Consider the following 144,179-nt stretch of genomic DNA (forward strand, 5'->3'; position numbering starts at 1 on the left):
TAGAGTATCTGTGATGATTTGATTGTAAATTAAAAGATGTATGTTTTTGGTATTTACAAGTTTTTCTATAATTTCTTGTCATTACAGAAATAAATTTTACTTTGTGAGCATGTATTTACACAAATGGTGCTCCTTTTATAGGGTATTAGATTTATGCATAGAAGTGGCAATGATTTTTTTTTATCAAACATTCACCCAAACCAACAAAAAATAACAAAAACCCTGAAACGCTTAAAATGTTTTAAACTTTATTGCCAGCCAATATAACAAACAAGCAGAGTTAAATATAAAAAGGCTAACTCCTTTAAACCATATGGTTGTTTTCAGGTATGGCATAAAATCAGCTATGTTAAAAAAAATCCAAGACTGGAACCTTAGCTATTTTGATGTTTTTAGAATTGCATTAAAATTCAAGATGCAAAAATAAAAGAATATAGCTAGAAAGCATTCACCAACTCTCTTAACTGGATAATTTGTAGAAAAAAAAGGCACAGAAAATGTAAACTACATTACAAATAATGTGTTACCCATACACATTGCTAAATACATAAAACACTTTCTTTAACCATTTCAGTAAGAAAGAGCGTCACAAAATCATTATGCCCCTCATAACAAAAAGATTAAAAGTTTGTTTTTCAGTGCATATTTTATAACATTTCCAATGAGAAATATGAAGCAAGTTTAACCAAATGTTATAAAGACAAAAACCAGTATAGTCTACACCATTAGATAGTCAAACCCATTACCGATTAGTTTCCAAAAGTACTACTAACAGACTGGAATGAATAACTGTATGAAGAGGATGATGAAGCATCAAAACTTCCTCGCCGGGACCCACTGCGGGAACCTGAACGAGATCCTGAACGGGATCCAGGTGCTGAAGATACGTTGTATGGGCTACTTATTCCTTTAGAAGATACTGAAGCTGCTTCTAGCATTCTTAGGCCTGTTACATCTTCAACCATTGAACGATCCACTGCTTCTTTATAGGAGATTTTCAGTTTAGTTTTTGGACAGGTCAGAATTTTGGGGTAGTTGCTGACGTCTCGCAGTTTCTGAGCAGCACGACCATCAATGATACCTTTCCGTATAGCTTCTTCTGTTGTTATTCTGGATTGTGTTTCTGGATCGATAAGGCCCCCTGTTAGGTACTGAAACTCAAGGAAACGTTGCCCAGCTTCATATGGCAGCCAGTTTACCTTCATGGCTTCAGCAGCAGATAACTTTTTCTGCCCCCTAACTCCATCAAAACCAGAATATGCTTTCTGAGCTTGCTTCAGCCTGGCTGACATATCCGAATCTATTAAGCCTTGGTTTACGGCATCTTGCAGAGGAACTCTTTGACCAGACGTTGGGTGTATAATGCCACCTGTACATGCCTGTGCTTCAAGTAAACGTTGTCCAGTAATTGTATCAACAATACCACGCTTAATGCCTTCTGAAATTGAGATTTTCTCTAAATTTTCTGTATCAAATATAGCTGCAATAGGACTGGTTTCTTCTAAGGAGTCTGAAAATGAGCCACTTTTAGACCAAGAGCTTGTTCGAAACCTCGGAGAGGACAGGGAATCTTGTCGTGAAGTAGTTAGTACATCATCACTTAGGTTTTTGTTGGAGATCATATCTGCAAATTGAGTAAGGCTTAAAGTACCAGCACGGTATTGTTCAAAGTTGCTTTTGCTTATTATGTTCAAATCTATTGCTTCTTGGACATCATACTGGTTGCCTGTCTTGCGGTCAACAAGCACAACTCTGGTTGAGCCATCTGAACCTGTAGTAGTTATTTCTTCCCACTCACACTCTTGCTCTGAAAGCTCAAGATATGTCTCATAATCAATAAGATTCTTGCTATAAGCTTCTTGTACAGTCATTTCCCGGTTGGTATCTGGGTCAACTATTACCACTCTGCGTTTTCTTGAGGTTTTCTTTTGGGATGCCTGGACTAACTTTTTCTTTTCTTTTAAAGGCAGTAGACAAAGATTGGTTTTCTCATCAACAATGCACCTTTCTTTTAGTTGCAAGTATGTCAGATTTTCTTCTGTGTTGGGATCAAAAAAGCCTTTGGTGTCATCAGTAGGATCTGAAAGGATGTCATTCAATTCTTTGTTAAAATATCCACGTTTATATGCAACATCAACTGGTAAACGATGACTAGCTTTTGGATCAATAATTCCACCAGTTGCAATCTGAGCTTCCAGCAAGCGGATACCATGTCCCTTTTCAATAAGCTCCTTGTTCATAGCCTGAAATAGGGAAATAATGTTTCCAGTTTCTGGGTCTTTGTAGCCAGTTACAGCTCTTTCTGCAGACAATAGTTTTTCTTTAAATTCAATTCCAACAAGTCCTCTTCTGTAAGCTTCTTCCACTGTAAGTCTTAGATTATTTACGGGATCTACTATGAACCCTGTTGCTGCTTGTGCTTCCAGTAGTTCCAATGTGGTTCCAGGTCTAAGCAATCCTTTTTTCATTGCATCATAGATTCCTAGTTTTTCTTTTGTAGCTTCATTGTAGATACCAGCAATACAACTGGATCCCTGCAGAAAATCTTTAATTCTTTCACTGACTTCTTCTACAGAAATCTGCCCAGATTCTAGTTGATCTACTGTAGAAGAGCGAATAATGCCTGACTCTACTAACTCTGTCAAAGGTACTTGATGTCTAATACCTTGGAATGAAAGGCTTTTCTTCATTACTGGGAGCAAAAGTAGTCCAGTGTGAGGTTCAACTCTGCATTTTTGCCTAAGCTGTGCATAACTGACATTCTTCTTAGTGACTGGTTCTATGTAAAACTTTCCTTCTTCATTGGGGTCATTGAGAGATCTTTGTATATCGCGATCAATCAAGCCACGTGATAATGCAACATCAATTGGCACAAAGACACTGTTTACTGGGTCGACTATTCCTCCTGCAGCCACTTGAGCTTCTAAAAGTCGCAAGCCAACTTCTCGACTAACCAAATTTTTCTTGATAGCTTCTGCAAGGGATACAATTTTTCCTGAGAAAGGGTCTTTAAAGCCTGTGACAGCTTTTTCTGCAGTATAAATGGCCTCTCTGTCTGGAAAATCGATGAGGTCTCTAGCTACAGCATTGTCTACTGATAGCTTTTCGTTCCTTTGTATGTCTAATATTCCTCCTGTTGCAGCTTGGGCTTCTAGAAGCATGACTGTGCTCTCAGGTGAGATTAGTTTCTTTCTCTTTGCTTCCACAAATGAATATTTTTCTTTAGGTGTTACCGACACTCCAGCAATTGCACCAGCACCTTTCAAGAAGGGTTCAATTTCAGCGGCGACTTCTTCCAGTGTTCTCTGGCCTTTTATTAATTTTTCATATGTAGACTTTGTTATTACTTGGCATTCCAGAAGTTGATGTGCTGTAACTTTTTTCCTCAGACCATCAAAAATGAACTTGGATGCATCGATTGACATGTCTTCCTCAGTTTGAATCTGCTTACTTGATGATATGGGTCGTCTCCTAAGATTGTCCAGTTCTCTTTCTAGAGCAAGGCGTTGATTTTCAAAATCTACCTGAGTCATTCGCTGTGTCTCCTCTATTTTCCGCCTGTATCGCTCTTCAATAGACCTAATCTCTGCTTGCAATCTTTCAATTTCAGTTTTGTATGAAACCTTTTCTCGTTCACTTCTCTCCCAATCACTTTCGATCCTCTTCACATCTTCCTCCTTGCGGGTGTATTGGGTCCTCCACTGATTAAGGTCATTTCGAATTTGCTGTTTCTCCTCTTCCAGCCGTTGCTTATTGCGTGTTTCTGCATCTAATGTGGCCTTTGCACGGCTTAGTTCATCCTCAAGACGTTGCAACCTTGTTCTGTCTTGTTCCAAAAGTTTTATTTTCATTAAAAGACTTTCTTTTTCTTGAACTATTTCAGAGCATTTCATACTAGAATCCTGTATCTTACTAGTGGCCTACAACAAAGATAGAAATACAAAGAAAAGATTGTTTATTGTCATAATCCGCCTAATTCACCCTGAAAAATTTAATCACACTTAAACTAATACTAGTATCAGCTTCATTTAGATGTGATAAAATATTTAATTATATAATGAAGTACAAACTATATAGTTGGCTATAATCCCATACCACTCGAATGAGCTGCATTAGTGTAATTATAGAGTAAGAACATGGCTACATTTGGTCATTACAGGCTAGAGGAGATTTTGTTACTGATTATTTTTTCTAAAATTGGTCTAAAAACGGAAACAGACAAAAACAATAAAAAGTTTACATACTGAAAGGCAAATTTAATAAGAACATACTCTGATTAACTGACATTTGAGACAGGTAATACATGTGATTAGAACATGAACACAAAGTTAGTGAAGACTTAATAGATCAAATAAAATCACAACGTACACAAAGAGAAAAGTTTAATAAGATTGACAGTTTTTATAGACTTGGTCATATTAGAAGTTACAGAAAAGGTTTTATTAGTTGCTTCAATATTGTAGATTAAATAAGTGCACATATTGCTTACTAAATACATTTTTAATATTTTTGTTCTCTTTAATATTAATATAATAAATACATGCATATATAAAAGCTAATAGCTGCCATGCCTAAATAAAATAAGAATAGAATAAGTGCTCAGCATATCTAAATGCAACTGTCCCTGCATTAAATATTATATTATAATATTAGGTTTTATTTGGGATTTAACTTTATATCGGGTACTCATTAGTTAATGTTAGTAATTAATTATATAGTTTAAGTGCTTTTTGTCATTAAAAATAATCAAATTGATCCTAATTGGAAAGCTATTTAAACTAAACTTTGTGTATGAAGCTTCCAGAACAAGTTGATGCCCACTTTCTACATAGTAGGAAAACCCAAAAGTTAGGTTTTCTCAAGTAAGAAATCCCCCTATTCTGGAAATTATGAATCCAATTAAAGTGTTACTAGAAGTTAATTACATGTGTTAGGTCACTGAACGATTAAATTACGGGACAGAAAACATATTAAAAGGAAATTTATGTGAGTACCTCTAGTGCTTGCTTTTGGAATTTTTCAATTTCCTGTCTCAAATTTTGCCTCTCTTTCTGCAATTCATTTATTAGGCCCTGTAGCTCCAAAGATCGCTTGTTGCTGATTTGCAGCTGGTTCTTTAGCTCTGTAATAGTTGCATTTTTTTCACCATCCACTTCATTTTTGCACTTCTTCACTTCCTCATATTCCAGTCTAACATAACGCAGCTCTTCTTCCAACCTCAAATGCTCTTTAGTCAGATTTTCTGTTATTGACTGCAGCCTTTCTATCTCTATTTTACTTTCATTTAGGCTTCTGTTTCGCTCTTCAATTGTTTTCTGCAGGTGCTCGTTTCTTATATGAGCCTGCCTTAAGTTTTCTTGTTCTACGTGTAACTGGCGACGTAGGCTTTCCACTTCAGCTACAAGTTTACTCAGCTCATCAATATTTCTCTGCTGGTCTCTGAGCTGACCATCTAAAGACTCTCTCTGTTGTCTTAAGTCATCTTCTGTTTGCCTTTTGATTATTGTAATTTGTTCTACTTGTTGTGTTAGAGTTGTAATCTTTTTCAACTGTTCACTATTAGTTCTTCTAAGAGCCTCTAACTCTTCTTCTAACTTTTTATTTTTTGCATGTTCATCTGTAGCAATTCTTTTTTGCCTGTTTATCTCTTCCTCAAGTTTATATTTTTGTGTCTGTAACTCTTTAAGATTGACTTGAAGTCTGCTTATTTCATTTTCTCGCCCTTGTTTTTCTACTGACAGTTTTTCATAGTCTGATTTAAGCCTTATTAATTCTTGCTCCTGAATCCTTAACTTGCTTATGGTCTCTGTGGCAGAATTGTTGGCTTTCTGTAGGTCAAAGTGGGTCCTTTGTACTTTGACATGCTCTTCTTCAAGTTTTTTCCTTTGCTCTGTTTCAATCTCAATAACCTTTTTCAGTCTTTCAATTTCCTTATTGCGTTCCTGAATTGTTTTGGCAGCATCGTCTAGGGCTTTTTTATTTCTTTGCTCCTCCTCAGATTTTTGCATGGTAAGTTGCCTCAGTTCAATCTCGAGTTGTTGCTTCCTTTGAGTGAGCTCTGTTGTAAATGATTTCTGCTGGTGAACATCGTCCTCTGTTTTTTTAAAATTATTTGTCATTTGTGTCAGAGAGGTCTTCAGCCTGTTCACCTCTGCCATCAAGTCTCGTTTCTCCCTTGTTAGATTATCTATCTGTTGGTTTAATCCAGTGATGTTATCTTCTTTTTGAATACTTAATTCGTGGATGGTGGTTTTTGTAATATTAATTTCTGTCTCATACTTGTTTCTTAAACTTATAAGCTGATCGTCATAATTGTTTCTTACCTTTACAAGCTCGTTTTCATATTGTCTCTGGCGTGCAGCCTCCTCTTGAAGTTGGTACTTCATCTTGTCAATCTCACTGTTTCTATCCTGAATTGTCCTACTGGCTTCTTCTAACGATAACTTATATCTTGCAACTTCTTCTGAGTGATTGCTAATAACCCTTTGTAATTCCTTTTCTAATTGCTGCTTACGTTGAGTGAGGTCAGACCCTGAGGCTCTCTGCTGAAGAGCATCATCTTCTGCCCTCCTCCGCTGTTCATTTGTTTGGACAATGGTCTCATTGAGTCGGGTGATTTCTTGGGTAAGATCTCTATTCTCTCTTGCTAATTTCTCAAGTTGGGCTCTTAATTCATATGTGTCTTCTTCCTTCTGAACGGTTATTTGCTGGATTGTTGTCTTCGTAATGTTTATTTCAGATTCATACTTGTTCCTCAAACTACTGATTTCGTCACTATACTGCTTCCTTACCTTTGACAGCTCATTCTCATAGTCCCGCTTCCTCTGGGCCTCGTCCTGCAGAAGAACTCTTAGCCTCTCTATCTCATATTCCTTCTCCTTAATAAGCTTGTCAGTTTCAATTTTTTGACGGTTGATTATGTCAAATTCGTTTTGCCTCTTTTGATGAACTTGGTCAAATTCATTCTTCTGGACTTCACATCTATCCTCCAGTGCTTTTCTCCTCCTTTTCTCATCATCAATCTCATATGTGAGTCTGGTTATCTTTTCATTAAGCTCAGTTATTTGACTATAGCACTTCTCAAGGTTCTGTTTTGCTGAAGACCCTTCCATTTCTGCCTTTCTCTTCATATCTTCCAGAGAGAGGAGTTTTGATTTGTATTCTGTGCATTCCATCTGAAACTTTTGCAGATTGTGATCAAGAAATTTATTTTTCTGGGAATTATCTGAATTTGCATCTCTGGCAAGGCGCAGTTCTTCTTCAAGTAGCTCAATCCTAGTGTTTTTCATCTGTTAAAAGCAAATTTTAAAAAGTGTCAATTTGTAATCATGGAATTTGGACATTCAAGTTATTTTTCTAGGTCAGCAATTCTTTGCAACTGCATACATTTTAAATATGTAATTATCTAAGAGCACATATGTATATGTGTTACTATATCAGATCTCGGCACATCTATAAAAGAGAATTTGCAATAATAAGCATAACTTTACAAATAACATATATATGCAGACAGTTAAACTTGGTGTAAAAAAAAAACAGGCTTAAAGAATGCCTTAAAGTAAATTCTCTACAGTTATTTAAGATGTAGAAAGTTGAAAGCTTGGGTAAAATTTACATTTGGTAAAGTACCTTTAAATCTTCCATGCTCTTTGACATTTCATGCAAAAGTCTGTAGAAATCATTTCCTCTAGTTAGCAACTCAATGTAGCGTGCTTGGATGTCAGAAGCCTAAAGATTAAAAAGAAAATAAAGTTATACTTGAGGATATCTTAATGAGTGCTACAAACTTGATCACTCCTACATGCATTATAAGACATTATAACATGCAATAATATCATTTGCAATTCGCTCCTACTTCACTATCACAATACAACCTAATATCAGTCCCACAGCCATCAATCGATAGAAATAATGATACTGGATTCAGATTTTGTTGTCATTACATACAAATTTCCAATCTTTTGTTCTTAATATTTTTTTTTCCTGTGCTTTTAAAGCGTCAACATATAAGTTGTATCATTTGATAACCAGTACTGGCAGCACTTCCAATTTAAGCTTAAGAAATCTGGACTTGAGAACAGACATGAAGAAAAACAAAAATGCACTACCAACCTCTTGCAAGACAACGACTGCTGGGGATTGAACTACTGTTCGTTTTATTGGGATGTTAAGTAAGGTTTCCAGTCCAGAACTGTATGATGCCAGCTGGAGCTCATAATCCTAAATAAGAATAAAAACATTATTAGTATTAGTTTCAATCTCCTCATATATGGTATGCTGTAATGTTTTTCATGCCAGCCGATGACATTTTTTACTAGTGTTTTCCATTTTCTAATGAAACTTCTATTATAGAGATGTATCAATATTATTAAACTGATTTAAATAGGTCTGGTGTATAACAGCTATATGGGGGGGAGGGAGGAAACTGTTTACATTCTGTGTTCCTATGTAAAACTGTAAGGTCATGATGGTTTACACTCATATGTATTACCATAGGTCCATCCTTACAGACATTTTAAATACGCAGCTTGTGCTACTTTCATAGGCCCATTGAAGTCTGCGAAATGGGATTAAACTATGGATGCATCAGTATTGGATTCATATAGCTTCTGTATTTCATCAGTAATTTCATTAGTTTTTTTAAAGGTGTAATTTAAATTTATAAAGACAGTCCATTTACTGTACAGAAATACAGTTGCAATACTGAAGCAATACTGATGACACACAGATGGCATTTTATTAGTAATACACCCATATTTTGGATCTGTGTTACAAACGTATACTCTTATGCTCATGAATATCCGTCCTTAGGGTGATTAAACTCCTATGATCATTCTGGACTGATTCCCTTACCTTTATAGATGATGCACATTGGTCTGCAGTCTTCATCACCTCTTCTACCTTTTCTCTTTTGCCTTGTATTTCAACATTCATATTCTATGAAGCAAAGGAAACTTTGAATTCTGGTACTAATAATATGTGAAATTAATATATTTTGGTCAAAGACGCTAATAAGAGGAAACATTGATAGATGCATGTATAAAATAATGAATGGACACCATGTATATTTTTGCTAAGTAGTTTTGAAGAATGGTAGGAAGCAAAATAGAGAGGCAGATACTAGAAAACAGGGCTTTACGCCATTGGCAAGGATGTCAAGCATATCTAGTTAGGGCCCTATTACACTGAGCGATTCAGGCAGCTATCGCTCCATGTAATATCGGCAACGATTAGCCAAGGAGCAGATCATTGCCTGATCGTTGTCTTTCAACAAGTTTAAAAATCATCGACCATGCATTGCTCCTTTTAAAAGGTAATGCACGCCCAACAACTAATGAAAGGTATATAAAAAATAATAAATAAATTATACTTACCTTCCCACGCTCCCCTGGTGTCCTCCTGGCTTGTCTATGGGATCCCCCATTGACACTGCTGAACCTGTCTCAGCAGTGGCAGACAGCTCAGCCAATCATTGGTTGCGGTGCTGTCCCGTCTCGGCCAGTGATTTGCTAAGCAGGCTGTCAATGCAGATACGTGTTCAAAAGTGTGAGCGGCAGCTGTGATTAGCAGGAAAAAGGCAGAATGACACCGGGGGAGAGTAGAGAGGTAAGTATCATCTTTATTATTTTTATATAGTGTGGTTGAGTACACCTAAAAACAAGGGCTTCACAGACATTGCTAACAATGTCTGCCCAGCCCTTGCCACACGATCATCAAGCTGTGTAATAGGCTCTGTAAGGGCCAGTTCACACTGAGCAAGATCGTCGAAATTCCGCGGCGGAATCCCGCCTTGCTCAGTGTGCTGCTGTAAGTGAATGGAGAGGGCGCGCGCTCGTCCGCTCCCTCTCCGCTCAAAGAACTAACATGTTAGTTCTTTGTGCGGAGAGCGACGGCAGTGGACGAGTGTGGGCCCTTTCCATTCACTTACAGCAGCACACTGAGCACAGCGGGATTCTGACAATTTTGCTCAGTGCGAACTGGCCCTTAGTAAGCGCTGCTCTAACAGATCAACTTTTGTTTAACCCATAAACCTAGCCTTATAATACAGCCCTGTGTTCATATTTAAATTAGGCCTAAATCAAAATCAGGAAAACCATCTTCATTGTAGATTTACCCACCTTTTGGTCATTTAGGTATCTTGCAACAGTATGAGCATCTGAGAGTTTTGCAGACTCTAAGATATCTAGCTTCTGTTTGGTCTCGCCGATCCACTTGCTGAGGGACTGATACATCTCTCTATAATTACCCAGCTGTTTTCCTTGCTTCTCAAGCTCCCAAGATCTAAAATAAGGAATCATTGTTAAAAGACATACAGCATATTTATGTAAACAGCACTCCGCCCAGCATATAAGATGTTTGCTTATTACAGTCATTCATTTTCCATACTATTCTTATTGTTTGTAATGGGTGTGATATTACTCCTCTGGAGTGTCAGGTGTTGGTGCAAGCAAATAACTATTTTTCTTAGCACATTGAGACACAACACTCTTGTAGGTTTCAGTCTCTAAGTGGTACATAGCTTGATTGTTTTTCTCACTTTTGGGGGGGGCGGGTTAATCTGCTTGAACAGTTGCAGCTACTGCAAACAGGAGGTTCTAGGTCATTAACCAACATGGGAATGACAGCACTATTGAAGCTGATTTGTCAGCTCCTAGTCTACATGCCTGGGATGTCTAAACTCTGTGTGTATAGTGGCCTGGTCAGTTCTGACCAGCCAATCACCAATCACAGCATTACAGGGGGATTCTGGGACGTGATCCCGGAATTTATCTGAAACAATTGTCCGAAACAATAGAGTAATAACCATTACTATTTCATACAAACACCAAAGTAATTAATAGCGTAAAACATAGTACACTTTAGCAGAAGGGGACTCTTACAGTTCATCCATTTACAGGTTACCGTAGTCCTCTGATATTAGGTAGAATACAAAAAGGCACAAAGGGCCACTGAGCCCACTAGAACCAGGATTTACCCCACATGAATGTATAAAATGTAACTTTTAATCAAATAATTTAATAGAAAGCCTGAAGTTAAAAACACCTAACTGACAGCCCTATATATTGCACTGCTCTGACATGAACGTCCTCAGGTGTAAGGCAAACAGCCATTCACCTTACACCAGAGGACGCTCATGTCAGAGGGAAACTAGTTCTGGAGGCAGTGTTCTGTTGATTTTAATACATACTGCAGCCCTTAGCTTACATTACTTCTTAGTCTGCAACTAACATAACATAACCTCACGCTTTCTATTATATTATTTGATTAAAAGTTATGTTTTATACATGTGGGGTAAATCCTGGTTCTAGTGGACTCAGTGGCCCTTTGTGCATTTTTGTATTGTTCATACAACCAGGTAACCCCACTTTGTTCAGCACCATTTAGTGTTTGTTAGTCACTGACATTAGGTAGCACACATGCACATTCCAATGTCATACTTATACATACCCAGGAAGTCACCCTCATTCTGTGTTTAAAACCTTGTACTCAATGCATTGTATTGGCCACTGTTTTCAGAATTATTATGCAGGTAACACCAAATTTACCTGTCATCAATTTCTTTTTCTATCCTGTGCCAGCGCTCAGTCAGTTGGTTGGCTTTGTCAGAGAATTTGGAGAGGTCTACTTCACAATATGGATAAGCTTGGAGAACCCGGTCATTTATCTGCAAAGTCTTCTTTAGATCTGTATCCAGAGATATCAGCTGTGATTTCTTCTGTTCTAGCTCAGCTTTCATTTTCTAAAATTTGATAATAGTTATTATGAAGGGAAGACTGTATAATATTACAAACAGACAACGGTAAATCTTATGCTTGGTCTTCTTCATCAGACAACCTTGATAATTTGACAAACCGACACAAAAACAACTGAACCTCGAACTTATATCAACATGAAAAAAGTCTTTATTGTTTAAAAATACACATATAGACACAAGGAGCAGGAAAAAAAGCAATGAATCACTACTGGAGAAGATATTAAAAGAAACAACGACAACGAACATACAAGCAGGGGGTAATGCAGGTGGACCACAAAAGGTGTAATGTAAATAAAGGTAGAAATAATGCCCTATCTACCGAAATCAGAGGAACATACACCTATGTAATAAATCACAATAGTAGTAAATATAAGTGTAAAGTACCAAAATAGTAAAGGTATATTACCAAAGGGGTCCCTTTTGAAGAAGGCATAGCCGAAACGTACGTCGGGGTGGGGGCTGCCGGTGGACATTTTACTCCACTTTTTGCTTTGGTAATATACCTTTACTATTTTGGTACTTTACACTTATATTTACTACTTTTGTGATTTAACACATAGGTGTATGTTCCTCTGATTTCAGTAGATAGGGCATTATTTCTACCTTTATTTACATTACACCTTTTGTGGTCCACCTGCATTACCCCCTGCTTGTATGTTCGTTGTCGTTGTTTCTTTTAATATCTCCTCCAGTAGTGATTCATTGCTTTTTTCCTTGTGTCTATATGTGTATTTTTAAACAATAAAGACTTTTTCATGTTTATATAAATTCGAGGTTTAGTTGCTTTTGTGTCGGTTTGGCAGTTTGTAACTAGAACCCCAATTATGTTGTTTTTTTCACACAATACCTATTTCCCCATTCAGATATGAGACAGTAATAGTCACTGATTGAGGGAATACTGCTTAACTGAATTTCAGTGTATAACCTTGATAATTTGATGACAATACCAGCCTGCTCTAGAGAAAAGGCTCTGGATCTACTGGCAGCCAATGAGCAAAAGACAAGCATTATGACTTCAAGTACTAACTGATCAGCACAGTCTTGGTGTCTGGCTGTAAACTGAGCTTAAAGCCTCAGCTGTATACATTGTGTAGTGGTGGCTTAGGGTTGCTTCCTCAACACAGTTCCCTTTTAAATTAATGGGAGATGCAAAGCAGTAACCCAACACTACCAATACACAATGTACAGAATCAAGACTGTACCACAACAGAATCAGGAAATGAGCATGTAATATTTCTCATAGTTACATTAAAAAACAATATGGTTTAATTTGAGTCCAGAAATTCTGAGGCCGCATAGAAAGAATTTGTGAGGAGCACCCCATGCAATATTTGTGTACTCTACCTCATCTTGCGCTCCACCAGGAGCTGTGTCGGTATAAATATCTCTGAAAAAAATGGAGACTTACATTGAGGGATATTTAGTGTGTTGTGCTGGCACTTTCCTTACCTTTAATGCATTTCTATATGCTTCAACTTTTGCTGGATCAAGGGAAATAGTTTCTTCTTCTGTCAGTCGAGCTTCATAAACCTTTATCAGATCTTCTATATGAAGAATGCTCTGCAGTAGGATCTTCAATGAGTGGAGTCTATAGGGCACATAATGGAATATAATAAGGAGGAATATAGTAGATAAAACCTGCCTAAAAAGCAAAACTGCCCATATGCTGTATAATGTTATTGATAATAATAATAATAATTATTATTATTATTATTATTATTATTATTATTATTATTATTATTATTATTATTATTATTGTAAAATTTCAGTAATCTAGCATCTTTGGGATCATCTGGGTGCTGAATTATCAGGAATTAGTAAGCACTCCATGAGTCAATGGGTGCTGCAAGATGTTGACCTGCAATCTGACTCAAATGTTGGACTATCCTAAAAATTTGAAATACTCTGGTATAGATCTAAATCTATCACAGTGTTTACAGACCATCAAATGCCAGATTTGTAGAATCTTGTATATTACCTGCAACCTTTAGAGCAGTGCTTCTCAAACTGTGAGGCGGGCCTCACCAGTGAGGCGCCCCCTAGTTGTTGGTGATGCCCAGCTGGGCAGGCAGTTTTCACAAAAGTAACTATGATCTGCACAGTCCTTTTGCTGTTTGCAATAATCTCCATTTTAGCAACATTATTAATTTATTTTGTACTTGCTTTATTAGCATATAGAGCTTGGGAGACGGATGAAAGGTAGCCCTAGCATTATTTAGAGCTTTTAAATGGACTTTCACCACAGATAGTGAGGCCCAGGCATCCTCTTGGTCAGTGTGATGAGGCCCAGGCATTGCCTTGGTCTGTTGGGTGAGGCTCCAGTAGAAAAAGTTTGTGAAGCACTGCTTTAGAGGATGCTTGTATATAAAATAAGTATGTAGTATAATTATGGTTTTTTTTTTATGGCAACCTTATTTTCAGGTCAAAGAAGGTTATTTGGCTGCTCTTAAAACTGAAATACAAATATATTTTATTCTACCTTTCCAAGTGATCTGCAGAAAACCCGTGAATATTTTCCATTTTCTTTGATAGGGCATTCAGCTCAGACTGAAGATACATAGACTTGTCGGAGTCCTTTAAGTTCAGAATCATGTCTTTTATCTTGCTAAGTTGTGCAGATAAGTTTTGTCCTTCTCCCTTCAAGGACTGTCAAAGATAAGCAAAGGAAAGTGTCACACAAAACGCCCAATTGTAAAACTATAAGAATGCCCTGCTTATCATCAAAGCACACAATAATCTGGAAGACACCTCCATAACTCGCAAACAATTTCCATTTGTTTTCATATATAAACATCATATCTTTAGGTATAAGAGACAAGTGTCATAAGTCATCTCATTTGACTATTTAAAGGGACACTGTCAACCCCTTTTGTGCATTCTGACTTCTCTATACAGGTGTAATGGGTACATTTACCAGTTTTCATACCTTATTTTATATCATACGTCATGGTGCTTGTTCCAGTAAAAAGTGATCAACGATTGTGTTAAGTGGGCGGGGCTTTACATCAGTGCCACTTAGCCCCGCCCACAGCCACGGTTAGCCCCGCTCCTTCGTTGTACCACCCCCACATAGGCACCGCCCCTCAACACCCATTGGTATGGGCCGACATAGAGGGGGTGGAGCCTAGACCTTTAGTTCAGCCTTCTCCAATGGTAGGCGAGGAGGCGGGGCCTATGAGCTGATGACGTCATGGAGGGGGCGGGCCACTTAGCACAATCTGCAGTTGATTATAGATCACTTTTTACTGGAACAAGCACCATGACGTATGATATAAAATAAGATATGAAAACTGCTCAATTTAGCTCTTACACCTGTGTAGAGATGTCATAATGCAAAAAGGGGGTGACTGTGTCACTTTAAGTTAATACTTGCAGAGGCATAACTAGAAATGGAAAGTTTAATTGCTCACTTTAGGCCCCGATCACACAGAGCAAGAGCGGCGGAATTCCTCGGCCGAATGCCGCCAGCCTTTGTGTCATAATGACACTCTATGGGAGGCTTGCGCGCTGCATCTCTTGGCACTGAAGAATGAAAATGTTCATTCTTCAGCGCAGAGAGACGGTGAGCAAAACGGCACGCGAGCCTCCCATAGAGTGTCATTATGACACAGTGGCTGGCGGAATTCCGCCGCTCTTGCTCTGTGTGAACAGGGTCTTAGATTTGGACCTTCCCTCACCAAGCTTGAACATTTATGGGCTCCACGTAAAGGCAGAGAAAACATTTAAAACCAACCTACAACTAGGCTTACAGGTTTAGGAATAATATAACAGAGGTAACGGATATGTTACCTCACAGCAGATCCCTAAATTATTAAACCACATACCAGACCAAATATAATAACTCAGACCAGATCCCTATATTATCAGGTGCCTTAATTAAAAACAATCAGACAAATCCTTTGTCAAGATCTTGTGAGCCAGGCTGGGCTCCGCAGATAACATTTTAGGTCTAGCCAGTATTGTATGTTGGGCAATGTTTTCTCCAAGAATTGAACTGACCTCTATATCATTTATTCTGTATGAGAAGTCTCTGAATGTATCTTGATCAACATTATAGACGTTCCTCTGCAGAAGCCTAGTCTCATGGATTTCCATTTGCTGGCGAATCTTTTGTAGTTCTAACAACAGCCAGTTCTCTTGCTTCAGCCTATCATTGTCAACTACAGTAGTAGTAGTAGAAATATTGGAAATATTGGAAATACTGCTTCCTTTCACATTTGGAGCAGTTTGTGGCAAAATTTCAACTCTTTCAACTGAAAAAAAAAAAAAAGATATATAAGTATACAAGTGGCCATAACATCCAAATATTAGAGAAATGTACATAATTTTTATTAAGACAAGTTGCAGACTTGGAATATGACACATTTAAGCTATGTTCACACACAGTAAAAAAAAAAATGAGTAAAGAAAAAAAAAACTGAAGTTTTTTTTTTTGTTTTTTTTTTTAAATCAGGTGGTAAATAATCCTCATGGCCCACCAGCAGGTCATGATTTGAGGATTTCCTTAGTATTTCACAGGTGATATAATTATACTCACTGCCTCAGGCATTATCGCAGATGTTCTTTGTATGGGAAATCCTCAAGACATGACCTGTTGGTGGCCCATGAGGACTGGTATTAAGAAGCACTGTTCTATGCTGTGTGTGCACTGCTGGCCAATTTCCGATTGACTTCAATGGGGCACATTATTACACTGAAAATATGGTCACATTTTTACTTCAAAATTAACAGATGCATTTTCTCGTTATTTTACTGTGTGGGAACATAGCTTTAGCCTAACTACAGGACATACATGCATAACTGCAGGACTTACATGCATAAAAGACTGCATTGAACTAGGCTCAGTAATATTAGCGTCAAACCATTTCTGTGCCACCATGCTACCCTACACTCTAAATCATACCAAAGCTTTTAATTTAACACTATGGGGCATAATTATCAAGTCCCTCCCCCATCTCTAGAATAAATGAATAGAATGAATGGAGCCGCATCATACAGGGGAGGGAATTCCCTCCCACTGGGGGCGGGCCGGCCTACCTCCAGTGCTTGAGCACCGGCCGGATCCGGTGCATCAAGCGGCGCCATGCATGGGAATCGGGCCGCTTCCCCATGATGGCGATGTTCGAATCGTGGGTTCAGATTAAAGAGGATATACCTGGTGGTACATACTCTTTAAAATTTTCCCTGACACTGGATTTATCAAGAGGCCTGTGCAGCAGGCGTAAAAATCTACGCCAACTTGAAGCTGGCATAGTTTTTTAGCCAGATTTTTCCCTATTCTGAGCAGAACATTTGATAAATATTGCACACAGGGAGGACATGCCTCTCTGCATGCAATGTCGTGCCCCCTTACCGCCCATATGGCACAGTTTAACAAACAAAAAAAAAGTGCCCACAGGGGATCCTCAAGCAAAATCTGGGCCTTTTTTCAAGCTTGCGCTAGACAGACTTTGATAAGTGTGCCCCTGTGACTTCAGTGTATGGTAAGGATAGAGATATGTTAAGAAATACAGGTTACAAATTGCTATTGGAGCACTTGCATATATGTACATACTAGAATTTAACTGTACATACTAGAATTTAACTGTGGTGGTGGTCGTGTCTTCATAAACGTCTCCTTAGTTTGGTAGGTAGGCAGTTGCACCACCAGGGTCTGATAATGCTTCTGAGCATCAGAAAACCGAGTGTGCATTTTTCTTTTGTCTTCATCGCCAAACATGTTCGAGCCCTGGCTGTTTCTCATGAACTCCTGATAATGTATGTCCAAATCTGTAACAACCTTTTGGTACTCTTCTTGGCGCATGGTCTTTAGCTGTAATAAGAGGCCATTCATTTAGTAATATAATATTTAAAATATAATATTCACTGTATATGTGTGGTATAAAACACATACCTTATCCAGAGTCATAGCCCTGATTTTCTCTATGTCAAGCATGCAGTAGTGCCAGGACACCAAGCTCTTCATATTGATATAAAGTTGGTTCCAGAGAGCCAAAATTGCCTCATAAAACTGCTCTATTCTGAAATTTTAGAAAAACATCTCTTTTAGTGGTAAGTGACCGTAGATGGTCATATGGACTTTTTTTGTCAATTTTCAGGGCATTCCATAAAATTAGAATATACACAACCAGTCAGTGGAATCCAATACACAGCGGCAGAGGTCCTACCTCGGACGCTGACTAGCTGAGCAGGGCTGGTACATCACAACCAGGGTCCCCGCTCATACCAGGAATCTGCCAAGGGACTGGGAACCGTAGTGGGGAACAGCAGACCCCTGCGCTTGAGCCGTAGGTAGGTGCCTGTTGTTTTTTAAAAATGCTGTAATAGCTTACTTGGAAGAGAAGTCTACGGCTCCTGGATTTGGTGGTGGGATGATTAAACTGACAGACGGAACCACCATGTCTAACCCACCAGGACCAGTCACATTCCATTTGCTGCGTTGAGAATTGTTCTTCAAGATGCATTCATCTCCTTTGTGTATAACTTTCTGCATGGGAAAGTCAAGAAAATCACAATTTCATACATTATTTATGTATAGTTCTCATATATGTAAATTATTGAGGTCGTCTTTCTTCCACAGTTTTCCTTAAAAAAAATTTAGGAATCAGTTTTTGTAGTTTTGCAAAAGCCGCAGGTTGATCACTCATGCTTTAAGGGATTCCAAAATATAAATGCTTGTTCCCCAATGATAACTAAAAGCTACTGTCAAAGTATTTTATATTCATTTTATACATTGTACCTGGTCCTGCTTGTAGTCACAGAGAGCCTTAAGAACGATCGGCTTGTCTCTTTTGTAGTCTGGGTTTCTTGGTTTGAGCTGTACTATTTTCTTGGATTTATTGACCAGGTTTTGAACCTGTCGTTTGTATTCATTAATTTTGTCTCTTTCTTTCTGTAACACAAAAGTAATCAAAAGAACTAAAATCATATAGGATCCTGTAGATAAAAACTCAATCATTAACTAAGTAATGTTTAAGTATATGAATGTACAATGAAATTCATTTAATCTGGCATCTGATAATCTGGAAAGTTTAACAAGACATAGTATAATATGAATTTTACCAGACTACAACAAATAAGTGGAAATGGCCTATTTTGGAATTTGTACTTCAATTTGGTTAGAGCAAGTATATGTGCCTGCTTGATGATAAAATGGAAAAGTAGATGAGAATACCTCTAAGTCTTTGATCATTTCCAGGACACGTGCCAATGGCATGCCTTTATCACATGGGTATTTCTTTCTGATGGTGTCTTGAAGATTGGTCAAGTAAGTTTGGGTGCTCTGTGCCTCATCAAAAAACTGAAAACAAAAAATAAAAAAAAATGTATATATATATTATATATATTATATATATATATATTTATTTATTTTTTAATTAACATTAACAATGGACATTTCATTTTTTCTACATATTTAGATTATTATAATAAATCAAGTAGATAAAAAAAATTCCAGAAGTCTTCAGGTATTGGCAGCATAACTTTGTATAACATGGTTTAATTCTTGCATATCGCAAATCGGACATAATTTTTACTTCAGGATTCATGGCAGAAAATCTTGCTACAGGTCTGCACAAGATTTTGTCCTATTCAGTGATGTTAATCCTTATTGGGCCAATGTCCTAACTGCCAACTGCCCCATAGGAAACAAACTGCTGTTCTGTGAGTTTCCAGAAAACAACAATAAGAGCGCGCGCCTGTCCACTCCCTCTCCTCTCCGCTCAAAGAATGAACATGTTCATTCCTCGAGCGGAGAGCGACGGCAGCGGACAGGCGCGCGCTCACCCATTCGCTCAACCGACCCTTATTGTTGTTTTCTGGAAACTCACAGAACAGCAGTTTGCTTTCTGTGTGCCTTCACACACACCGGATCCACAGCAGATCCGCAGGTGCAGATTTGATGCTGTGTTCAGTTATTTAGATCGAATCAGCTGCGGATCTGCAGCAGAAAATCCGCTGCGATATGGTGTGTGTGAAGCTACCCTAAGGCTATGTTTCTACTCAGTATTTTGCTACCAAAACCAGGAGAGGACTGAAAACACAGAAAGGCTATGTGCACACACTATTGAAATTGAGTGGATGGCCGTAATTTCTTGGCAAATAATTTCCGTTATTTAAACCCCTTAATGACCGCGGGTGTATATTTATGCCCTGCGGTCGTTAAGGACGTTTAGAGCGGGGCCGCGCTCTGAACCGCGGCGGCCCAGGTGCCGCTTGTAGCCCGGGACCGCAGGTGATCGGACCGTGCCCGCTAATACAGTAATCGGATGCAGCTGTCAAAGTTGACAGCTGCATCCGATTACCGTTTGCAGCGTCATCCCTGGTGTCTAGTGGGGAGATCGCTCCTCTGGTACGTTGTCCAGGAGGAGCGATCTCCGTTACTGAAGCCGGCCGGGGACCACTCCAAGATGGCGCCATCCCCGTCTCGGCACTCATTTACTTCCGGCTGCAGCAGCCTATCTCTCTATGAGAGATCAGTGCACTTATACTAGAAGTCCCCCAGGGGGGCTTCTAGTATAAGTGCAGAGATCTCTATGAGAGATCAGTGCACTTATACTAGAAGTCCCCCAGGGGGGCTTCTAGTATAAGTGTAAAAGTAAAAAAAAAAAAAAGTGTTGTTATCAATAAAAAGCTCCCTCCCCTAATAAAAGTCTGAATCACCCCCTTTTTCCCAGGTTATTAATAAAAGTAAATAAATAAACAAACATGTTTGGTATCGCTGCGTGCGTAATCGCCCGAACTATTAATTTATCACATTCCTGATCTTGCACGGTAAATGGCGTAAGCGCAAAAAAATCCCAAAGTGCAAAATTGCGCATTTTTGGTCGCATCAAATCCATAACAATTTTAATAAAAAGCGATCAAAGTCATATATGCGCAATCAAGGTACTGATAGAAAGTAAACATCATGGCGCAAAAAATGACACCTCACACAGCCCCATAGACCAAAGGATAAAAGCGCTATAAGTCTGGGAATAGAGCGATTTTAGCTTCTTAGCGACCCATGACGTATCTAATACGTCATGGCGCCGCGGGGGGTGTTCAGAGTGGGGTCCCGCCGGGACCCCGCTCTGAACGGCGCTGATCCCGGCTGACACGTGCAGCCGGGCAGTGCCTCTGTTAGCCGGCGCGGGTCCCGTTGCCGCGCCGGCTAATTAAGCACTTCAATGCAGCTGTCAAACCTGACAGCTGCATTGAAGTGCTTTATGCACAACATCCCTGGTGTCTAGTGGCACGGATCTCCCCCCCCGCGATGCGATCGCGGGGGGGAGATCCGTTCTTCTGGCCGTGCCGGGCCTCAGCGTCGGAATGACGCTGATCCCGGCTCGGCAGTAGACTGCTATGGCCTGCAGCAGGCCATAGCAATCTATGACCGATCTCATGGATCTTTGCTGTGTATATACACAGCATTGATCTCTATGAGAGATCAGTGCTGTCTATATACAAGCCCCCCAGGGGGGCTTCTAGTCCATGTAAAAAAAAAAGTAAAAAAGTGTTTTTATTAATAAAAAATCCCCTCCCCTAATAAAAGTCCAAATCACCCCCCTTTTCCCATTTTATAAATATAAATTAATAAATAAATAAACATATTTAGTATCGCCGCGGGCGTAATCGCCCGAACTATTAATTAATCACATTCCTGATCTCGCACGGTAAACGGCGTAAGCGCAAAAAAATTCCAAAGTGCAAAATTGCGCATTTTTGGTCGCATCAAATCCAGAAAAAATTTAATAAAAAGCGATCAAAAAGTCGTATATGCGCAATCAAGTTACCGGTAGAAAGAACGCATCATGGCGCAAAAACTGACACCTCACACAGCCCCATAGACCAAAGGATAAAAGCGCTATAAGCCTGGGAATGGAGCGATTTTAAGTGACATATATTTGTTAACAACGGTTTGAATTTTTTACAGGCCATCCGATACAATATAAGTTATACATGTTATATATCATAGTAATCGTAACGACTTGAGGAACATGCATAACAAGTCAGTTTTACCATAGGGCGAACGGCGTAAATGCAAAACTCCCCGAAATCAAAACAAATTCGTTTTTTTTTCAATTTGACAGCGCAAATGATTTTTTTCCGGTTTCACAACATATTTTATGGAAAAATTATGCCTGTAATTGCAAAGTACAATTGGTTTCGCAAAAAATAAGCACTCATATACGTCTCTAGGTGAAAAAATGCAAGCGCTATGGACTTTTAAACATAAAATGGAAAAAGCAAAAGCGCAAAAACGAAAATTGGCTTGGACCTTAAGGGGTTAAGGAACGTATATTTGTAAACAATGGTTTTAATTTTTTACAGGCCATCACATAATATAAAAGTTATACATGTTATATATCGTTTTAATCGTAACGACTTGTGGAACATGCATAACAAGTCAGTTTTACCCCAGGGCGAACGGCGTAAAAACACATATCCACTAAATACACAAAATGTGGGTTTTTTTTCAATTTCACCACACATTGAATTTTTTCCTGCTTTTGCAGTGTACTTTATGTAAAAATACAGCCTGTCACTGCAAAGTACAATTAGTGGCGCAAAAAATAAGGGCTCATGTGGGTTTCTAGGTGAAAAAATGCAAGTGCTATGGACTTTTATGCACAAGGAGGAAAAAATTAAAATGCAAAAATCAAAATTGCCCCGGTCCTTAAGGGGTTAAAATTATGGAAGTTGTTTTAAAATATTGGCCGTTATTTGCCATTAAATGGCGGCCATCCACTAAATTTCAACAGTGCGTGAACATAGCCTGTGTTTTCAGTCCACTGCTGGTTTTGGTTGCAAAATACTGACCAAACTACTGAGCAAAAATACTGTGTGTGAACATAGCCTAAGGCTGCATTCACACGTTCCACAAAGTTGTCTGTCCGCACGGACAAATTTATAGCCCATTGCTTTGTACTGGGCTATTCACATGTTCAGTGTTTTCACGGATCTCCAATCCATGTAATCAATGTAACTTAAGATGAAAAACATGGACACAGATGTAAACACGGACAGTTTTGCACAGATCACAGAATTAGCTAGTGGACTACATTCATGGACCAGAAAAACACTGAACGTGTGAATGCAGTCTACATGTTGCACTAATCAAGACACAATAGTACCTGGAAGTAGGCGGCATTTTCCTTCAAGTGAACATCAATACATTTGGTAATTTGAAGAATCCAGCTCCACTGAGTCTGCAGTGTGTCCATATAAGCCTAAAAAAAAAAAAGGGCCTCTGTCAATAGCAATATACGTGCAATAAACACAATATCCCTTAAAGGGGTTCTTTAGAAAAAAAAAGTTATAATAATCCTGTTACATAATGTCTAGTTAGTAGCGATAAAAGTCTCCAATCCACTACCCTCATCTATTAGCCTCAGAGGAGAGCAGCCTCTTGTTTTGATGCATTACATAACAGCTAATTTTAATAGCCACTGTGTATTGCTTTATTTTCCCAGTAGTGGCACCTCGGCAGAACAGAGAGGTTTTTTTTTTTACCATAACGTCACCATTGTTCATCTATGCTACAACTTTGAATCAAATGATAGATAATACTAGATGTACTTTTGCAGTTAAGTTGACTTGTCAAGAGCAGTAGGTTTACATTTAGCTCTATGCAAAACCAGACATAACATAATTCACTGTGAAGAATGCCAAATGTAGCTCAGCTTTACTTATTTTCCTATTAAATAATTTTATTGATGCATTACAATAGAAGTGCCATTTTTTCAAACATGCGCAGTATGTGTTGCTAGAGACTCATCAAAACAGGTGAATTAATTCCACAGTTCTATTGGTTAGAAGGTGTGATTTTTGGATTTTATCTCCGTACCTCAATCTTGTCTGATGCCGGGTGTTGATTTGCAATCAGCTGGTCACTTTCTTGTTTAAGCTTGTTCAGTTCTTTTTCCTTAACCTCCAACTGACTCATAAGTTTCTAGGAAATGGGAAAAACAAAAGTTTAAAAGTTCCAGCGCTCCACTTTTTGTAACACTTGTCTTTACATATATCCTATTTATATTACAAAGGCTTTAAAAGAGTGATTCACAAAATGTATGATATAGCCGGAGGAAGGAGTGGGGGGGCTGCTAGTAGCCCTAGCAGCAATTGGGGAGCATTGGATAAAAGTAAAGGGGTGGTGAAAGGATGAAAAAAAATACCATTTAGAAAAAAAATACCATTTAGAAAAAAAATACCATTTCAGAACCGTTTTATCTGGAGTGCAACATATTTTATAGCCATAAAAATTACTTTATTTTAGAGATGAGCGAACGGGTTCGGGTTTGAGTCCATCCGAGCCCGAACTTTCAGCATTTGATTAGCGGTGGCTGCTGAACTTGGATAAAGCCCTAAGGCTATGTGGAAAACATGGATATAGTCATTGGCTGTATCCATGTTTTCCAGACAACCTTAGAGCTTTATCCAAGTTCAGCAGCCCCAGCTAATCAAATGCCGAACGATCGGGTTCGGATGGACTCGAACCCGAACCCGAACCCGGTTCGCTCATCTTTAATTTGTTTTCCATATAAACTCAAAACTGAGAACTATAAACTCAGAACTGATGAGTGGTCAGGTCTTAACAAGCAAGTGTGTCACTCAATGTTGATAAGTTCAGCAGGCATTGGTAGCAATATGTGCATGTAATGTTTTTTTTCCCATAACAAGACTATAAATAATTGACATATGAAACAAAATCTAATTTATATGTTGTTCCTGCACTGTGTTTCTGTCTTTTAGTGTTAAAAACAAACAAACATGTTTTTTAGTCTAAGGGCCTTATTACATGGAGTGATAATAGGCCAAGTAAACTAGCGCCGATCTAACAGATCAGCACTCATTTATAGTATTGATCGGACCACCATGGGGGCCCGTGTAATAGGACCCTAAAATGCACATTTTAGCAAGAGAAAGGCACGTACTTCTTATAGTTTGTAGTTGGGGTGATCCAGCAATGCCAGATAGTCCTGTCCACTTACTTACTAGTTTACTAGTCACACTCATTGCTGCATTCTAAATTCTGATGGCTTTTGCCTAACATTGGATTAATATTTTCCAACCCAGATATTTTTAGCAAGGTTGGCCAACAATTCAATGTGTATGTGGGAAGCCTAACTGTTCTCAGATGGCAGGCAGATTTTTTTTTTCCTTTAAGCAAACATTCTATGGTACCAAGAAGACAATAATACAAATGTACATGCTATAAAGTGCTATAAAGTGCAAAGCTTTGAGATATAATACATTTAAGATATTATCTCTTGGGTTGTAATTTAACAAGCAAAACCTCAAACATTGTTATTGAGCTAGATCCATTAAATCTCCATAGATTAAGGAAGTAGTCATTTTAAGCTTCGTCAAAGCCTTACGGATATCCTATTCTCACACATTTCTTAGGTATAACACATATACTGTGACATAAGTATAGGCAATTACAAGCAATATTACTATGCTCTTTATAGAGGCTCCCGATTACCTTTACTTCCTGATTAAGGCTATATTAACACACTGGGAGACATTTATTAAGACCAGCATACTCGTATGTCGGTCTTAAATTAGACCCTGCCCCCTTTTCCTGTCTGAATTCACTAAGCGGTGCACCACGCCTCCTACTGAATCTGGGCGGCCGTGCGCCTAACCCTGCGCACCAAATCAACATCTTCAAGCAGGCATAAAACATGATTAATGAGGTGCGGCCTCCCCCCTGCATTGCCCCCCCCCCCATTAGACGAGCAGGGAATGTAACAGGCTTACACCAGGGAGGAGGCTAATCTGCACATTCTTCCTGGTGTACGCCCCGGCCAAAAATGTCCCCCACCGTCTTTATGTGGCTGCTTGACCACTGCTATTGACAGGTGAAAGACACATATAATATATATAGATATATATATATGTGATCATTAACCCCTTCCCGCATTAGGACGTACCAGCACGTCCAAATCTGCAGCCCGTTCCCGCAGATGGACGTGCCGCAACTGCCCGCCGCAACTGCCGAGATCCGGGCCGAGCCCGGATCTCGGCAGTTAACCCTATAGGTGCTGCGATCTGTGCGATCGCAGTACCTGTAGTGCTACAGGAAGGGAGAATCCTCCCTTCCTCCTCCATCGGGGCTGTGCGGTGAGATCGCACAGTCCCGATGGAGCTGTGACGTCAGGAGGCTTCCCCGAAGCCTCCTGGTGTCACAGCTACGGAAGCTGGTCAGGCTCAGCCTAAGGCTGAGGCTGATCAGCTTTGCCTTTTACAGGCATAGTGCATTGCAGTGCTGATGAGCTCTGCAATGCACTGTGCCTGTAATCAGGCAATTTTACAGTAATGTCCCCATGGTGGGACTAAAAACAGTGTTAAAAAAAACACACACACACACAAAATACATTTATAATAAAATAAAATTTACACATAATCCCCATAGCCCCCAATACAATAATAAATGTAAAAAAAAAAAGTACACATATTTTGTATCACCGTGTGCGTAATGACGCAGGCAATACAAATATTACATGAACCCCTTAGTGACCGCCAATACGTATTTTTACGGCGGTCACTAATGGGCTTTATTCCGATACGTACGCCTTTTAGTAGCGGACGTATCGGAAATGCTCTGCCGTCCCCTTGCGGCAGCAGAGCGGGGGATTAGCTGTCAGTGTGACACCTGATCTCCCCCTGACACTACCCCGAGCGGAAGTTCCTCCGCTCCAGGTAGTTTAACCCATTGAATGCCGCTGTTGGCACCTCGGAATACCTGTAACCACTCCGCATTACCTGTAACCATCCCAGATTACCTGTAACCACCCCAGATTACCTGTAACCACCCCGCATTACCTGTAACCACCCCGCATTAACTGTAACCACCCCGGATTACCTGTAACCACCCCGGATTACCTGTAACCACCCCGCATTACCTGTAACCACCCCGCATTACCTGTAACCACCCCGCATTACCTGTAACCACCCCGCATTACCTGTAACCACCCCGCATTACCTGTAACCACCCCACATTAACTGTAACCACCTCACATTAACTGTAACCACCCCAGATTACCTGTAACCACCCCAGATTACCTGTAAACCACCCCAGATTACCTGTAACCACCCCAGATTACCTGTAACCACCCCGCATTACCTGTAACCACCCCGCATTACCTGTAACCACCCCGGATTACCTGTAACCACCCCGGATTACCTGTAACCACCCCGGATTACCTGTAACCACCCCGGATTACCTGTAACCACCCCGCATTACCTGTAACCACCCCGCATTACCTGTAACCACCCCACATTAACTGTAACCACCTCACATTAACTGTAACCACCCCAGATTACCTGTAAACCACCCCAGATTACCTGTAAACCACCCCAGATTACCTGTAACCACCCCACATTACCTTTACCCACCCCGCATTACCTGTAACCACCCCGCATTACCTGTAACCACCCCGCATTACCTGTAACCACCCCGCATTACCTGTAACCTCCCCAGATTACCTGTAACCACCCCACATTACCTTTACCCACCCCACATTACCTGTAACCACCCCGCATTACCTGTATCCACTCTGGGCTACCTGTAACCACTTGGCATTACTTGGAACCACCCCAGGCTACCTGTAACCACCCTGGGCTACCTGTAACCACCCCGCATTACCTGTAACCACCACAGATTACCTGTAACCACCCCACATTACCTGTAACCACTCCAGATTACCCGTAACCACCCCACATTACCTGTAACCACTCCAGATTACCCGTAACCACCCCACATTACCTGTAACCACTCCAGATTACCCGTAACCACCCCAGATTGCCACACCCTCTCGATTGTCGATCACCACCCCAGATAGCCAGTAAACACCCCCTGATTGCCCATAACCACCCCCAGATAGCCAGTAAACACCCCCAGATTGCCCATAACTACCCCCAGATAGCCAGTAAACACCCCCAGATTGCCTGTAATCACCCCAGATTGCCACAGACTGCCCGTCACCACCCCAGATTGCCCATCACTACCCCAGATAGCCAGTAACCAACCCAGATAGCCAGTAACCACCCCAGATTGCCCATAACCACCCCAGATTGCCCGTAACCACCCCAGATGGGCAGTAAACACTCCCTGGCTGCCCGTAAACACCTCGAGATTACCTGTAATCTCAATTTTTTTTATTTTTTTTTAGCAACTTTGCTATTCTAATAACCGATACTAGCTGCGGTTTTGCTCCAGCAAAATGACACTCCTTCCCTTCTGAGCCCCGCTGTGTGCCCATACAGTGGTTTATGTCCACATATGGGGTACCGTTGTACTCAGGAGAACCTGCTTTACAAATTTTGGGGTGCATCTTCTCCCCTGTTCCTAGTGAAATTGAGAAATTTTAAACTAAACAAACAAATTGTTGGAAAAATTCATTTTTTTCATTCTTACTGTCTAATTCTGAATACTTTCCTCTAATACCTGTGGGGTCAAAATGCTTACCAGACCCCAATCTGAATTCTTTGAGGGGTGCACTTTCCAAAATGGGATGACATTTGGGGGGGTTCTATTCTGCTGACACTACAGGGGCTCTGCAAACGCACCTGGCGCTCAGAAACTTCTTCAGAAAAATCTGCACTGCAAATGCTAATTGGCGCTCCTTCCCTTCTGAGCCCGGCTGTGTGCCCATACAGTGGTTTATACCCACGTATGGGGTACCGTTGTACTCAGGAGAACCTGCGTTACAAATTTTGGGGTGCATCTTCTCCTCTGTTCCTAGTGAAATTTCAAACTAAACAAACATATTATTGAAAAAATTCAATTGTTTCATTCTTACTGTCTAATTTTTAATACTTTCCTCTAATACTTGTGGGGTCAAAATGGTCACCACACCCCAAGATGAATTCTTTGAGGGGTGTACTTTGCAAAATGGGGTGACTTTTGGGGGGTTTCTATTCTGCTGACACTACAGGGGCACTGCAAACGCACCTGGTGCTCAGAAACTTCTTCAGAAAAATCTGCACTGAAAAAGCTAATTGGCGCTCCTTCCCTTCTGAGCCCCGCTGTGTGCCCAAACAGTGGTTTACGCCCACATATGGGGTACCGTTCTACTCAGGAGAACCTGCGTTACAGATTTTGGGGTGCATCTTCTCCTCTGTTCCTAGTGAAATTGAGAAATTTTAAACTAAACAAACATAATATTGGAAAAAGTCTATTTCTTCATTTTTACTGAATTCTTTTGAATACTTTCCTCCAATACCTGTGGGGTCAAAATGCTCATCACACCTTAAGATGAATTCTTTGAGGGGTGTACTTTCCAAAATGGGATGACTTTTGGGGGGGTTCTATTCTGCTGACACTACAGAGGCGCTGCAAACGCACATGGCGCTCAGAAACGTCTTCAGTAAAATCTGAACTGGAAATGCTAATTGGCGCTCCCTTCCTTCTGAGCCCAGCTGTGTGCCCATACAGTGGTGTATGCCCACATATGGTGTACCGTTCTACTCAGGAGAACCTGCGTTACAGATATTGGGGGGCGTTTTCTCTCATGTTGCTTGTGAAAATGAGATAATTTAATGTAAACAAATATATTATTGGAAAATTTCTATTTTCCATTTTTTACGGCCTAATTGTGAATACTTTCCTCCAGCCACTGTAGGGTTAAAATACTTATGATACCCCTAGATTAATTCTTTAGGGTGTGTAGTTTCTAAAATGGGGTCACTTATGGGGGTTTCCAGTATACAAGCCTTTTAAATCCACTTAAAAAAAAGAACTGGTCCCTAAATAAATCAGTTTTGGAAATTTCATGAAAATTTGATAATTTGCTGATACATTTCTAACCCCCGTAACACCCTAAAAAAGTGAAATATGTTTATGAAATGAAGTCAGAATAAAGAAGACATATTGAAAATGTGACTTAGTAATTAATTTATGTCATGTGACTTTCTGTTTTTAGAAGCAAAGAATTTCAAAGTTTGTAAAGTGCAAATTTTTCAAATTTTTCATGATATTTTGATGTTTTTCACAAAAAAACACACAAGACAGTGACCAAATTTTGCCACTAATATAAAGTACAATATGTTACAAAAAAACAATCTCAGAATCGCTAGCATACGTTAAAGCATCACTGAGCTATAAGCGCATAAAGTAAGACAGGTCAGATTTTGAAAAATGAGCCTGGTCATTAAGGCCCAAATAGGCTTAGTCTTGAAGGAGTTAAATATAGCTTGGAGAAGCGAGCTCCCTGTGATGAGCTCGAATATAAAATGTCAGATCCTAAATGCTAAAAAATTCTGAGTACCCTTAATTTATATGCAGGTTTCTTTTGTAATTCTGGTGCTTTACCTTTTAGAATATACCTGTTATACTTTCCATTAAAACCCCCAAACCCCCAATGGATTGAAAAACAAGTGCGTGTAGAAAGAGCCTAGATTATAAAGAACTGGAGGCTTACAGAAAATGCTTCCTGCTTCCTTGGAATGTCGGTGTTCTTGTCACTCCAATCATAGACTAGTTCTTCTTCTTCCCGATCATTGATCCACATGATTTCCCTGGATGTGGCCTGAATGATGTTCTGTAGCTGCCGAAGCTGATCCATTCTTTCAAAGGAAAGTTTCTAAATTTGTGGAACAATTAAATATGATAATGAGGACAAACACATATACAGCCCTTAGGACACCCAGAATCTACAAGCTAGCAAGGCTATAAGCCAGCACAGTGCCATTCAGTGGTTGCTTTATATCTACAGCCCTTTAGGCCCTATTCCACAGTAACGATATAGGCCGAATCGGCCCCATTTGGCCTGATTCGGCCGATTATCGTTCGGTGGAAAAGAGAGAACGATCAGCCGATGATCGTGTCATCGGCTGATCGTTCATTTAGGGCCAGACCTAAAATCATCGTTCCCCCACAGCGCATCGCTTGAATAGCGGTGCGTGGCGGGCGACCGACGATGTGAAAAGCAGCCCTTGCAGGTGCATACATTACCTGTCCAGGCTTCTTCTCCGCGCTGTCTTCATCCCCGGGTCCCGCGCGATCTAACTTCAGAATGGCCGGTCAGCTGACGCAGCACTTAGCCAATCACATGGTTGGGACCGTCACGGCCTGTGATTGGCTGAGTGGCCTGTCAGCTGACCGGCCATTCTGAAGTTAGAGCGCGCGGGACCAGGTGACGAAGACAGCGCGGAGAAGAAGCCCGGACAGGTAACGTATGCACCTGCAAGGGCTGCAAGGACATCGGTAACGATGTCCTTGCAGCCCTTGCTCAATGATCATCGGGCCGTGGAATAGGCCCAGTAAACGAGCGGCGATCTAGCAGATCGGTGCTCGTTTACATCGTTGATCGGGCCCTCCTCGGCCCGTGGAATAGGACCCTTTGGGTACACCCACACATACAGGATCTGCTGCAGATTTAAGGTTACAGATTTGAAGCTGCAGAGATCAATGTGACTAAATAATTGAAGCTGCAGCAGACCCTGTAGGGTATGAACAGTGTTTTAAGCTTCATCTTTAGGCTTTACCCCTGCTTATCTTTGTACTTCAAAAAGACAAAACATACAACATCAAGATCATGGTACATGTGAATGCACCTAAATTAGTCTATACCATTGTATTCTAGGTGCTGCTGTAAGTATTCAGAATTGGTACTTACCAGCAAGGCGTCATATTCTTCTTCTAGCTGATAAATTGCTCCTTTCTCACGCTAGAAAAATTTAAGAAAAAAAAACCCCAGATCTTATATAAACAATATTGTAGATTCAAAAAATAAATAAAATAAAATATATATACACACACATACAGATGTTGGTATTGGAAACAATCAGCAAGCTTCTCAATTAATCAATTTCAGCAGAATTGGCTGATGATATAATGTGTATAGGGGTCTTCTGACTCCTTCCCCTGACAATAGATGTTGGTGTAAGGAAGAGTAAGGCATTTTGGATTTAGAATACATGCAAGAGCTGAGCATGCATGCGTATGTCGAACGCAGCTGACAACTATCTGCAGTGTAAACACAGCTTAAGCTAAGCTCCTATAATGCAGCAGGATAGTTTTTACTACATAACTGTGTCAGGTGGAAAGGGAACATTTCCTAAAATTAAAAATCAGGATTCAGTCTGCAGGGAATACTCAGAGTTTTCATTTGGCCCCAAAACTCTAGGCTCTAGAGCTCTAACATATCTTATATATTAGAACTCTGTTATACAAATGTAAACTGTAAAAGGTTGTTCTGTGAACATACTATTTAGAAATCTGCCTAAAAAAAAAAAAAAAAACAAAAAAAACTTACATACTTTCTTCTAAAAACAGTGCAACTGATTCAGTTTAATAGTAATGACCTTCAATACCACACACAACCCATAGGCAGGTATGGCACTGTTTATACAGAAATGTTTTTTTATCCTGTACTATTTCATTTTGATGTGTAAAAAAAACACACACCTTTTTGCCTCATACTACAATCATCATAAAATTAAGTGTGAATTCCAACATTTTTGTTTCTCATTTCCTGTTTCTATTATAGTGCATTTAATTTTGCTGTATACATGTATTTGCTGTATACAAATGTATTCAACTATACTGTTGTATATGCCAAACAAACAAAGATTTTTTTTATCTTAGATTAATATTTCTTATGAATTTTGATCTATGACTTATTTTTAGGATAGTCCAGCAGTTCTTACAAGGTGACCAAACCAACAAATATAGTCATGCCTCTAAGACTAAAGTAAACTGGCAAAGTACAGAATTACCAGATCTGCTTTAATTTTGTCCAGCTCCCACCGATAGTCAGCAATGGCATTGTGGAATTTTCTGTGGTTTCCAATCTGCTGTTCTACAGAAGTGGCATCAAATCCCCAATCAACAATTTCCAATTGACGCTAAATGTATAAGAAAGGAAAGGAAAGTTAAAAGAAATAACATTGCAGTTTTCTAGGCTCAGACTGTCTACCACTCTGAAGAATGAGCTTAGCACCATCCTTGTTCCATCCTGTAGCTAGCTCAGGGATCAAATTACAAGCAATTCAAGCCTATTAGGAGAAGAGGAAGATGAGGGAGTGTGGACCCTGGCAGACATAGTAAGGGCCCTATTCCACGGGACGATTATCATTCGCATAATTGTTAATGATAAACGATCCAAGCGACCGCTATTGCGAATGACCTGAAATCGTTTACCCATTTAGATGGAACGGTAATCGTTACTTATGATCGTTCTTGTGGTCGTCTTGTCGTCGCTATTGCGTTCATCACTACTGCGAACGACCAAACGACATCTTATTCAATGCGAACGATTTGCGAATGAGCAACGATAAAAATAGGTCCAGGTCTTATTAAACGATCAACGATTTCTCGTTCGGTCGTTAATCGTTAACTGCTATTCAAACGAACGATTATCGTTTAGATTCAACCGATTTAACAATAATCTGAACGATAATCGTCTCGTGAAATAGGGCCCTAAGGGTCCTATTACACAAAGTGATTTTTTGTTTTCGCTAGTTAATGAGAAATTATTGAAAACGGGAGAACGACCTGAAACCGGTCACCATACACAGAACGATAGTCGTTAGTTACGAGCATTACTAAGATGATTCACTCCTTCTGATCCCAGCCAAAGAAGGAAAAATGTGTACATACATGGAAGTTTAGCAAATAATAATTAGCAATAATTTTTTCAATGGTTGCCTGCATACACATGGAGCGATAATCGTTTAAGTTTTTTTTTTGCATAATAATTGTCCCGTGTAATAGGCCCTAAGAGACAACTCTGTAAGATATTTCATCCTAGACCTTTATACACAGTTAAGACCGCACAGCACAGATTTACCCCGCAGCGTGTAATGCTGTACACAAAGACAGGAGAGTGCAGGAGCTCCTTCTCTGTTTGTAGACACCATACACATTAGGCTCCGTAGACCAGCTCTAGGAGAACTGGAAATTTACCTTTCCAGTGCATATACAGAATATAATGGCCAGATGCAGTGCTTCTCCTCACGTATAACCACATGGCAGCGTAACCTGACCAGTCAGCTGAAATGACAGGTAGGCTTTACTTTGTGTTTACTGAGCTCTAAAGTCATGGAAAGTACACAGGTCAGTACAGCCTGTACATAAGGATGGGGGACTGAGACATAATGGTCAGATTCTCCATGCAAGGGACATCTTTTTTAATGACTTTGTTCTAAAATGTCTAACTTAAAAAAAATAAAAAATAAAAAATGGTATGGGCTGCAGATTTACTTAAATATTAGAAGAAAACAAGAATTTCCAGCTTGTGCGGTTTCCAGGGGCCAAGGTCAGCAGTCATCTCCTTGTCATGAGAGTTCTGCTTTCTGAAAGGTAACACTTTTAGTATATGAGCTAGGGGGCAAAATCCAAAAGGAAAGGCTTGTTACAGATAGAAGTTTGTCCTCTGCCATCTCTCCACATGTAGTCCTGGTTTCCTTAAAAAGGCGAGGCTCCAGAGACACCAAGCTAATGTATAATTTAGAGCAGTAGATGATGCGGTGAAGTAACCTGCTGTACAGTGGCACACCTACACCCCGGGCATTATGGCACACTTTCAAGAAGAGCAGCCATTTTACATGTGAAGCCACACAGGACTGCAGGCTTGTACAATCACATGGAGGCTAAATAGTCTTCTGAATTCCATGTTCATATTGCCCAGACCAATCCCCATTAATAGTTACAATCACTGTGACTACCACAATCATCCTAGAGAGGGAATATAAGTCACTTATGATATATAGATTATTAGTGAAACTTTTTTGATAGAATAGGCAAGTATATTGCTGAGAACTGTTCTCTCCTCAATGTTTCAGGTATTAAAAAACTCATTTCTACTTACCCTTTGCTGCCGAATGTGATTTAAAGTTTCTGTGGTGATCCGCTTAGTGTAATCGTCCCATCCAGAGCCACTTTGAGAAGAAAATCCTCCACCCTTAGATCCCTTGCGAATACGTGGTCCATGAATGGCTTTCTCAAGGGCACGCATTTGGTCGTAAAGCTGGAGCAACCTACAAAATACAATTTATTTTTATGATAGCTAAACATATACATTCCATTACAGTTACTTATGTGATTTACTGATAGATAGATAGATAGATAGATAGATAGATAGATAGATAGATAGATATAGTCATGTGTCAGGCAAAGTATCTAAAATTCTAGTTTTCTGTACGGCCATACTTTCTGTGGTAGGAATCACATGGCTGTCCCATTATTCTCATCTCCCTGATCAGACCTTCAACCATCTCCATTTCTTCATGGGCAGCCCCTAGACATTCTTCCAGTTCTCTATTACGAACAAGCTGACTTCCATCTCCATATTTTAGTTCCTGGGGAAAAAAATGCCTATATTATTGCTTATGTTATATATTGGATATGTTACAATTGCAGTGGATGCAGTAAATGTCTGTCTCATACTAAACACATTCAAAAATCATAAAAATAGAATAAAAAGGATAGGACAATAATATGGTTATCAGGCTATTAGTATTTTATTTTAGAAATCAACATAATCCCAACTGGAAAGAAGACATTGAAGGTAACAAGTGCATTGAACACAGAAACGCTCCTTACTGGGAAGGGGGGAGAGCTGACCGTACAAAGCTTTGCAATGTGTCATATATGTATACCTCTGTGCCAGGGCTGTTTTAGTGTACATCCCTGGTCAAAGCAGTGTCTTAAAGCAGCAGCTGCCCTTTACTAGATATGCAAATGTCTTTAACCATCTTAACATTCCTGGAAAAACTGATTTACTTCATAAATCAGTGTGCAGGTACACAGATAGTGGATCAGTTTTGCTGGAGTGTTCCTCGAAGCACATAGCTAAAACTTTCTTTCTGTGAACTAGTCCTCATCAACAAAATCCCAATCATAGATCCTTTCACCTAGATCGCCCCCAGGCCTTGTCAGCATTGCAATGTGCGAATACTCCATTTTTTGCAAGACCTGCTCCACTAGTATCATTATATATTACACACAGGCAACTTCAGAAAGCCCTGTTTGGTGAAGCCACATTTGAAGGATACCTTAGAAATAATCTGTCAATCATTTTTATAAAATGCAGGGAAACAATTGTGGCTATGTGAGAATGTAGCAGTTATTGCTTTTTTTGGCCTGAGGGGACTGTTATATTGTTAAAGCAAAAACTTTTGACATAGACATGTCAGAAGATTTAAACTCTATCCAGGTCTCTGCGCCGAGACCTCCACCGATCTCTAGATATAGCCAGGAGAAGTTCATGGCCGTGTATGTCACTACTCTGCTGTTCAATATGTCAAACCTATATGTCTGTCTCCTCCGTGGAGTCAAATAAGACAGCAAGCTGGGATTGAAGAAAATGGCCGTGCACGTCTCACAGCTATATCTAGAGATCGGTGGGGGTTTTAGCAGTAGGTCCCCAAACAATCAAGATCTGTCTGAATTGTTTAGGTTTTTTTTTTTTTGCTAAAGCAGGTTGTAAATAATGAGCATGTTCATAATCTTATAATGGACGTTTTTCTATACTATGTGGGCACTACCGTCCAATTTCTCAATAGAGTCCACTATTACAATGAAAATGTTTAAAAAAAAAAATTTACCTCAAAATTATGCCTTATTTATTTTTTGCTTTTATTTTACTGTATATGAACATAGCCTAAAGATGTGGTGTGGTTATTAATGTTTTTGCAATACTAATACATAATAGTGGGGTTTGGAATAATTTCAAAGTGGATTGAAGGGGTACTCCGGAGATAAAAAAAAAAAAAAGGGTTTTCAAATCAACTGGTGTCAAAAAGTTACACAGATCTGTAAATTACTTTTATTTAAAAATACTTTTCAGCTGCTGTATGCTCTGCAGGAAGTAGTGTGTTCTTTACAGTAGCCCATCCCCATAGAAAACCTCTCCTGCTTTTGAGAGTACCCGTCACGGACAGAGGTGGCTTACGATTTTTAAATAGAAGTAATTTGCAAATCTATATAACTCTCTAACACCTGTTGATAAAAAAAAATCTTTATTGTTCAATTTTTTAAAGGCCAGAATAATATAGGCCTTATTCACATGTGGTGTTTGTTACACATTTTTTGCTGAGAATTTTGTGCAATTTGTGGTAAGGGTGGCAAAATCGTGCCAAAGATGCAGAAATAACACATCAAAAAGCCACATGTGAATATAGCCATAGCAACAGTTCTGTTTGGCTAGGAAATAAAATTAAAGGGAGTTCTGGAACTATCCTAGGGTGCATCCCTAGCATGGGCCATCAATATTAAATTAGTGGGTGTCCAACTCCCAGCACCTTCAATGGTCTGCTGATTTAAGGGGCCGCAGTGCTTGTTATAATTAATGCACCTTTATAATTAAAACACTATGGGGGACATTTATTAAGAACAGTGCAGTCTTAAATCCCGTCTCTCCCCCAGTTAGCCAAGAGCCAGTGTAATTTTTTGCCTGGTTCATGTCTGTTTCCAGGCATAAACCTTGATAAATGAGCCGCAAACCGAGGCCATGCCTCCTCCCTGCCTTCCCACTCCTGGGTCCATGAGGCAAGCAGGGGTTATAGCTGGTGTACGCCACAGAAAATGGGAAAATCTCCTTTTCAGCAGCATACACCGAGGGGAGCATTTTGATAAATGTCCTTCTATGATCGTATGAATGATTCAATCCAAGACAATGTAAATCAGACAAGGTTGAGTATACATGTAATTTATTATCCAAGTATAGCATGTGAGATAATAACATGTTACTATTTAGAAGTTTTTAAATCATTTTGCTTAGCCCCAATTCCAGTATTGCACAAATCGACAATATTACACAACTAAATAATAAATTATAGAACTGACCGTCTGGCAGGAATCTATTCCATGGTATGAACATGCAACACAAGTGATGCCTTAGTCTGTACATAACTATATAGCAACAGATACATATAAATATGTGGAGTCAAGTAAAGAACCTGAACATGAATACACCTGTACGACCATTCCTCATTTACCACACTTCTTCAAACTTATTTAGCTGCTTTAAGAGGGTAGACTTTTTTTTTAACCTCAGTATTAAGAGGGTACAAGGTGGAACCCTAAATTATCCATTATCCAGATCTACTGACTGCTTGGTCACATAAGATAGAGATGTTACATCTATTGTTGTCTTTGTGTGTATATAGTCAGATTAAATACGTACCGGGGCTGCAATCAGTTCAGCGCGTATTAGGCTATCAGAAATGTGCTGAAGGATGTCTTGCACAGTGTTTGGACGGCGGGACATTGTCCCAGATTGCCTGAAAAAATAAAGCATACGAATAAATCAGTAACTGTTCTTATTTACAGGATATGGTCAATTGTCAATGGTATATAAATATTAGCAGTGCAGAAATGGTAGTCTCATTTGTTAGGTAACAAGCTTAGATATTATCCCCCATACTCCAGAGGTTGGTAGTTCATAATCTTCTATTGTTGTGTTTTCTCTGACCAGTGAACAGTATTCCCCTCTCTTCAGACATGCACACATTTAAGAGTAGCTATGCACATATCATTGCTGTTGACCTAAATGCTATAGCATCTATCCCTCTCCTTCCATACTTTTCTGCCAGTGGATAGTTAAAGGACAACTCCGGTGGGACCCCCCCAAAAAAAAAAAAAAACACAGACACACACAGACACCATACTCACCATCCCTCCGGTGACGATCGCCACTCCATTCGGCCGCCGTCCGCCTCACCGTCACCTGCGTCCGCCGTCCAGCGATGTCTCCTTCTTCCGGGTCCATGAGAGAGAAAAGGCTGCCGGTGCGCAAGCGCGCTGGCAGCCTTTTCAATCAGGGCTGAGCAAGCTGGAAGCCATGTGATGCGCTCCAGCCAATGAAAAGGCTGCTGGTGCGCATTTGCACCAGCAGCCTTTTCTCTCCCATTCACTCTCAATGAAGACGCCAAGGAGGAAGAAGACCCGGACCGCCCCCAGCTCTGACATCACCCGACACCAGAGAAGAGGACCGTGACGACCGTAATAGGTAATGTATATATTCTTTAACTTCCGGGGTGGGGGGTCGGGGGTCGGAAAGTGGGGGAAGGGGGCCAGACCGGGTATTTAACCACATTACAAAGTTATATAACTTTGTAATGTGTGTTAAATAAGCCAAAAAAATTTTTCGCCGGAGTTGTCCTTTAACTAAAAACAAAAGAATTGCCAAGTAACATACCCTATGCTTTGACCTGCATACAATAACCTATGTGCTATTTATTGCAGGTTGTGTTGTAGACTTTGCACTGTACTAACATATTTGTGTAATGTGTTGTTATGCTTGCTTCATTGTCTATGCAGATTGGCAAGGATGGTCCACTGTGTGACTAGGATTGGTAAGAGTGTGGCATGTGACTTCCATGGGCAGATACCCATGCTTGAAATACAAAGAATGTCTATGATCAAAGCAGGATTTGAATAAAACCTGAAATGTTTATTCATACTCCATTAAGGTACATCCAAACATGGAACATAGATTTCAGTAGCGTAGGCATTTTGGAAAGATAAATATCCAAGATAAAACATCCATTGAAAACACCTGTTTGCCTCCAGATGTGTGTTGTCTGCTGAAGTGTACGAAAGACCAGTGTGACCATTGAGTGTCACTGACACCAGTTGAGCACCTGAGTAAGTGGTGCTGAGGTAGCATAGACACCAAGTTATTTTGAACCTGGTGCAAGGCCTATAGTAAGAATTGAGCTTGTTATGTAAAGGCAAAATATTAGACTGACATTACACCCTTGGCTCAAGGTTTAAAGCTTAGAATAGACACTTTGCCGCAGTGAACCACAGTGAAACTTTCTATCATTGCAATTGTTATTGAGGTGTGTTCCTCTAAGTGAGATTCGCCAACCATTGTGAACTTGTACATGTGTTTTTATAAATTGCCAAATTTGATGTGCTTCTGTGTTGTGATTTGTTCCATTGCTTAAAATTACAGGACTTGCTATCAAATAAGCTACACCAGTGAAGAGGCTACCAATGCACCTTTTGCCACCTTACCAACAGCCCATGAATATCCTAAATTGTACTTGTCATTATTACAGAGACATGTCACAAGTTTTGATCAGAAGAACAAGCATGGAGCTGCATGCAGCAGTGTGCTTCACTTTACCATGTCAAACATCTCCATCCAACGACACCAACATAGCATCAACATCAAATTTATATATATATATTTTTGCAAATTCCAAAATCACTAGATGTATGACTGATGCTCATGTTATTCAACAACAGTGCCACCTCTCCCAAGTCTGGGAAATGTCTTTCTGAGAGCTTTAATTCCTTTGCCAGAACAAGCCAATGCACGTCTGCTATGGGTGGGTATGGGTGATTTCATAGGTGCAGCGTCTTGGCTTGCAAATAATAATTATTCCGTCAACAAAAGCGTAATTATGCTGACTCACAGAAAAAGATGAGCAAAATGTCTGTATATGCATGAGAGAGAAGAAAAGTCCACTTCTTATTACACAACTGAATTACACTAGTCCAGTCTACGAAGGAAAATGTAAGATATCAGAGAAAACTGTAAAGTCAACCAAGAGAAAGGAGTGGTATCTGACTAATTCAGGAGCTAGACAGCTAGACAGTCAGGTCTTTATCAGCAAACATCTGTAGTCTGTGCAAGAAGCTAATTCATTGGTTTCCGGGTATAATCTAGCTGTCTGAAGTCATCAGGGTTATTACAGCAGATATGTACTTCAAGAAGAGATCACCAAAGCATACACTTTGATTCTCTACACACACAACTGTGTTTCCAGTAATGGCGGCTTTATCCACTAGTCAATCCAAATCTATATATGACCTCTAGTGAAAGAATAGAAGCTGTATTCAAATGTATACAGAAGGACAATATAGTTAAAAGTGATAGTAGAACATAGTATTGTTAAGATCTGACTGTTAAATCATCAAATAGTTTTTCAACAAGAATTTCAGATAAATGTTACCCAGCTATTTAATAATAATAATAATAATAATAATAATAATAATAATAATAATAATAATATATAACATAATTACTATCAAGTAACAACAAACAAAAAAACAAACAAACAGAGTCTAGGTTGGGTACCAGATGCAGGAAATGTATGGGCCTCATCCAAACCAAGATCAGTTCTCCATTCCTAAATAAGATGTAACATTTTCCTTGAATCTTTTACACCGATTACAAATGTAAGCTTGGTTAGCCATACCCATCCTTAGGGCCGTATAACACGGCCTGATCAGTGGCTTCATAATCATGCAGCAAGGGCTGTATATATATATATCTACTGTTAATCTCAGTACAGCCCTTGCTTTAAGTGTAAAATAATAAAGTATATACATACCTGTCCACACTCCCCAGTGTCTTCCTGGCTTCTCTCTACAGCCGCCGGTGCCACATTAGAGCCAATTTCTAGCTTGACAACCAGTCACTTCAAAGACAGTCTCTAAAGTTGCACCAGTGGCTGCAGGAAGAAGCCTGCAGCATCGGGAAGCATGGAGATGTATGTATATACTTTATTATTTTTTATTATACACAGTCATCAGCCCCACATCGATATTGAACGTGGCAATGCGCGATTGGTGGCTGATGAATTTAGGTCAGGACCGAAAGACACGATCAGCCAATGACAACGATTGTTCTCTTTATTACACAGAGCGATAATCTGCCCAGTTGGCTAGATTCGGAAGAGTATCACTCCTGCCGCCAGAAGTTCAGGCAACTATCAATACAACCACGTCAGGTCGGATCAATATACAAGCAATATTCTGAATTGTGGTTGCATCCATAAGTTACTGAAACCTCTGGCAACAGGAGCGACTGCTTAACGATCGGGTAAGGGATCAAAATGACAGGTACGCTTTAAAACCAAAGTCGGATTAAAAATAGAGGACAAGTGTAAAAGAAATGCAAAAACTCGTGTTACATCAATTCCTGACTTTAGCTTGAGAAACTACATCAATAAGTGGGAAGACTCTTTTTCTCATGATCTATTGTATAAAGCTATACTATGCACAGGCATGAATGGGACATCACTCAATCCAGTCATAATAACTGGATCTCACCAGCCAATCCTATTGTTTTTAAAAGAAACCTGTCATATTGAAAATGCAGTTTGATCTGTAGGCGTCATGCTGGAGGGCCGAATAGGTTGGTATACAGATTTCCAGGATAACTTGTCATTTATTCATGGAAATCTCTGCCCATTCTGAGCCAAGTAGTCTAGTGGACAGCCCTGCTCATTGATTGACAGCGCTCTCTATAGACACACATGAGAGAGAAAACCCACACTACTACTAAGACCAGAACAGGCACAGAAATGCATGAATAAATCTCTAGTTATCCAAGAACTTTGCTAAAAATCTACATATTCATCTTCTTTTCTTTTTCTTTATGCGGATTAGACTACATTTTCAATGTGACAGTTTCACTTTAAGATGCATTTAATAAGTGGTAACAAAAACAATATATAGCTAATTTACCATTAAGTTGGAAAATTACCAAATCATTCACCTTATAATGTTACAGTCCAGCCTATGTACCACGACGGGTGTAAACTTGATACCAAAAAAAAAAATGTACTGCAGCAGTAATTATCACTAAATCAATCTATTTGACACAAGGTCAGAATATAAGGGCAGACTTTACAAGCATTGGTGTAAAGTAAGTGGTTTAGTTGTCATTCTCATACAGAATTTTTTTTTTAACACTTCCCTTATCTTAAACTCTGCAACTGATTCTCAGAGCTTCACCAACAGCATGTAATAGAGGCCACATGTTAATATAGCTATAGGGTAAAAAAAAAAAAAAAAAGATTATAAAATTTATATATATATATATATATATATATATATATATATATATATATATATATATACACACACACCGTATACTAATTAAAAGTTTCCAGAAGTAGAGTTCTGCTTTGACCTGTACTACCTCTATGTGGAATCCTCCACATAGATTATTATCATAAGCCAGTGATAGTGTCTTTTCTTCAGCTGTCTCTTTAATAAGGTTTACACGATCCATGTACATGATGGTTTAGATCATTACTTTTAAAAAAAATAATGGTATAATGTGAGGCAATGGGAAATGAAGTTACCGTATTACAAAGGTTTGGGTACAAAAAAAATAAATAAAATCTTTAGGCTGCTGTCGCACAGTGCAGTTTTTCTAAAATTTGCCACTGCAGTTTTTAAGTCAAAACCAGAAGTGGATCTGGCAGGAATCAGAAGTGTAAGTCCTTTATATTTCCTATTCTTTTTGAATCCACTCTTAGGGCCTATTACACAGGATAATTATCATCATGTGGAAAATAGCTATATTGTTCGAATTTAAATTATAATCGTTCTGGGTGTATGCAGGCAACAATCAAAAAGATAGTTTGTGTCGTTGATTGCATCTTTTGAGCTGAACCTAAAATCATTGTTAATTGTTCACTAAATGTACACATCACTCGCTCTTTTGCTGGGATCAGAAGGAGTAAACGATCTTAGAAACAGTCATAACTAACAACTATCGTTGTGATTTATAGTGAACGATTTCAGGAAGGTTATCGTTAATCGCTTAAAATCGTTAAGTCTAATAAGACCCTATAATTTTAGCTCAAAAACTACTGCAGTAGTTAAAAAAAATGCTGTGTTTAAAAGCAGCTGTAAAAGGAGAAGTCCAGCGAAAATATTTATTTGAGTATTGTATTGCCCCCCAAAAGTTATAGAAATCCCCAATATACACTTACTACGGGAAATGCGTATAAAGTGCTTTTTCCCCTGCACTTACTACTGCATCAAGGCTTCACTTCCTGGATAAAATGGTGATGTCACGACCCGACTCCCAGAACTGTGCAGGCTGTGGCTGTTGGAGAGGAAGATTGCAGGGGGACACTGAGGGACACAGGACACTGAGCATCCCTCTGCCATCATCCTCTCCAGCAGCCACAGCCCGCACAGCTCTGGGAGTCGGGTCGTGACATCACCATTTTATCCAGGAAGTGAAGCCTTGATGCAGTAGTACGTGCAGGGAAAAAAAACACTTTATAAGCATTTCCTGTAATAAGTGTATATTTGTGATTTGTATAACTTTTGGAGGGCAATACAATTCTTTAACAACAATTTTCGCTGGACTTCTCCTTTAAAACCCTTTAAGGACCAAGGCAAATTTTATGAATATGACCTGTGTCACTTTATTCATCAATAACTTGGGAATGCTTTTACCAATTCTTCTGATTCTAAGATTGTTTTTTTTGTGACATATTCTACTTTATGTTAGTGGTAAATTTGAGTTGATAGCTTTAGAATTTTTTGGTGTATAACTCCAAAATGTTGTTAAAATTTTTTTTTTTTTTTTTTTAAAAAGTGCATTTCTCTACATTTGAAAGTCTCTGCCAATAAGGAAAATAGTAATACTACATTCATTATTTATTAATTCATCTCTATAACATGTCTACTTTATTTTAAAAGCATTTGGTGAACATGCTTTTACTTATTTAGGATGTTAGAGGCCGTAAATGTTTAGTAGCAATTTTCAAAATGTTCGTGAAAATTTCAAACTCAGAAAGCACCAGTTCAGTTTTGGAGTATATTTTAGAGGCCTGTATATTAAAAACACCCACAATTCAACCCATTTTGAAATCTTCACCCTTTCAAGTATTTAAAGGGGTATTCCAGGGAAAATTAATAATTTAGCAAAGGAAAGGGTTAACCAAAGTTAACCCTTTCCTAATATACTTACCTGTTGTTTATTGGCCCCCCAAGGAGATCTCCGGTCCGGTCATGTGATCTTGCAGCTTGTGGCTTTAATCCTCTTCTCCTTCCGGTTCGGTGACGTCACCACCCGGCCGGCGTCGCTCTCCGTCTCATTAGCAGCAGAGCACTGAACCCTGACTGGCTTGGTAGCGTGTAGCCAATCAGGGTTCAGTGCTCTGCATCCCCTCACGCTTCAGAGTGGGGGTCCCCCGAGGCTGCAGTAAATTATCAGGGGTCGTCGGGCTCAGTGCCGGTCACCAGTTACATGGGCCGGCACTGCACTACAGCAGGTGAATGCGGGGTCTAGCATCCATCATCACTCCGCAGAACCCCCCGACCCCCGTCCCCTGTGTCAGCGATGCCGACCGAGTCCCGGGAGGGGATGCGGCGGGCGGCATTACTTCATTCATAGCTACCAGACACCCGGCTGCCCGCCGCATCCCTTCCCCCCAGGGACTCAGGGTTGGCATCGGTGGGGAAGTAATGTGTATCGGCTGCTGATCCCCCCCGGCCCCCCTCCCTGTGTCCCTGTCAGAAATCACTCACCCCCACCCCCAGAGCGTGCTGCTGGCCACGGTCTCTGCACTGGTCTGAAGCACCTGTACTCAGCTGACAGGCGCTGTGTGAGTGAGGCAGGAGAGATTTCTGTCTTGCTCTGTACACACCGCCTGTCAGCTGAGTACAGGTGCTTCAGACCAGTGCAGAGATCGGGGCCAGCAGCACGCTCCGCTCCGGGGGTGGGGGTGAGCGATCTCTGACAGGGACACAGGGAGGGGGGCCGGGGGGGGGGAGGGATCAGCAGCCGATACACATTACTTCCCCACCGATGCCAACCCTGAGTCCCTGGGGGGAAGGGATGCAGCGGGCAGCCGGGTGTCTGGTAGCTATGAATGAAGTAATACCGCCCGCCGCATCCCCTCCCGGGACTCGGTCGGCATCGCTGACACAGGGGTCGGGGGTTCTGCGGAGTGATGATGGATGCTAGACCCCGCATTCACCTGCTGTAGTGCAGTGTCGGCCCATGTAACTGGTGACCGGCACTGAGCCCGACGACCCCTGATAATTTACTGCAGCCTCGGGGGACCCCCACTCTGAAGAGTGGTGGGGATGCAGAGCACTGAACCCTGATTGGCTACACGCTACCAAGCCAGTCAGGGTTCAGTGCTCTGCTGCTAATGAGACGGAGAGCGACGCCGGCCGGGTGGTGACGTCACCGAACCGGAAGGAGAAGAGGATCCGAGCCACAAGCTGGAAGATCACGTGACCGGACCGGAGATCTCCTTGGGGGGCCAATAAACAACAGGTAAGTATATTAGGAAAGGGTTAACCTTGGTTAACCCTTTCCTTTGCTAAATTATTGATTTTCCCTGGAATACCCCTTTAACTTTACATTCCTACACTTATTTAATCCTTTGGCCATTTCACAGGAATACCTGCAAAGTAAGAATGAAAAGTTAAAAATTTGCATTTTCCTTCCAGAGATTCCAATGTAATCCTATGTGTTTTTTTTACAACACCAATTACCGTTACTGATCCACCAATGCCGGCAATTGTCTGTGCTGGATCCCCTTTGGGGGTCCAGTGGCAATTACACTAAACTGTCAGCTATCAGCTGAAAGTTTAGTTGCAGCTCCCAGTCACTGTTTGTGTAAACAGTGAACATCTGAAGCAGGTCAGTACATTTACTGATGCACGCCCGCAACCTGTGCAACACGCGGTACTGCCCCCGTTGCCCCTTCACGGAGGAAACATCTTTGCAACTCTTTTGGCAGTGTCCGTTTGCTCAGGGCCTGTTGGACGCCCTGGAACTTGAACTCAGTGATAGTGTGCCCAGGAACAGGCTAACGCACTGCGCGGTGCTGTAAGGCCTGTTCCCTGGGAATTTGGGCGATGAGGCAACCCGGGAGGCCTGGCGCCTTATTAACTTTTATAAGGACGCTATATGGCTTGCCAGGAACCGCCTCATTTTGAAGAAGGAGAGTATGTCCTTTCTGGACTGCTGCAGGCTGGTCCACAGCCTGCTCAGAGACTATTCCATCATGGACAGATCGGACCAGGAAGAAGAGGATTGATACCCCTCTCCTTCCCCCTCTCCCCTTGTGTTGTGTTGTCCTTCAATAAAGCTTCGGGCCTGTGATTTCCCCTCCCTACCCCCCTCTTTCTCCCTTACCCCATCACTTGTCTGTATTGCTTTATTGTTTGTTGGTATTGGATTGTTAATGTATGGGTGAATGTTAGTGTAGCGGGTGGTATGATGTATAGTGTAGGGAGCCTGTGCTGTATGTTGTATCATTGCGCTGAGTATTATTATTTTATTTATTGGGCTGCGCTGCGTCGCAGTTTATGTATGCTTGACGACGACTGATTGTAATAAAGATATTTTCAATCAAAAAAGGGGTTAAAGCGCAAAACGAAAAATACATTACTGTACCGTGTTCCCAGCATTTATATATTTATAAACTTGTGGCTAAAAAGATGAATAGGTTTATTTCTATGTCTCCATTGCATGATTTTAGATACAGTGGTTTGTAATAAATTAGAATATTAACAAAAAGTCAGAATTTCAGAAAATTTGATTATTATATAAAACCAACTGGAAAAAAAATATGTCTTTAACACAGAAATGTCGACCAAATGAAAAGTCTGTACAGTAAATGCCCTCAATACTCGGGTCAGGGCACCTTTTGCATGAATGACGGCATCAATGCAGCGTGGCATGGAGGAGATCAGCTGATGGCACTGCATAGGTGTTATTGAAGCCCAGGTTGCTTTGATAGCGGCCTTCAGCTCGTCTGCATTGTTGGGTCTGGTGTCTTTCATCTTCCTCTTGACAATACCCTATAAATTCTCTATGGGGTTAAGGTCTGGCCAGCTTGCCTGCCAATCAAGCACAGTGATGCTGTGGTTAGTAAACCAGGTATTGGTACTTTTGGCAGTGTGGACAGGTGCCAAATTCTGCTGGAAGATGAAAATTCCATTTACAAAAATCTTTTCAGCACAGGGAAGCATGAAGTGCTCTAAAGTTTCCTGGTAGACGGCAGCGTTGACTTTGGTGTTAATGAAAAACAGTGAACCTACACCAGCAGATGACATGGCTCCCCAAACCATCACTGATTGAGGAAACTTCACACTAGGCCTCAAACAGCTTGGATTGTGTGCCTCTCCACTCTTCCTCCAGACTCTGGGACCTTGATTTCCAAATGAAATGCAAAATTTACTTTCATCTGAAACCACTGATCAACAGTCCAGTTATTCTTTTCCATGGCCCAGATAAGACGCTTCTTGCCTTCCTTATTGGTAGGAGTGGCTTCACACATGGAATGCAACACTTGTAGCCTATGTCCTGCAGATGTCTGTATGTGGTCGCTTTTGAAGCACTGACTCCAGCAGCAGTCCACTCTTTGTAAATCTCTCCCAAATTTTTGAATGCCATTTTCGTTACAATCCTGTTAAGACTGCGGTTCTCCCAGTTGCTTGTGCATCTTTTTCTACCACACATTTTCCTTCCACTTAACTGTCTATTAATATGCTTTGATACAGCACTCTGAGAACAGCCAACTTCTTTAGCAATGAACTTTTGTGGCTTACCCTCCTTGTGAAGTGTCTGAATAACTGCCTTCTGGACATCTGTCAAGTCAGCAGTCTTCCCCATGATTTTGTTGCATACTGAACCAGACTATGGGACCTTTTATAACACTAGGAAGCCACTGCAGGTGTTTTGGGTTAATTATTCTAATTTTATGAAATACTGACTTTTGGGTTTTTCTTGGCTTTAATCCATAATTATCAACTTTAACAGAAATAAACGCTTGAAAAAGTTCACTCTGTATGTAATGACTCTATAGAATATATGAAGTCACTTTCACTTTTTGAATTGAATTACTGAAAAAAATAACTTTTTGTTGATATTCTAATTTATTGCAAACCACAATACTGCATGCCAAGACACTTATGATAAAAGGTATTGGCCCTATTACACGGAAAGATTATTGGCCGTATTTGGCAGATAATCATCCTGTGTAATAGAAGGCAACGATCAGCTGACATGAATAATGTCAGCTGATCGTTCGTTGCTTTCGTTTGTCTTTCAACATGTTAAAAAAAGACAAGGTAGACAACGATAGCAAGGATCTGCTGCCATCACTCCATGGAATAGGAGTGGCGGTAGCAGACCGCCGCTATCCTCTATGGGCTGCCCGGAAGATCTAGCAATCACCCGGGCAGCCCCCCCGCAGTTCCCTGCGGCTTGCTGAAAAGCTGGGAACGAGGAGCAAACGAGCACTGGCAGTGCTTGTATGCTCCTCACATTCGCCCCGTGTAATAGGGGCTTAAGTCTCATAGTAAGTAAATAATCCCCGGAGAATGATTATAGGCAAATATATATTACAATAAATGACAGCTATTGGGCAACCATATCAGCACTCAGACATTTTTTCCTGTCATTTTTAACTGGACTCTCTAAAGGTCCCCAATACACCGTGCACTTCAGTTGGCCATAGCCCACCACTTGCGGTGGGTTTGGCTTTCAATCTAAGGTGTATGGGGCTCTCCATAATGACCACGAACAGATGATGTCAGTGGAGATAGGTTAGGATAGCTTGATGGAAAGATCACCACCTGCCCCCTTTTTACAGGAAGATAAGCTGCTGGCCATCAGTTTTTGAAGTTGTATGACCATCAATAGTCATCGCTTACAAGCACAACAATAGAACTTTCCCTTCTCAGTCCTTACACTGCTTATTTGTCAATCAAAGAAGGTCTTCTAGGTCCCAACTAAAAATGCGAAGAAGAAACAGCAGCGAAGCCTTTCAACTCTGCTGCGCTCCCTGCTGCTCGCTTTATTTAGACAGGCTCATCTCTAGTCAGAACCTTCTCTCTAATCTATTTTGTGAATGCTGTGTTAGTATGCTGCCAACCTTTATGAGAGGAAAAGGAAGTATCTGGCTTCTTCTTTTTCATTGGAAAAAAGGCACAACATAGCTAGAATCTTGGAATAAAACTACTGCATAAATGAAGGCTTAGATACATAAAGCAGCCATACTACACACCTTGAGACATACCCTCTGAACAGGTTTTATTTAAATCTCTTGACACTCACAAATCATACATTTTAAAGACCTCGAGTGCACTGTAACCATGTTGTTATTACTATACTCTGGAGAATCTTATCACACTAGTAACATGAGCCATGCTGGAAAACAATGAATACCTATGAGCTAAAGGTAATCTTTAGTCCTTTTAAACAAAATGTGCCGAGAACAGATGCCTGCTCTGAAGAAATTAGGAAGCTGAAGGAGATAGACATTGGCCTTTATCTTCCCCTGGAGGGAGAAAAATCAGATCTGTAAATGCAAATCCACGAGAAGCAGAAATTTGATTGTAAAGGTCCATTTACATGGACGGAGTTTGCTGCAGCATGCAAGTGCTGAACTCTGAGATGAGTCCTCGTTCAGTCATGGGGCCGGGCTGCTACATTATTTGTGCGGCCTATTCAGTGCATCATTGTCAGACGAAGATCCCGTTTACTCAGCGCGATGTGCAACTTACATGTAATGGACTGCACAAAAGATCCAGTCAGGAGAGAACTCATAGGCTGATTGCTGGTATTTTTACACAAGCTGATTTTTGGTAATAAGCATTTTTTTGAGACACTTATTTGTGTAAAAACTGATGGCAAAATTACTATTAATGTTCCCATTGTTCTGTAAACTCTTGTTTTATAGGGATACATCATCTATGACTCTACAAAAACTGACACACGAATACAATAGCCCCACATTTGGATTTTTTTGTTGTTTTTTTCTGGGTGGTATCGGTCTTGTGGTCCACCTGGAACATACAACACTCCTTCAGGCAGTGCTGTTGGCTCCTAAAGGTGTCCAGGGTTAATAGAGAATCTTCTGCTGTCAATATGGGCAAACCCATTCCAATGAAAGCTGGTGCCTTCTGACATATAAATGTACATTAATACTTAACATGAGTGGCAAAACGCTCAGTGTTTCCTTATAAATGCTAAATTCAATAATAATAGTAAGCCATTTAATTCTGGGTCACTCCTTAACAAACCCCTTGTATAAGTCATAAACTTTTTATGAGCTTCATGAATTTGTATGAGTAATAACATATAGGTGTGGTTATAGACAGCAATTAAAGTGAAGACTCAGGAGTAATTTATGAAAGTCCAGCCTATGGTCTGTATAATAAAATGAGTGTCTATAGAATTAAAGTGGCCTCACATATTTAACAGCTCTCTCTCCTGATCTCCCTATACACATGAACAGCAGGCCAAACAGTCATGTGTTCTCAATGGTGAGAGGAAGGGTAAGCCGCTGTCAGATGACATTTGCACTGGCTTATCTCCCCAGGAACAAAATGGTCAGAATCCAGAAAAAAAAAATGTTCATTATTTTCTTAGGCAACTCCTTTAAACATTCGATGCATATATAATCTGGTTCACTGGTCAATGAGGTAATTCTCCCAGAGTCTCCAGGTTCTGACACAATAATGGACTAAGGAGGTCCAGCAGAAGAGTTTTGGAATGGGCATTGGAGTCATGGGGGGAGATTTATCAAACTGGTGTAAATTAGAGTTGTCTAAGTTGCCCCTAGCAACCGAATTCCACCTTTTATTTTTTAAAGAGTCTGTGAAGAATGAAAGGTGGAATCTGATTGGTTGCTAGGGGCAACTAAGACAATTCTACTTTACACCAGTTTGATAAATCTCCCCCTTGGTCTTTTCTTATAGTTTAGTTCATAAATAACCTGCTCTGTATACAGGGATTGATGGCCCTTAAAAACCTTTCCCTGGTTAGCCCAAGAAATGTCCAAAACGTCTCTCTCTCTTGGAGGAAAAGTAGCTTTTTTACAATGTCTATACCAAAAGTTAAAAAATACATAGGGTCACAAGATCTCTTTCAATTCACCCCTGTACACATACAGGCCCAGCCCTAGTGGGTGTTCATGTATTGTGAATAGGGAGAGGGAAGTCACGCTGCTGCCAGAAACCCAACTTCCTTGATAATAAAAGGACTGGGCATGTTCATATCCAACTGCCTGATCCTTCTTCCCTTACTGATGGGGAAAAGTCAGGAGGTCCCCATCTATTGTGTAGGTCTAATTTTCCACGTAACAATAGACAGCATGTTTACAATGGCTAATACCTTTGCAGATAAAAGTCATTCATTGGCCTCATGGGTAAGTCTTTGTTTACCTATTGCTCGTCTATATACAGCATACAATTGCCTGCATAGGCAAGCAGTAAGTAAATAAACAAATACCCCTCTACTTGCTATCTTCAAGCTCTTGTGGAATGCTTTTATTGGCTCATGGAAGCACTCGAATTGTTATTTCAAGCTGGACTGTAAATCTTATGGAAAACAATGACCCATCCTCCTACCATCAGGATACCTTGTGAGAGCTACAATGCCTACAACACTAGTTAAGGTGTGAATTATTGCAAAGCCAGCATTTGCAGAATATTGGAAAAGATTGTGTGTGTGTGTGGGGGGGGGGGGGGGGGGGGGGGGGCAAAACCAATCATCACCCCTGTCTTTCAAATATGACACCTGGAACCTCCACATGAGCTCAGAAATCTGGCAATACTGGTGCATTAGTCTTATCTTCAGGTTAACACATATTGGATTTACCTTTAGGCTGGGTTCACACTACGTATATTTCAGTCAGTATTGTGGTCCTCTTATTGCAACCAAAACCAGGGGTGGATTGAAAACACAGAAAGGCTCTGTTCACTCAATGTTGAAATTAAGTGGATGGCCGCCATTTAATGGCAAATATTTGCTTTTATTTTAAAACAACGGCTGTTATATTGAAATAATGGCCGTTATTTACTGTTATATGGCGGCCATCCACTCAATTTCAACATTGTGTGGACAGATCCTTTCTGTGTTTTTAATCCATTCCTGGTTTTGGTTGCAATATGAGGACCACAATACTGACTGAAATATACGTAGTGTGAACATAGCCTCAAAGTGTTACTGTCATTTTGCTGCACCTCAGGATCGCAGTGAGTAAGTGCCATCAGTAACTTACAAATTATTACAAATGACATTAACACTTTAACATATGCAGCTTGTATTGTGTAAATTCACATCTAATCATAACTATACACAGCGAGCTTAAAGGGGTTATCCAGTGCTACAAAAACATGGCCACTTTCTTCTAGAGACAGCCCCACTCTTGTCTCCAGCTTGGGCAGGGTTTTTCTACTCAATTCCATTGAAGTGAATGGAGCTTAATTGCAAACCGCACCTGAACTGGAAAAAATAGTCGTGTTGTCTCTGAAAGAAAGTGGCCAAGTTTTTGTAGCACTGGATAACCCCTTTAAAGCAAATGTACCTGATGTTACATTCACTTTAAATACCTTGCTGTGAAGTCACTTAAAAAGCAAACATTAATATGTAAGAAGAGGAGATCAAGGAATATTGACCATTCCATAGAGCAGTGCTTCTCAAACTGTGAGGTGGGCCTCACCAGTGAGGCGCCCCCTAGTTGTTGGTGAGGCCCAGCTGGGCAGGCAGTTTTCACAAAAGTAACTATGTTCTGCTTAGTCCTTTTTTCTGTTTGCAAAGATCTCCATTTTAACAACATTATTCATTTATTTTTTTACTTACGTTATTAGTATATAGAGCTTGGGAGATGGGTGAAAGGTAGCCCTAGCATTATTTTCAGCTTTTAAATGGACTTTCACCACAGATAGTGAGGCCCAGGCATCCTCTTGGTCAGTCTGGTGAGGCCCAGGCATTGCCTTGGTCTGTTGGGTGAGGCTCCAGTAGAAAAAATTTGAGAAGCACTGGTATAGTATAGAGGATACTAACTGTTCTGAACATAATGTATAAACTCAGAACCATAGATATATTAAAGATTAGGCTTCAAATTCTTAGACTTTGGCACAAATGATATACAATTAGAGATGAGCGAACCCCGAGTATGCTCAAGTCCATCCGAACTCGATCGTTCGGCATTTGATTAGCAGTGGCTGCTGAAGTTGGATAAAGCCCTAAGGCTATCTGGAAAACATGGATACAGTCAATGACTATATCCATGTTTTCCACATAGCCTTAGGGCTTTATCCAACTTCAGCAGCCACCGCTAATCAAATGCCAAACGATCGAGTTCTGTTGTTCTGTTTGTCTGGGCCATGAGGCATTGAGGCCCGGTTGCATCCTCAAAAACCAAAATAGCAACACCACTTAAAAGAGAAGATAAATGCCGAGCCAGTTAGAAGTATAATATGCACATAACTACAACTGAGCATTAGAGAAGAATTCCTGCTGTTCAACTGCACACCATTGATGCGCAGCATAGAATAGGAACACAAAGCTATTCATTGTAGTTTTAAAGAACTCTATAATGAAAAATTTTTGAACAAAAAGTTCAAAATTGCATAGAACAAATGACATTTCTTAATATGGCATCTCTATATGGGAAACAATACTGCAGAGATTTATAAGGAACTGCTGTCCATTGCTCAAAGTACCGCCTCGTAGAAGTATACTTTACATTTCATACTACATTTATTCTAAAGGAATAAAAGCATTAGATCCTCATGAGAAAATAGTACACATAGGAGAAGACCTGGCTCCTACTGTGATGTTGCCCAAGGCAAATTATTGTTTATTTGTCTAGTCTGGGTACAGCATGAATTCTGATAGTTTTAGAAGGTTGGTTACTTTAAACCTTTCCCAGGAATAAACGGAGTGTAGAATTTTGTAGTCCCATAGGGAAAGAATGTTGTCCCTTATCACAGCTAGTGATAAGCTAGTGTCCCCTATTTTAGGGGTAAGGGCCAGTTCACAAGGAGCCAAAGCGACAGAATTCCTCCTGCCTCAGTATGTCAATAGGAGGGCTTGCGCGCCTCCGCTTCCGACGCTCTTTGCTTAAAGAATGGACATGTCAATTCTTTCAGTGGAGGCGCATGAGTCCTTCCATAGACACACTGTGTGACACTGAGGCAGAAGGGATTCCGTGGCGGAGAGCTCCATGCGAATTGGCCCAAAAGGAGTAACTTCTTCAGAATACCCCTTTAAGGGCGTGGATTAATAATATTCCACCTGGGTGCAAATGTGACCTATTCTTCAGGCTTTTCTTCTTATATAGCACTCCAGGCTAGGACTGAATTTCTAGGACTACTCCCAGGGTATGCCAAAAGAAAAATGTGCTTCCTTATTACATCACTATAGAGCTATGTTTGCACTCTTGCACGCTTGCAGGGTTTTATTACTAATAGATGGCCACAAATAATGATCATGTCAATGACAATAGATGTTAATAAAATCCTGTGGTGGGAACATAGCCTAGAAGTGACTTACTTGGTTGCTTTCCAGTGAATAAATTAACTAATGAATTTTCCTAGTCTACAGCTTTAGTAAAGAATTATATTTTTTATAGATGTACATCCGTCAGCCATGTTCCTACCTGCCTAGCCCTAGGGCATCTTAAAAGAAGAAAAATTGCATTGTATGTATAACATATGCAGTGCTCATTCATTAACACATTCTTCATTCTACATAATTACCAAAGGACAGAGGTTCCTTGGCCACCTACTATGCCAGTTTATAAATAATATTCCTTTAGTTTCACTGATTTGGTAACCAGTCGATAGAGACTAATGCTACGTTTACACAGAACGATTATCGGGCGAATTTTCGCCATAACGATCGAATTCGAACAATAATCGTACGTGTAAACGCGGCGAACGATCGATAAATCGTTCATTTTGATCTTTTAACATGTTCTTAAATCATCGTTCGTCAAAAATTCGCTGAACGTTCCGTGTAAACAGTCGTTTACTGATTTTACCTATGTGTGAGATAGGCTTAAGCGATCGCATTTTCTGTACGATATATCGTTCCATCTAAACACTGATCGTTATAAAAAAAAATCGTTACTTCGAAATCGTTAATCGTACGATCGGGCCAATTATCGCTCCGTGTAAACTTAGCATTAGGGTCCATTTACACAGAAAGATTATCTGACAGATTATCTGCCAAAGATTTGAAGTCAAAGCCAGAAACAGACTATAAACAGAGATCAGGTCATAAAGGAAAGCCTGAGATTTCTCCTTTTAAAATCCATTCCTGGCTTTGGCTTCAAATCTTTGTCAGATAATCTTTCTGTGTAAATGGACCCTTAGCTTTAGTGGGTGTTGCAGTTGTTACTGGGCTCTAGTGCAAGCCCAATGGCATACGAGTTGACTTTTGATTAAATACAACTAGAATAGAAGCTATGCAGGAAATGGGAGTAATTCAAAGCTTCCCTACAAACTTGACAAAGTGCATGTTGATATTGGCCTGATATATAAGGTTACAGCCAAGTCATGTTTTGTTGCCCATGTGAGAAGTGAATTCATAGACATATAGGCTTAAAAGCAGCTATCCTCATAAAAAGTATCAGTTTGTAATATTATAGGTCAAGCTATCCTATGCAATGTATCAAGTGGAGCATGTACAGCGAACAGTTTTGAGTTTCCCATGGTCTCTCAGATGAGAAAAGGCAACATGGTTAACTAGTTAGTAGTGCAGCCTTGCACCGCAGGGGTCCTAGGATAAAGTCAGAACTGAGAAATATCTTGTAGCTGTTTGTATCTTATATTGTATTATACTCCAAAAATAAGCCCTAGTTACAGCCAGCACCTCCAAGTCCTGGGTTATGTCACTTGACGTGACAGAGAATAGACATGGCGTAGCTCTCAACCATCCCAGACAAGTGCCCTGCTACCTTCTGCCATGGCAGAGCAAAATTCACTTACTAGTCCCATTGCAGAGTCCAGCTTCATGCCTCCCAATTCCACAGATTTGGGTCAAATCTATGAATAGATTTGCTCATCTCTAACTGGTATACTTTATAGGTAATGGTACAGTTTTAGGCTAAGTTCACACAACGTAAATTTTCTATTAGTCATGGCCATTGTAATAGAACATTTACGTTGCACTGCAGTCAATGGAATCCCGTCCGGTGTGTATACACGCAGGTAAAACTGTGGCTGCACTACACTGACAGCTCACACAACGGAAAGTGCTGCTCTGGCCACACTTTCCATTGTGTGCTATGGTGCATTGGGATGCGGGCGCACATGGACGGAGAATATTTTTTTTTTGTTAGATTAAGTGCAAAGCATGTTTCTTTAGGAGTCATACAGGATCAGTGTACAGGCCTCTGTCATGTGTATGGACGCTGAATTTGTAGTCTCTCTCCGTATTACCATTTCCCTACATCCATGAAGCTAGACATACACAGGATGAGTAATCGGTGACTATTATTGACACTAGCATGTAATAAAAGTGGTCAGTGAGCAAAGATCATATCGCACACTGCCATAAGGAAGTCATCATTTGCATAAAGAGCTTTACAGACAAATTGTACATACATAGATCATTATATCTAGCAGATAAATAACTATAACACAGAACTACATATACTTCACATGCTATACAACCACAGGACATAAAGTAGCAGCAGAGAAGCAATAATGGAATGGAGACAATAGCAGAGATTTACTGTGCTGAGTTTTGTCCTTAGACTGGTCCTTTATCTGAGGTTTATAGGACAGGGAGTGATTCTGGAATGTGAGGTCACACAAGCAGCAGCTGTTAACCCATAGAGGGAGCGTTCAAACACATGGGACGGCCAAAATCAACTCACTGCTTGGACAGTGGGCTGCTGGTTACTTCTAGAAGATCCTAGGTAGAAATGTATGGGAAAGAAATGTAGCACACCCACATTGTAAAGAGTAGCTGCCTATCTGTCATCTTACCCCTCCCTGCCTCCAAGCTAGCTGGAGAATTCCAGAGGTTATTTATCAACCTGGCAGGAGTATATGGGACTCTCTTTTTCACCATTACTTGTTTACACATTGCATCATCATAATAGAAGACCAATTTATATAGTAAGACCATCAGAGAGTGCCACAGGATATACAAATATTCTATTATTCCACTAATAATCAAGACGCATACTGTTAAAAATTTATGTGCCCACATATTGTATTACAGAGTTACAATTAGGAGGTAGCAGATAGTCTGAAGGGACTGCTCTGTTTATATCCAATATATTTGACACACAATATCCAACCACTCAGATCTAGCAGAGCATTTTTTGACAATACAGGTTGTCAATATTTTCCATTCTGGAAGATTTAATTAAGATTCTACTATGTTTCTGCAAAAGTTTTGCAAGCTAAAAAAAATACACTTAAAGAGGATGTACCACCTGGTACATCCTCTTTAACCTGAACCAGCCTATCGAACGGCGGTGGCACGGGGAAGCCGGTGCCGCGGTCTGTTTTTCACAACGAGGCCCCTTTCCCGTGCACGGCGCCGTTCTATGCACGGGAATCGGCCGGTGCTCAAGCACTGGAGGGTGTCCCACCCGCCCCCAGTGGGAGGGAATTCCCTCCCCTGTATGACGCGGCTCTCTTAGAATGAACGGAGCCGCGTCATACAGGGGAGGGGAGATTACGGACTGTACAAAAGATCCTGTCAGCCAACCAGTGGGTGTTTTCTTATTCGGTGGCCTCTTACTGGCCCTTTTACATAGCCTGATTTACAGGTAAATGAGTGTTCGTCCCTTGGAAAAAGACCTTTAGCAGCTGAATTGGCACCATGATAGAAGTAATAGCTTCTGTGTTATGTCCTATTCAAACCTGACTATATTATTCAGTTTAAAAAAAATATATTACATGGGTGATCTGTTAAAGGGGAACTATCAGCAGCTTAGACAACTCTAACCAGCTGATAGACTATCATGCATGTCTCTTACCTTCCTCTTCAGCGCCATTCCTGTGCCGTTAGCAGTGTAATCCTCGATCTGGAGCACAGTTAGGAGCACTGCCCCACCCCCAGAGCTTCTATCCAGCACACTTGTTCCATTGATTATCATTTGAAGGAGCAGGCCAGCTCGGCACTATGGGGATGGGGCAGGTCTCCTAATGGTCGGCCAGACTGAGGAGTAAACTGCCAACAGCACGGAAACGGCGCTGAGGAGGAAGGTAAGAGACACAACCTTCTCCTTGGCATCTCCTGCATATAGAGGCTATCAGCACGTTAGATTTGTCCAACCTTCTAATAGTTTGCAGAAATGTGCTTAAAAAGAGTTTGTAATATATATATTATACAAGAGTCCCCAAAAGCAGATCAAGGCCAAGCACAGTATGAATTATTTACATGTGTCTGATGAGGTCTGTGTAAATAAGTTCTACAAAATCGTGGCTCAGTAGTTAGCACTGTTGCCTTGCAGCATCAGGGTCCTGGGCTCAAATACCACTAAAAGCTACATGTGGCAGCAGTTTGTATGTTCTCCCCATGTTTGCATTGGTACTCCAGTGTCCTCCTGTGCTCTAGAGAATACAGATAGGTGAATTTGGAATTTAGATTGTCACTAGAGATGAGGAAGTAATAAGGAAGCAAAGCACTTTGTTATCTCTACAATCCGCTCATCAGCCTACTGTCTTTTAACTGATTGGCGCTCCTTCCCGGGTGCTTGGAAAAGCTGGATCCAGTCCTGGGTATCTTCTCCCGTTTTCCCAGGACTGGATCCAGCCTTTCCCAGCATCCGGGGAGGAGCGGCATGGAGTGGCAGGCTGATGAGCAGATAGAGATTTGCTTTGCTTCCTTATTACTGTAACTTTGCTCATCTCTAATAGTGAGCCCCAAAACAATGTGAGTGATGAAAAACTCTGTACAGCACTGTGGAATATGTTGGTGCTATTATTATTATTATTATTATTATTATTATATAACTTTCATAAATGATTAATAATCCAAAAAGTAGCAAAATCTGAAGATCGATGTACAGCAGCAGCGCCAGCCATTCATTACAGATCCATTTGCTGATTCATGCAGCCTCATGTAAATAAACACAGAGGACCCCTGTAGTCAAACACTGAAATAGGGTTAGATTTATTAATGACTACACAATAATATTTGTAATGAGTAATCCCATACTGGAAAAACAAAGCTGCAGTCGTGGCAGTAAATCATAACTTTGCTTGCGCATTGTCTCCCCATGGGGGAGTCCACAGAACTTGTGGGAAATGAAAGATAAAACGTAACCTGACAAACCTCCTCCATACACACTATCTTCCCTGAGAGAATGCTTCGAGCAGAAACAAAAAAATTCCTCAGTCTGCTCAGCAACTTTGCCTAGTGATCTCATCTCAGGGCCTGACCTGTCTTATTCACCTTAGCAATGGGGGGAGGGTAGAGCACCCTGACAATTGCCATGAAGTGAAAGATTGCAACACATTCAGAACAAACCATATATTACACTAGGTACGTGACCATTACAAGAAGTTCAAATAGCATTTCCATATTTTCCAGGGAAGTTCACAACATGGTAAATTATTTACAGTAGGTAAAGCTACAGTGTATGGTGGTGAGCTCCTCGAGAGCTGCCAAATAGAAACTTATCTGTCTGCCGCATTTTCTACATTACACTGACTGTAAGTATTGTGTAGTAGTCATGAGACAGTGACCATGCATACTATTTGCTGGAAATTGACACATTGTATGAGGTTTGCATTGACGCCAAGCAGAAGATCTTTAGGTATAAAATGTATTTTTAATTTTAAAAACATATGTGGCATGCCAAATTATTTTCAGCAGTAGTTTTACTCATCAGATTGCTAGGTGCGTAGTATAATATAATTATAGTGTGAAACAATAAGCTAAGTCTTGGGAAACAAAGACTTTGAGGACTCCTATTAGCAGTATACTATCATTAACATTCATATAAAGTTTGCATTAGCTGCCCTTGCAATAATACTGGTTGGCCATTCAGACAGCGTTAGTGCAGTATTTCTTGGGCAAAACTGTAGTAATTACAAAGAATAGAAATCTTTAATTTCCTAAATTGCATTTAAAAAAAAAAATGCATCCACTGCACTAAGTGAACAGGGCCCAATGAACAATATTATATAACACACAACCATCCACTATTAGGACATGTTCACACACTGCGATTTGCTGTTGTACATGTTGTTGATCTGCTTTAGATTTATTCCAGATTAACCAGTAAAAAAAGTGAAATCTGCCTTAAATGCGAAGCATGTGAACATACCCTTAAGGTAACAAAAAGTTATCTTATAGAAGATTCTCCAGTTTGGGTGTAAAGTAAAACAGCTGCCCGATAGTTTACTGACATTAGGTAAGTGCAAAGGCCACTTGTTAATTATAGTGCACCATAGAATATTTATAAGGTTCTCACCCATAGCCATCTCCGGTGTGTTCACTGTAAGACTGCTGGATGTAGTAAGTCTTCTGCGGCATCATTCCTCCGCCTCCTCCTCCAACAACCATTTTGTGGTGGTTGTTCATCTCATACCTGCCAGATAGATCCGGGCCAGACTCCGCTCTTGTGAGCCTGCCTAAGGTATTGATCCGGGTATGGGACCCTCCGTTAATACTCATGTTGTTGTCAGATCTATAGCCGACAAAGCATTCGCCTTGAAAGGGAAAATTAATCTACGTCTGCAAATGTGGGAGGGGAAGCGTCTTTCAGGACAGGTAAAGCTAGCCCAGTCAGGGGCCACAGTTTCCAGTGGTGGCAAAAAGTTTAGAAAAGGAAAGTCAATAGCAAAGCCAAAATAGTTCTAATACAAGTGCAGGATATCAGGGATCAAGCAGTACAGGCACAGAGCTCCCTCCTGTTTGCTCTACAGCTCTGTGCCTCTGGACTCAGGGAGAGTGTAAACCAAGAGACGGGGGAGGAGTAGGAGGTGGCAGGTCTTACCCAGCCCTCTCCTGTGAACACGCCAGGGGCACACCTTTGTTTCTCTGTATGTGTGTGTCTGTGTGTTTTTTTTCGAAACTATTGTGATTAGTGGCAACACCCTAAATATCTGCTGCCCCAGCCCTGTATTCACCTCATGAATATGACAGCTATATTGACCTGAGCATGGCAAGCTCTTCTTATCCCCCTATGTCAGCACAATACAATTAAACATCTACAAATTGTGGATTCCAACTGATGTAGGGAGTCATATATAAAGGTACTAAACTTATTCTACATAACCTCCATACTATTTTTTTAAAAAATGGCAAGACAGCAACCAGGTGACTGTAATAGCAGGTATTACAGGTAGTCGAGAGAAACTTTTTGCACAGTAGAGATGGTACCATGTAATTATTTGTTTCTTCCAAATGTATTGATCTGTAGTGGTCCCATTGAATAGGATGTAATCAGTGTTGCACATAAGAGGCTGATGATGGGAGTTGTAGCTCAGATGCTGTAAAACAGGCCTTGCCAGCTGAGTGGTTATTTGTAAGGCAGTGTGAAACTTAGCAAGGTAATTTCAGATGTACAGCCATTGTGTCTCTCCATAGAATCAAAGACATGAGCTTGCATTGAACCATGCAAATTCCATTCAGTTCTCACAGCTGCGCCCCTCCCTGCACAAAGCATAATGGCTATTTGCAGGGAAGTGAAATTATTGCTGGAGAAAAAAAAACACACAGGGCTGGAAAAAAGTCAATACACTAAGCTGTGGTCAACACAAAATCTGGCAGAACAGGTTACTCGATCACCTCCTACTGTTCGACCATTTCATTGCTTGAACCCACCACAGTGTAACCACACTTTCCATACTCCAGACTGTATTGCATTGTCCTACCTTGGTTTAAGCATTGTCAGTGTCCAAGACAAAAGTCATCCAGTGTTACTCTCTGCCTACTGCCACACAGCAAGTATTGCACAGCTTCCGCATTGTGAGTCTCTAAATACCTGCCTTCTTATTTCTACCGTTTACCTGGTATTTTAACAATTCATGGTACAGATCTGACCAGTCATACACCATACTGCCTGTCTGAAAGCTTAACCTTTGTTATACATTTACTACATGTAGCGTGCACAAATAGAATGCTCATGTGAAACACAAAAAACTTTTACAGTATACTGTTTGTTTGCAAAATCATTATACTTGTTTTTACTTTTTTTGGTTTGACTGACTTCTTATTAAAGTTAGACATATGTACTCATTATTGTAAATATTATTCTTTCGATGATACCACAGGGTCATGCACAAGACAGCACAATGAAATAGCAAGCCATTGACAGGGAAAAACTAGGAGCAGATTAGGGAAAACTTTTTGCATTCCCCATGTCAGTTTTCTGCGGCCGCAATTCAGTGAATTGCAGCCGTAGAAAACTATGTCAGTTCACACAATGAAGCGAGCGGCTCCGGCCGCTTGCTACATTGTGTGCTGTGGGAAGTTCTGATTCGGGCACGCGCTGATACACCCGCATCAGAACCCTGCGGCCAAAAGATCATCCGGCCGGTACTGCAGTACCAGTCGGGATGATCCGTGCAGAGACCTGACGTTCTGTGACCCGGCCAGGTCACGGAATGGCCGGTCTCTTTACATAGTGTGAACATAGCCTAAGTCCATTTACACAGAAAGATTATCTGACAGATTATCTGACAAGGATTTGAAGCCAAAGCCAGAAACAGACTATAAACAGTGATCAGGTAATAAAGGAAGCCTGAGATTTTTCCTCTTTTGAAATCCATTCCTGGTTTTAGCTTCAAATCTTTGGCAGATAATCTGTCAGATAATCTTTCTGTACAAATGGGCCCTTCATTAGTCTGACTCTTTTATTTCTAACAGAGAGTGGTAGTGGACGGTGCTCCAGCGCATCTTCTCCTGGCTGTATCTCCCGATCGGCACGGGTCTAAACACTCAAACCTGGACCGATCAAAACTTTTGACATGTCTCTATGGCATGTCAAGAGTTTTCCCAAACAACAGTGACACTTAAAAGTGACATAATCATTGTTTTTTAAGCATGTGTCTCAACAAGCTGCAAAGATAACAGTATGGTCTTTTAGGCTTGTGTTCCCACACAGTATTTTTGCTTAGTATTTTGGTGAGTATTTTGCCAACCACAACCAGGAGTGAATTGAAAACACAGAAAGGATCTGTTCACACACTGTTGAAATTTAGTGAATGGCCGCCAGTTAATGGCAAATAATTGCTTTTATTTTAAAACAACGACTATTGTTTTGAAACAAGGGCTGTAATTTGGCGATACATGGTGGCCGTCCACTCAACTTCAATAGTGTGTGAACATAGTCTTTCTGTGTTTTCAATCCCCTCCTGGTTGTGGTTGGCAAAATACTCACCAAAATACTGAGCAAAAATACTGTGTGGGAACATAGCCTAAACCTGTATTTTTAGGTCAAAGGGTATGTTCACAGTGAGTAAAATTGTCGGACAGCGGAATACGCCTGTGCATAGAATGGAGTCTATGGCATGGGCAGAGATGCGAGAGGGGTGAGCGATGGAAACCGCAGCGGGTTATCCATGCTGATTCCGTAGTGTTCTTGCACCCTAAGAAGAAGCCTGAACTGAAACATTTGAAAAATGAGCATGTATAACCTGAGCTCATTAAAAACCTTTGCTAGTTATAAAACAGACAGTTTTCATGAGTGACTATTGTAGGTGACACACAGTAAAGTAAAAGTAAATTACAACCTTTAATTTTGAGTGAAAAGTAAACAATGTGTTACTGTGCTTTCTCTCCTCACCTTCACGACGGCACCACAGGAGTTAACTCATGCCCTAAGGACAGGAAAAGCACAAACATGAGAGGTTAAAAGCCCCTCCCCTTCCTGCTAGCACCCGTGCTTTTCCTGTCCCTGTAGGGCAGGCACGAGAGGTGGGGGGATCCAAGGTGAAAATGAGAAGATCCCCCTGTTTGAAGATTTATTTCCCCTTACCAGCCAGGATCGATCAGGGTTTAACCTCCTTCCTTCCCAGGGAGACGGCTGGCTGATCTTTGGATCTGGGGTAAGGGATGGCCCGCTGGTTCACCTTGCGCCATCCCTGACGTGGCAGGGGCGTGCAGAGAGTTTTCCGTTGCTGCAACCTCCGGACCTCTCCTGTGTATACGCGCGTCCCGGGACTGGTCGTGCTGTGGCCTAGTGGTCGGCGTTTGCGGCCTACTTCCGTCCGCAATGTACGGGCGTTCGTTGGAAGTCAGGTCTGAGGCCTAGTCTTTCAGCGGTGCCTTCAGTGGGGGGAGCACGCTGACGCCATGTGCCGGAAGAGACAGAACTCCTGGTCTTCCGAGGACGCCGGGCGGCAAATTTGGAAAATCTGCAGAGTTGTGTGTCATCAGTCTTCTGAGGTCTGATCCACTGCATCACCTATGAGGAATCCTGCTGCCGACAAGCATCCGCTGCCGGTGGTAAGTGTGCCAACTAAAGTCTGCTACACTTGGGGGAGAGTGCTAGGGGTCAGTTTTGTATAGTTCTGACTGTCCCAGTTTTCTATCTCCCTCTCTTCTTCCCTATACCTTTCAGGGTGATATATAATGTGGGCACCAGCGTGCTGTCTTCACCTTGGTGCTTAGGACTGTGATATATATATTTATATATGTATGGATGGATAAGGTTTTGCTCCTAGCTTTATTTTGTGAGAAGGAGCTACTCCTGTTAGGAGATTTACCTGTTACTATGCGGGCCTCTCTCCTTTATTAACAAGAACATAAAACATCCTGTTTTTAATGTCCTCATTATAGAGGCCTGTTCTTCCTTCCTATCTTTTCGGTCAGATAATGAAGGATGATATGGCAGCTGCTACACCTATTGCTATACCTTCCTATGGCTTTAGCAGCTTTCAGCATACCAGGGGTACCTGTTAAAATCTAGGAGTCACAGGGCCTGTCCTTTTGCTTCTAGGTTTGATTCTTGTACATTATCTGATTCAACTATTTGAATCCAGTAATTTATCTCTAGGCTTCTCTGCTCTATCAGATTGATACACAGAGTCTAGAGAATATATTTTCCCATTTGATCTTACCTTCTCTCTGTCAGACTTCCACTGGGCATGGAGGATACACAAGAGGTGTCATCTATTAGAGATGAGTTGTTTGCTGGGGTTAGCATGTGGAAGCTAGTTTCCTATTCAGCAGACCTTTCAGGCCCTCATCACTGATGATTACACAAAACCTGGGAAGAATGGGATTAAGGGCCCTTTTACACGGAAAGATTATCTGACAGATTATCTGCCAAAGATTTGAAGCCAAAGCCAGGAATGGACTATAAAAAGAGAACAGGTAATAAAGGAAAGCCTGAGATTTCTCCTCTTTTCAAATCCATTCCTGGTTTTGGCTTCAAATCTTTGGCAGATAATCTTTCTGTGTAAAAGGGCCCTTAGACATCCAGGTGGTTAGAGTTACTAGCAATCACCTTGCCATTTGTAGGCTCTTCAACTGAGGCCAGGAGGATTTGTACAAGTCTTATAGACTGTTACTTTTCTCCTGTGAGAAATGTTGGTGCTACATGTGTTCTTGTGCAGTACATATGGGAATCAATCAGAGACGACCATCAAAATAAATATATAGGTTCCCTCAGGAGAACATTATTGATGTGTTTTTTCTTTTGTGGCGATTCCTTAGCCTTCTTGGCTGATTCCTCAGCAGTGATGGTCCGTATGGTTGCCAGGAATTGGGTTCTACCTTTTCTGCCATAGGTCACCAAAAAAAAAAAAAATCTGACAAAGGATCTGACAATCCCATTCTATGCAATGTCTTCAGTTTGCTCTTGATAGTATCTGGGAAATTCTTCTGTTCTAATAGACCTTCAGTAGTTAAGAATTATGGGTTCAATGTAGCTCCATAAAATTCAGGAGCATTATAGGAGGGATGTCTATGGACCTCTCCCAAGGCCTCCCAGCAGGGCCGGACTGGGACTGAAAATCAGCCCTGGCACTCACACCCCTCCAGCCCACATACCATATCACACTGTGTCCTTAGGTTGTGTTGTGTTGTATTGCAGCTCAGTTCCATTGACGGGAATGGTGCAAAGTCTATCTATCTATCTATCTATCTATCTCTCTATATCCTATCTATCTATCTATCTATCTATCTATCTCTCTATATCCTATCTATCTCTCTATCTCCTATCTATCTATCTATCTCCTATCTCTCTATCTCCTATCTATCTATCTCCTATCTATCTATCTCCTATCTATCTATCTATCTCCTATCTATCTCCTATCTATCTATCTCCTATCTATCTATCTATCTCCTATCTATCTATCTCCTATCTATCTATCTCCTATCTATCTATCTATCTTCTATCTATCTATCTTCTATCTATCTTCTATCTATCTATCTCCTATCTATCTATCTTCTATCTATCTCCTATCTATCTATCTCCTATCTATCTATCTCCTATCTATCTATCTCCTATCTATCTATCTCCTATCTATCTATCTATCTATCTATCTATCTCCTATCTATCTATCTATCTATCTCCTATCTATCTATCTATCTCCTATCTATCTATCTATCTCCTATCTATCTATCTATCTCCTATCTATCTATCTATCTCCTATCTATCTATCTATCTCTCTATTATGCAACAACAGGCTACAGCAGCAATCAGAGGTGTAAGTAGGGTCCTAGGAAAATTTTTAGGATATGTAAAATAATATTACACATATCCTGTATAATGTTAGCACTGGTAAGACAATTTTCTATGCATGATAATACTGTATATCTCTAAATAGCTGTCATAGTTCCCAAATAACACCAGTATACAGAAAGCGCATGTTATCATTATACAGATTACCGCCATATTGTTACTGACCAATCCTTTATAAAGAGACTGATACTACCATTATTACAGTATACTAGTCACACACAATATCTCAACACTGTGACCACTACCATCATCACAACAACATGACTAATACCACTATGCTGTCACTGAAGAAAATCCACTATGTGAACACAAGTATTACCAATAAAATGAGTATACACAGGACAAATAATACCATGACCACCGCCGTCATCACCATACAGTGACTGGATAATACTGCTGTACTGTCTATTAATAATATTCCCTTTATAGCACCAGTATATAAAATGCAATATTCTACCTCAGCATTGACTAGAGATGAATTTCAGAGGATTTGGGTTAATGTGAACCTAAACTTACTGTAAGGTCACTCATCTCTAGCCGTGACCACATAGAGGTAAAGATCCAGCTATACAATGGATCTACAGGCCTTAAGAGTGTGTTCACACATATAGGATCTGCAGCAGATTTCATGCTGCAGATATCTTTGTTACTCAATGACGGAACCCAGCATCAAATATGCAGCAGATCCTGTACGTGTGAATGCACCCAAAAAGTGATTATGCATGATTGTGCAGTTACATCCAGTGACTTACAGGAGGCGTCTTCCTACATGAATCATAAGTGACGTTCTTGGTAGTCAAAGTTGTCTGTTCTTTCCATCTGGCTCAGCCCATCATAAAGATTTCTCCAGCCATGACTCTTCTCCCCAGAATCTGCGAGACAAACACTTTAGGCTCCACGCTCCAGCACCATCCTAACCTTATACCTCATCATAACCCTATATTGCCCATTGCTTTACACAGTAACAGTGCCCCCTCTGTGCTCCCACATAAGCAGTCAGGCCCAATATGTGCCTCCAGATAGTAGTCAAGCAGCTCTGTGTGCCTATATAGTATTAGACCCTCTGTGTTATGTCATTATATAGGCAACTTCAATGCTCCCCTATAGTAGGCTCCCCTGAGCAGCAGTCCCCATATACCATAGGTCCCACTGAGCAGAACTTATATAGCACAGGTCCCCATATGCAGCCCATAAAAAATATAGCCCCCCACACATAATATAGATGCCCTGTGCAGTCCCACATAATATAGCCCTTTCCCCTGTGTAGCCCACAAAGTATATCCTACCTTTGAAGCCCCTACATAGTATAGGTCCCTGTGTAGCCAGCCCCCACATAGCATAACCCCAATATATTACCTCCCCCCCCATGTAGCCCCCCACATAGTATAGGTCCCTGTGTAGCCAGCCCCCACATAGCATAGCCCCAATATATTACCCCCCCATATAGCCCCCCACATAGTATAGGTCCCTGTGTAGCCAGCCCCCACATAGCATAGCCCCAATATATTACCCCCCCATGTAGCCCCCCACATAGTATTGGTCCCTGTGTAGCCAGCCCCCACATAGCATAGCCCCAAAATATTATTCCCGCCCCGGTGTAGCCCCCCACATAGTATAGGTCCCTTTGTAGCCAGCCCCCACGTAGTATAACCGCAACCTATTATTCCCGCCCCCTGGAGCCCTCCACATAGTATAGGTCCCTGTGTAACCAGCCCCCACATAGTATAGCCCCCAAGAAATTAACCCCCCCGTAGGCCCCACATAGTATAGGTCCCTGTGTAGTCAGCCCCCACATAGTATAGCCCCAACATATTACCCCCTTCCCATGTAGCCCGCACATAAGATAGGTCCTTGTGTAGCCAGCCCTTACATAGCATAGCCCCAATATATTACCCCCCCCATGTAGTATAGGTCCCTGTGTAGCCAGCCCCCACATAGTATAGCCCCAACATATTACCCCCCCCCCATGTAGCCCCGCACATAGTATAGGTCCTTGTGTAGCCAGCCCTTACATAGCATAGCCCCAATATATTACCCCCCCACATAGTATAGGTCCCTGTGTAGTCAGCCCCCACATAGTATAGCCCTCCAACATATTATCCCCCCCCCTGTGTAGCCCCCCACACAGTATAGGTCCCTGTGTAGTCAGCCCCCACATAGTATAGCCCCTAACATATTAACCCCCCCCCCCCCGTGTAGCCCCCCACATAGTATAGGTCCCTGTGTAGTCAGCCCCCACATAGTATAGCCCCAACATATTAACCCCCCCCGTGTAGCCCCCCCACATAGTATAGGTCCCTGTGTAGCTAGCCCCCACATAGTATAGCCCCTAACATATTACCCCCCCTGTAGCCCCCCACATAGTATAGGTCCCTGTGTAGCCAGCTCCCACATAGTTTAGCCCCCAACATATAATTCCCCCACCCCCCCGTGTAGCCCCCACATAGTATAGGTCCCCGTGTAGTCAGCCCCCACATAGTATAGCCCCAACATATTATCCCCCCCCATGCAGCCCCCCACATAGTATATGTGGCCCTCTGTAGCCCCCACATGGCATTTCCCCCTGTACAGCCCCCACATTGTAAAAAAAACAACAAAAGTATACTCACCTCGGATCCAGCAGATTCTTCCTGGTCCTCTCTGGTCGTGCCGTTAGCTGCTTACATTTTCCGTCATCAGCAGCCCAATGCAGACCGGCCCCGGAGTCTCCCAGCTCCAGCCCCGTGGCGCCTGCACCTCTCTCATCTACTGCACGTCGGCGGACGTGTGACGTCATCCGTTACTGCCGGCCACAGAGCAGTAGATGAGAGAGGTGCAGGCGCCGCGGGGCTGGAGCTGGGAGACTCCGGGGCCGGTCTGCATTGGGCTGCTGATGACGGAAAATGTAAGCAGACAACAGCAGCAGCAGATGCAGAGCGGCCGCACCAACTCCTTGACCTGTGCGATGTGCGACGGCGGCGGCCGGTAGGGCTAGCGGAGGGGGGTTGGTCGGCGGCCCTCGGATTGATAATCTGAGCAGCCCAGCGGGCATTTGCCCGGCCTGCCAGATTGTCAGTCCGGGCCTGCCTCCCAGGACTACACCAGGTCACTATCCTGGAGGTGGGGGGAGATTCTGGAGTTCAGGAGGCTTGGATGTGTGTCACCCAAGTCAGCTGGATCCTGGACCTTATTCTCAGGGACTTCAATATAGTCATCCTCTCCCCCCAAATGTTTCCTAGTCCACCTACCTTCTCAGCTCCTTTAATCAGGACTCTTCTACAGTGTCTAGAAGCTGATAAAGCCATGTGTTGTGACCTCTGTCCCAGTGCCAGGGTTAGGGAAGGGGCACCTTTCAGCTATTCCTTATTTAGTAACTGAACGGAACATACAGGCTTAGTATGAACCTGGAACCCATCAAATTTTATCTGATACAGAGGATTCAAGATGGAATCCATGTAGTCTACTACTCAACTTAATCTATAGGATGCTATGAGGGTGTTAATCGACTTAAAGAGATGCTTGTACTATGTTTCAACTCTTGTTTTTAGTAGCAGTTTGCATGGGCAGTTGTGTCCAGCATTATCAATGCAGTGCTCTCTCCTTCGGGATTCATCAGCCCTTTTGCATCTTCTCTAGTTTATGGGGAAGTTGATTCCCTACCTTCATCGGTTTGGGATAAATATTTCCGCCTGTCTGGTTGAGTTTTCTTCTTTTAACAGATTCCGCATAGAAGCTGTTCAGAATATAACGACAGCCAGTGATGATCTTAATTCCTGGGGGTGGCCGATAAACAGCAATCGGATCATAACCCAGACACCCAAAATATATTTGGGGATCCTCCGGATTCCTAGGTAATAATGTCCTCTCTCCCCTTAGATTAAGTACCTCTGGTGGAGAAGACTAGACTCTTCCCAATGTAGGAGGCCAGTTACACTTGAGGACCATGTCCATTTGGAATCCATGACCGGTTATTTTACAGTGACACCTTAGAATCAGACTCATTCTAGATTATTACTGTAATAAACCAATAGACTTGTCATTCTGAATCAGGCACACAGTGGCGCCGCAATGATGAGGCGACCTGAGTCGTCTGCCTCAGGCGGCGCCACCAGCTGTCTTCATGGGGGCAGCATTCAGTGGCAGATTATAATATGGGCGGTTCGGGCGGCCGCCCACATTATAATCCGCCACTGATTGTACCAGAGTCCCCCCGCGCCTGGACAGCATCTGTAATTAGATGCTGGGAGCAGGGGAGACTGTATTCAGAAGCGCCGCGCTGTAATGAATCAGCTGCGCGGTGCTGTTACTACAGCGCGGCGCTTATGAATACAGTTTCCCCCGCTCCCAGCATCTAATTACAGATGCTGTCCGGGCGCGGGGGGGCTCCAGTACATGCATTCCACGTCCGTGATCCGTCAGGATCACGGAACGTCGGAATGCAGCCTTAGTCCTCCGGGTGATGTGCGGCTGCCGGGGGTGTCCCGTCCTGTCCCCGGCAGCGCGCGCATCAGAGAGCTCCCCGTGCGCCGGAAGTCACAGCCACAGGCGCACGGGGAGCTCTCTGATGCGCGCGCTGCCGGGGACAGGACGGGACACCTCCGGGGACCAGACAAGAGAGGCTCGACGGGGGAACGGAGGGTAGGTGAGTTATGTGCTGTTTTTATTTTATCTGCTGTGCAGGGGGGGGGACCATCTATAAGGGAGGGGGGAGAGGGGGACCATCTATAAGGGGGGGGGGAAGGGGACCATCTATAAGGGAGGGGGGAAAGAGGGGGACCATCTATAAGGGGGGGGCCATCTATAAGGGAGGGGGAAAAGAGGGGGACCATCTATAAGGGGGGGGGACCATCTATAAGGGAGGGGGGAGAGGGGGACCATCTATAAGGGGGGGGGGAGGGGGACCATCTATAAAGGGGGGGAGAGGGGGACCATCTATAAGGGGGGGGGAAAGAGGGGGACCATCTATAAGGGGGGGGAGAGGGGGACCATCTATAAGGGAGGGGGGAAAGAGGGGGACCATCTATAAGGGAGAGGGAAGAGGGGGGCCATCTATAAGGGGGGGGAAAGAGGGGGACCATCTATAAGGGGGAAAGAGGGGGACCATCTATAAGGGGGGTAGAGGGGGACCATCTATAAGGAAGTGGGAAGAGGGGGGCCATCTATAAGGGAGTGGGAAGAGGGGGACCATCTATAAGGGAGGGGGGAGAGGGAGACCATCTATAAGGGAGGGGGGAGAGGGGGATCATCTATAAGGGAGGGGGGAGAGGGGGACCATCTATAAGGGAGGGGAAAGAGGGGGACCATCTATAAGGGAGAGGGGACCATCTATAAGGGGGGGAAGAGGGGGACCATCTATAAGGGGGGATAAGGGGGACCATCTCCTAAAAGATCAGCACCCTCCTCTCCTGACATCCTCTGTGCTGCTGGGACTTCTCCTATAGGATTAGCACCCTCCTCTCCTGACATCCTCTGTGCTGCTGGGACCTCTCCTATAGGATTAGCCCCCTCCTCTCCTGACATCCTCTGTGCTGCTGGGACCTCTCCTATAAGATCAGCCCCCTCCTCTCCTGACATCCTCTGTGCAGCAAGGGACCAAACATTATGTTTATTGGGGACAGCAGTGGGGGGGGGCAGTAGTGGATTATAATGTGGGCGGATTGACGGGGGGGGCGTGGCGTGATTCTATAGTGCGCCTCGGGCAGCGGAGAGGCTAGAATCACCCCTGCAGGCACAGGTATCCTTTTCTCCACAGGTCTGGTGGTCTCTATATGTTGGCCTACATGGCTTACTTGAAGATGGGGTTATCTTTGTATCCCTCTTCCTAAGATAAGATTAGTCACAGATGTTGGCCAGTTGCTGCTGTCTCCAAGGACAGCACCAAGGTCCTAAGGGCTTAAAGAGCTGCAGGCAGTCGGGGTGCCTTACAGCAGGTGAAGAATATCTGGAATCTAACGATTCATATCTTATTGGACAACAGTACCACTGTGACACATCTGAGACACCAGGATAGTGCAGAGGAAAATCCACTTTAATCCATTCAGATTGGATCATCACCTAGGGGAGCGACATATTATAGCCACATATCTTACGATTCACATGGTTTATCTTAGCAGTAAATCCATTTTCATGAGTGAAGGGTGTCTCAAGGAGTATGGTCCAGATTTTATCCCTCAATTGGGTCTGCCTTTGATTTGTTCGCAGATTTATCAGAACAAGGAGGTATAGAAGTTCTTTCCAAGCGATGTGGCGGTGGATGTACTTGAACAGCCTTGATTTTCAGTCTTGTATACATTGCTTTATCTTTTGGCTCTTTCCTGGGACACTACAGGAAATCCTAACAGTGGAAATGGCAGTCATTATCCAGTACCATTTCGGCCAGAAGGTGTAGCCAGGCCTTGTACGGAGACGGGTCCTGGAGCCTCTAGGCTCTTCAACTTTTGGATTTGAGCCTTCGCCTTCTACTTCTGTAGGGACCAGTACTGTCCGGATCTGTCAAGACTCAAGATGTCGACCTGAATCCTGAGTCTATGTTAAGAAGCAAAGGCCTCTCTGAGGCTGTGATTCCTACAGTCTAGGAAAATGAGGCTGTTCTCCTCTAGGTTATATCAGAAGGTCTCAATTCGGCCACTCTTAGGCTGGGTTCACACTACGTATATTTGAGGCTGTATAGCAACCAAAACCAGGAGTGGATTGAAAACACAGAAAGGATCTGTTCACTTAATGTTGTAATTGAGTGGATGGCCGCCATTTAATGGCAAATATTTGCTGGTATTTTAAAACAACGGCTGTTATATTGAAATAATGGCCGTTATTTACTGTTATATGGCGGCCATCCACTCAATTTCAACATTGTGTGAACAGATCCTTTCTGGGTTTTCAATCCACTCCTGGTTTTGGTTGCTATGAGGACCTGACATGAGGACCAAATACAGCCTGAAATATACATAGTGTGAACCCAGCCTTAAGGTGCATGTTGCAACCTTATCCGCTTGGGAAGTGTACGTAGCTTACGGGCGTAAGTTCGCGGACCGTACGTAGCCGGCCGCAACTTGCGTAAATCCCGGCCGGAGTTTTACACGTATATGTCCGGCCGCAAAAAATATGCGGCCGGACATATACGTAGTGTGAACATAGCCTTAGGCTGCAATGTTAGCCCTAGGGCTCATGCACACAATACCATGCTACAGACACGTAGGCAATCATTTGATGTTTTCTATCTTAATTCATTTAATTCTCCACTAGCAGAAATGCTTCTAGGATAAAATATGTCTGCACTATGGAATGCAGTGAAGCTTGTCACAGTTTTTTCTTGTGAATTCTCATAGTACAATATAGGCCTACAGAAGGCCATGGGTGCCGTATGGCTTGAGGCCTTACTTAGGCTTCATTCACATCTACACGGGAGGTTCTGTCTCATATTCTGCACAAAATCCAAGACAAAATTGTACTGCATGCAACATTATTTTGTCAGGTAAAATGCCAGACACCATTGGAAGGATTTATCATTTGCAGTGTATGTACCATCAGCCTTAGCAATATAAAATGTTTTGTGTAAAACGCATAATTTACAAAAAGACTGGTTACAGCTTGTGTAGATTTGTTAAAAAAAAACTCCAAAAAGCCTTTAAAATGCAGAAAAAAGGTTCCAAAAGCGATGTATAAACAAAAAAAGTGAATTAAAATTGAACACAGCCATATACAAATATGAATATGGTGACAGTCAGTATATCCTATGTATTTGCTGATGTTGCCCATTAACATGTGTGTAAAGTATTTCATAAAAAGTAATCTCACTGCCTGCCAAAGCCTGCTGTCTACTACTGAACAGGTATGTCATATTACCACAGTGGGGGACATATATTAGGGTTACTTGTATGTATTGAGTATACTGGTGTTAAATAACGCCCGCTCCTATTTTCCTGGCTGGTATTTTTAAGAAGTGCAAGCCTGTCAGGTCCTGTGCCGGTTGCAAGACTTGCACAAAAATCTCCAACTGCTGCGGAGCACTTATAGATTTCTGCATGGTTTATGCCTGTTTCCAGGGAGCAAGTTTGCTGAATCTGTCCCACTATGGGCATAATGTATGAACATTATCCCAGGCTCCATGTACTGGGCTAATGTCAATACAACAACTCAAACATCTCTTCCGTGTGCCAAACAAAGTATGCAAAATGTTGTTGGATGACTTTTCCAAGTTCACCATAAACAAGATACAGAAGAAAGGGTACAAACTAGAAGCCAAAATATATAAATGTCCCTAGGAGTCATGAGTGGCACCCATAAGCTCAATGCCTTAACAGAGGAAGGATACACCTCGACCCAGTGGGAAGGAATCACCTGACACCTAAGAGGAATCCATAGGAAGAGCCAAAATGATGGATGGCCCAGACTAGAGACTGCATTAAAGGGGTTATCCAGCGCTACAAAAACATGGCCACTTTCCCCCTACTGTTGTCTCTAGATTGGGTGGGGTTTTGAAACTCCGTTCCATTGAAGTAAATGGAGCTTAATTGCAAACTGCACCTGAACTGGAGACAACAGTAGGGGGAAAAGTGGCCATGTTTTTGTAGTGCTGGATAACCCCTTTAAGTGGTTGAAGTTCCTGGTAGTATAGAATAAAGCATTTGCACAATTCTTAGAGCCAGGGCTAATTCTAGATTCTCTGCTGCCTGAGGCAAAAACTGAAAGCTGCAAGAAGTATTTGTCATGAAAAATAATTTGACATGTTGTCAGACTTCCATTATGAGTCATCAGACTTGTCAAAAATTATTGATCGCAGCTAGTCTCAATGCCGAGACCCAGAGTCATCAGGAGATATAGCCAGGGAGATCCACTACCTGGTCAGCCACAAGTTCCTACAATATAGCCTCAAAGATTTAAATTGTTGGAAATGGCCATTACTAAGGTATGGTCGGGTGGTGGATGACTTGGCTGTCGCACTCCCTCCCTGGCTATATCTCCCGATCACAGTGGGTCTGATAACTTTTGATATGCCACATGACATGTCAAAAATATTTTCTAGTGACAGTAAAGGGATTATTATGTAATATAAACAAAGAATATAGGAAAAAAATAGCGTTTTTCTCATTTGCTAATGGATCCATTCATATTAATTGAACTGATTGGCCCATTTCCACTTTGGCTTTAAAAAACAAACTTTTGTTTGCGTCACTTCAGTTTGCGTCACTCAGCATTCGTTTGCGTTTCAGTTTATTTTTCTTCTGATTTCTCTCTTGATGAAAATTGATAATGAATGTGAACAGAAATACCTTCCTTTTAGATCTGTCTTCATTGGCTATAATGTAAAAAAAAAAAGCAGCAGTGCATTTTCCATTTGTGTTTGGTTTATTTGAACAGAAAAAAAAATGTGGGCATGCACAAAAGGGAACACTGACGGATTTGATGAAAATGGAGCATAACTGACAAACAGAGCACAATAAAAACGTATTGAAATTAATGAGAAGTATGACAGATCCCCGAGGTTCCATTTCTCTGTTAGCAAAACAGGAAAGGGAAATGGAATTGTGGTGGAGGGTATAACGCTAGTGTGAACCTAACCTAAAACAATAGGTTGTTTCCAAATGTGGTAAAACTGTGGTTTTGGGGTAAAAACTGCATTGTTTAAAGTGATTTAGAGCTTGACACCATACCTTCCAACCGTCCTGGATCCGGTGGGACAGTCCCAGATTGGTCGTGATGTCCCACGGTCCCGGGACTGCCCCCAGTGTGTCACGCTATCCCCCCCACCCCACGCTTACTCATCCCAGGAATGCCCCTGTCTGCAGGTGTCCCCGCTAAATACCCCCCCACTCAAGTGCATCCGGGGGGTGCACTTGAGTGCCCTCTGCGCCGGTGCTGACAATGAGGCTTTGACTGTGAGAGCTCATCACGGGTGCTCACAGTTAAAGCTTTACTGTCAGCACCCGGTGGCTCACAGTGTCCACTTCAGAGCAAGAGCCGTTGGCTCCCTGCTCCACATTGGCCCCTCACTCTGTCTTGTGGACGCCGGCATCATTCGGCCTTGGCCACAAGAAGCCGCTTCTTTCCCCAGCTCCAGGCGCGTGAGTGACATCGCTCATCGCTGAGAGCTGGAAGAGACGTCGCCGTAGGAAGCAGGTAAGTATATGGATTTAATTATTTACTACACAGTAAACATAGGTGGGGAGGAGGCTTACTACCTAAGGCATGGGGTTTACATGGGGGGAGCTTATTACTAGAGGAAAGGGGCTTTCATGGGGGAGCTTATTACCAAAGGGAAGGGGCTTATTACTAGAGGGAAGGGGCTTACATGGGGAGAGGCTTATTACCAGAAGGGCAAGGCTTACATGGGGGGCTTATTACCAGAGGTAAGGGGCTTTCATGGGGGGGGGGGGGGTAACTACCAGAGAGAAGAAGCTTACATGGGGTGCTTACTACAAGAGGGAAGGGGCTTTTACAGATAGGGACTTTGTATAGATTGTGCGGATGGTGCCAAGTGCCTAAAATATTTGTCTGGCAGATTGACAAGGCATTGCCAGGAGAAGTCTTCATAATGATCGGGCCAGATGGAGAAGAAAAAAAAAAGGAAAGTGAGCTACTCCAATCAAAGAAGACGTCACCTGTGAATCACGCGATTTAACTGCATGGTCATCACTTATATGGTGTGCAGAACCTGTGTACCATTTGTATCTGCCTCCATATGGGCCAAAGTATGGGGGGATATTAGTATTTGTATAGTGAATGTTATTTAGCAATGATATGGTGGTATAAGTAACTATGTGGTGAAGGTGTGGTGATAATATTTGTTACTTTATATAATGGTAATAGGCCATTTGGCTATGGGGTTATAGAGTGCAGTTATGGGCGTGGCTATAGGGTGTGGCTATGTCCCTCTTTCCTCCCAGCAAAAGTTTAGCTAGTGCTAACACAACATTGACAAGGGGTATAAAGTAGGGGAGAGGTGCCAATTTTTTCACACATTTCCGGAAAGAATAGCAGAGGAATGGAACAATGCAGACTTCTGAGCAGACTTTTTATTTCATGGGGAATACAAGTATTTAGTAAGCAGGAGGGCTAATGGGTCAGATATAAAGTTTAGCATTTCCACACTAAATACAAATGACATTATTACAAGGCTCTATGTAAGGCTGGGTTGCACTACAGTTTCTTTTTCATGTTTTTGCGAAAAAAAAAGGATGCATTTGTGTGCATCCGTTTTGATCTGTTTTTTACATTGATTTCCATTATAAAAAAAAGGATCAAAATGCATGTCTTTTTTGCATTCACAAAAACATAGTCGACCACATTTTTGTGTACATTAAAAAAATTATTTGTTTTAAAGCTTTTTTTATAATGGAAGAAGTCAATAGAAATGCTTTATGAAGAGCCATGCACAGTCTGTGCTTCCATACAATGCATCATTTAGCCATCGTGTTGTTTTAGAGTAGTACCTCCTTTACAAATAACCACAAGTGATACGTAATAAAATCGCCCTGAAACTATGGCTCTGAATCATAATTGCAGCCCTCATCTCCAGCCCCTATGGTTTCCCATACAATCTAGAATTTATAGCTGTGACATCAGCCATGATTAAGCTGTGACTGCAGTGGCTATTCTGGTGTTCCTGACGCTTTCAAGGTATATTTCTCTTCAAGTTAAAGCATATCATATGACTAATGGCTGGGGTTCAGTGGTGTAATCTTCTTGGTGGAGCAACCATTTCCTTGTCTTCAGAAAAGCACAATAAAAATGAGGAATGATACCTACAAGAAAGGTGAAGCGACAGCAAATAATGATGAATACAGACATTGTGTATTCAGAAATATGCAGCATATTTGTGTTCTTCATTCCCATGGTGATGTTCTTAGTGTAGTTAATACTAAAATGACATATTAAAGTGGATTTATTGCCTCCTAAGGTTGTGTTTCCACATCTGCATTTGGAATGACGTCCAACCACGGCCAAAACCATACCCCATGTCTTCACCAATAGCCACAACGTTACACAGCTATTGGTGAAGAATTTGGGCCTTGGTTTCAGTTGCGTCTAGAATGTATTCTGAAAACAAATATGGAAATACACTCTTATAGTAGTGGCAGCCGTTGCTGATCATTATAATACATTACGTCCTTGGGTTCATCCATGGTAATACAAGTGAATATGTTTGACGTACAGTTTATTTTCTATAGAAATAAAAATATAATGCACAGTAATGTTTGAGCGAAGTAAAAATTGTCAAAAGGATATTATTTTATGTATAATAATAAGATATGTGGCGACAATACACAAGCATCAGCAGATTTAGCCCTTGCCTTAACTTTACCTTACACGTATGCAAAAATTGTGAATAAAGCCTTAAGCCGACCATACACCTTCAATAACTGTCAGGTGAACAATCGTACGGCCATCAGTCATGTATCCCAACACCCGTCCTCCCAATATACAGTACATACTTAACTAATGCACTGCTGCTTGTGATCTTGTGGTGCAGCCCCGGTGTGAGGCTCGACCGGTCACTTGCTAGATGGTAAAGCGTGACTCCACTGCACTAGTGGTTGGTCAGGGAATAGCTCAACCAGATGTTAGGTTGTCGTGACGCCAGTGTCTGTTGGGCACACAGGTATGGTGGCACACCTGCTTTTATTTTAGAGAGGCCTTTCCCCTGTGGTCGGTGACCTGCCGGGTTGTGAGGCGGTCCCTTGGGCGCATATAACAGTGGTCCGGAGTGGAGTTGTGACTCTCCCGGACTATTGGTACCGCCACCCACAGAAACGGGAGATAACGCAAGGTAGATGTTGTTACTGTGTAGGTGCTTGGATAAGAATCACTGACAATAAACAAACTCTTCTTTACTGCATGCATACTTAATACAGTAGTATATTATAGACCTCTGACTTGACAATAAACTCTGGACTTGACTGACAAGACTTGTACTGAGAGCTTGAGAGGTAGAATAGCTGTGCTGACTTGGTTGCGTGTGGAGAAGCAGAAAAAGTCCATAGAAGCAGAGAGGAGAATGTCAAGAGAGTCCCAACCCAATGTAGTACTGTGCTCTGCCGAAACTTTAGAAGTAGAATACTTGAGAGTAGAGAGAATACTTGTGCCGTGTTTTGACTCTTTGGTCTTTGCACCAGCTATTGCTTACCAGTGTCGGTCCTAGAGGGTGACACAAGCCCCAGACAGACCTTGTTACCTGGGTTGAGCAGAGTAGTCAGAGTTTTCTGAGTACGTAGGCTTTTAGCAACTTTGCTCTATCCGGATTAGTTCCTCTATTATAGGATAGCGTTCTGCACCAATGAGTGTCCGTGCTTCCCATGTGCATCTGTACTGCTTAACAACCAGGCTAAGACTCACTGGACTTGTCCTCTCACAGAGGACCTGGCAAAAGCCAGGGCCCAGCTTGGCTGCAGTAGGGACCGTGCTGTCTTGCTTCCGCTCTGCTCAACAACATGACTAAGACTCACTAACACTTCCTCTCCCCATGTGACTACCTTCTACAGGGTATGTAATACCTGCTGTTAGTGGGTGAGAAGAGTGCAAGAGATGAAAGGAGAAATTAGATAGGTAGAGAAGAAGAAAGAGCTCTCATTGGTGCACAAGTCACAAACAACAGTAACCCCTTCAGTACTACGGCTGTGCAACATCTAGGTACAAGACATACATACTAGCGACATCTAGTAGCAAAACTTAAGTACAACTACATCACCACTTACACTTGGAGTACAGGCTTTTGGGAAGGGTGTATCTACTAGTAACACCCATGGTGGGACACCACAATCTGACATCCTCTTTTTCAGCTTTCCCGTCCGCCACTGTATACTCAGGCCCACTCTCCTCCAGAATGACTGACAGCGGAAGGAGGTGGGACCTGAAGACACACCAGCTGGACAGGAGAGCCAGACAAGATGATGGATCACAAGCAGGTAAGTATGTACTGCTTTGTGATCTGGAAAATGACAGCACAAATATATGTATATCCATCAGTTTCCATGGCTGCACAAACAACACATGGATTATTTCTGCAGCCTGGCCGCTCAATTTATCTTGCTATGTAAAGCCACCACAAACAAGTGCAAATCCCACTGTTTGGCGCTCGTTTGCAGCCCTCACAGCTGACAAATTTTTAGGTCTAAAAAGACCTTTACAAGACGGGTTCGGCCATCCAAAGTCTAAGGTGTACGGGGACCTTTAGAATACTGTTAAGGAAATTAAAGACAAAACTATAGATCAGGGGTCCTCAACTGGCGGAGAGCGGTCCGAACCGCAGAGGCCAGCTGTCCGGACCCCTGGCCAGACTCGACAACCGCCCAGATGCGGTGGGACAGTAATGTCCGCCGTCCAGTGATGGCCCCTATGTGTCCCGCTCCCCCACCGCACTGCCTCCCGCCCCATAGGCGTACTGTCCTTAGATTTCAGTACGCCTGTGGAGCTGGGGGCAGTGTTGGTCTGGTCGCCGACTGATACACACTCTCTGGGGATGTCCCGGGGATTCCCCAGCAGAGCGCACTCCAGTGACCTAAGTGTACGCCGCTGGCCTGAACTTCCAGTAGAATGAGGTGCTAGGTGAGTTGTGTTTTTTTTTTTTGTCTAGGCGACTACAGAGGGAGCAATAGGGGGGCTATATGGGAGGGGCAGAGCACACAGGGGGGCTATATACTACTGGCGGAGAGCACACAGAGGGCTATATACTGGGGGAGAGCGCACAAGGGGGATATATACTACTAGGGGAGAGCGCACAGGGGGCTATATACTACTGGGGGGAGCACACAAGGGGCTATATACTGGGGCTATATACTACTGGGGGAGCACAGGGGGCTATATATTACTTGGGGAGAGCACAGGGGGGGCTATATACTACTGGGGTAGAGCACACAGGGGGGCTATATACTACAGGGGGAGAGCGCACAGGGGGGCTATATACTACAGGGGGCTATATACTTCAGGGGGAGAGCACAGGGGGGCTATATACTACAGGGGGAAAGCACACAGAGGGGCTATATACTACAGGGGGAAAGCGCACAGGGGGCTATATACTACTGGGGAAGAGAGCACAGGGTGGCTATATACTACAGGGGGAAAGCACACAGGGGGGCTATATACTACAGGGGGAGAGCCCACAGGGGCTATATACTACAGGGGGCTATATACTTCAGGGGGAGAGCACAGGGCGGCTATATACTACAGGGGGAGAGAGAGCACAGGGGGCTATATACTACAGGGGGAGAGCGCACAGGGGGGCTATATACTACTCGGGGAGAGTGCACGGGGGGCTGTATACTACAGGCGAACAGAGCACAGGGGGGCTATATACTACAGGGGGAGAGCGCACAGGGGGCTATATACTACTGGGGGAGAGCTCACAGGGGGGCTATATACTACTGGGGGAGAGCGCACAGGAAGGCTATATACTACTGGGGGAGCAACAGGGGGGGCTATATATTACTAGGGTAGTCACCGCCTGTACTTGAACAATTTTTGTGAAAAGTAACAAAACACGTTTCCTACTGATGTTCAGCTTGGACCTTCACCTGACAATAGACCCTCAGTAAGTGGACCCTCACTAAAAGTTGTTGAGTACCCCTGCTATAGATTAATAGGTTCCCAGCATATAAGGCTGTGTGCAGCTCTACATTTTTCCAGTGTAAGCTGAATGATGGCACATTGCTTTATCCTGACTCCTTAATAATGCAAATGTATGAAAATGCTTTTGAGTCTCTATGGCATTGCATGCTTCTGAGCCCTTCATCATCTGGGAAGACATTGGCTGTATTGACAGCTTTCATCAGATATGTGAATGATCATTTTATGAAAGAACGCTCCCACAGTATAAGACCTTTTGTCTGGTTAAATATCTTAGTGAAATATCTATTAACATTTGTGGCATTGATTATGTATAGCCAGTCTAAAAGATGGGCATCACTAGCAATAGGTATTTGTAGCCCAGTGACCCAGATCTCCTCCAGATGCACATGCAGTGAAGTAGAATTGTGGAGCAATGAGCTGTCACTCCATTGCTCCATTGTTCACTCATAGATTCCAGGCCTGAAGAGAGACAGGAGCTCCGTACATCGTGGGAGCCTGGGCTAGCTAAGTATTATATTTTGTTTTTCATCTAAGCATTACTATTACAGTGCCAAGGGGGTATTATTACATTATGGGGGGTGGAGGGGGGTATTGTTACCATGTTGTTGTACTGGGGGACATAATTACTATATAGGGGCACAGGGGACACTTACTGTATGGGGGCACAGGGGGCATTATTACTGCATCAAGGCATTATTACTGAATGGAGGCACAGGGTAAAGGTATGGTTGGCATTATTGATGAGTGGGGTACTATTGGGGCATTATTTGCAAACGGGATAACAGTAGGCACATTATTAGTGAGTGTGAAGATCACAGTTAGGGCATTATTAGTAAGTGGGTGGCACAGTAGAGCATTATTAGGGAGGACATTATTACCATATGGTAATAATGGGGACACTTACCCTGAAGAATTACCATTGGAAGAAGTCCTTATGGCTGTTTAAGTCAGATGGAGAAGAAAAGGGAAAGAGAATGACTCTGATCAGAGAGGATGTCACCTGCTAGTCACTGGATATAACTGTAATCACATATACAGGCTGCAGCGCTACTATATAATATTACACTGGGCATTAATATGGGCACTGTATGGAGGCAATATTGGTCCTTGCAGTAGATACATGCAGCAGAATATATTTAGTCATGGTGTGAAGGGATTATTTGTCCCTTGTATAGCACTGTTAGTAATTGGGAGACTGTATTATGAAAAAATATGCTGTTGTATATACTGTACTGCATTTTTTAAGATCCTAGCAACACACATGATAATGGCCAATATGGACAGAAATGTGTATAGCTGTGTGTGGGTCAAAATTGTTCTCTAAAAGATTGTCTATTCAACAATTGTTCAGCCAACAACCTGCTTCATAGAGATATGTCAAAAGTTTTGATCAGCTCAGGTCAGACCTGTACCAATCGCCAGAACGAGCGGGAGAGAAACGCAGCTACAGTGTGTCTGCTCCCCGCTCTGTGTCAAAATAATTAGTAGGGCTCCATAGACTTGCATTATGAGCCAGACTGATCATGTGACACAGAGCTGGAAGAGGACTACGCTTAGCACGGTCTTCTCCCAACTCGTTCTCACAATCAGTACTTTTCTGAACACTCAGACCTGGACCAATCAAAACTTTTGACATGTAAGCAAGCACTGAACTGACAGGTGGGCACTTGTTCTACCCTGTAAAATCATGCCGTGTCATACAGTCTTTAGTTCTCCTCTTCCTGAAAAGGACATAGTAGTGTCACTGTGCACCAAAATTTCTGCGTAGAATTTTCAGGGGTTTCATTAAAAAAATACAGCCAGCTGGGAATGTAAAGTAATAAAATACTATACTCACCTTGCCAGATCCAGCGTAGGTGCTCCAATCTGCCCTTGTGACTCGCTGTACTCACTGCAGCCTCAGTGATTGGCTGCAGTGTGTCCAGTATATTATCAGGCCTATGGTGGAACAGGTATGTGCTGCAGGTTTTGCCTATGCAATCCATCAAGAAGACACTACTTTATGTCAAATACATTGTTACAATAAGAAAACAATGGAAAAACAATGGGATGCCATTTTCACACGGATTTCACATTGAGGTCCACCTTGGAATCTACACAGAATTTATCCTTTGTAAACAAAGCCTTAGGGCCTTATTATACCAAATGATTATTGGCCGTACTTGGCCGATTACCGACACAATGTCGGCTGATTGTTGTCTTAAAACATGACCTATTGCAAATATAACGATAGTTATGGTCTGACGGCAGCAGACAGACACTATCTTTTATGGGCCACCTGAGCGTTCCAAGGATCGTCCGGGCAGCCCCTCCTGCAGCTCCCCACAGCCCCTTCCACTCGATACCTATGCGTGTAAAAGCACAGACAGCGAGCAGGGAACGAGGAGCAAACGAGCACTGATCTGACAGGTCGGCGCTGGCTTGCTCCTCAGTATCGGGACGTGTGATATGGCCCCTAGAGTAAGCCCTAAATCTAATGCCCCTGTGTTGTATTTAATTAAATCCTTTTTGAAGTAGACCAAACTCATAATGAATTAGTAAAAGAAGCTTTTGCAAGGATCCCAAATGTGCTATGTGGTATCTCATACATGAGATATTCCCAGGCTTCAGCTTTAGGCTATGCTTCCACTACATATAAACAACAGCTGATATTAGGCACTCAACGGCTGTTGTATTGAAATCAATGGACAACACCGGAAATAAATAGTATGAACATTATTCAAATGGCTGTTGTTCAATACAGTGTGTGAAACAACAGCAGTTGTTTGCATTGACTTCAATGCAAATCATTGCATTGCATCATAAAAAGTACAACATGTAAACATAGCCTCACAGTATATTGCATAAAACAATTGTCTTGCTATCTATCATCCCCAAAAGGTACAGTATAAAGAAATTAATTACATATGTGAACTTTCCATGACATATAGTATGGTAATTCATTTCTTTATACTGTACCTTTTGGGGATGACAGATAGAAGGACAATTGTATTATGCAATATACTATGAGGCTATGTAAAATGTTACGTTTTAAAAAAAATACTGTAAAAACATTTTTGGCAGGTGTGGAATTATGCTACAGATCCTTACAGAGGCATCAGATTGGCTCCAAATATTTATTCTGCAGCAGAACAACAACATATAGACCAACAGCTAACGTCATTAAATAGGAAGTCCCACCAACGGTAAAAAAAGGCAGGCAGGCGGGGGTGGCTGAGAAAAAAAAAAAAAGTGAACTCACCCGTCCCTGTGCCTCTGTTGCGCTGCTCCATCGCTGCCTGCTGTCATCTTCTGCAGTAAACCAGGTAAGTCCATACCCAGCTCTTGTAGCAGCCTGCCTGAGCGATTGCCTGCAGTGCCCCACGCCAGTCACTGATTGGCTGGGTGGGCAATCACTCAGCTGGGGTTGTGACATTGCATGGCTGATGTGAAAGGGACCCGGGAGCTGCGTTACAGAGGCACCTGGATGGGTGAGTTCACTTGTTTGTTATTTTCCCACCCACCCCACCTGCTGTAAACAATCTGTGGGACTTCTGCTATATGAACTACCGTTAGTGTAAAGCAGTGCAAGGAGTCCTGCAAGTGATGGTATAGCCCCCACAGAGCCCTCATCTCTTCTGTCTGAGATTTCATGAAGAGACAGAAGGATTTGAGCAAAGACTACAGTCACAAAAGATCTGTGGTGAGGAACAACCTCCATGCTGAGTGCCTTCAAAAACTCTGCAAGTGTATGTAGAGGAATGTATGCAGTTCTGAAGGTAAAGGGTGAAATATTGATTTGATTTAAATTTCTCTTCTGTTCCTTTAGTTTGCATTTTGTTAAATGATAAAAATAAACATTATGTTAAAAAAAAAAAAAAAAACTATTAACACTTAGAAATAATAAGCAATCTTACTTTGCATTTCTTGATACCTAAGGGCTAATGCACGCATCCGCAGAAACACGTCCGTGCATCGACTGCGTTCTGCGGAGTGGACCTCAGAGCTCCTTCATGCCGGGAGCTCCGAGGTCCACTCCACAGAACACAGAACGTGTACAGACGAGTCTCTGCAGAAGTGTGCATTAGCCCTAAAACTTTTGCACAGTTAAATATAAAGACAAATATGAGTGCTGATAATGATCTAGAACCCACGTGTCAAACTCAGGCCCTCCAGCTATTACAAAACTACAATTACCATCATGCCTGGACAGCCAAAGCTAAAGCTTGGCTGTCCAGGAATGATGGGATTTGTAGTTTTACAACAGCTGGAGGGCCTGAGTTTGGCATCCCTGATCTAGAAGTTCCAGGGATTAACATTAAACATGGAGCAAATGACCTACTATCATCTGGGTTACAAATAGCTGCAGTAGATTTGGAAGTTATCCAACTGCTTGGCCCAACAAATGACCTCATCTCTTTAGCTATCCATATTTGTGTTCAAGTGAGAATTAGTAATGCGATATTCTTGTCATTTTAGTTGACAATTAAAAAATAAGTTCTAACATTTTAAATATATTCATTGACAGATTTACTATTTAAGTAGGATATATAAAGCATTTGGATTGATGTTGAGCCAAACTTCACGTCTGCTCATGGCATATTTAGATGTGTGATCTCAAATGAAGATACAAATAGAAAATATTTTGAGGCTCTTTTCACACTGCGTTTTTACAGTGTCTGGCAAGGCTATATGTTAAAGGGGTTATTCAGCGCTACAAAACATGGCCACTTTCTTCCAGAGACAGCCCCACTCTTGTCTCCAGCTTGGGCAGGGTTTTGCTGCTCAGTTCCATTGAAGTGAACGGAGATTATTTGCAAACCGCACCTGAACTGGAGACAAGAGTCGTGTTGTCTCTGAAAGAAAGTGGCCATGTTTTTATAGCACTGGATAACCCCTTTAAGGGGGTGTACCTGTAATGTAATGTAGTTACCTAACCATGCTTTTGTGCTAAGCTCCACATTTGCTGCTCCCCACCTCTTTTGACACTGAAATTGCCAGGGCCCCTGGCTATGCTGTTAACGTGGCTGCTAGCCATCTGTGGCACAGGAACATTCAGCAAATCATTCTCTGCTTTTACAGCCCATGCTATTTAAAGCATACATCGGGCAAATATGTGTATTTTCTAGCAGACCTTCATGAGTGATTGTACTTGATATTCCGACCCTCTGCTTGGATTTCTGGTGTACCCTTTCCTGACTTTGCACTGACTTGAACTTCTGGCTAATTGACCCCTGGGCTGTACCCTGATCCCTGGTGTCTAGTGTGTGTGCGGGGGGGATCCCCCCTCCGCATTGCGGTAAGTGACGCTAGGAGAAGCTGTTCATAGTTTAGAGGATGAAGATCTGCTGCAAAAGTGAGAAGCTGAATGATGTCTGGGAATCAAAATCTGCAGAGATGAGATGTAGCTGGAATAAGTCATGGCAGTCTAGATCAGATGGAGTAAAAAAAGATCAACTCCAGAGAAGACATCACCTATGAGTTGTCATTGTGTAAAACTAAACGTTGGTTCATGATCCAGCAAGTGAAGACTAAGGGGGACATTTACTAAGTCCGGCGTTTTTTACGCCGGACTTATAAATGTCCCCGCATATCCGGCACTACAGGGATTTATGTAGAGGCGGACTGCCTCTACATAAATCCCGTGCGCACCGCCAAAAATCTACGGCATCTTAAGTGAAACAGTTGGCACCATCATGTGCCCTGAGTTTGGAGACTATGTTGTTACCTACTGCACCCACCCCACTCAGGCACCAGTATAATTAAACTGATGGATGGACTCACTGGAAAACAGGCTATGGGCCCTGGAAGATGGAGGCTCCTGCCTCCATTGACTGTCGATTGTCCAGACTCTGCCAACACGCTGGAAGACCAATTGGATAAAGAGGATAAGCCCCATCTGAAGATCTGGAGTGCAATCTTCTCCCAGATACATTTGATCAGAGGCATCTACTTCAGTGACAGCAACTGCCACTCCCAGAATCATCTGGTCAGGAATAAAAGCGGAACCTGTAACAGACCCTACGATGCCACTGAGGAGCATGAGAAACAGCAATAGAAATGGGAGGGTGGGCTGGAGTAGGCATTAGGCTACGGCCTAAAATGGCAGGAGGCTTCTGGGGCATTCATTGGGGAAATATGAACACACAGGGAGGGGTGGATGGTGCATGAGAGGACAACGCAGCGCCAGCAGGGGAGGAAGGAAGCCAGAGCAACTTCCTGGATTACAGAGGGGTATAGAGGAGGGGATTTGACTTGTGTGGCTGCAACGCCACCTACTGTAAGGAGGTGAAGAGCTTGACCAGCCTTGCCTTAGTTAGGGTGTTGGCCTCTCTTCGACTCTTTTTCCCTTCTGCAGTCCTGACTGGCTCTCCCTGTGACTGACACTGCAGCTCGACAAACATTGCTGCTAAGTTATTCCTCCACTGTCACACTATTCTGTTCCGTGTAATGGCACCAAACTAAATGCAACAGTTTTTAAAGCAAATGTCCTAAGGGTTGGCTTGAGAATAACAGGGCTTGTGCATGGAAGTAGCTGACACTTGGAATGGTTCCACAGTAACCTGAACATCTGTCAGTAGTTGTGTCTGCATGGGGAAGTTTCAAAGCCCTCACTGTGACAGGTACACTTTAAGAATAAATAACTTCTGTATCAGTAACAAGATAAGGACTTTGATCTAGCGTGTTTCTTAGCAACATACTATATTTTATATTGTTTCTTTACGTCCTGTGGTAAGGAGGACAATACAGTATTAAGCATGTTAAAAAGTTGTTCATAATAAAAATAATAATAATTATTATTATTAAAAAAAACAAACAACCTCTACTTAAACAGAACCACTCTTGTCCGTTGACTGTGTCTGGTATTGCAATTCAGTCCCATTTACCAACAGATGATGATACTAAATCTACCAATGGGTTATGGAAGTGGAGAAAAGGGTTGGGTGTGCATGATTTTTGCTTCCCAGCCCTTTTGCATTTGGTATCTAAGTGTTGATATTGAGTTTGGGTGTAATGGTGAAAATACTGTTTCACATTGTAAACATGGGCCAAATATAACCCTATAGGAATCTGATTAAGGTCAATAAGATTTTAAGTGTGTTTTGACAGTAATGAGCACAGATAGGCATCTGGTCATTGTGTAATCACAGATATTGTTTATGGACCAAACAGAATAATGTAATGTCAACAAAAAGATTAGACCTCAATTGAAACAATGAAAACACAAACTTTGATAAAAGCTATGCAAATCAACACTTTACTTTGATTCTACATTGTGGAAGCGCTATGGCCTTTTAAGCACAAAATTGGCCTGGTCCTTATTTTATAGGTTCCTTTACATAGCAAAATATCTCATATAGCCTTTATATATCCCTCCACAAAAGTTGGTGGCCCCAAAAGCTATGTCTATGGCTAAGGGCTTTATTAAACATAGCGATAATTGGCCGAATCGACCTGATGTGGCCGATTATCACCATGTGTAATAGAGCCCTTAGCCATAGACATACCCTAAGTTGGCCACCAACTTTTGTGGTAAGATATATTAGAGAGACAACGATCAGCAGATGACAACATTACCTCTCCATGCTCCTGGTGTTGTTCTGCACTCTGCTTGCTTCCCAGAGAAGGTCTCAGCTAATCAGTGGCCACATCCGACAATACCCCTCTGGTGTCCTAAGCAGCAATGAAATGTATGCAACAAATATATAAATTCAAGGCCAGAGGCCCGCCGCAGCCATTGATTAGCTGACTAGCTTGTCAGTTCAGAGATCATTCTGCAGCTTCAGCGGCGACCCTGGGAAGCTGGCAGAGGAAAGAAGAACACCGGGAGTGTGGAGAGTAATGTATGAGCAGTTTAGGGCAAGGGATCCACGGATATCGCTAACAATGTTCTTGCAGCCCTTGCTAAATGATGATCGAGCAATGTATTGAGCTCAGTAATCTAGTGCCGATCTAGTAGATCATCGCTCGATTATATTATTGATCGGGCTGTCATCGGCCCGTTTAATAGAAGTTGGTGGTATGGATGGAGAAATTTCCTGAGGTTTAAAGGGATTATTCAGGATTAGAAAAAGCAAAGCTACTTTCTAGCAAAACAGAACCACCACTGTCCTCAGGTTGTGTGTGGTATTACAATTCAGCTCCATTTACTAAACTGAGCTGCAAAACCACACCCAAAATGAAGGACAGGAGAGGTGCTGTTACTGAAAGAAAGCAGCCATGTTTTTCTAAACCTGGATAATCCCCTTAAACTATGTGAACAGTATGTAAAAACAACAGCCGTATTTCATAACAACAGCCATTGTGGTGCAAACAATGAATGTTATTTCAAAAACAATGTAGTGTACATGTCAGGAGGTATCCATGCCATGGCGATGGAACATGCTGAGATAGTAATGCCTGCAATCGATTCCCTTACAGGTACACTTTAACACCTTACTAAAGATTTTGAGTATTTTATTGGACAGAAAACAGAAGCACGGCAACCTGCACAAGGCAGCTGAAACCAAAGCAAGTAAGAGCAAGGGATTCATCAAATGGGCCATAGGTTGATATGATAAGAACATAGTTCTAACAGTTGGCTGATCACATCTATTGATCACATCAATATCATTGTCAGCAGTTGCACATCACCCTGCATAATATGTGCAGTAAACAATGATGAAATTAAAAGGACACACAGACAATACAGCAATCTTTCATGTGGCCTGGCCTGCACAATGGTTGAGATGTGTAAATGGGTGCTGGTTAACAAGAAATTATAATGCCTCATTTGTTGACGGACTAAGGCGATGTTCACATTCAGTAAGAGACCAGCCGTTCCGTGACCCGGCCAGGTCACGGAACGGCTGGTCTCTGAAAAAAATCACCCTGGCCGGTACTGCAGTACAAGTCAAATGATCTTTACAGCTGCAGGGTTCTGATGCGGGCGCATTCCCGCATCAGAACTCTCCCCTGCATACTATGTAGCATACGGTCGGAGTCGCTAGCTCCACAGTGTGCACCGATTTGGTTTTCTGCGGCTGCTATTCAATAAATAGCGGCCGCACAAAACTGACATGTCAGGTGTTTGCGGCGCTGCGAGAGATCCCGGCCGGAGCGTAAACTATGTGTATGCGCTCTGGCCGGGATCCCATAGGCAACAAAGGGACGTATATATTCGTAATAATCACGGCCGTTCTATAACGCCCGTGTTTTTACGAAAATATACGTTGTGTGAATATGGCCTAATGGTGCTTTTACACAGAGATTTATCTAACAGATTTTTGGAATGGATATGAAAAGAGGAGAAATCTCAGTCTCTCCTTTATGACCTGTTCTCTATTTGGCTTCAAAGATCTGTCAGATAAATCTGTCTGAGTGCTTTTTTTGAAGGTAGTAATACAGTAAGTTACTAGATAGCTGGTGATGGGTAATATATGTATTCTAATTGCCATATCTGGAGTTTGGGTGCGTTCACACCTACAGGATCTGCAGCAGATCTGCAGCAGATTTGATGCTGTGTTCAGTTATTTAATTGAAATCGGCTGCAGAAAATCAGACTGCAGATCCTGTAGGTGTGAACACACCATTAATGAGCATTTGTTGTTTTGCTTTCTTCTGGATCAACACTGCAGAAAAATTGATTAAACTTAGATGTATTTGTGTCTTTATTCAACCCAGTTCAGTTATTATGACACTGAATAAATCACTTATGCAATACTACAGGGATTGTCCCATCTAGACATTTCCCCTCCAGAAGAAAGCCCCTTCCCCTACAGTAATCAGATGTTTTATTAGGGTTATATCTACGGAAAACTACAAATCGCTCTCTCTTTGTTCAGGCTTCTGAGCATAAGAAACACCTCTATGTACAACAGAATGGAAAGTCTTTGTTTTCACATACACCCACAACTTTCCAGGAGACATTACATGGCTAAGATGACTACTTCACGTCAAGACGTCAAATATGAAAAGTATTTCGCAGTGTGATTAAAGCTCAGATGAAGCTTTCCCATATTCCTTGTTATGTATTGCCATCATTAAAATTCCTTCAAATTAGACAGCTTGAAAAGCATCCAGAGTGAAGCTGTAGTAAGTAAAGGTACACGGCTAATTTTCCATGGGAATGTGTCATGAGACAAACCTGTTGCAACAAGACAAAAATGAATTTGTGCAAGCAACTCTTTTCCATCTACGCCAGGCAGGTATCCAAGAGGTGTGGTTTCGAGAGTAAAGTCTGTAAATGAGTAAAGCCTCCTTCATGCTTTGTCTAAATAATACCGTGTCACACCCATCCAATGTCAGACTACCACTTTCTTAGGATATCACAGACAACACCACCACTGTTTGATTAGTTATTGATAGGCCAAAACCAGTATCTTGCACGCAGCGTTCGGCTTTGTGTGCACCATAGAGGGAAATAAATTCTGAAGCCGAGCCAGCAGGGATAAGGATGCCAGGGAAAGGGCAGCATTGGCCTGTGAATTAATAAGACTTTAGGTGTGTCTGTTTGTTCTGACGCACACGCTATGCTGATAGGCTGCTGAATTTATAGACATGTGTTAACCAGGGTGGAGGTATGGGAGAAGACGACTCCACATTTTTACATTTTCTGAAGCTATGGTTGGGTGTAATTGTTCTTACTGCCCCATAAATAAAAAATAATTTTTACATTTTAGACAATGACAGATGAATACTCACCTGAGCTTGTTACACCTGGTTTTATACTTTTATTTGCTCACATTAAGATGACATCGTAGTTTCATCGGAGTTGTTTGTGGGTGCCAAGGATAAATCAGTGTTATTGTTCATACTAGGGAGATTTTCTTTCTTCATGATGGGGGTTTATGCGGCTTATCATTCTTTGTGATGGTTTTATTGGTTCAAGTTACTCTAGAATAGTGTCATATCTGCTGGGTGACATATATATTAACAACAAAACACAACAATCACTGAACTCAGGGAGAACAGCGAAAAAATCCAATGGAGTACTCATTAACGAGTCTCCATTGATTGTCCCATACAAAATTTGAATATGCAAAGAAGGGGTCCGTGGAGTCTCAGTTACGAGTCTCAAAACACGGGAATAGCCAGATATCCCTCTCTCCAGAGAAGGAAGCCCATTGCCAAGGGGTGCCTCCTAGTGGGGAGAGCACCAAACCACCCTGATACGTAGTCCCTCAGGACATTAATCTGTTGCGAGCTAAATAGGGAAACACCAGGGTGGCCCCTATAAGTCAAAATCTAACTGTGTGGCGAGTATAAGGACATAAGACAAGGGTTACCAAGGCAGGCATCCATCCACAGACTGCGGTTTCAGGGTATTTGCCCCTTGTCAGTGTGGAGTAGGATTCTGGTTAAGGGGGCAATAAAAAATAGACCAACAAAACACAGCAATCGTTGAGCTCAGGGAGACCAGCGAAAAAATACAATAGAGTACTCATTAACGAGTCTCCACTGATTGTCCCCAACAAAATTTAAATATGCAAAGAAGGGGTTTGTGGAGCCTCAGTTGCGAGTCTCAAAACACAGTAATAGCCAGATATCCCTCTCTCCAGAGAAGGAAGCCCGTTAATGTCTTGCACCACAATTTAGAGCTATGCACATTAATTTGTATGAAATATGACTATAGCCTGCAGCTTGGTCAGGATTTAGAAAAAGAAATACATAAAAAGTTCCATATGAGAAAAAAATGCATTACTATTCCACGCAGATCCTGATATAGAAAATGTGATGGTATTTTATCCAGTATGCATATTTGCAGTTATGTATAATGTATGTCAGGTTTTTCTTTTTCCTGCTTGGGTTTAAAATGCCATAGCACTTGCATTTTTCCACCACATGAGCTTTTTTTTGTGAAACCACTTTGCAATGTGTAATGCATGTGTAATTTGCATCAATTAGAGCTATTTCACCATGAAATTGGGGGATCTGGAGATAGGAGATTCTGATTAAGTTAGTTGATTCTCCTATTCTATTTTATTGGGTTGTGAGAACCTGTGCTGGAGCGAGAGATAACTGGTAAACTAATTTAAGGATTACGGAATGGGGTGGAAAAAAGGCATTAAGGGGGTAACTTGTTAAGACTGGCTTTCCATTTGCTGGCCTGAAAAAATATTTTCAGATTAACTGGTGTCAAACAGTTGTATAGATTTGTAAATTACAGTGGTGCCTTGGATTACGAGCATAATTCACTCCGGGACTGTGCTTGTAATCCAAATCACTCTTAAATCAAAGCAAATTGTTTCATAATAAATCATTGAGATGCATAAAATTAGTTCTTCACCCCCAAAATAATGATTTTTTATTCTGAATAACTTATAAAAACATTAAACAGACATTCGGAAACAGCTGAAACAGTCATAATTTAAGTTACTATACAGTACAGTGGTACCTTAGTTTAAGAGTAACTTGGATTAAGAGCGTTTTGCAAGAAGAGCATTGTTTTGGTTTAAAAACTCCCTGTACTGGGTGGGAGGGGGTGGGGGAGAGGCAGCGTCCGCATAGCGTGGTCTACAGCACTGTACTCTGACCCAGGAAGTCTCCATCACCTTCTAAATCATAGCAGATCCACTTCAGGCTGGGGCTTGCATCAGGGGACAGGACTGTGGAGGTAATCTCTACATAGCTGTAACTCCTCTTTCCCGGGGACAGAGAGTGCTGCATGTATGTACCCACATCTGTCCTGCTCATTCCTTCATGCTCCCTGCAGTCTCTGTCAGCCCTTATGTTTCCCATCCTCTCCCATTCCTGTAGCAGTAACTCGATCCAAGTTACCACTTGTAACTATTGTTGTTCTATTTGAAAATCTAAAGCCTTCCTCAGCTGCTCTATTCCCTACAGGAAATGGGGTATTCCGTCCAGTCTGACACCGTGCTCTCTGCTGCCACCTCTGTCGGAGTAAGGTACTGTCCACAGCTCTTCTCTAGCGGGATTTGCTGGAAGGTTTGAGATTTTTAAATAGAAGTAATTTACAAATCTATATAACTTTCTGCCACCAGTTGATTTAAAAAATTTTTTCCTCAGGTGTGGTTTTGCAAGTCAATACCATTGAAGTGAATGGAGCTAAACTGCAATACTATGCACAAGCTGGGGACAGCGCTGAATCGGGGAAGCGGGGGATACAGCAGGCATAGGCCAGACAGAAGGGGCCAATATGCTCCTTCTCCCTGGCATACACCTCATCCGGAACCTTCTTAAATGTTCCCCTATTACTTTATATTAAAAACTTAAAACTAAAAAGTGACTATATTCACTTAACATCTGAATGTGTACAAGACTGAATCTAGCACTGGTGCTGGATGCTAATGTGGAAATATAATGCAAATCCTTTGAGGTCATATTACACTCACCTTGCTGAGTGAGCGGGAGAACACACCTTTACCTGAGGGGAGGGAGAAAGCTGCAGAACCATCAAAGTCCTCTCCCAGCTCCATGTTGTATTCAAGCAGTTTAGCTATGGGCGTGGGGGGGAACACCCTCATTCAAGCTCTAACCTCGCAGGCCATCTTATACCATATAAACACTTCTGCAGGTAGCAGCTTGTGTCACCATTTCCCACCCTGAGATTTTGCCCCAAACTACATTACATTCAATATCTTCCTTGATAGCTTACTACTGCAGATTCTTATAATTCATTACAATTCTACTCAGTTTCTTGGCTTTATTACATTCGTACTAGAAAGCTACTTCTTGACCCTTTGTAATAATCACTGCTACAATGCTATCTACCTCACAGACACCATAAAACAAAGGTCACGGCACTAATAGTGTATGTGGAAGGGCTGGTACTAGATTAGTAAGCAGATATTATATAAGAAAGCTCATAATATGATACATATTCATCTGTAAGTATAAAATAACTATATACAGGGGTGTTACTAGAAATGTCTGGGCCCCATTGCAAAATTTTCATTGGTGCCCCTCTCCCCGACCGTTCCACTAACCTGTCAAGTGTAGCCATAATAACCTTATGCTGCATGGTTATGAATAACGCTCTATATGTTAGGAGGAATACTGCAATATAGCATCTTGCCTACAGAAACTTTTAAAAATGAAAAACATAATTTTCTGTGTCATAACCTGTAGTGAAATTCCCTGTCCAGACCCCCCCATGAGTAATTCTACCAGGCACGACTCATTGATGCGGAATCTGGCAATGGTGACTTACATTTTAGGCTCCTCGCTTATACACCATCCTCACCTTTTTACAAGCTCCACATCTGCATTACCTCCTCTGTGCCCTCTTATAGTGGTTGGGCCAAGCTCTATGCCCCCTATATGGTATTACACTTCTCTGTGCAGTCCCTGTATAGTTTTGTGCTCTTCTGTGTTTGTGCAGCCCCCATATAGTATAAGGGCCATCTGTGTAGCTCCCATATAGTAACAGGCCGCTCTATATAAACCCCATATAGTAAATAGTCCCTCTTTGCAGCTTCCATGTAGTATTAGGCCCCTCTGTACACCACCTATATATAGTAAAAGGCTCCTCTGTGCAACCACCAAAGAGTAGATAGTCTCTCTGTACAGTCTCTATATAGCAGATAGCTCCCTTTGTGTGCAGTCTCCTTATTGTAATAGCCCCCATATTCAGACCAAACAAAAGGAAAGAAAAAACCTCACCCCACACAGGCTACACCGATACTGCTGCTGCTCTCCTGGTACGCGCTCTCCTTTCTTCCGGCACAGGTAGTTCATTAGAGAGGCTGCCTGTGCCTGAAGTCTGACAGCAGTCAATTGCCTGTGCATCCATTACCATCGCCATTGGGGCCCAACGGAGGATCCATTACAGGGGGACAATCTTACAAGCCAGATATCAGTAACGTTTTGTAAGTAGTGTATTTCACTTGTGTGACTTCTAGTACAATACATACAGGATATTTAATTTGTAGTGTTTTAGGTCATCCAGCATATAGGGAATACTCATCCTAGGCTCTGCTCACACCACCATCAATGCCAGATATTTTGTATGATAGTTACCAACAGCATCCACCAAACCCTACTGACTTATAATAAGGGTGCATCGAGTTTCACGTCAGTGTCATGTCATATTGATGGAAGGAATGCTACATGCTTTGCAGGTTTTCCCAGAAAACTACTTAGATAACTACTAATGTAAGTTCTGATGGTAGTGTGAACATAAGTCCTACTAATGTACATATTTAAACACTAGTTTCATAGTAGATAAAATGTGCTAAAGCTCTTAATACAATGTCACTGAGTCATACTTGATAGGTGTGTTAAGCTAGACATGCAGAAATGTATATGCATGCTCAAAAAAATAGTCTCCCAGGAATTTATTATCAAGAGTTTGTACGATATGCCACACCTTGTACAACAACATGTGAAAAAGCTATAGCAAAAATACTGGGCTAACTATGAGTTCTCTTATAGTGCAAATACTATACATATTAAGGTTTTCTGTTTTGTTGTCTTTTTATTTGCCTCACAGGAAAAATATTTTGGATCTTTACAGTGGTCGCCATGCTGTGTAAATGTAAAAAACTATTTTAACTGTCATTGCAGTAGATGGGAGTATTATGCGAGAGTGCAGTGAGTCAGATGACTACTCTGTGTATGGGTGTTGTCAGTGCCAGAGGGTGACACTTCTACATGAGGGGATTGTTAGTGCAACACAAATGACTGTTCTCTACATGGGTGTTGTCAGTGCATAAGGGTGGACTTATGTGTGTTGCCACTGCAATAAGGAAAGCTGTGTACATGTCTGTCAATGTAAAAGGGTGACAGTCCTGTGTGTTGCGTTTGTAGTGTATAACAGGCGCAGTGTATAACAGGCTTACAGAGAGGTGATTAAAGGGGTTATCCAGCGCTACAAAAACATGGCCACATGGCAGCTTAAAGGGGTACTCCGGCGGGGGGGGGGTACTTTTTTTATGGGACCAGGGAGGAGGTGGCTAAGGAAAAAGACGACCACTCACCTCCCCGGTTCCTGCGGCGGGTCACTCATCGCGGCGCTCTAGTCCCCGGCCGCTTCCTGGTGTCTGACGTTGCCTGGCGTCTGGCAGCGTCAGACACCAGGAAGCGTCCGGGAACCGGGGACTGGAGCGCCGCGATGAGTGACCTGCCGCTGGAACCGGGGAGGAGGTGGCTGAGGAAAAAGACGACCACTCACCTCCCCGGTTCCAGCGGCAGGTCACTCATCGCGGCGGTCCTATCAAAAAAGCGCCCCCCCCCCCTGCCGGAGTACCCCTTTAATTGCAAACCACAACTAAACTGGAGACAACAGTAGGGGGAAAAGTGGCCATGTTTTTGTAGCACTGGATAACCCCTTTATAGCAGTGCTTCTCAAATCCAGTCCTCGGGCCTCACCAACAGGTCATGTTTTGAGGATTTCCCATACAAAGAACACCTTTGAGAATACCTGATGCACTGAGTATAATTATATAACATGTGAAATACTAAGGAAATCCTCAAAACATGACCTGTTGGTGAGGCCTGAGGACTGGAATTGAGAAGCACTGCTTTATAGGGTGAGCGAGGACAAGAGGCAGCAGTGCCGAGCCTAGTGCACTCTAGTGTACTTCTGTTACACGTCTCCAGGGACAATCCAAGCCCTAGAGACGTGGGATGTCAGAGGGAGACATAAAATAAGGGAAAACATACTTACCAGCTCCCGATCACCAGTCCTGCACTAATAGTTGATAACTAAAGTTCAGGTGATGGGAATAACCCTTTAGGCTATGTTCACACTACGTAAGAGACCGGCTGTTCCGTGACCCGGCCGGGTCACGGAACGGCCGGTCTCTGCCCGCATCATATATAAGTACCGACCGGATGATCTTTATGGCCGTAGAGCTCTGATGCGGGGGCATCAGCACGTGCCCGCATCAGAACCTCCTATAGCGCACAGTGAAGCAAGCGGCCGGAGCCGCTGGCTTCACTGTGTGAACTGACAGGGTTTCCTACGGCCGCAATTCATTGAATTGCGGCCGCAGAAAATTGACATGTCAGTTCTTTGCGGCCCCGTGCAGGATCCCGGCCGGAGCGTATACGATGTGTATACGCTCCGGCCAGGATCCCATAGTAGCAGAGGCAGTGTGCACACACACGTGTAAAGTACGGCCGTTGTTGCCGATGGCAACAACGGCTGTACTTCTACTTAGTGTGAACATAGCCTTACGGTACAAGGCTGGCTCATAATAGAGCAGGGTTAGGGAACCTAGGCTAAAGGCCCTATTCTACGGAACAATTATAGGCCGATATGGTCAATAATCGTCCCGTGGAATAGAAGGCAACGATCAACCGACATCCTTCATGTCGGCTGATTGTTGCAGTCGTTTGTCTTTCAAGCATGTTGAAAAAAAAAAGACTGTGATTTTAGCGATCTGCCGCCGTCGCCCCGCGGAATAGGAGTGGCGGCAGCAGACTGCCACTATCATCTATGTGCTGCCCTGACGATCTAGCTATCACCCGAGCAGACCCCCGCGGCCCCTCCCTCACTCACCCGCTCGCTGCGTGTGATAACGACGGCAGTGAGCGGTGAACGAGGGGCAAACAAGCACTGACAGCACTCGTTTGCTCCTCACAGTCGGCCCGTGGAATAGGGCCTTAAAGCTCTGGCTGTCCAGGCATGATTGGAGTTGTAGTTTTGCAACAGCTGGAGAGCCAAGATTCCCTACCTCTGTAATAGAGGACAAATACAAAACACTATATAAGGCTATGTTCACACTATATATACACTCACCAGCCACTTTATTAGGTACACCTGTCCAACTGCACGTTACCACTTAATTTCTAATCAGCCAATCACATGGCGGCAACTCAGTGCATTTAGGCATGTAGACATGGTCAAGACAATCTCCTGCAGTTCAAACAGAGCATCAGTATGGGGAAGAAAGGTGATGTGAGTGCCTTTGAACGTGGCATGGTTGTTGGTGTCAGAAGGGCTGGTCTGAGTATTTCAGAAACTGCTGATCTACTGGGATTTTCACGCACAACCATCTCTAGGGTTTACAGAGAATGGTCCGAAAAAGAAAAAACATCCAGTGAGCGGCAGTTCTGTGGGCGGAAATGCCTTGTTGATGCCAGAGGTCAGAGGAGAATGGGCAGACTGGTTCGAGCTGATAGAAAGGCAACAGTGACTCAAATAGCCAACCGTTACCAAGGTAGGCAGAAGAGCATATCTGAACGCACAGTACATCGAACTTTGAGGCAGATGGGCTACATCAGCAGAAGACCACACCGGGTGCCACTCCTTTCAGCTAAGAACAGGAAACTGAGGCTACAATTTGCACAAGCTCATCGAAATTGGACAGTAGAAGATTGGAAAAACGTTGCCTGGTCTAATGAGTCTCGATTTCTGCTGCGACATTCGGATGGTAGGGTCAGAATTTGGCGTCAACAACATGAAAGCATGGATCCATCCTGCCTTGTATCAATGGTTCAGGCTGGTGGTGGTGGTGTCATGGTGTGGGGAATATTTTCTTGGCACTCTTTGGGCCCCTTGGTACCAATTGAGCATCGTTGCAACGCCACAGCCTACCTGAGTATTGTTGCTGACCATGTCCATCCCTTTATGACCACAATGTACCCAACATCTGATGGCTACTTTCAGCAGGATAATGCGCCATGTCATAAAGCTAGAATCATCTCAGACTGGTTTCTTGAACATGACAACGAGTTCACTGTACTCAAATGGCCTCCACAGTCACCAGATCTCAATCCAATAGAGCATCTTTGGGATGTGGTGGAACGGGAGATTCGCATCATGGATGTGCAGCCGACAAATCTGCGGCAACTGTGTGATGCCATCATGTCAATATGGACCAAAATCTCTGAGGAATGCTTCCAGCACCTTGTTGAATCTATGCCACGAAGAATTGATGCAGTTCTGAAGGCAAAAGGGGGTCCAACCCGTTACTAGCAAGGTGTACCTAATAAAGTGGCCGATGAGTGTGAGTATATATATATATGTGTATATATATATATATATATATATATATATATAGTGGTACCTTTGTTTAAGAGTAACTTGGATTAAGAGCGTTTTGTAAGAAACGCTCACAGTTTTTCAAAATTGTGACTTGGTTTAGGAGCATTGCTTTGGTTCGAGAGCTCCCTGTAGTGGGAGGGGCATGATTTGCAAAGCGGGGTCTACAGCACTGTACTTTGACCCAGGAAGTCTCCATCACCTTCCAAATCATAGCAGATCCACTTCAGGCTGGGGCTTACATCAGGGGACAGGACTGTGGGGGTAATCTCTTCATAGCTGTAAACCCTCTCTCCCCGGACACAGAGTGCTGCATGTATGTGCCCACATCTGCCCTGCTCATTCCTCCCTGCTCCCTGCAGTCTCTGTCAGCCCTTGTGTTTCCCATTCTCTCCATTACTGTACAGTAACTTATAATATCACATATTCTGCTGTTTCTGAATGTTTGTTTCATTTGTTTTTCATGTTATTCAGAATATATAATCACTTTTGGGGTGTGGAACCAATTGTCTGCATTTCATTTATTTCTTATGGGAAAATTTGCTTTGGTTTAAGAGTGGATTTGGATTACAAGCGAGGACCAATTAAGCTCGTAATCCAAGGCACCACTGTATATATATATATATATATATATATATATATATATATATATATATTTAGCCTGCCTCCGTGCTGGATTTATCAAGAGGCATGCTCTACTTTTAAAAAAAATCGAGCAGCGCAAATGTGGGGGAAATTTAAAATTAGACTGCCACAGACATGGCTATTGATGCATCTGCCCCTTTGGGTCTTTTTACACACACGGATATCTGACAGATTTTTTATGCCACAGCCAGGAACAGACTATAAACAGAGAACAGGTCATAAAGGAAAGACTGAGATTTCTCTTCTTTTCAAATCCATTCCTGGCTTTTGCTTCAATAATCTGTCAGACATCTATGTGTAAAAGGACCTTCATGGTGTGTTTACACAGAGATTTATCTGAAAGATTTTTGAGCCAAAGCCAGTTATAGATTTGAAAAGAAGAAAAATCCCAGTCTTTCCTTTATGACCTATTCTCTGTTTATAGTCTGTTCCTGGCTGTGGCTTCAAAAATCTGTCAGATAATCTGTCTGTGTAAACTCACCTTTAGGCTAGGTTCACACTGGCCGTTGTTGTGCAAAGACTGTTTGTGAAGTAATGGCTGTTGTTTGCAGAAATGCCATTGTTATAAAACACGGCCATTGTTTTTACATAGTGTGGACCTAGCCGAGGGTGGAGTCTGCCCGAGCATGGAATAAAGTATGGCATAAACGGAGAGTCAAGCGGGAGCTTGCGGCAGAATACGCGGGATGTTATCCAGGCGGAATCCATAGTGTGAACATGCCCTAATTCTTAACTCATACTGAGGAGTTCAAATTTGGGTGCACCCAAATAGGTGGTGAATCTGCAGCAAATCCCATGTTTTGGCTTCTTTCAGACACACAAAAAAACACCCCATAAAATGTTTAAAAACTGCCAGCTAATATCTCGCTGCAGCATTTCTGAGACAAAAAAAATTTGGCAGATTATATCGTTGACTGCAGCAGAAGATCTGCACAAAAAAATCCACTGCAGAAAAAAAATCTAGTTTTAAGCAAAATGGATTACAGACATAAAATAAGTGTATTTTTGAGGCTGTTTTGCTCATCAAAATACACCTAAATGATAAAACTGTCTGTGAAGACATTTCGTGTATTTTGTGCGGCCACTATTCATTGAACAACCGCTGCACAAAATAGACAGCGCAGACAATGTAAAGTGCGTTTCCAGACGTACTTTACATTGTCCGCTATGGCTAATTAGAGTGCGGGTACACCCGAATGTGCCTGCTGCTGCCATCATCTTAATGGAGCTAGCAAATATCCATGTGCCTGCAGCAAAAACAACCCCAGTCAGATGTACTGAACTCAATGTACAATTGCAAACTGCCATTGCTGTCACACAAAAAATACAGCTGCAATCTGCCAACACTGACATATGTTGTGCATGGTGCTGGCGTCCTTGCCGTCCAGATGTAGATGAATGTTTTTTAAAATGGATTAAATAAAGGATAACTTTTATCGGCGAGTGCCCTTCCTATTTTCTATACTTTATCGGAGAAGAGGTTTATTATTGGACTGTATGGAGGAGAGCACCACGTAACCCATGTGCACACTCAGCAATAAGAACTTGTTTGATCCCAGCAGACAATAATGCCAGTCACTGTTTGTTCGGTTTGGACACTGACATAGATTGCATTACTGCTATATTTACTATCCGTGTAAATATGAGCCACGTTTATCAAATTATGTTACCCCTCCACCACAGTAAGGTGGCCCCATAAACAGGATGCTAACACTATATAAAGGGAGGACACGCCAGTAGGATCCAGCTAGAATCCCACACTTGATAGAACTGCAGCATGCTTCTATACATGTACATTTCGTTTAGAGGTGCTGACCATGTTGATTATTTTGCACTGCCTACAGTTTGGTCATGTCCTCCACCCATCTGGCTAAGGTTGGTTTTAGTATAATTGGATCTTACATACCCAGAATTCATGCGGAGGCCTACCAGCTCCTCTATTCAATGTGAGATTTTGCCTGCCCTGGGATTATTTCACAGGCCTGGTTCCATCTTATGAGTCACAGCTGGGGATGCATACATGCAATTTCATCAAAATGTGCTATACAGACTGATAGCTTTAATAGTAGACATTTCTGCTTCCCCTTAATTCTCCATAATCTTACTTCTTAATCTGAATATTCTTTCTGAATATATTTTAGATGCTTAACTTGCCCGCACCCGCAAAGCACAAAATATAATTAAAGATGTTAGTATTCCAGGGGAGGATCCCTACAGCAGCACTAGACACCCACTTCTGTCGTCAGGTTAATGTGTAATGACAGGCAAGAGACATCAGAAAGATATTAAATAATTACAAACAAGTCGTAAGGGGGATGGCCAATGCTGACAATTTCCTATACATGTTATAGTTGTAAATCGTGTTTGCTGCTGCTGTAGGGGTAGCCTAACCCCCTGAAGGATATGTGGTACGATGTAAAGTGTACCAGGTCTGAGCAGAAACTACTGATAGCTCTGCAGCTGTTATGCCTGAAAATTGTCTGTGCCATCCCAGTGGGGAGTACCTAACATGATATTGGCCATAAGTACTGTATAAAAAATACTGCTAACCAAGCACTGGTTCCACACATGTGGCCTACAAATGCTGCAAGATAGCACTCCCCAGGACTTGTGCATCTACGACTTAGGTTTTCCACAACTTAAAACAGTCGTCCAAAATTAGTGGACTACTGCTGATTTCTTCTAGTATCAGGGCCACATGTCCACAGGATGTATGCTGCATTGCTGACCACCTCAGCTTATGTTCAGTGCTTCTAATTCACATGTTGTTCTGTCTCTTCACTATATGTCTTTGGTAATGGCATCACCTTATAACATCTACGTGAAACAAGCAAGACTGTGGGCGATTCAGGTAACATTTCATCATTGCATGACCACAGAAGCAGATGATATAACTATACTACATGAAAGCCACAAGTTTCATCCTGGCCTTATATCTCATGCAGCAATGTTAAGATTTTATGATTATAAGGGATCAGTCTTTGCACAGCAAAAATTGTTTCGTTGTTTGTTTTATGAGAAAGCAAGTTTGTTTTATGAGGAAGAAATGCATCTAGTTTTGTTGGGATTGTAATATTTACCTGTAATTATGAGATGTTTCATAAGGCACATGACGCTGGTTGAATGTATTTGTAATGCCCCCTAGTGGTCAATGCCAAACATCTACTATATATTGTATAACCTATCACACATATAAACACAGAACATTTTTGGCCTAAAAGAATACAAGGACTTCTGAGTTTCAACCAATGCTGTAGGCTGGAAGAGGTCTCTAACTACTCGATGTCTAATATCTACTCTAGCACAGATCAGAGAAGTAGGTAGGAGCAGTACGGTGATGTATGATGAAGGCACTGCCGTGCAGTAAGTAACTACTATCACTATTATAAGGCCATTAAGGCTAGGTTCACACTGTTCTTTTTAATTATGGAAGTCAATGGAAAAACACATCAAAACAAATGCACATAAAATCCATCCATTTTTTTTACAAAAAAAAAAAAAAAAAAAGCAGACTGCAAAAAACACAGGGTAAACCCAGCCTTAGGCATCTGAGACTGGTGGATACAGAAAACTGAAAAAAGTAGAGGGGAAAAAAAGGAGTAACTTTTATTTTTGAATATTAAGGAGATCACCTTGTATCCCGTGCAGGACCCGGGGAGGAGGACGGAGCGGAGCAGAAGACCTGACAGGTAATGTATGCTGCAAGGACATCGGTAACAATGTCCCTGCAGCCCTCGCTCAACGATCATCGGGCTGTGGAATAGGCCCAGTAAACGAGCGGCGATCTAGCAGATCTGCGCTCGTTTACATCGTTGATCGGGCCCTCCTTGGCCCGTGAAATAGTACCTTAAGGCATCAGAACCAGATTAAGGTCCCAAGGAGGGACTGGGTGCCGGTAAGGGGGAATGACATGAGTCACCCCCTGGAAAAAGGTCCTAACCAGAGAGAGAAAGAGACGCTAACGGTCTCTGGAAAAAAAACGAGAGAGGGGAAACCTAGCCCTTGAGGGAACTAACCAAACTTCCCTGGAGAAAGGAAAGGAGCCTAGGCAACGAGAAGGAAAGGGGAGAGGCGGAGAGAGGGAATGACGAAGATAAGCCTTCCAACATTGTTGATGAATCCGGGCCGAGGCAGGGTTACGCGCCCGCAACATAGTCCTGACGACTCTGTCTGAAAAACCGCGAGACCTTAGGATCCAGATCTCAATAGCCACGCCGTCAATTGTAGGAAGGCGAAATGGAGGTAGGGAGGCGGGTGGCAGATCGGTCCCTGAGATAGGAGATTGACGCAATCCGGGAGGCGCCATGGGACGTCGGCGGCGAGGTTGACAAGGTCCGCGTACCAAGCGTGTCTGGGCCAGTCCAGCGCCACAAGGATCAGCGGAACACCCTCCGCCTTGATCTTTCGCACTACTCGGGGGAGCAGCGGAAGTGGAGGAAAGAGGTACAAAAGAGCAAACTGGTGCCAAGAGATCACCAGTGCGTCCACGGCCAGTGCTTGAGGGTCCCGGGAGCGGGAGACAAAGGTCGTCAGTCAGCGATTGAGGCGAGATGCCATCAGGTCGACATCCGGGGTCCCCCACCTGCGGCATATTTGGGCAAAGACCTCCGGATGCAGTGTCCACTCTCCTGGGTCCACGCGGGTGCGACTGAGATAGTCGGCTAGCCAGTTTTCCACGACTGGAATGTGGACCACGGACAGAGCTGGAACGCTGCTCTCTGCCAAGGAGAGGATCAGCGCCACTTCCTCCATTGTGGATTTGCTGCGGGTCCCTCCTTGATGATTTATATATGTCACGGCGGTGGCATTGTCGGTCTGCACCCGCACAGGAAGACCTTGGAGCTGCCCCTGCCAATGGAGAAGAGAGTGGCGAATCGCCCGAAGCTCTAATACGTTGATTGGGAAAAGAGCCTCTTGAGAGAACCAGGTCCCCTGCGCCGCCTGACCCTGCCAGAATCCGCCCCAGCCCTGTAGGCTGGCGTCGGTCGTCACAATGTGCCAGTGAATGGGGAGGAATGAGCGTCCCTGGCAAATGCGTGGGGACTGAAGCCACCACTGTAGGTCCCATTTCAAGTGAGCCGTGATCTTGATCCTCTGCTCCAAGGAAGGGAGACATCTGTCCCACCGAGATAGCAGGAAGAGCTGAAGGGGTCGAGAGTGGAACTGGGCATAAGGAACGGCCTCCATGGAAGCCACCATCTTCCCCAGAACCTGCATGCAGTAGCATATGGGGATCAGACGGCGGCTGCAGAGGGTCCTGATGCCCGAACGCAGAGAGACCACCTTGTCCTCCGGGAGGAAAACCCGAGCCTGTCTCGGGTCGAACCTCATTCCCAGAAACTGGATAGACTGGGAGGGGATCAAGGACGACTTGGGACGGTTGAGAAGCCAGCCGAACTGAGACAGCGTGTCCAGAGTGATGTGAAGTCTCTCCAAATTCTGCATCCTGCACGGAGCCTTGATGAGGATGTCGTCCAGGTAGGGAGTGACAGAGATCCCTCGGGTTTGGGGCAGAGGCCAGACCAAAAGGGGAGGGCCACAAACTGATAGTGGTCCGACCCGACCGCAAATCGCAGAAACAGCTGGTGGGTGGGTGGGTGGGGAATGGGAATGTGCAGGTAGCGTCCCTGGAGCCGGGAGAGTTCCTCGGTGGACATCCAGGACGCCTATCACTGCCCGCAGAGATTCCATGTAAAAATGGGACAGATGCACGTGGCGGTTCAGGCATTCAAGGTCCAGGATTGGGCACACAGAGCCGTCCTTCTTTGGGACCACAAAGAGGTTGGAGTAAAAACCTCTGAAGCGCTGATGAAGTGGGACGGGAATGATGACCCCCCTTGTCCAGCAGGGAGAGAAGAGCCTGAGAAAAACCGGCCGCCAGAGAAGGTGAACGGGGGGCCCGAGAAAGGGGGAGGGAGGAAAATTCGATCTTGTAGCCCCAGGAGATGACGTCTCGAACCCAGGTGTCCGGGACGTGATGGAGCCAGACATCACGGTATTCCAAAAGGCGCCCCCCCCCCCCACTCGAACAGAGTTGGGAGGGTGAAGACCTTCAGGATGTTGCAGACTTGCAAGGGCCTGACTTGAAAGAACAGTTAGGATTGGGGCGGTGCTGAGTCCGGCCGTTGGCGTCCGAGGGTAGACAGACCCTCTATTTTCAGGATCTGCTCCCTGGATGCATTGCAGCCAGGGGGGATCAAGGGGGATCTAGGATATCCACCATGTCCATCCCTGTCTGTAAACCTGTAGAGAAAAAGAGAAAAAAAAGATAACACAGGCAGAACTGGTCTGGAGCTACCAGACCTATGTCTGCCTCCTACTGACACGAAGCAAAACTGAATTAGCTCAGTGCCAGTGGGCGGGTAGCCTGCTGGGAGGAGCAGACTTCTGTTTTCTTTTTTTCTTAGTGTCAGCCTCCTAGTGGCAACAGCCAATAACCCATTGTGTCTGTGTCCCCCAATAAGACGCACGAGAAAGCAAGTTTTCTAAAGGAATGTATTAGCAAAAATATTTAACTTGATGAGTCCTACAAGTATAACTATATTGGGTGAGATAAGAGTATCCCTTTAAGACATTGAATAACCACTTTAGACACAAATCTAATGATTTCTAAACTTCACCTGGTATTTAGACCTGCAACAGTTCATCAGGGTATAGATTTTAACAGCTTTGGCTGTCCAGGTATGATGGGAATTGTAGTTATGCACACTAACTCCACTAACTTGGTCGACTACGATGCTTAGAAAACTTAGAGTTGTCTTTTAGTTTCCCTTTGACAAAAATGACAGGAAGAAGCAAATGGAGACCACCTTAATTACTTTTTTGGGCAGCATGAAAATGATCACAGGTTTTTTTAAGTCTTGCCTGTTTCACGTTGCTTAAAGCGACTCTGTACCCACAATCTGTCCCCCCCAAACCACTTGTACCTTCAGATAGCTGCTTTTAATCCAAGATCTGTCCTGGGGTCCGTTCGGTAGGGGATGCAGTTATTGTCATAAAAACAACTTTTAATCCGGCAGAGCTGTGTCTAACGGCCGGGGCTTACATTTGTATATGCATTAGACTGGCACACCCTCTCTTTCCTTCCTCCCCACCCTCCTCATCATTAGGAATGATCCAGGGACATTTACTGCTGTTTGAGCTTTGCACAGATGTATTAACGATCCAGCCCATGTTCATTATACACACAGGTGGGGAATAGGAAGCAATCTGCCTGGAGCATTCCTAATGATGAGGAGGGTGGGGAGGAAAGACAGAGAGGGTGTGCAGCCTAATGCATATACAAATGTAAGCCCCGCCCGTTAGACACAGCGCTGCAGGATTAAAAGTTGTTTTTATGACAATAACTGCATCCTCTGCCGAACGGACCCCAGGACAAATCTTGGATTAAAAGCAGCTATCTGAAGGTACAAGTGGTTTGGGGGGGACAGATTATGGGTACAGAGTCACCTTTAAATCACTTGAATTTTCCATTCTAGTTTGGATTCCCACTGATTTCATGCTGCGCCATGCTTGATTTCAGTACAAGGAAGTTTCAACTTTAAAATTCATTGATTTTAGAATTTTCACTGTACAAATATTACAATACAATAAATGTAGAAATCCACAATGGAGCTCAAGGAAGGTTCTTCTTGTCCTCTCCTATGAGTATTCCTAAAACAAGGGGTGGAGACCACATTGTGTCTACTATCCTGTCTCTTCCACACCTAGGTGTGACAGCCTGAAAGCCTGTATAGAACAAACCAAGGCATCATAGAGTTTTTCCTCATCCTAGTCACTATTGATGCAGAATTCTTCAAGCATAGTATCACCTTAGAGGCTATGAATCTTTTCCAGGCACACCTACATTAAAACAAAGCCGGTTTTACTTGCTCCCTAAGTAAGGTGGCTACCACACCTTTAAGTCCATCTCTATTAAAATATAAGCAATCTCTTCTCTATACAAATGTTGTTGTAGTGTTGAATACTGTATATAGTATGCTAATCTCGGGGTCAAGCAAACTATTTTTGGTGATTCTTCAAACATAATATATCACATTGAAAAAGCAGACCATACTCCAGGCAGCATGTTATAGAGCAAGGGGAGCTGAGCCTACAATCTGTAGGAAAAGATTCAGCAGAACTTAAAAGTGACAGACAGCTATCATTGTATGCACATATACAGGTAGGACTGTCAATTACTGGGTAGGACCACCCACTGGACTCCTAAGCCCTAAATAAACAGGAATTTACATAAATAAATGACACGTTTGTCAGATTTTTTTTCCCCAACAAACTATATAACAATCTGTTCAGCTCCTTCTCATCTATAACATGCTGCCTGTGGTATGGGCCGTATCTTCAATGTGACAGATTCACGTTAACCTCTTCAAAACTGAAGTCCATTCACTTAGTCCTGTCTGCGCATATAAAGTACAGTTTCTTTGCAGCAAAAGCAATGCCAGGTACCCTAATGGCCCTATTCCATGGGTCGTTTTAGAGGAGCAAACGAGCGCTATTAGCGCTCATTTGCTCCTCGTTCGCCGCTCGCTGCCGCCGCTATTCAACGCGGCTGCAGCGAGCGGGTGAGTGCGGGAGGGGCGGCGGGGAGCTGCGGGGGGGCTGCTCGGAGGATCGCTGATCGTCCGGGCAGCCCATAGGATATAGCAGCGTCTGCTGCCGATGCTCCTATTCAACGGAGCAAGCAGCAGATCGCTGCTATATCAGTCGCTTGTTTTTCAACATGTTGAAAAACAAGCGACTGCAACGATCAGCCGACATGAACGATGTCGGCTGATCGTTGCACTCTATTCCACGGAACGATTATCGTCCGTAGCGGTCGATGTCGTCCGAAAACGAAACGATAATCGTTCCGTTGAATAGAGCCATAACTCTTCTAACAAACATTACATATGTTTGTGTCCCAGCTAGGTGCATTGTGCCCCTCACCAGCATTTATTAACTCTATAAAAGACTGGATGATGTTTAAAAAAAAAAAAAAAAAAAAAAAAAAAAAAAAAAAAAGGCATATTGCTATATGTACAGTATATTAAAAAGCTGTAAAACTTTGACTTATTTCTCTGAATTCGTGTTGTAAGAAAGCAGTATGCAGACTGCCAGGACACTAATGATATTACATATTGCATGCTTCATATACACACAGTGTATTGCTGCCAGCTCATCTGTAAGATGGATGTATCACACAGTCAGTGCACCCTTGCTGCACATCAGCACAGTCTATTTGCCCTTCTTCATTTTGGCAGTCTTTTCTTTCCTTTTCTTCACATGTTTTGGGATCTTGCTCTTTCGCTTTTCTCTTTGTGCTTCTTTGACTATTTTTTTCCTTTCCTATTAAAAAAAAAAAAAAGGGTAAAAAGGCATGAGAAAATGTGCTGACAACAGCACATTTGAATTCATGAGAAGCTAAGTTGGTTGCCAGAGAAATAAAAGGCTTGGCAGAGCATCATACAACAACATGAGCAGGATCAAGGCAGAAATTGGCGGTATAAACAAAGAAACAAATCAACCTAAGACTTATAATCTAGCAAGGGAAGGATAACCTATCCTCACATCACAAATCCAGCAAACACTCATGGTACTGGCTTGCCCACTCAAGGGTTGCTGTACTAAAGTTTCATCAGATTAGTACCATAAACTATGATACTATGACGCCATGTTAAAACATTTTTGGAGATAATAGTTAAAATACAATTTGGCAGCATGCACACATGACTAAGGGCTACAATAAAGTTAAAAGATGCACTTGCCTGAGTGGCAAGCCACAGCTCTGGCATACATGCTCCAGATCCTCAATGCTAGTAATGCTACTACTCACAAAAATTAAAGTTGCAGTGCTGTATTCCTGCAATGTATTCTGGCTGCAACTTGCAGCTCAGGACTCTAGTGACTTTCTCCACTTATGGCCTATATACAGGGGATATGGATTATGGCCCCATTAGGGTCATATGGTGTGCACACAGGATACAGCATCAGGGCCTCTGTCTCTGCACACAAGCTATTCTGTCCTCTGTCAGAGAGAGGTTATCATTACCAACAACCATTCTGCAATAAATAAATTGCATATACATTTCCTAGAATGCATCTTAGAAAATGGACACTTAAAAATTGTACACGGTCATACAAGAACTCTAGGATGGATTATCTTTCACATAGCAATGACAGAACAGAGCATGAAATGCAACGCTTCATATAAAGAATACAGGCTGAAAATAATCCCTAAACAAAAGATCTACTCAGTAAGTTGGAGGCAGAGTGCCAAGAGAAGACTATTATCCATTCTTAATAAAAAGCAACTCAAGGAGTGAAGGTTAGCATTGTCTCTCTCACTGCCGCCTAGTGTCCCCACTGGTGTTTAACTGTTTGTGCCAATGAATACATGCTTACTTTCTATTTGGAACATTTCTGGACAGGGCTGGGCAGAGGTCACAGTGCCGTTACATCTGAGATCAGGCATTTGCAAAATAAGTTAAAAGTAAAGGGAGGTTAAGGAGTGAAATTCATTGGGGAGGATTAACCAGACGTTCTGGATATACCAATTCTGCTAAACTATCCAGCATACAATTCACTATCTGCGAAACTGTGTAGCAGCAGTGGAATGATTGATGATGTTTCACTAACCTTTCTATCTATTTCAGAGGCAGGAGTTTGATCTTTGGGGTGCACATCTCCAGAGTCCGACCGAGACTCATCACCACTATCAGCGTCAGAGCCGGATCCATCGTGCTGCTCATCATCGCTTTTCTGAAGCAAAGCTGGTACCTGGTCAAACAATATGCACACATGTAAAACACAGGCACAGTATTAATGGGAAACAAAACAGGCCAAGTATACGTGGAACATTGTTTCCATAGAGCACTTTCTCTCGTTCACCTTACACAGGCACTGCTCCCCTTTAGTGGATAAAGCGATTGGTTAAGATCACCTACACTGGTAGCGGGGATTATTTTGTTACTTAGAGGTGGCTGCTGGCAATATTACTGGAGCACACTGTAGCTGGTACTCTACTTGGTGCCCATATTTCAACAGCTGTTGGCCAAATTTGTTTGGCTGACAGCTATCTCTCCAATTACCCCCCCCCCCCATACACATGAACTTTTAGCTAGGCCAAGTATTCTGAACACAGAGGATGGGTAAGTTGCTGCCAGATAGCTCTATCAGCAGTTCATCTTCTCAAAAACAAAAAAAGTCAAGCAGTTGAATTCTCACATGCCAGATCCTTCTCACCCCCAACAGCACCCTCCATACACAATAAACCAGCCAGTGCCACCAAAATCACTGGGTTTGGACGATTTTTCACTATTGTGTATGAGGGCCCTTTGGCTAAAGTGGTTCACGTAACCCCATCAGTGTTTAATCCCTTACTTTCTTTTTAAAATGAGGTTCTGCAGCAGATGACTTGTAAATTATATTAAGCATACTATACATTAGACACCTTTGGGGCAAGCGCTTTATGCTTAAATTCCCTGGTGGACTAAATATTCTTATTATTTACAGTATACGGCATATGGCACAAAGGGTAACTCTAGGAAGAAATGGGGATAGTAAGTGATCCAGCTCACCGTCTCTGCACCTGACAAATCTTTTTTCAAACCAGTCACAGTCTGATAGAGAATCTATTAAAAAGAAAAAGACAAGGAATCATAAATGGTAAAAAGAATAAAAAATTGGGCTCACAACAAACTGAATGAGGTATTGTTTTTAATCATGGTTAACACTTGGTTGCTTCTAATTTAATATGTGTATTTACTATCTTGTATTCAATAGTATTATGATTTTTGGCATTGTGCCTAATAAATAGTAATATTTCACTGTTTTTCTTACTCCACATCCAACATCTTTATTAGATCTACCTGTGTCATAGAGCAACCAAGTGGGCAAAACTATATTTGTTGTGACCATGACTGTAAACTGAAGAACATTACGTTACTCACATTATCCTGTTGTATGTTAAGTGACATGTCTTCTTCTTTCAACTTCTGCATTAAATCTACATCCCTTTCGTAGTTCTTCACTTCATTTAGAGTTCGAGGAATATACGCTTTCTTGAATACCTAAAACATTGCAAAGAAATGTATGATGAAAAAGGCTGCCTGAGATACAGTGAGAGCAAAAATAAACCCAGAATTTTTATGGACTGCAAATAAGAACACACTGTTATGCATGTCAGGCTGCATTCCCACGTTCCATGATCCTGACAGATCACGGACGTGGAATGCATGTGCTGGAGCCCCCCTGCGCCCGGACAGCATCTGTAATTAGATGCTGGGAGCGGGAGAGACTGTATTCATAAGCGTCGCGCTGTATTAACAGCACCGCGTGGCTGATTCATTACAGCGCGGCGCTTATGAATACAGTCTCCCCCGCTCCCAGCATCTAATTACAGATGCTGTCCAGGCGCAGGGGGACTCCGGTACATGCATTCCACGTCCGTGATCCATCAGGATCACGGAACGTGGGAATGCAGCCTCAGACACAGCCAGAGGGTAAGTTCCCACATAGCGAATTTGCAAGCAATTTCCACACCATTTACAATAAAAGTGAAACATGTAAAATTATAAGAAAATCTCCACACTGAAAAAAATTCACAGGAAATCAGAACGGAAACAGACATGCAGTGTGGGTTACAAATTTATGTGCAAGTGATGCTGTGGATTTATTGTGGATTTTACCCATTGCAGCTGCTGAATGGAATCTTCAACAGAAGCCCATAAGAGAGCCTCCAATGCAGATGTGAACCTTGCCCCACAACTACCTGCTGCGCTTTAGCCCTCCTTTCACTTATTATGACAGGAAAGGGGAACATTCAGCCCTCCAGCTGTTGCAAAACTACAATTTATGACTACCATCTTGTCTGGACAGCCAAAGCTACAGTTGGAGGGTTGAAGGTTCTCAATCCATTCACAATTAAAAATCACCAAAAAACAAACAACCTGCTGCTAAAATGTGTGAGAATCCAGCCCAAACACATCAGATTACTGTCAGCCAAACCCATCAACTATCTATGTGTATGGGGGCCTCCCAACTCCTCTCCAGCAGCAGCTATTGGGCAGTTGAGAATTTAACATGCCTAATCCTTATGTTTTCAGCAAAAATAAGCTGTGCCAAAGGTGTCTGGTAGTGGCTTACTCTCCCCATTCAAAGCACTCTCATACAGGCTCAGCTGTACAGTATGTGCATGTGTATGACAGGGACAAGAGAAATGGCTGTTGGCTGAACTGCATCCTATGTGCACAGCAGCTTTCAACACCTTTTGGGTTACCTTTTGATTAAAATAACTGCCAAACAAAAGAGCCTAATTCCCTGAAACTTTAATTTACTCTGCAGAGTGTCCTGGGACATGACAGCATCCACACACCACTCATGTTCCTGAAGACCTTGCACTAGATAAAAGCAGCATGCCCTGTACATGTCAAATTATACTAAATATTACTTACCTCTTCATCTACTTTATCTTGATTTGATCTTTCTTCTTCTGTTCTTTGAGCTGCTATTTCCATTGCCTGTAAAGTTATAAGAGGACAAAAGTCATTTCAATCATTTCTATACAATTCTATGACAGCCCACTGCCCCTGAATGTTTTTTTTTTTTTTTTTATTCCTTGACAGCATTAAAAGCTTAAAATAAAAACCAGGTTAAGGCAGCCCAAATAAGTGCCAATCACAAAAATCGGCACACACTTGCTGCAGTCCATTTACTGACGTAAACCCATGTGTGCCATCTGTGCTGTTACATAGGAGGGCATGTAAAAGTGCCAATAACTGGATTGTGAGTGACTGGAAAGGCCAATTAACTCGATCCCAAGCCCTAAAAGAAGACTTATAAATACTTAAAGGTCATTGAAACAGGGGTACCGAGAGAGGATAGCTGGGGAATTTATCCAAGAATATTAGACTAACAGGGGACTGATTGATTGAAGTGACTCCAGCTCTAGAGTAAGAGTGAGCCAGACCGTCAGTTCTCCGGACTGAGGATAACACTGCCAACAGCAAGTGAATGCCGCCAAGGAGGAAGGTAAGACACATACCGTCATCCTGAGCGCCCTATGTGAAATAGGGGGCTATAAGCAGGTTTGATTCTTCTAACCTGCTGATAGTTCCCCTTTAAGGGCAGAGTTAAATTACTGAGCATATTTAGTCAGGGGGAGCACAGGTAGGAGCCAGGATCCAGTGGATCCTCAACATGGGACCAATCTTCAAGAAATCTGGTTTAACTTTGCACCTGGATGTCATACAGGCCAAATGCAAGATGTGCCTCTCACTATAGTTTTGGGACATCTGATTCAGAATAGCAAGAGTCACAGACTGCCCTCGCTCTATGAGATGGGGGGTCTAATATATATTACAGTCGCAATTCAATGGCTCTGCCCTATTTAGAGTTGAGCATCCTAATAGTATTATTTAGTAATGCTGACTGACCTGCCTACCATGATGTGTATAGCTGCCTACGGACAGCAACACAAAAGGATGCAGTGATGTTATGTAGCTTCTGGAATAAGTAGATTGGTGTGCGAGTTGGAGATTGTTACAGTATAAGATTTTAAGCAGATAGCAAGAATCAAAGAGGTTATAGCAAATGCTCCATACAGACAGGGCAGCACAATATTGCTAGCAGGCTCACTTTAACCCCTTGCCGCAAAATGACGTTCCTGGAACGTCATGTAAAGCAGGTAGTTCCCGCAACATGACGTTCCAGGAATGTCATGGCTTCCCTGCCTCCCCCCGCTGTCCCTATAGAAGATCGGGCAGCAGGAGGATGCTATGTCACACAGCATCCCCCTGCTGTCTCTGCCCGGAGGGGAGCCGCGCTCCCCCCGGGCAGTTAACCCCATAAACGCCGCGGTCAATGCGACCGCAGCGTCTATGGGGAGATCGGGCGATCGGGCGGCGGGGGGAGGCTGCAGCACATTGCCTCCCCCCACCGCCACAACTAGTATGTCCCCCGGCCCCCTCCCCTTGTCCCCCGATACCGGAGATCACCGCTATTACCGTTATAGCGGTGATCTCCGGTACCGGGAATTACCGGCGCCGCCGATAGCTTTCATCTCCCCCCACCGTGAATCCACGGTGGGGGGAGATGAAAAATGTCCCCTCAGACCCCAGATCAGACCCCCGATCACCGTACCCGGGCGGCCATCAGATCCAAGATGGCCGCCCCCATCCCTGCGATGTTTGTTCGCAGGGATGGAAATAAAATAATGATCAAAGCCCCATGCTCTCCGCCACCGGAGGTAGCGGAGAGCATGGGGCAGTGATCGGGGACCCCCCCCCCGTGTGGTCCCGGAGCAGGCGATCGGCGGTATATACTATATACCGCCGATCGCCTGTTCCCAGTGCTGCCGGCACTTTTTATCCCCTGTCACCATAAATCATTGGTGACAGGGGATAAAAAGTGTCACCGTGCCCCCCCCCCCAAGTCGCCCCCCCCACCCCCCCTGTCACCCCCGTCCCCCAGTCACCCCCCCCTTCCCCATATACTCACCGGATCCACGGAGCTCCTTCCTCCTCGACGTCCTGGCTGGTTATGAAGTGCACATGCGCTCCACAACCAGCCAACTCTGAAAATTTTAAGTGACAGAGACCAATTTGGTCTCTGTCACTGAACTATGATTACTGTGATAGAAAATATCACAGTAATCATAGTAATACAGTGAAAATGAATGTGTAAAAGTACAAAAAGTGACAAACATACAAAAAAATAAAACACACACTTTTTTTTATTATAGTAATAACTGCAGTTTACTCCCAGATTATTCCTAACCCCCCAGATTACCCGTAACCGCCCCAGGTTGTCCGTAATCACGCCAGAATGCATGCAACCACCGCACGTTGACCGTAACCACCGCACGTCGCCTCTGACCACCGCACGTCGCCTCTGACCACCGCACGTCGCCTCTGACCACCGCACGTCGCCTCTGACCACCGCACGTCGCCTCTGACCACCCCACGTCGCCCCTGACCATCCCACGTTGCCCCTGACCATCCCACGTTGCCCCTGACCATCCCACGTTGCCCCTGACCATCCCACGTTGCCCCTGACCACCGCACGTTGCCCCTGACCACCGCACGTTGCCCCTGACCACCCCACGTTGCCCCTGACCACCGCACGTTGCCCGTAACCACTGCACGTTGCCCTTAACCACCGCACGTTGCCTCTAACCACCCCAAATTGCCAATGACCCCCTCCAGATTGCCCATAACCACGCCAGATTGCCGTAACCAACCCAAATTACATATAAGCACTTTAGTTTATCCGTAACCAACCCAGATTGTCCGTAACCACCTCACGTTGGCCGTAACCACAGCAGGTTGCCTGTAATCATCTCAAGATTACCCGTAACCATAGCAGGTTGCCCGTAACCACCCCAGATTACCCGTAGCCCCCCCACATTACCTGTAATCTCATTTTTTTATTGTATTTTAGTAACTGCGCTGTTCTAATAACCATTACTAGCTGAGGTTTTGCTCCAGCAAATTGGCGCTCCTTCCCTTCTGAGCCCTGCTGTGTGCCCATACAGTGGTTTATGCCCACATATGGGGTACTGTTCTACTCAGGAGAACCTGCGTTACAGATTTTGGGGTGAATTTTTTCTCTTATTCCTCGTGAAATTTAGAAATTTTAAACTAAACCAACATATTATTGGAAAAATTCGAGTTTTTCATTTTTAATGGCCAATTTTGAATACTTTCCTCTAATACCTGTGGGGTCAAAATGGTCACCACACCCCAAGATGAATTCTCTGAGGGGTGCACTTTCCAAAATGGGGTGACTTATGGGGAGATTTTACTCCGCTGGCACTACAGGGGCTCTGCAAACGCACCTGGCGCTCAGAAACTTCTTCAGAAAAATCTGCACTGAAAATGCTAATTGGCGCTCCTTCCCTTCTGAGCCCTGCTGTGTGCCCATGCAGTGATTTATGCCCATGTATGGGGTACCGTTCTACTCAGGAGAACCTGCGTTACAGATTTTGGGGTACTTTTTTTCTCCTGTTCCTTGTGAAATTGAGAAATTTCAAACTAAACTAACCTATTATTGGAAAAATTCAGGTTTTTCATTTTTACTCTCTACTTTTGAATACTTTCCTCTAATACCTGTGGGGTCAAAATGGTCACCACACCCCAAGATGAATTCTCTGAGGGGTGCACTTTCCAAAATGGGGTGACTTATGGTGAGATTTTACTCTGCTGGCACTACAGGGGCTCTGCAAACGCACCTGGCGCTCAGAAACTTCTTCAGAAAAATCTGCACTGAAAATGCTAATTGGCGCTCCTTTCCTTCTGAGCCCGGCTGTGTGCCCATACAGTGGTTTATGCCCACATATGGGGTACCGTTGTACTCAGGAGAACCTGCATTACAGATTGTGGGGTGAATGTTCTCTCCTGTTCCTCGTGAAATTTAGAAATTTCTAACTAAGCAAACATATTATTGGAAAAATTTGAGTTTTTCATTTTTACTCTCTACTTTTTAATACATTCCTCTAATACCTGTGAGGTCAAAATGCTCACCACACCCCAAAATGAATTCTTTGAGGGGTGCACTTTCCAAAATGGGGTGACTTATGGGGAGATTTTACTCCGCTGGCACTACAGGGGCACTGCAAACGCACCTGGCACTCAGAAACTTCTTCAGCAAAATCTGCACTGAAAATGCTAATTGGCGCTCCTTCCCTTCTGAGCCCCGCTGTGTGCCCATGCAGTGATTTATGCCCATGTATGGGGTACCGTTCTACTCAGGAGACCCTGCGTTACAGATTTTGGGGTACTTTTTTTCTCCTGTTCCTTGTGAAATTGAGAAATTTCAAACTAAACTAACCTATTATTGGAAAAATTCAGGTTTTTCATTTTAACTGTCTAATTCTGAATACTTTCCTCTAATACCTGTGGGGTCAAAATGGTCACCACACACTAAGATGTATTCTTTGAGGGGTATACTTTCGAAAATGGGGTGACTTATGGGGGGGGGTTCTCTCTGCTAACACTACAGGGGCATTGCAAACACACCTGGCGCTCGGAAACTTCTTCAGCAAAATCTGCATTAAAAAAGCTAATTGGCGCTCCCTTCCTTCTGAGCCCCGCTGTGTGCCCATACAGTGGTTTACGCCCACAACTGGGGTACCGTTGTATTCAGGAGAACCTGCGTTACAAATTTTGGGGAGCTTTTTTTCTCATGTTCCTTTTGAAAATTAGAAACTTTAATCTAAACGTATATATTATTGGAAAATTTAAATTTTCAATTTTTTTACGGCCTGATGGTGAACACTTTCCTCCAGCCCCCGTAGGGTTAAAATGCTCATTATACCCCTAGATTAATTCTTTAAGGTGTCTAGTTTCCAAAATGGGGCCACTTATGGGGGTTTCCAGTATACAAGCCTCCTAAATCCATTTAAAAAAAGAACTGGTCCCTAAAAAAAAAATCCATTTTGGAAATTTCATGAAAATTTGATATATTGCTAATAAATTTCGAAGTCCCGTAACACCTTAAAAAAGTAAAATATGTTTACCAAATTATGCCAGAATAAAGAAGACATATTGATAATGTGATTTAGTAACTAATTTATGTGCTATGACTTCCTTTTTTAAGAAGAGCATTTCAAAGTTCATAAAATGCTAATTTTTCATGATATTTTGATGTTTTTCACAAAAAAAACACAAAGTAGTGACCAAATTTTGCCACTAACATAAAGTGCCATATGTGACGAAAAAACAATCTCAGAATCGCTAGCATACTTTAAAGCATCACTGAGCTATAAGCGCATAAAGTGAGACAGGTCAGATTTTAAAAAATTAGCTTGGTCATTAAGGCCAAAACAGGCTTTAGTGGCAAGGGGTTAAAGGGGAAGTCCAGGCAAAATAATTTTAAGATATGTTATTGCCCAACAAAAGTTAATTTTCCAACAAAAGTTAAAAAAATTACTAATAGACACTTATTATGGGAAAGGCAGCTATAGTGCATTGTCTCTGCACTTACTACAGCATGGCCTGTTCAGGTCTCTGTAAAGTTGGTGATGTCACAAACTGCCAACACCTGCTGCAGTGGAGGGACAGACTGGAGCAGCAGGTGTCAGCAGTTTATGTAACGTGACATCACCAACTTTACAGAGACCTGAACAGGCCATGCTGTAGTAAGTGCAGAGACAATGCACTATAGCTGCCTTTCCCATAATAAGTGTCTATTAGTAATTTTTTTAACTTTTGTTGGGCAATAACATATCTTAAAATTATTTTGCCCGCACTTCACCTTTAAGGCTATGTTCACACTACGTAAAAGTACGGCCGTTGTTGCCATCGGCAACGGCCACACTTTTTGCGGAGCGCAACATAACCTTATCTGATATGCGATCCCGGCCAGAGCGTATACATATCCTACACGCTCGGCCGGGATCCCATACGGTGCCACAAATAACTGACATGTCAGTTTTCTGCGGCCAGAATTCAGTGAATTCCGGCCGCAGAAAGCCCTGTCAGTTCACACAGTGAAGTGAGCGGCTCCAGAATGTTGCTTGGGAGCGCTGATGTGCAAGCATCAGAGCTCTGCGGCTGGAAAGATCACCCGGCCGGTACTTAAGTACCAGCCGCGATGATCCGGCACAGACCGGCCGTTCCGTGACCCAGCCAGGGTCACGGAACGGCCGGTCTCTTACGTAGTGTGAACATAGTCTAAGGTTGTATTCCAAGCTTATGTTATTTAAATATGAGTAACCATCTGCACAGTATCTGTCAACAGCTTGAATGAATTATGCAGCAGGTCTTTGAGGACAATGGATGCATCCTTTCTTTTACAAACATGCTACATTGCTAGTGCTATAGGTCATGAGTATTTACACCCACAAAGCATTTACACATCAGTACCATCTAAATCCAGTAAAATGAAAGTGGTAATAACAAACTAAACTTATGCTCATAAATACCTAATGGTTAATGGTTCTGAAATACAGGCTCAAGATGCTTTGTGACAAGGTGCATTGTCTTTTAACAGAATGAAATTCCAGTTACCTTCTCTAAATACGCATCCATGTTATCCTGATTAATTGATGGGTCTGTAACAAATTCAAAAAGTTCTCGCACCGTCATGACCGCTACGCCATACTTCACAAAGAAATCTGTTGGACAACACAATGTATGGTTAAGAAAGTCTGACCCTTTTAGGGCCAATCATTTTTTTTTATTTTTTTTTGTTCACTGTTCAGTAAACCTTAAATGTAATTATCCTGCAAGTCAATATGATTTAAAATTACAAAATTTATATAAAAAGGGAAGAAAACATAAGAAAAGTACCTCTCACGCTAACTTGAGATGATGGTGGTTCCTTCAAGTCATTATTTTACTCCAACTAGGAGTCTCAGAGCATTGACTAGTAATATATAAAAAAGGAAAGACTTCCCATCTGTAGACAGCTGTCTTGGAGTTATTGCCCCTTGTCACAGTACAGAGTAGGGTGTTAGTTGGATAGTGAGGGGACTATTATCTTGAACCAGAGGAATATTAGTTCTCCTTAACCCCTTCATGACAGAGCCCTTTGATGCACAAAAGTCCGGGTCAGATTAATGCAATGTTCCTCCCCGCCTTCTATGAGCCATAGCGCTTTTATTTTTCCACCTACAGGGCTGGTTGGGGTGTCATTTTTTGCACCATGACCTCTAGTTTTTAGTAATATCATATTGGTGTAACAGAAAAATTTTGATTGCTTTTGATAAATTTTTTTGTGATATATAATTTAATAAAATCAACAATTCTGGTGTGTTTTTTTTTTTTTTCGTTTACACTGTCACCGTGCAGGAACAATAATGTTAAATTTTAATAGATCGGACAATTCCACACGCTACGATATGTAATATGTTTATTTATTTATATTTTTATAATGGGCAAAGGTATTTTTAACTTTTATTGGGAGGGGGTTTATAAGTGTTTTTTTTTTTACTTTTTTATTATTTTATATTTTTTTACTTTTATAAAAGTAAAATATGCAATCATTAGATTGCATATACTGATCTATGCTATGCCATAGCATAGATCAGTGTTATCGGCGATCTATGTATAGAGCCTGCCTGAGAGCAGACTCTATACATGGATCGCCTATCCGACAGGACGGAGGTGAGGAGCTTACGCCCGCCTGTCGGCACATGCCATGCTGCTGGGGTCCCAATCACTCAGTGACAGATGCTTGATCTGTCACTGAGCACCTTAAACGCTGTGATCGCTGTAGATCACAGCGTTTAAGGGGTTAATGAGAGTCGGCTGCAGGACCGCAGCTGACGCTCATTACCTCCGGACCCGGACATTGATGTAATCAGGATGGCTCTCTCTGCAGCGCTCCCGCTCACATCAGCAAGCCCCTGTAGTCAGGAACGTATATATACATTCCTACTGCACGGGGTATGTGCTGTAGGAACGTATATATATATATATATATATATATATATATATATATATATATATATATATATATATATATATATATATATATGTTACTCACGGGAAGGGGTTAAGAAGAGTTCATTTTGGAAAGATTTTTCGGCTTGGCATAAATCCTTAGTCAATATTGTAAGACTCCTAGATGAAGTGAAACAAGAATGTTCTCAAGGTGGTGTTCCAGAGCTATTTTGTGTATCAGAGCTATTTTGTGTATCCTTTCTTCCAAAAATTCCCACTGGAGCAGGAATGGCCTTTAAAGAGGACCTGTCACCCCCATGCCGGTGTGACAGGCTCCCGACCCCCCGCTAGAGCACCTTATACATACCTGATCGCGCCGGGTCCCGCTTCTTGAGACAGTCGGGTGACGGAGATTTCAGCGCCCAAAGCGCGCTCCTGAGATGAGTCCATCTCTCATAGAGAACAACTGGTGAGTCCGATGCTCCGTCATTCTCTATGAGCATTGGACTCATCTCAGAAGCGTGCGCCGGGCTTCGGGCGCTAAAATCTCCGTCACCCGACCGTCTCAAGAAGCGGGACCCGGCGCAATCAGGTACGTATAAGGTGCTGTAGGGTGTAGGGTGCGTTCACTCCACATCTGTAGGGTGCGTTCACTCCTACTGCATCCGCAGCTTATTTTTCCGCGGAAATCCGCAGGTCTGGTAGTGCAGATTTCAACCTGCGAGAAATCCGCGTATGTGTGCGCTTTGCAGTTTTTCTGCATCAAGTTTATCGCAACTGAAATGTCAGTTTAAAATGTCTCTCATTCTAAACGGACATTTCAGTTGCGATAAACTTGCTGCAGAAAAACCGCAAAACGCACACATACGCGGATTTCTCGCAGGTTGAAATCTGCACTACCAGACCTGCGGATTTCCGCGGAAAAATAAGCTGCGGATGCGGTAGGTGTGAACGCACCCTTAAAATGCTTTTATTTTTTTTTCAAGGAAAATTAGTATCCCTCAGGTCCCATGACAATTTATACACTCTTGTTTAGTTTTACTGCTTTTTTTTCCCTTTTTTTAAAATGTCCTAAAATGCACATATTCAATGCTCTAGATCATTTCTTTCTTTCATCTATGGGGTGGTGTGAGGACTTAAATGGCCAAGATTTATTAATCTGTGTGAGACAAATATTGTACATATTTTTGTCTCTGACAAATAGGCAAACTGCTCAGCTTTCATAGCCTGTGATTGGCTGTTCTCTCAATGTACCTGGTGTAGTAAAAAAGCACATGAAATAAATGAATTCCAACTGTATTGTACACAGACGTACATTATTTGGCATACTTTTGGTTTTAGGTTACCCTTATCATATTGGTGGAAACTTTGTCCATAGTTTAGGACTGAGATATTCAGAGTGCTCCATGTACTTTTGGCCATCTAGTGCACATACTTAGACTATTGAACCACAACAGCAAATAAAAAAAATTCAATTAAATAGGGACACAATAAAAAACTCACCGTTCACATTGGCACAGTCTTTCCGAAGAAATTCCAAAGCATGAGGATGATCATGTTCCACTGACTGAGACACATCAATAATATATATCTGCCCATTATGGTAACTGAAACGGCATTACCAAAACATTACCTTCTCACCAGAACATCTACCCCGAGAATGTAGCACAAACAATGATATGTACCTCCCAGTCAATCAGAAGATCAAGCAAGACAATAAGAATCCAAATACTCTATATTGTCATTGTATAGCCAGATCTCTTCTAAAACCATACAGTACTGCTCTGAAATGGGCTTCTGATAACTAAAAGAGAAATGTCACTAGATTGCTGGCATGGATCCAGAAAATGTATGCAGACTGCTGAAGCAGGTATCTGGACAGTTATAAGCATACAAGTAATTATGTCTTCCCCAAAGTGAATAAATGACCCTTTTTTATTATGTAAATGTGGAACTTCTGCACAATACCCACCCACCCAAGTATGTAGCGCCTGCTGTATCTGTACACAATATACAGTAAAATAATATATATATATATATATATATATATATATATATATATATATATAGTGGTGTCTTGGATTACAAGCATAAGTCATTCCGCCACTGTGCTTGTAATCCAAATCCACTCTTAAACCAAAGCAATTTTTCCCATAAGAAATCATTCTGAACAACATGTAGAACATGGTAAACAAACAATGAGAAACAGCTGAATGTGTCATATTATAAGTTACTGTACAGTATAGCAATCAGCATGTGGCGTATAATGTATAGTGACTGCATAAGAAAACAAAGAAAAAAACCAGCAGCAGTTTGTAGATATGGGATGGAACTGCAGATCCCCATAATGCAGTAGCATAGTACAAGGGCTAGAATGGAGAAGCAGGGCTGCTGTCAGAGGTCTGTGTGGTCACATGACAGCAATGGGGAAGAGGGTGTGTTCGGCATGAACCAATCTGGAAGTGAGAATCACAGAGCTGTGCAGGAGGACAGTGACAGAAACTTTCTATACAGCAGTGTGTGTAGCTGAGTGTAAGTGCATGCAGAGTATAGCAGCAGTATGTATAGGTGAGTGTGAATGCAGGCACATTATAGCAGCAGAGCGAATGGCTGAGTGTAAGTGCAGGCACATTATAGCACGAATGTAGAGGATGTGAAACACAAGGGCTGACAGAGACTGCAGGGAGCATGAAGGAATAAGCAGGGTATAGGGTGAGCATAGTATAGCAGCACTCTCAGGGAGAGAGGGGTTACAGCTATGAGGAGATTACCTCCACAGTCACTGTACCCTGCTGTAGACCACCCTGCAAACCATGCCCCCCCCACTCCCCCTCGCAACCAGTATACAGTAGAGAGCTCTTAAACCAAAGCAATGCTCTTAATCCAAGTTACAACTTTGAAAAACTGTGAGCTCTTCTTGCAAAACGCCCTCAATCCAAGTTACCACTGTGCGTGTGTATATAATATAGATTATACATATACATATATACACCCAAGAATTATATAGCACAATGTTTTACTTACAGCATATTAAATTCACTGAGATCTGCATGTACAAGTCTAGCATCCTGGTACATTTTTCTCATGTAATGCAAAATGTCTAAATAAATCTCCCGAGCTTTGGAATCTGACAACTGGACATTCTTTAACAATGGAGCTGGCCTTAAAAAAGAAAAGTAAAAATCATGAAGACAATACAGTAGAGTTAATTTAAATGAAATATATGAAAAGCACATAAGTTTACATCAACGAGAGCCATGGAGCACCTTCAGATGCAAATCCTGAAGTATTACCTGCGGAATTTATAGAGGGTCGTGCTGTGCACAAGACTGATGATGCTGCAGACTGGAAAACCTGCAGAATCCTCTGAATTCAATAAGGAATTCTTTCCTTGTATGTGTGGAGTGGACTCTGAAAACCATCTACATGTGTTGTACAATAAAGGACCTTAAAGCGCAACTATAAAATATTTTGACAATTTAGTTTTAGTTAGTTTAGGCCATTATAAGAATTTTTGCAATTTAGATTAATTACGTAAATCGAACAGTTTTTTAAATATATGAAGCAGAATGTCCCCTTAGCTGTGTGTTTGTCTCTCTGCTACTTGTGCAAAACTGTCCAGTCCTGCTGAAAATCCGTACATTGCCTGAGGAGCAGTTAGGTACGGGCTGTCAGCAAGTCACATGACAGGCAGTGAGGAGGAGTCTCCTGATCATGCTGCTGTCTGTGCTAGAGCTGGGTGATTGCTACCAGGCTGTGTGGTAAGCAGCAGACCCCAGCTCTCCTTCCTGACATGTGCTCCGGTGTCTGGTGACAGGTCAAACACCGGAGCACACAGGAGTAGGAGAGCTCCAGTCCTCTCCCGTCCCTCCCCTGCTTCCTCTCACCCTGCACTGGACGGCAGCCCCCTCCTCAGCAGCTCAGGCTCCTCCTCTCTGGTATATCTGAGTGTTATGGCCCCCTCCCCCGACTCCTGCACTTTGCTTCCATGTGCTCTGCTCTCTGTACACCCCAGCACACAGACAGAGGAGCGCTCTGGTCCCCTCCCTCCTCCTCCGGTCAGCCTGACATCCTTTCAGTGCTGGTGCTCTCCTGTAGTAAGCAGGAGAGCAACACTGTCCTACTATGTGCTCCTGTCAGGTATCAGAGCACAGAGGGAAGAGTGCTGTGCTCCCCCAGCCCCCACTCCCCTGCATAGTGTCCCACACCTTACTGTAATGCAGCCCTGTATGTAATCCCACTGTGTGGGATACCACCTACAGGGGTGCTGTATCTAATCCCACCGTCCAGTGTGTGCGATACCATCTGCTATGATGCTGTATCTAATCCCACCGTCCAGTGTGTGCGATACCAACTGCTATGATGCTGTATCTAATCCCACCGTCCAGTGTGTGCGATACCAACTGCTATGATGCTGTATCTAATCCCACCGTCCAGTGTGTGCGATACCAACTGCTATGGCGCTGCTCAGCAGCCAGTGGATGGAGGTACCCAGCAAGATGAGAGAGATAGGGAGGCCACGCCCACTTTCAGACAGGAGGAGACCACACCCACTATCTCTCAGCCAGGAGAAAAATTTATTTATTATTCTGAGCCAAACAACTGGGGATATCTCAGCAACCGCACAAGATAGGAACGCAGTTTATGGCTCTTTTTAAAGGGTAACACATGGGCTTTTTATTTGAGAAATTTCATTTTTTTGGCTACTGAAATTATAGTTACGCTTTAAACTTCTAGTGTACACTCAACTACCTACAATAATATAACCAAGACCCCCAATATATTACATGCCTTTACTCCTAAAGAAATGCATATTAATCCTAGCTTTGTATAAATACAAACTAAATATTAGAACACTATTTGGAAATAAATTTTTAACATCTTCCAAAAAATGTTCTTCCAAGAGAAGACTACCTGGATGCAAAATGGCAGATTTTGTTTCTGCCGAAACTTTGCCAAAACTGCACCAAAATCGGTGCAGTCACACTCTAATTACTCTTGCATTTAGTCACACGTAGGAACATATGAAAAAGAAAAAAAAACTACTCACGTCTCATTTTTCCCAATAAATTCCATCACCAGAACATGACTTCTCAGCATAACTGGCTCAGGACAGGGAATCCCTGCAGTGTTCAGCCTAAAAAAAAAATAAAAAAATAGATGACTTGAAAATAATAGGAACAGCATATCTTCAATGTCTCAACTCTGTTTCCCAATGACATACAAAAAAATTAGGAAAAAAACGGAACTAAACATTGTCAGGTTTGAAGCATTTTAGTAACTGTGCTAATGTGCACACAAGAGGATCCTATATACATGCATCAGTATAACATGATGTGATCCAGTGACAAATCTATAAAGTAAATCCATATATTTTACCGTATTAAATTCCTCATTTCTTTTTCGGCCCATGTCTTCACCATTTTACGAGGATTGCCTTTGCAATAGCCATGTCGAAACCTAAATGTTGGTAAAGAGTATAAGATAACATTTTTAAGGATGACCTTGATAAATATACATACATAAAGTAGTAAATGTAATAATATATGGAGCCTGAAATCGAATTCTCGCATTACTGAGAGCCTCTTGCTCAAGCTTTACAATAAGTTACAGCAATATCAGGTAAAATGGCAGATGTACGGGGGTAATCCCATCTTAGGCATGTATGACCACCCCTCACCTGTTGTGAAAACATATGTCAAGAGAGCTCGACTCTTTCCCTAACTTCCACAGAATTTAATACAGAGGGAAGCATATAGCCATCTGACATGTATGAAGAATAAATGAAGAGGGTGCACAAACCCCAATTTTCCTAATAGGCGAGGCTCCAGGAGATGCACCATACCCTAAATCCACACTAAACTGCACTGGTTCTAGTCTGACCACTCCCTGTACTTCCAGCAATCCATCAGCTTTGGTATGGTATGACAAAAGACCGATCTGGTTTATGGAATATTATTTTTAATCCTAAATAAAATGCCTATTTACAGACTTTTGTTCAGAAAGAAAAGGGGAGACATCTAGGGTATAAAAGTAATTACTACAATATATAAGTAAAGGCATCATTTATAAGAGTGGCTGGAAATTAGATAAGGTTGTCAGAGGGAAGGGAGGATGGCAGAAAAAGGACTGCAAAAGGCAAATAAGGTTTCAGATATTGCAGTCACCTATAATATCTCATACTACATTGCTTGTACCACAATCCAAATCACTGGCAAAATTTAAAGGGAATCTGTCAGCACAAATTCATGTTCTAAACTGATGACACTGTTAGATGTTAGGTCAAGGAAACACATGGTAGCTTTCATATATCCAGCTGTGCTGAATGAAGAAAAATGCTTTTAGGCTATGTTCCCACACAGTAATATCAAAATACAACTGTAATTTGGAGTACTAATGTGCTTCATTAAAGTCTGACAGTCAGTGCACACACAGTACAGAAAAATGGTCATATTTAAAGGGGTTGGCCACTTTATAGTAAAATTGCTCAGTGTACAGTATTAGTATGTGTACTCACTGTATATACTGACAGCAGCTCCCTGTATACCTCATAGAGCTAAAATTAGACTCCCCTCCTCCAGGCTGTGCTGCCCTGCTCTGTGGTGTTTTGGTCCATTAAATGGCAGACATGGAGGAGCATGTGACCGCGCGACGCTGTATTTGTCTATGGAGGACACAGGGGGCGGAGCATGGTCACATGCTCCTCCATATTAGCTAAAACGGATTTAAAAAAATAAATAAATAAAAAGTTAAGCATTCACAAAACCATGGTTGACAACATTTTTCTGTACTTAAAAGGAAAAAACTCCAGTTATAAGAAAAACAAAACAAAAAAACAATCAGAAACATAGTTTATATACTTATCATCCCTCCTGAGCTGTTACTGTTTGAATTTCCCACCATCTGCATAACGCCTGATCTCTAGTCTTGGTCTTCATTTCTTTCCTACTTCCTGGTTTCAGCTTCCCATGATGAACTTTGGCTGCTGTCACGTTGCAAGTGCCTGCCCCTCCATTCACTTCAACTCCCATCATACACTAAACATGACCCCCTCTCTCTCTCTTCCATCAGGCTGCTGTATAATCACAGGTTGTCAGTCCCTGCACTGAAGCTGCACACACATACTTTCACTTTGCAATGTAGTGTACATAGCAAAGTGACATCTGCACAATGGCCGTCCCTAATCAGGTCAGGGCAGGAGAGATAAGACGGTGTCTGTCACTGAGGGAAAATAAACAAGTGACAGGACTCCTTCACAGCATGAGGGGAGGGGGGGCTGCCTATGTGCTGGGAGTTTGTCAGGAGGGAAGATAAGCAAGTGACATGACTTGCAGTTGCTCAGCCAATCGGAGCTGAGCAAACTGAGTCACCTGACAAGGCAGGGCAGGGGAAGGCTGGTGTAACAGGAGCTAGAGCAGCCCTCCTGCTGATGACTCATTGTCACAAGAAGGAGTTGAGAGAAGAAACTGGTGAGGACAGTAATTAGGCATGTGTGAGTTTCTTACACTTCCTGCTGGGGGGTGGAGGGGGAAAAAGGCAGGGAAGGGAGGCAGATAGGTGATTGAAGCACATTACACAGTTATATAACTTTGTAATGTGCTTCAATTACTGGGAAAAAGTTTTTCATCAGAGTTGTCCTTTAACACTAACTGTTGAAAAACATATATATGCAATGTGCACCTAGCCTAACAGATCGGTCACAAAAATGAACTGCCCCACCCAAAACAAAAAAAAAAAGGCCATATTTTACTATTATAATAATTATTGTAACAGTTATAATACTGCTAAAAATCATTGTGTGAGGCTTTCTGAAGATCCTGATCTGCAGCAAGGTGTGATGCCTCCTCGCTCCTTCTCCCATACCTGGCCCTGTCAGATTGTCAGTCAGGGCTCAAATTCCAGCAGACTGACAATCAAGTAGATAGGGATGGAAGGGGAAGAGAAAATATGTTGCAGCCCTTAGAGGTTGCACTTCAGGAATGTGGGAAAGCCTCTCGAACTCTTTGCACTGAATAAAAGCATTTTCTAAGTTTTGGAAGCACAGCTGGATATATGATAGGTACCATGTGTCTCCTTGACCTAACAGCTAACATTGTCAGCAGTTTGGTCCGTTGCAGGTGACAGATACCAAGAATGTCTATTTGAGATATAGTTTGCAACAAGCTGTGTTTATGCATTTCTACATTTACTACCCTGCAATACAATAATTTAAGCAAGAGATAAAGATGACTGAAAAGTGACTTCAAATAGTAATTCCCAAAAAAGCATCCATCTTGTCACTTGACGGTGTACATAACATTCCAAAGTCTCCACGTTCAAAAAAACATTTAATTAAACTTAGATTTTAGTTTGCCCCCTAACAAGAAAAAGGGGAGTACTGTGTTTACTAATTGTAATAAGACGGTGGCCATTATGCAGGCAAAAGCTGGGGAAGACTAAAGAGAGCCCCTTTAGGGTGCATTCAAACATACAGGATCTGCAGCAGATTTGATATGCTTTGAATCTGCAACTTAAAATCTGCACCATTAAATCTGCTGCAAATCCTGTACGTGTGAATGCAACGTTAAAGATTTTTTAAATGAGTTTTCCTATGGTACAAAAACTCTTGGCAAAACTGTGTTAAAAGACATGCCGCCCCCCCCCCCTCCCCTCTCCAAAAAAAAAGAACCTTCAGGAAGAAGACAAAGGATTTTGGAAGATCCAACTGAAGCGAGACAAGGTGTCCAAGTGAATATGAAGGCTGGATAGGTTTTTCTGCCTCTCTGTGAAGGAAAATGGTCTTGGGCCAAAGAATAAGAGGTGGAGGAGGCAGAACATGGATGCTAAAAGGTGGATCCGGACCAGTTATTGGCCGTACAACAGGGGATTGCAGAGGATGGAGAAGCCTGGTCAGAGAGATGGTTAGAAGGCTCATCGTGGCTTAGAAGACCTTAGTGAGTTTGTCAATTGTCACTCAAACAGTGGGACAACTGTGGTATGGCACTACCAGACTTATCAGAGTACACTGGACCCGCAACACAGGAATAACACTGAATTTCATTATCTTTAATATTGTAAAATGGACAATGTATCTCACCTGAATTCTCCACTCACATATTTATCACGGTCTTTAAACATTAGGATGGAGGTTTTATAAATCTTAATGGCCCTGCTTCCACCATCTGAAGTGCTAGCATGGTAGACATTTGCCTAAAATGAAAGGCAGGCATGTATAATACATTTACAATAGCCATCAACAGAATGTATATTATTGTAGGAAACAAGGGCTGAAACTAACAAAACCTAAAGGACAAACCCATACCACATAACTGCAGCAGTGGTTGCCTTAGATCACGGTGTGAAAAAAAACTTATGGTTCCTTCCACCAGCCTCAATAGTAGCCGAAATATGTCATATATATGTATACAGCATAGAGAAAGGGGTGGCGCTATGCTAGCTTCAAGAACTGAAGTTTTGGGTGCTTATCTGGGAATGAGATGCACTATGGGAAGTAGGCAAGCCCGCATGAAACAGTGTGATGCTCTGAGCAATGTAAGCTGGTAACTGGCCCCTGATATTCATGTAGATGCTACTTTTAGCATTTCGCTACTTAAATATTGTTGCAGCCTAAGTACATGTCAGTGGTCTCCCCAAATGGCTGTCCATGTGCCAAAGCATCAGAACAGTTTATGCTGCATGGAGGGGTACACAATATTAATGTTTTAGTGTTATGGATGGAAAAAAAATAATATATATATTTTTTTTTTTTTTTTGTGTTACACAACATACACTTACTTCCTTGCCTGTGCTGATACATCCATTGATTTCTGATATCACCCCCCTAGTAAGCATCTTAAAAAGAATCATCCTTGTTCTGGGATCCAGAACCTGAGAAAACAAGCACATCACTTACAGTTTACTGATGATTTCCAAAGCAAATGTACTATTGTGAGGGATCAATACTTTGGACCCTGCCTAGCAAAGGGAAACAGAAGTGCAAAAACACAGTAGAAAGACCAAACGTGTACCCAGCCCCAGAAACACAGATAACCAGAGTAAGAATCAGTATTTTATTGCTCGCAGTACACACAATAGGGGAGATTTATTAAACTGGTGTACAGTGAAACTTGTTCAGTTGCCCCTAGCAACCAATCAGATTCCACCTTTCTTTCCTTACAGTCTCTTTGGAAAATGAAAGGTGGAATCTGATTGGTTGCTAGGGGAAACTGAGCCAGTTTCACTTTACACCATGTTGGATACATCTCCCCAATGTGTTTCTGTGTAATTTCTACGCCTTCGTAAAGGACCATGCTGAAGAGTGTTGTCTATACAGTGAGCAGTAAAATATTGAATCTTATGGATCGGGTATCAGTGGTTCTTGTGCTGGGTATAAGTTTGGTGTTTCTACTGATGTTTGGAAGTTTGCAGAGCTGTGGGAAGAAAACAGTGGTTCTTCTTTTTACCTAGCTGCCAGGCCTAGTTCCAAATGATTGGATTGCTTTCCAGTCTATGGCAGTGCTGAGTCTGTGATTTAGCACAGCCAGGTTAGTGAGTACATTCCCTGTGCTACTCTCACTAGCCCTGTTGATGATTTACTAGGAAGCCACAATGTTTTTCTTTTTCCTCTTTTTATTCCCTATTTGTGACAGAAGTGACACTTTAACATGGAGAAACTAAACTGTCAATCAAATAGGGAAGCTGCGTCTCATAAATACACAGGACTACTGCACCCCTGAGAACCTCTTTAAAAGGGAATCAATCAGCACAATTGTGCCAATATGGTTCCCTGCTTCACAATACAGATCGACTGTGCAGCTTCCTAAGCTACCAGCTGCATCTGTCACAGTAGCTTTACAGCTGGGAAAAAGTAGTTTTATTCCGCTGTGCTAATGAGAGGGGCGGCGACTAGTCATCTGGACGGAGACCAGTTAGTGTTCTCTCTGCCTGTCAATCATTCAAACTCCGTCTCCCAACTATAAAGCTACTGCTGCAGGCATGGCTGGTAGCTTCGGGGAGCTGTGCAGCAGGGAACCATATCAGCACAATCCTGCTGATTGGTTCTCTTTAATCTTATTTATTTATGGTACTATTCAGAAAGCATACCTGCTCAACAGTGGCTCTATCAGACTTGTCTTTAACTCGGTACCTAGTGTTAGTCAAGAAAACAGATTATTTAGTAAAAGAAATACAAAAAAAAACAACACTTAAAGTATGTGTTTCTTTTTTTTTTGAAGATGATCTGTCTCCAGTGAATCGTCCTATTTAACTGACAATCAGCCCCACCATGGCTATTCTGCATCCTTGCAAGGGCTCAAACAAGTGTCAAACAGCGAGACATGACAAGGCACGACTAATCGTGTGCCAAGGATGACAGTAAGAAAACTACCTCCACTCTCAGCGTTCCCTGCACTACGGAAACATAACAGAATAGAGTCTTGCTCTTAGTTTCCCTTTAAAAAAAAAATAAAAAAAAATGGCATGGCAGACTACATGCATGGCACACTAGACTACATGGCAGACTAGATCAAGCATCTCAGAGATACAGACCGCAGTGACAAGGTGGAAAGTCAGAAGAGACAAGATCATAAGGGCATTCAGCTGCCCTGTGACAAAAAGATCGACCCGCACGAGAACAAGCCTACCAAAAAACAACAATGCTACTTTAGTGAAAAGGGTTATTGAAAAAAAGAGAAAAAAAAAAAAAGTCAGTAGTTTTAATAGTTTAACATAAACTTAAAAAATGGCGTGTGAATACACCCCTATACTAGAACGTTTCTAACAAAGCCATATATTACAGAGACTCTGTACCCACAATCTGTCCCCCCCAAACCACTTGTACCTTTGGATAGCTGCTTTTAATCCAAGATCTGTCCTGGGGTCCGTTCGGCAGGGGATGCAGTTTTTGTCCTAAAAAACAACTTTTAATCCTGCAGCACTGTGTCTAACGGCCGGGGCTTACATTTGTATATGCATTAGGCTGGCACCACCTCTCCGTCCTTCCTCCCCACCCTCCTCATCATTAGGAATGATCCAGGAACATTTACTGCTGTTTAAGCTTTGCACAGGTATATTAACGATCCAGCCGATGTTCATTATGCACACAGGTGGGGAATAGGAAGCAATCTATCTGGAGCCTTCCTAATGATGAGGAGGGTGGGGAGAAAGGACAGAGAGGTTGTGCCAGCCTAATGCATATACAAATGTAAGCCCCGGCCGTTAGACACAGCGCTGGATGATTAAAAGTTGTTTTAATGACAATAACTGCATCCCCTGCCGAATGGACCCCTGGACAGATCTTGAATTAAAAGCAGCTGTCCGAAGGTACAATTGGTTTGGGGGGGGGGGGGGGTACAGAGTCGCTTTAATCCTCTTGCTTTACAACATGCAAGAGCACATAAGTCATAGTGCTAAGCAATAAAAATGTATACTTACTGATCTGATTCTTTTTGTCTGGATTTTTCAGTTACTTTGTTCATAACAGAGTCAGAAAGATTCAATTTACCTATAAAACATTAAACACATCATGTTGATTATACACCTAAAGGGGTTGTTTGCTTTGGCCAAGCTCTGCCCCTGACAGTAAGTGGATTACTGTCACCATGCTGGGACTCCCAGTGATCAGTTGTGCTCAATTTTCCTACTAGACAACCACTTTAACAGGACAATCTCTACAATACCTAATGTATTTACTAATGCTACCTAGTTTTTATGCAGTTAGGAAAAAAATTCCACCTCTACCTTTGATGTCCAGAGCATAATGCAATACATTGCTGAGGTGCTCTTTATATACATCGCATGCCCTTTATAACTGAGAAATACATGGAGCAACAAAGATTTCTCAACTGCTTCCCTGTCTATAGGGTTTATTATGAGACACAAATGGAAAAGTAAAACCCTTTCTGTGCTGTGTGTGTCTTACAATGAACTAGCTTGGCACTGTCCCACCTCAGCCAGTGATTGGCCAAACAGCATGTAAGTTCAGAGACCATCTCAGAAGTTTCAGCGGGGGCTACAGGGAGCAGGCAGAAGCAAGGAGGACACAGGGGAGTGTAGACAGGCGTTATAAAGAATATTATTTTGCACTTTAAAGACAAGGGCTGCACAGACATCCCTAATGATGTCCCTGCAGCCCTTGCTGTACAATTATTGAGTTGTGCAATAGGCTCTGTAAGCGAGCGCCGATCTAGCAGATTGGCACTCACACTAGTCATCGGGCAGTGTAAGTAAGTAATTATAGAGATAAGCACAACTTGAGCATGCTCAGGTCCCTCCTTAGGCTATATCCATGTTTTCCAGGACTCCCTAGGGTTGCATCAAACTTCGTCAGCCACCAGTAATCAAATGCAGAGCCAGAGTTTTCCTCATCTCTAGCAATCACGAAACCATGATGTCAGATCTGCACTACACTCTGTGGCTGGTTCAGCGCTTTGGATCCCATTTTCTCATGAGATTTCATGAGAAAACAATGCCACCTTTAAGGTTATTTTTTTTTTCTATTTAGGGAGGATTGTGTCATGCTATGACCTGTGGTGTATTCATACCTAGATGGATTTTATTTTCATACTTCTGTAGGACTTTGTCTGTTGCCATATAGATCTTGGCTGAATTGTTTTTCATATCTTGTCTGTTAGCCTGAACCACAAAAAAAGACAAGGTGGATCAAAAAGTATACCGAAACAATAAATAAATTTAAAAAGGACAGGTTTTACTGCAACAAAAACATAAGCCCTTTTTAATAAAAAAATATATATTTCTATTGGGCCAAATGGCAAAACTTAAAAACGATATAACTTTGGTATGGCTGTAATCATAGTGAGAGAACAGTAGGATAATGTTATTCTTTATAAATTGTGCACTAAAAAGGAAAGAAAGATTTTTTTTATTTTTTTTATTCACCCCAATTCTTTTTTTAATAAAATTCAATCAGTAAAATATAAGAACCCCATTAAAAAACGTGACTTGCTCTGCAAAAAACAAGCCCTCAAAAAACTAAAATAGCTCTGAGAAAGCAATGAAAAAAAAAGAAGAAAAGGGTTTTGGCAATAAGGCACTATGGGGGAGATTTATGAAAGGGTGTAAAGTAGAATTGTCTTAGTTGCCCGTAGCAACCAATCAGATTCCACCTTTCATTCTTCAAAGAATCTGAGAGGAATTAAAAGTGTAATCTGGTTGCTAGGGGCAACTAAGACAATTCTTCTTTACACCAGTTTGATAAATCTCCCCCTATTTCCCTGTGGGGTTATTGGGGATATAGAAGTTTTTGTTCTTAACAAGCTCTATTCTTTGCATCACCTACCTGTGGGTTACTCCCTCTTGCAGATGTATAATGCTTGGTAATATTTGTGCTGCTGTTTTCCCAGTACCAATCATCATCTTCATCAATGTCTTCTTCCTCATCCTCCTCGCTATCCTCTTGATGACATTCCTTAGAAGCAAGCTCCTCTTTTCTCTGAAGGAACCTTTCATAGCTTTCCATTTCATCACTATAAACCAAGACCATAAGGCAGGAGGGCATGAGACAATGCTTGCACACATGCCAATATTAGGATGGGTTCACACTTCCGCTGGGGGTCAGTTAGCGGTGCTCTGTCCGAAGTGCCAGTTATTTGGCAGGATCTGAGTGGACAAAACATTCCTGCAGGCAGTAATCTAGTGCTCAGGTCTTGCACCAGACTGGGACCCAACAGATCCTACTGAAGTCACTGTCAGGTATCGGTATCAGTAAGGGCCCTATTACATGGAGTGATAACCTGCCGGATCAGGCTGATACAGCATTACTCCATGTAATAAAGACAACGATTAGCTGATGACAATGATCGGCCACCAACCGTGGATCGCTACGATGGTCGTGTAAAAGGCTCAGTAAATGACTGCTTGTTTACATTTTTGATCAGGCTGTGCAATACGGCCCTCAATGTCCGTTTTTGATCTGACCATCAGGCTCCTTTCTGGGGTGCTGAACCGACTCTCCAGCTAAAATGTAAGCCTAGCCTAAAGGGCCTTTCATACTGACCAATCGTCCAGGAAACGCTCCTGCAGCTGATAATCTGCCTGTGTAAGAGTCTATTTACACAAAAGATTATCTGACAAAGATTTAAAGGGGTAGTGCAGCGGTAAAGAATTATTGACAGAATAACACACATTACAAAGTTATACAACTTTGTAATGTATGTTATGTCTGTGAATGGCCCCCTTCCCCGTGTCCCACCCCCCCCACCCATGTACCCGGAAGTGTGGTGCGCTATACATACCTGTCACATGCAGACTCGTCTCTGATCTTCAGTCTGCGATGTCGTCTTCGGACGGCCGGGCCGAATCCCTCCGAGCGTCCTGAGTGTCGGCCACCCTCTTCAGCGTCATCGGCTGCTCAGCCGCGATTGGCTGAGCATAACTGTGCTCAGCCAATCGCGGCTGAGCAGTCGATGACGCGGCCGAGCAGCTGATGACGCGCCCGTGATTGGCTGAGCCAAACTGTGCTCAGCCAATCACGGCTGAGCATCTGATAACGCTGAAGAGGGCGGCCGGCACTCAGGACGCTCGGAGGGATTCGGCCCGGCCGTCCGAAGACGACATCGCAGACTGAAGATCGGAGACGAGTCGGCACGTGACAGGTATAGCGCACCACACTTCCGGGTACACGGGTGGGGGTGGTGGGACACGGGGAAGGGGGCCATTCACAGACATAACATACATTACAAAGTTGTATAACTTTGTAATGTGTGTTATTCTGTCAATAATTCTTTACCGCCGCACTACCCCTATAAAGCCAAAGCCAGGAATGGATTTGAAATTTTAGGCTTTCCTTTATGACCTGATCTTTGTTTATAGTCTGTTTCTGGCTTTGGCTTCAAATCTATGGCAGATAATCTGTCATAATCTTTCTGAGTAAATAAACCCTAAATATGACAACAATCAACTAAGGACTGATCCTCTGTTCAGGACATACATTAAGGCTACAAACCCACTTGGCGGGTCTGCAGCGAGTCTCCTTGCTGCGTTTTTGCAGCGAGACTCGCTGCAGATCCCAGCCCTATACTTTTATTAGCAGAGAAACTCGCAGCAGGGATGTACATTTTGTCTGCAGCCCTCCCCATTAACCCCCTAGCCGCCAGACATTATACATTACCGGGTCCCCGTTCCTGCTTGCTTCGGGGCTCCCGGTGTCTTCACGGGCCGCCCGGCCAATTAGTGCGCTGCGGCAGGGCAGCGCACTGATTGGCCGGGCAGAACGTGCCGGGAGCCGCCGAAGCAAGCAGGAGCGGGGACCTGGTAATGTATATCCTGCCCGCCCCCCCCTGCAGCCCCGATCGCCCCCGGCCGCATGATCGCCCCCCGCATCCCCCGGCCGTACGATCGCCCCCCGCAGCCCCAATCGCCCCCCCGCACCCCCCGGCCGCACGGTCGCCCCCCGCACCCCCCGGCCGCATGATCGCCCTCCGCACCCCCCGTCCGTACGATCGCCCCCCGCAGCCCTGATCGCCCCCTGCACCCCCCGGCCGCACGGGGGCGATCGTGCGGCCGGGGGCTGCGGGGGGCAATCGTGCGGCCGGGGGCTGCGGGGGGCGATCGTGCGGCCGGGGGCTGCGGGGGGCGATCGTGCGGCCGGGGGCTGCGGGGGGCGATCGTGCGGCCGGGGGCTGCGGGGGGCGATCGTGCGGCCGGGGGCTGCGGGGGGGCGATCGTGCGGCCGGGGGCTGCGGGGGGCGATCGTGCGGCCGGGGGGTGATCGGGGCTGCAGGGGGGGCGGGCAGGATATACAGGTCCCCGCTCCTGCTTGCTTCGGCGGCTCCCGGCACGTTCTGCACGGCCAATCAGTGCGCTGCCCCGCCGCAGCGCACTGATTGGCCGGGCGGGCCGTGAAGACACCGAGAGCCCCGAAGCAAGCAGGAACGGGGACCCGGTAATGTATAATGTCCGGCGGCTAGGGGGTTAATGGGGAGGGCTGCAGACAAAATCGCAGCAGGGATGTATATCCCTGCTGCGAATTTCTCTGCTAATGAAAGTATAGGGCTGGGATCTGCAGTGAGTCTCGCTGCAAAAACGCAGCAAGGAGACTCGCTGCAGACCCGCCAAGTGGGTTTGTAGCCTTAAACAGCGTGTAGTTATTGGGAATAGTGATGGGGCCTTACACACCTAGCGATCCCTGACTGCACAGCCTTATGGGGGATCAGCAGCACCATTGTTCAGACACAAGCGATCAGCAGATATCACTGGAGTGCAGGCTCCTATCTGGGTGACACCACTACTCCCCCACTGTGGTCTGCACCATTACATGACTGACTGTAGCTGGCCGCCATTATACAGTGGGCCTGAGCAGGACGGCCATATAGAAGACCACCAGCCATCCCATAGATGTACATGTATCCCCATAGCGGAGAAGATCGCCAACTAACACGTGTGTGTACTCGTCTGTGGGGTCATGGGGAAACCGCAACATGAACACGTGATGCGGAGAGCAGCTGCGATTCCCGGTGACGGAGCGGCTCTCCCGCAGTTATTACACAGGCTATGGTGTAGACCCCGCGGGTGTGTGCGGTAACCGGGAGATATGACAAAATACACATTACCTGTCCTGCGTTTCCGGCTCGCCCGCCATCTTGCTACTCCAGACCGAACATGTGCCGGGTGACGTGCGGAACTCCTCCGTGTGCTTCCTGTGCCGCCCAGCGCTGCCATCTTACTACTGCTGCTGTATATGGGAGATAGGGGAGGGCACAGGCTGTACTGCTTGGCGGCTCTGATGACCACTGCAGGTGTGACCGGTGTCCTGTGATACAGTGATCTCTGCAACTGTGTCCTGTGATACAGTGATCTCTGCAACTGTGTCCTGCAGGTGTGACCGGTGCCCTACAACACAGAGATCTCTGCAGGTGTGACCGACGTCCTATAACACAGAGATCTCTGCAGGTGTGACCGGTGTCCTGTGATACAGTGATCTCTGCAGGTGTGACCGGTGTCCTGTGATACAGTGATCTCTGCAGGTGTGACCTGTGTCCTACAACACAGTGATCTCTGCAGGTGTGACCGGTGTCCGTACAACACAGAGATCTCTGCAGGTGTGACCGGTGTCCTACAACACAGTGATCTCTGCAGGTGTGACCTGTGTCCTACAACACAGTGATCTCTGCAGGTGTGACCTGTGTCCTACAACACAGTGATCTCTGCAGGTGTGACGGTGCCCTACAACACAGTGATCTCTGCAGGTGTGACCGGTGCCCTACAACACAGTGATCTCTGCAGGTGTGACCGATGCCCTACAACACAGTGATCTCTGCACATGTGACCGGTGCCCTACAACACAGTGATCTCTGCACATGTGACCGGTGCCCTACAACACAGTGATCTCTGCACATGTGACCGGTGCCCTACAACACAGTGATCTCTGCACATGTGACCGGTGCCCTACAACACAGTGATCTCTGCAGGTGTGACCGGTGCCCTACAACACAGTGATCTCTGCAGGTGTGACGGTGCCCTACAACACAGTGATCTCTGCAGGTGTGACCGATGTCCCTACAACACAGTGATCTCTGCAGGTGTGACCGGTGTCCTACAACACAGTGATCTCTGCAGGTGTGACCGGTGTCCCTACAACAGTGATCTCTGCAGGTGTGACCGGTGCCCTACAACACAGTGATCTCTGCAGGTGTGACCGGTGTCCGTACAACACAGAGATCTCTGCAGGTGTGACCGGTGTCCTACAACACAGTGATCTCTGCACATGTGACCGGTGCCCTACAACACAGTGATCTCTGCAGGTGTGACCGATGTCCTACAACACAGTGATCTGTGCAGGTGTGACCGGTGTCCGTACAACACAGTGATCTCTGCAGGTGTGACGGTGCCCTACAACACAGTGATCTCTGCAGGTGTGACCGATGTCCCTACAACACAGTGATCTCTGCAGGTGTGACCGGTGCCCTACAACACAGTGATCTCTGCAGGTGTGACCGGTGCCCCTACAACAGTGATCTCTGCACATGTGACCGGTGTCCCTACAACACTGTGATCTCTGCAGGTGTGACCGGTGCCCTACAACACAGTGATCTCTGCAGGTGTGACCGGTGCCCCTACAACAGTGATCTCTGCACATGTGACCGGTGTCCTACAACACAGAGATCTCTGCACATGTGACCGGTGTCCTACAACACAGTGATCTCTGCACATGTGACCGGTGCCCTACAACACAGTGATCTCTGCAGGTGTGACCGGTGTCCGTACAACACAGTGATCTGTGCAGGTGTGACGGTGCCCTACAACACAGTGATCTCTGCAGGTGTGACCGATGTCCCTACAACACAGTGATCTCTGCAGGTGTGACCGGTGTCCTACAACACTGTGATCTCTGCAGGTGTGACCGGTGCCCTACAACACAGTGATCTCTGCAGGTGTGACCGGTGCTCTACAACACAGTGATCTCTGCAGGTGTGACCGATGTCCTACAACACAGAGATCTCTGCAGGTGTGACCGGTGCCCTACAACACAGTGATCTCTGCAGGTGTGACCGGTGTCCGTACAACACAGAGATCTCTGCAGGTGTGACCTGTGCCCTATGATAAGGCCAGGATATGCGATTTTACCTACCTGCACCGTACCTATATGACTACACATATATATAGGCCTCTTGCTCAGAAGCTCCAGCACATTAGAGAGTCCCTGATAGGGTTAACGTATAGTTGGAACATTTCTTACCTTGGAAAACTTCTGATATGACACTAGAAAGAATGTTTTGTCTCAAGAACTATTTCCCTCAGAGACATGTTTATCAGCGTTCAAGGCCGTTCTCAGAGGAAAGTTGACTGTTTGTTACAGTGGGAATAATGTGAAAGTATCATTGCACAGAATGTATTGTTCTAACCTTTTTGAATAATAATAATAATGAATACTAATATAGATGCCATTGCGCATGACTGAATATCTAAATCACTAGCACCAACTCATCTATGCCTTATTAGCATTTGTTACCACCCTATATTTTATCTGTCTATAAAATGTGATTACCATAATAAAACTTGGGCCATTTTCTCCAGGCTTATAATCATGATACAATGTCTTATCTGTGTCCATGACGTATAAGTAACGAGTGGGAACACTGCAGGTTCCACCTCTAGATATAATTAAAAAACCATCCTTTACCTGGGTTTTTGGCTTCTCTCCATAGAGAGAGGTCAACATATAAATTTAACCTTAACATTTGGCGCCCTTGGCAGGGACTCAGCCTCTTGCAAACTAGAACGCAGACAGACGGGATGCGGTGATTTATCCGTCATCAGACGCGCAGATATAACTGGCCAGGTAAGGCTAGGTTCACACTGCGTTTTCAGCATCCGTTTAACGCATCCGTTTTTTTGCAAAAAACGCATGAAAAATGGATTGCAAAAAACGGATTCATTTGTGTGCATCCGTTTTTCCATTGACTTCCATTATAAAAAAAAACGGATCCTTTTTTTTGGCGGACCAAAACGGACCAAAAAACGTTGCTGACCCTATTTTTCAGGACGTTAAAAAAACTGATCCGTTAAACGGATGCTGAAAACACAGTGTGAACCTAGCCTAAGAAAGACTTTCCCTTTCTTACGTACTATCTGTGCCTCAGGGGAACGGATCTAATGAGATTCCCGTCACCTGGGTTCTCTATATGTTTGTAAAGCTGAGTCTATTTGTTAGACAAAGAACTCTGTAACCCAGGACAGGACAAGGTTAAAGTGCTGCATTGCTGTCGCAAACTGTTGTGTGATTGAGATAAGCTGTTGCTGTATTTATGCTGAATTAAGGAAAGGGATTGCCGAACATGATCACTTCTGCGTCCTTACGGGGAGGCTGTGATTAATGCTTAACCCTTGTAATACAGCATGGCAT

At 42.8% G+C, this 144,179-nt stretch overlaps 2 protein-coding genes across 5 annotated transcripts; both read right to left on the minus strand.

Annotated features, from left to right (window-relative positions):
• Nucleotides 1-231: 231 nt before the first annotated feature.
• On the minus strand, nucleotides 232-61,134 carry DSP (desmoplakin). Of its 3 annotated transcripts, none has more exons than XM_069958049.1 (24): nucleotides 60,659-61,134; nucleotides 37,873-37,969; nucleotides 34,896-35,044; nucleotides 34,555-34,723; nucleotides 32,462-32,590; nucleotides 31,360-31,410; nucleotides 30,163-30,324; nucleotides 23,583-23,687; nucleotides 22,870-22,965; nucleotides 18,930-19,055; nucleotides 18,495-18,647; nucleotides 18,088-18,242; nucleotides 17,649-17,775; nucleotides 17,330-17,567; nucleotides 15,755-16,008; nucleotides 14,235-14,401; nucleotides 13,205-13,343; nucleotides 11,547-11,740; nucleotides 10,119-10,281; nucleotides 8,854-8,937; nucleotides 8,113-8,220; nucleotides 7,630-7,728; nucleotides 6,792-7,289; nucleotides 232-3,920 (listed from the first exon to the last, which is right to left on the minus strand). In XM_069958049.1, exons 1-24 carry the CDS (start codon nucleotides 60,859-60,861, stop codon nucleotides 750-752), a joined length of 6,837 nt encoding a protein of 2,278 aa, XP_069814150.1. In that variant the 5' UTR covers nucleotides 60,862-61,134; the 3' UTR covers nucleotides 232-749. The 3 variants fall into 3 exon arrangements, with proteins under 3 accessions (XP_069814150.1, XP_069814149.1, XP_069814148.1); XM_069958048.1 differs by having other exon boundaries at nucleotides 6,324-7,289; XM_069958047.1 differs by having other exon boundaries at nucleotides 4,995-7,289.
• Nucleotides 61,135-111,026: 49,892 nt separating this feature from the next.
• RIOK1 (RIO kinase 1) lies at nucleotides 111,027-140,995 on the minus strand. 2 transcript variants are annotated; one of them, XM_069960193.1, is made up of 17 exons: nucleotides 140,887-140,995; nucleotides 137,616-137,802; nucleotides 136,861-136,951; nucleotides 135,752-135,821; nucleotides 134,423-134,465; nucleotides 133,115-133,207; nucleotides 132,417-132,529; nucleotides 128,720-128,800; nucleotides 128,391-128,477; nucleotides 126,365-126,502; nucleotides 124,844-124,947; nucleotides 121,964-122,070; nucleotides 115,409-115,474; nucleotides 113,906-114,025; nucleotides 113,534-113,587; nucleotides 112,593-112,733; nucleotides 111,027-111,302 (listed from the first exon to the last, which is right to left on the minus strand). In XM_069960193.1, exons 1-17 carry the CDS (start codon nucleotides 140,913-140,915, stop codon nucleotides 111,192-111,194), a joined length of 1,635 nt encoding a protein of 544 aa, XP_069816294.1. In that variant the 5' UTR covers nucleotides 140,916-140,995; the 3' UTR covers nucleotides 111,027-111,191. The 2 variants fall into 2 exon arrangements, with proteins under 2 accessions (XP_069816294.1, XP_069816293.1); XM_069960192.1 differs by lacking the exon at nucleotides 140,887-140,995 and adding an exon at nucleotides 140,453-140,473.
• Between the last annotated feature and the right edge of the window lie 3,184 nt (nucleotides 140,996-144,179).

Source organism: Dendropsophus ebraccatus, chromosome 2, assembly GCF_027789765.1.
Source record: "Dendropsophus ebraccatus isolate aDenEbr1 chromosome 2, aDenEbr1.pat, whole genome shotgun sequence".
Taxonomy (NCBI): domain Eukaryota; kingdom Metazoa; phylum Chordata; class Amphibia; order Anura; family Hylidae; genus Dendropsophus; species Dendropsophus ebraccatus.

Excerpts from the sequence above, each read along its gene's own strand:
- DSP (XM_069958047.1), bottom strand. The coding sequence starts at position 60,861 with ATGAGTATTAACGGAGGGTCCCATACCCGGATCAATACCTTAGGCAGG. Across the intron at positions 10,282-11,546 it reads GAAAAAGAAATTGATGACAG|ATCTTGGGAGCTTGAGAAGC; the intron begins GTAAATTTGGTG and ends TCCTTATTTTAG. Across the intron at positions 8,221-8,853 it reads AATGTGCATCATCTATAAAG|GATTATGAGCTCCAGCTGGC; the intron begins GTAAGGGAATCA and ends ATTCTTATTTAG.
- RIOK1 (XM_069960193.1), bottom strand. The coding sequence starts at position 140,915 with ATGGCGGGCGAGCCGGAAACGCAGGACAG. Across the intron at positions 136,952-137,615 it reads CAAGAGGGAGTAACCCACAG|GCTAACAGACAAGATATGAA; the intron begins GTAGGTGATGCA and ends TTTGTGGTTCAG. Across the intron at positions 122,071-124,843 it reads AGACTGTGCCAATGTGAACG|ATTTCTTTGTGAAGTATGGC; the intron begins GTGAGTTTTTTA and ends GTTGTCCAACAG.